General features: G+C 41.5%; 1 protein-coding gene across 2 annotated transcripts; it reads right to left on the bottom strand.

The window, feature by feature from the left end:
* Nucleotides 1-71,453: 71,453 nt before the first annotated feature.
* Nucleotides 71,454-122,195, bottom strand: SLC9A6 (solute carrier family 9 member A6). Of its 2 annotated transcripts, XM_061408453.1 has the most exons (17): nt 122,119-122,195; nt 121,760-121,984; nt 113,287-113,486; nt 111,620-111,697; nt 111,271-111,347; nt 110,854-110,966; nt 108,485-108,590; nt 102,015-102,161; nt 99,801-99,901; nt 99,417-99,505; nt 97,007-97,120; nt 94,440-94,551; nt 93,078-93,231; nt 87,253-87,283; nt 84,944-85,023; nt 79,295-79,400; nt 71,454-74,136 (listed from the first exon to the last, which is right to left on the bottom strand). In XM_061408453.1, the coding sequence occupies exons 2-17, from the start codon at nt 121,926-121,928 to the stop codon at nt 73,864-73,866; spliced, it is 1,950 nt and encodes a 649-aa protein (XP_061264437.1). In that variant the 5' UTR covers nt 121,929-121,984; nt 122,119-122,195; the 3' UTR covers nt 71,454-73,863. The 2 variants fall into 2 exon arrangements, with proteins under 2 accessions (XP_061264437.1, XP_061264438.1); XM_061408454.1 differs by lacking the exon at nt 122,119-122,195 and having other exon boundaries at nt 121,760-122,108.
* Nucleotides 122,196-144,179: the final 21,984 nt, after the last annotated feature.

Below are 144,179 nucleotides of genomic sequence, written 5' to 3'. Positions count from 1 at the left end.
TGGAGTGGGTTGCCATTTCCTCCTCCAATGCATGAAAGTGAAAAGTGAAAGTGAAGTCGCTCAGTCGTGTCCGACTCTTAGCGACCCCATGGACTGCAGCCTACCAGGCTCCTCTGTCCATGGGATTCTCCAGGCAAGAGTACTGGAGTGGGGTGCCATTGCCTTCTCCCAGAACAGCCCCTGGCACCTCACAAGTGTTCAAATAAATATTTATTAAATGAAGGAATGTTTAAGTACTAAATTACTTGTTACCCAGGTCTATAAGTAAATTACGGGTTCAGAGGAAGAGAAGAGGAAAGAAAGAAAATTGTAAAGAGGAGGTTAGAGTTAAACGGTGGGACAGCTTTAAAAAATAATGATTCTGAGCACAGTTTATTGTTTTTAGATGTGACCGATCTTTGTTTAGCTCCTTTGTTTGGCTCCTTTAAGCTCCTCTGTCAGTTAATTACATTTCAAAAGCCTAAACACATCAACGGAGACGCCATTCAAGCAAGAAAATCCTTTGAACACTTAGAAGAATGAGCCCTTCCTTAATTTTATCTGTTTATAAATAATACTCTGGGCATTTTAAGTTAAAATAAATTGAGGAATTGATAATTAGCTAATGACTAGTTTTTTTTTTTGTTTATATTTATTTTTAATTGGAGGATAGTTGTTTTATAATGTTGTGTTGGTTTCTGCTGTACAGCAATGTGAATCAGCTGTAAGTATACACATATTCCCTCCCTCTTTTTTTTATTTTAACTGGAGGCTAATTACTTTACTATATTGTATTGGTTTTGCCATACGTCAACATGAATCTGCCACGGGTGTACGCATGTTCCCAATTCTGAACCCCCCTCCCACCTCCCTCCCCATACCATCCCTATGGGTCATCGCAGTGGACCAGCCCCAAGCATCCTGTATAATTTCTCCCAACCTATTGAAGGAGGAAACGGACAGAACACGCTCCATCTTGAAAGCAGGACTCCATCTTGGGCCGGACTGTGGACTTTGAGCTATATGCCCAGTATCTATGGAAACGACATACCAACGGGAAAACCAGGCCCCCCAGATGGAAGAACCCCAGGACTCATACCTAGACTCTCCATTGCCTAAAAGAATACCCTAATTATCTGTGTAACCTAATAGAATTATAAATTCTATTATGCTTATTGGGGTATGACCGCAGGACTATTGATAATTGTCCACTGTTAACTACCTAGGCTTAAGGCATATGAATCAGGGGTTAACTTTGATTGTATCTTTCTCTTCCTTTGTTCAGACTAGTTTCAGGGAATTTGGGGAGGTGGGTTTGGGCACATACACTCAGGGTATATAAGGTTTTCACAAAAACTGGTTGAGGTCCTTGGCTAAGAGCAGACTCTGCCTTGGGCCCGCCGGTGTAACAAACTGCACTCCACTATCTGCATCGTCCTTCTGAGTGAGTTTGTTTCCCAGAACACGTGGCTACAACACTGTCTCCAAACCTCAAAAAGGGGTTGAATTAGTTCAGGAGTCACAGATTCAAAGGCCACCTGGGGTCAGACAGGTCAGGTAGCGAAGACCTTGACATCCAGGAGCATACTTGCCCCCATATGCTGCAGGTGGGCCTGACATGGCCAGCTTTACCCGTTCTTTTAAGAAAAACCAGAAATCCAGATTTTTATGTGAAACTGTCTAATTTGTCAATGTTGGCAACTAATCTAAATAGTTTTAAAATATTCACAAGGCCAAGTAAAACATGTCTACAGGCTGAATTTGGCTCATGGATCCCTACCCTGGCTTTCTAAGTTTCTTTCCAACTTCTCAAATGCCTCCAGTTTATGAAATTTCTTTTTCAAAGTTGACACAAAATCTGGGTAAACATTGAAAATCTCTAATTAGCATAGAGGCCCTTTTTAAGATCAAAAGAAGACATTGTTTCAAGTGAGATACATTAATATTCACTGTGTACTTGAGTTCTGTCCAATATGCTAGATGTTGTAATGAAGTTGTTCACTAAATAAGCATAGAGCAAGGGAAGCCAGCAATCTAAGGAAAGGAGAGCATGCTTAGCTGTGATGTCTTAGGGCCAGAGTGGACAAGAGATGGACAGACTAACCTCTATGGGTAAGCAGTTGCTGTGAATTTATGTCTAGTGCAAAAAATAAAATTCATCCAGAACTTTAATAGTAGAATAGATCTTGGTCTGTGAAAAAAGTTTAATCTCACTGGATCAGATTCTCAGTTCATTAAAGAAAAGAGAAGATTAATACTGGTAGCCAGGAATTTTCTGTGTCCTCTAGAAAACAAACTATATAGAAATACCCACTCATCCAAGAAGCATATTAACTACTTTATTAGCAGATAAGTTTCTGGAAGAACCAAAGTAAGCAGTTTCATATTAACATTTTTTCAGATAGAATGGGGTTGGCTTGGAATTTTTATGATAATATTAAACCCATTAGTGAAGTCAATTGTTTCCACATTACCAAAATATACTAATGCAATGATTTTTTAAAGTTTTATTACTGTGCAAACTATTGTAACATTGGGACCCATGAAAACAGCAACCTAAAAATATGAACAACCTTTGATTTTTAAACTTACAGGTTGCTTATGGTGATTTTTTACTTCTTATTCAAAATGTCACAGTAACAATCTGAAAATAAAATTAAGAAAAATTCCATTTACAGTAGCATCAAAACAAATGAAATACTTAGGAATAATTTTTAAAAAGAGATATAAAACTCATATTTTGAGAAGTATGAAATGTTGTTCAAATGTTGTACAAAAAAATTAAAGAAGACCTAAATAAATGAGGACAGTCCACAGTAATGGGGCAAAAGATTTACTATTGTTAAGATAGCAATACTCCCCAACTGATTCACTAATTCAATGAAATTGCTATAAAAATTCTAACAGTTTGTTTGTTTGTTTTTGCAAAACTAGCAGTCTATCCTCAGGTTCATATGGAATCACAAGAGATCCCGAATAGCCAAGACAATACTGATAAACAAGAATAAAATTGGAAGACTCACACTTACCAATATCAAAACTTACTACAAAGCTGCTGCTGCTGCTGCTAAGTCGCTTCAGTCGTGTCCGACTCTGTGTGACCCCATAGACGGCAGCCCACCAGGCTCCCCCGTCCCTGGGATTCTCCAGGCAAGAACACTGGAGTGGGTTGCCATTTCCTTCTCCAGTGCATGAAAGTGAAAAGTGAATGTGAAAAGTGAAAGCAAAGCTGTTCAGTCGTGTCCGACTCCTAGTGACCCCATGGACTGCAGCCTACCAGGCTCCTCCATCCATGGGATTTTCCAGGCCAGAGTACTGGAGTGGGGTGCCATCGCCTTCTCCTTACTACAAAGCTACAACAGTCAAAACAGGGTAGTACTGGCATAAGGACAGACATATAGAACAATGGAATGGAATTGAGAGTCAAGAAATTAACCTATTAGCATATATAATAAATTATTTTTTCTTAAGGATGCCAAGGCCATTCAGTGAGGAAAGAATAGTCTCTTCAATAAATGTTGCCAGGAAAACTGGATGTCTACATGCAAAAGGATGGACTTGGATCCCTATCTCATAACATATACAAATATTAACTGTGAATGAATTAAAGACCTTAGTGTAAGAACTAAACTATAAAACTCTTTGGAAGAAAATATAGGAGTATATCTTGGTGACTTTGGCTTAGGGAAAACATTCTTAGATATGACACTAAAGGCACAAGTGACAAAAGAAAAAATAGAAAAATTGAACTACATCAACTGACAAATTTTGTGCCTCAACAGGGCACCATCAATACATATATACAATGGAATGCTGCTGCTGCTAAGTCGCTTCAGTCGTGTCCGACTCTGCGAGACCCCATAGATGGCAGCCCACCGGGCTCCCCCGTCCCTGGGATTCTCCAGGCAAGAGCACTGGAGTGGGTTGCCATTTCCTTCTCCAATGCAGGAAAGTGAAAAGTGAAAGTGAAGTCGCTCAGTCATGTCCGACTCTGCAACCCCATGGACTGCTGTCTGCCAGGCTCCCCGACCCATAGGATCCTCCAGGCAAGAGTACTGGAGTGGGTTGCCATTGCCTTCTCCCTACTCAGCCGTAAAAAGAATGAAATAATGCCACTTGCAGCAACATGGATGCAGCTAGAAATTACCATACTAAGTGAAGTACGTCAGACAAATACCACATATCACTTATATGTGTAATCTGAAATATGACACAGATGAACTGGTCTATGAAATGGAAACAGACTCACAGACATAGAGAACAGACTTGTGGTTGCCTAGGGGGGTGAGGGGTGGGAGAGTGGTGGATTGGGAATTTGGGGTTAGTAGATGCGAATGATTATTACGTTTAGAATGGATAAACAACAAAGTCTTACTGTACAGCATGAGAAACTGTAACCAATCTCCTGGGATAAACCATAATGGAAAAGAATATATTAAAAAGAATATATGTATGTGTGTAACTGAGTCACTTTATTATACAGCAGAAATTTGCACAACATTGTAAATCAAATATACTTCAGTTTAAAAAAGGCACCATCAAGGAGATGAAAAAACAACACACACATGAGAAAACATTCACAAATCATATAGCTTGGAAGGTGCCTGTATACAGAGTATATAAAAAGTACAACTTTAAAATAAAAAGACAATCCAATTTTAAAAATGAAGAAAAGACTTGAATAGACATTTCTCCAAAGAAGACATACAAGTGGCCAATAAGCACATGAAAAGAAGCTCAAAATAACTATTAGGGAATTGCAAGTCAAAACCACAGTGACTGAGTAGATCTTAAAAGTTCTCATCACAGGCTGAAACGGGGGTGGGGGGCGGAGGAGGTCCAAGAGGGAGGGGATATATGTATACACAGAGCTGAATCACTTCTTTGTACAGCAGAAATTGACACAACGTTGTAAGGCAATTGTACTCCAATTTAAAAAAAAGTAAATTAATCAATTCATCACAAGGAGAAAACTGTAACTATGTGAGTTAATAGATGTCAACTAAACTTATTGTGCTATCATTTTGCAATGTGACATATACCAAATCATTGTTGTTTGTTAATTGGTTATACTTCAGTATAAAATTTTAAAAATCAGTATGTTGTACACCTAAAACAATATGTCAATTATGTCTCAATAAAGCTGGAAAGAAGTTAAAAATTACTTTTTAAAAAGAAAATAAATGTTGGAGAAGGATGTGGAGGAGTTGGAATTCTGTACATTGTTCGTGGGAATTTAAAACGGTGTAGCCACTATAGAAAACAGTATGCTGCTGCTGCTGCTAAACTGCTTCAGTCGTGTCCGACTGTGTCCGACCCCATAGACAGCAGCCCCCCACACGGCCCCGTCCCTGGGATTCTCCAGGCAAGAACACTGGAGTGGGTTGATATTTCCTTCTCCAATGCATGAAAGTGAAAAGTGAAAGTGAAGGCGCTCAGTCTTGTCCGACTCCTAGCGACTGCATGGACTGCAGCCCACCAGGCTCCTCCATCCATGGGATTTTCCAAGCAAGAGTACTGGAGTGGGGTGCCATTGCCTTCTCCAGAAAACAGTATAGCAGTTCTAAAAAAATTAAATATCGAATTACTATGGACTTCCCTGGTGGCTCAGATGGTAAAGCGTCTGCCTACAATGTGGAAGACCCGGGTTCAATCCCTGTGTTGGGAAGATCTCCTGGAGAAGGAAATGGCAACCCACTGCAATTTTATGTTATGTGTATTTTACACAATTAGAAGTACTTTTTTAATTGGCAAAGAATCTGAATAGATACTTCTCCAAAGAAATATACAAATGGCCAATAAGTACATGAAAAAATGCTCGACTTCAGTAGCCACTAGGGAAATGAAGATCAAAAAGTATAATGAGATACCACCTCACACCTACTAGGATGGCTATAATTAAAAGCCAGATAATAACTAGTATTCTCCAGGATGTTAAGAAATTGGAACTTTCGTGTATTACTGAAGGAAAAGTGGTGCAGCCATTTTAGAAAAGTTTGGCAGTTCCTCAAAAAGCTAAACATGGAGTTAACATATGTTCCAGCTATTTTACCCCGAAGTATATATCCAAGAAAAATGAAAACATATGTACACACATATATACACATGTATGTTTATGTGTGTGTGTACACACATGTTTTATATATATATGTTCATAGTGACATTATTTATAATAGCAAAAAAGTGAAAACAAACTAAATGTTGTTCAACTGATGAATGGATAAAGTGTGGTAAATTTATATGATGGAATACTATTTGTCAATAAAAAGGAATGAAGTACTGATATATGCTACAATATGGATGAACCTTGAAAACATGCTAAGCAAAATAAGCCAGTCACAAAACCCCACATATTTATGGTTCCAGTCATATGAAGTGTCCAGAATTAGAGACAGAAAGTAGGTAAGTCTTTGCCTAGGGCTGGCTTTTGGGGATGGGGAGTGTCTGCTGACGGCTCCAGGGTTTTGTTTTGCAGTCTTTGTTTGTTTATTTATTTGGCTGTGCCAGATCTCACATGGGATGTCTGTGACATGCGAACTCCCAGCTGCAGCGTGTGGGATCGATCCCTGGGCCCCTGCATCGGGGGCATGGAGCCGCAGCCCTTGGACCACCAGCGGTGTCCTCAGGGTTTTGCTTTGAGGTGATGAGAATGCTCTAAAACTGTTTGTGGTGACAGCTGCGTAAGTCTATGAATAGACTAAAAACCGTAGAGCTCTGTACATTTTAAATGGATGAATTGTCTGGTATGTGAATTATACCCCCATAAAACTGTTAAAATGTGATAATATTGTTCCACATTTACAGAAGTCATAGATTTATTTATCTCACAAACTTTGTTCACTGTAGTATACTATCATCTAGCATGGTGACTGGCACCTGTAGAAATTTGATAAATATTTGTTGACTAAATGAATGAATAAATCTTGACACATTTTTGCAAGGCCAAATGGCATTCCTTCAGATTCCTAAGGTGATGCTTATTTATAAAACAAATGCTTCCTTAGGTGGCAACAAAACAATAGCTACATCACTCTTGTCTCTCCTGTCCCAAGAAAAGACAGAATGGAGTGAGACCCACTTAATCTTATGGAAAACAGGGTGACAGCTCTCTACAGGAGCACAGGCAAGTTCTGTAACTCTGTAGCCCCAGGTGAGTGGTTAATGGGGATGGTGGGTAGGGCTTCTTCTTACAGGACATAAGAGCTTCACGGTTTCCAAGATTCCATTCTCTTTATCTTTAGCAAATAGACCAGGATCAAATACAGAGTTGAAAAACCATGATCCAGGAATTCTCCAACAAGGTATTTTAACAGAATTTTGTACAGAATCCTTATAGACTTCGTTGGAATTTGAGAAAACAATAGCTCAAGACACTCAACACCTGAGGAGTATTATATCAAGCTATACAACAGTCTATAAATAATGACAATGGTGTTTTGCATTGATGTATTATTACATAAAATAAGAAAGACATGTTGGGGTTTTTAGCTGAAAACAACTGAGGGTATATTCAGTCTGCAAGCCTGCTTACTTCCTGAATCTTCTTGGAACTCTGAAGATGTAACTTTAAGGAAAAGTACCAGTGGTAAAGGACACAAGCAAGGCAAGGTTCTATAGAAATCCCACCATCTCAGCAATTGCTACACAAGTTATAGTCTAAATCAGTTAACCCATGTGAAGTGTCTGCAACTACACAGACATGCCTAGAGTCTTATTATTTGAGTATGACATAATTTTGTGTTTCTAAAATTAAAAAAAAAAAAAGATCTGTTAACCTCATGAAGACTAGTTACCAAGGCAAGAAGTCAGATACAGGGGTGGAAGACAAAAGAATCATGTTAGTGCTGTGAGGGGCAAGGTGGGGAGCGGGGTCCACCCCACCACAACTCTCAGCAGGTGCTCCACCTCAAAAAAAAAGTCTCCTTCAAAATTTGGGACCCTCCCTATTTGCTGCAACTTACAGCAGTTAACTCCATTAATCTCTGGAATGTCTCAGTTAGTCAATGTAGCTTGTATTATCTGGTTTGGTTTCATGGCTACTTCCATAATATTAAAAAAGATTCTAAAAATTAAGAGCTGGAAGAACACTCAAAGATGAAAGATTGTTTATATTTTTATAGTGAACACAAGACATAAAATATGTTTCTCAACATTACAGCTGCTAAGTAACACAAATAGTTTTCCAGTCTCCTAAACATTTGCTTATGTGCTTCTGCATTACAATGATAGCATTCAGAAGTCATGCTTAAGTCTTCTACAATTTAGGTGTACAATAGGCACAGGAAAGATCATTTCTTGTTTACTCTTATTTCTTTTGCTAGAATGAATTGTATGCCCCACCCCACTCCCAAATGCATGTGTTGAAATCCTCTTAATGTGAACTATGGACGGATGTTCATAATATTGTACAGAAGGCAGTGATCAAAACCATCCCCAAGAAGAAAAAATGCAAAAAGGCAAAATGGTTGTCTGAGGAGGCCTTACAAATAGCTGAGAAAAGAAGAGAAGCAAAAGGCAAAGGAAAAAGGGAAAGATACATCCATAAAAATGCAGTTTCAAAGAAGAACAAGCAGAGAGATAAGAAACACTTTCTAAGTGATCAATGCAAAGAAATAGAGGCAAACAATAGAATGGGAAAGAGAGATCTCTTCAAGAGAATTAGAGATACCAAGGGAATATTTCATGCAAAGATGGGCTCAATAAAGGACAGAAATGGTATGGACCCAACAGAAGCAGAAGATATTAAGAAGAGGTGGCGAGAATACACAGAAGAACTAAACAAAAAAGGTCTTAATGATGCAGATAACCATGATGGTGTGATCACTCACCTAGAGCCAGACATCCTGGAATGTGAAGTTAAGTGGGGCTTAGGAAGCATCACTATGAACAAAGCTAGCGGAGGTGATGGAATTTCAGCTGAGCTATTTCAAATCCCCCAAAAATGATGCTGTGAAAGTGCTGCACTCAATATGCCAGCAAATTTGGAAAACTCAGCAGTGGCCACAGGACTGGAAAAGGTCAGTTTTCATTCCAATCCCAAAGAAAGGCAATGTCAAAGAATGCTCAAACTACCACACAATTGCACTCATTTCACACACTAGCAAACTCATACTCAAAATTCTCCAAGCCAGGCTTCAGCAATATGTGAACCATGAACTTCCAGATGTTCAAGCTGGTTTTAGAAAAGGCAGAGGAAACACAGATCAAATTGCCAACATCTGCTGGATCATCGAAAAAGCAAGAAAGTTCCAGAAAAACATCTATTTCTGCTTTATTGACTATGCCAAAGCCTTTGACTCTGTGGATCACAATAAACTGTGGAAAATTCTGAAAGAGATGGGAATACCAGACCACCTGACCTGCTTCTTGAGAAACCTGTATTCAGGTCAGGAAGCAACAGTTAGAACTGGAAATGAAACAACAGACTGGTTCCAAATAGGAAAAGGAGTATATCAAGGCTGTATATTGTCACATTGCTTATTTAACCTATATGCAGAGTACGTCATGCAAAATGCCATGCTGGATGAAGCACGGGCTGGAATCAAGATTGCAGGGAGAAATATCAATAACCTCAGATATGCAGATGACACCAGCCTTACGGCAGAAAGCGAAGGGGAACTAAAGAGCCTCTTGATGAAAATGAAAGAGGAGAGTGAAGAAGCTGGCTTAAAACTCAACATTTTGGTAACGAGGATCATGGCCTCTGGTCCCATCACTTCATGGGAAATAGATGGGGAAACAGTGGAAACAGTGGCTGACTTTATTTTTGGGGGCTCCAAAATCACTGCAGATGGTGATTGCAGCCATGAAATTAAAAAGACGCTTACTCCTTGGAAGAAAAGCTGTGATCAACCTGCTGCTGCTGCTGCTAAGTCGCTTCAGTCGTGTCCGACTCTGTGCGACCCCATAGACGGCAGCCCACAAGGCTCCCCGTCCCTGGGATTCTCCAGGCAAGAACACTGGAGTGGGTTGCCATTTCCTTCTCGAATGCATGAAAGTAAGAAGTGAAAGTGAAGTCGCTCAGTCATGTCCGACTCTTCGCGACCCCATGGATTGCAGCCTACCAGGCTCCTCCGTCCATGGGATTTTCCAGGCAAGAGTACTGGAGTGGGGTGCCATTGCCTTCTCCGATGATCAACCTAGACAGTATATTAAAAAGCAGAGACATTACTTTGCCAACAAAGGTCCATCTAGTCAAAACTATGGTGTTTCCAGCAGTCATGTATGGATGTGAGAGTTGGACCATAAAGAAAGCTGAGTGCCAAAGAATTGATGCTTTTGAACTGTGGTGTTGGAGAAGACTCTTGAGAATCCCTTGGACTGCAAGGAGATCCAACCAGTCAATCCTAAAGGAAATCAGTCCTGAATATTCATTGGAAGAACTGATGTTGAAGCTGAAGTTCCAATACTTTGGCCACCTGATGTGAAGAACTGACTCAGTCAGAAAAGACCTTCAAGCTGGGAAAGATTGAAGACAGGAGGAGAAGGGGATGACAGAGGATGAGATGGTTGGTTGGCATCACTGACTCGATGGGCATGAGTTTGAGCAAACTCTGGGAGATTTGTTTGTTCCAGGAGTTGATTATGGACAGGGAATTATGGACTGCATGCTGCAGTCCATGGGGTCAGAAAGAGTCGGACATGAATGAGCAACTGAACTGATTCAGTTCCATTGATCTCTTTGTCCATCTTTATGTACCGCACAGTAGGTTTAGAGTTATTGTTTAGTTGATAAGTCATGTCCAACTTTTTTGTGACCCCATGGACTGTAGCCCGCCAGGCTTCTCTATCCATGGGATTATCCAGGCAAGAATACTGGAGTAGATTGCCATTTCTTCCTCTAGAGGATCTTCCCAATCCAGGGACTGAACCCCGGTCTCCTGGGTTGTCAGGTGATTCTTTACCTGAGCCACCTGGGAAGCCCAGATTTAGAGTATGTATGTATTAATTCAGATAGTGTGCATCATCCAAAGTTTTTATTTTTCAAGATTGTTTTGGCTGGGACCTTTGCATTATCATATAAATTTTAGAATCAACTTGCCAGTTTCTACAAGATAAATTTCTTGGGCTTATAAATGTGACTACATTAAATCCATAGGTCATTCCTGGGAGAACTAACATCCTAACTATATTGATTCTACCAATCCACAAACACGATGTATCTCTCCATTTATTTAGGTCTTTAATTTCTTTTAGTAATGTGTTTTTTTTCCAATCTTGAGAGCTTAAATGTCTTTTATTAGATTTTTCTCTTGGTGTTTGAAGTTTTTTGATGATATCATAAATAATAATGTTTAAAATTTTTCATTTCCCAATTTTTCACTACTATAATTGATATATAGAAATACAATTAATTTTGTATATCAACCTTGTATCTTGTGACCTTACTTAATTTGCTTATTAGCTCTAGTGACTTTTTTTAGATTCCTTACATTTTTATACACAATTATGTTATCTGAATTAAAAGCTTTACTTCTTTATTTATAATTTATATGCTTCTTATTTCTTTTTCTTGACTTATTGAACTGGCTAGAACCTCCAGTATGCCAGTATGATATCGAATAAAAGTGATAAGGATGGACATACTTGCCTTATTACCAATCTTAGGGGAAAGTACTCAATATTTCAGCAGTAAATATGATGATATGTAAGTCTCAAAAAGAATACTCTGCCTACTGTTTGAAAAAAGGGCTCAGTGGATATGAAAGGTTAGAGATAGAAATTTGTGACTCATAATTATGGATGGTATATAAAGCATAAATCCTGAGAAGTAATGAAATTTAGAGATTGGGTAATAAATTAAAAATAAATCAATAGCAAAACTGGTAAAATGAAAAAGATACCATCAGAAAACCTGACATAATAATAAATATTATTTATTAAGTGCTTACTATTTATCATAAACTATTATAAACACTTTTCATGTGTTCGTATTTACTCTCTGTGCAAACAGAGAGAGAGATCCAGCAAAAGACACTGAAGGAGGAGCTTGAAGAAATTCAATGTGGGGTGTCACAGGAACCAAGAAAAGAGATTGTGCTAAGAAACAATGACTGACTTCTGGATACTACTGAGAGGCAAGATAGAAATAAAAAAAGACATTCCTTCGATTTACCAACAAGGATGTTGGCTGCCTCAGCAAGAGTATTTTCAATAAAGTACAGTCTGGAAGATAGATCAAAGTGGGTTGAGGAGTGGATGGGAGCTGAGGAGGAAGAGGCAGTGTTAAGGAGATGGCTCTTTGGAGAAGTTGGGCTGTAAGAGGGCAGGGAAAAAAGTATCAGATGGAGAGGGCTTTGGGGTCAACAGAAGAATGTTCATGCTCCAGGGCTCCTGCACTGTCCTTCACGGGTTTCTTCCCAAGTTGCCTTTGTCCACACTCATTCTAAGTGCAAAGTTCTGTCTCCATTCTTCTCCATCTGACAAGCTCTTATCCTTTAATATCCATAACAAATGGGAGGACTTCATTAAGTCGTGGTAAAATGAGCCACTTTCTCCACCAAGTCCCTAGGTACCATGGACACAATTCTATTAGACCATTCAGCATGTGGATTATAATGTAGTCATTTTGTCATCTGTCTCCCCTGTGGTCATCTGTCTCACCTCCTCCAGCGCAAAGGGCATGTCTGACTCATTTTTGCTTATTCCTTTGTTAAAAATCCTCCATTGGATGGAATATTACTCAGCCATAAAAAAGAATAAAATGGTAACATTTGCAGCAACATAGATGGGCCTAGAGACTATCATACTAAGTGAAGTAAGTCAAAGATAAATATATGATGTCATTTACATGTAGAGTCTTTAAAAATGATACAAATGAACCTGTTTACAAAACAGAAACATACAGAACATAGAAAATAAACATGTTTACCAAAGGGAAATGGTGTGGGGAGGGATAAGTAAAGAATTTGGGTTTACAGATATCAGTTCAGTTCAGTCGCTCAGTCATGTCCGAATCTTTGCGACCCCATGGACTGCAGCACATCAGGCCTCCCTGTCCATCACCAACTCCTGGAGTTTACCCAAACTCATATCCATTGAGTCGGTGACATCATCCTACCATCTCATCCTCTGTCGTCCCCTTCTCCTCTTGCCCTTAATCTTTCCCAGCATCAGAGTCTTTTCAAATGAGTCAGATCTTCACATCAGGTGGCCGAAGTATTGGAGTTTCAGCTTCAACATCACTCCTTCTAATGAACACCCAGGACTGATCTCCTTTAGGATGGACTGGTTAGATCTCCTTGCTGTCCAAGGGACTCTCAAGAGTCTTCTCCAACACCACAGTTCAAAAGCATCAATTCTTTGGCACTCAGCTTTCTTTATGGTCCAACTCTCACATCCATACATGACCAATGGAAACATCATAGCCTTGACTAGATGGACCTTTGTAGGCAAAGTAATGTCTCTGCTTTTTAATATGCTGTCTAGGTTGGTCATAACTTTCCTTCCAGGAGTAAACATCTTTTAATTTCATGGTTGCAATCACCATGTGCAGTGATTTTGGAGCCCCCAAAAATAGTCAGCCACTGTTTCCACTGTTTCCCCATCTATTTCCCATGAAGTGATGGGACCAGAGGCCATGATGTTCGTTACCAGAATGTTGAGTTTTAAGCCAGCTTTTTTTAAAAAATTTTATTTTATTTTTAAACTTTACAATATTGTATTAGTTTTGCCAAATATCGAAATGAATCCGCCACAGGTATACCCGCATTCCCCATCCTGAACCCTCCTCCCTCCTCCCTTCCCTACCCTCCCTCTGGGTCGTCCCAGTGCACCAGCCCCAAGCATCCAGTACCGTGCATCGAACCTGGACTGGCGACTCGTTTCATACATGATATTATACATGTTTCAATGCTATTCTCCCAAATCTCCCCACCCTCTCCCTCTCCCACAGAGTCCATAAGACTGATCTATACATCGGTGTCTCTTTTGCTGTCTCATACACAGGGTTATTGTTACCATCTTTCTAAATTCCATATATATGTGTTAGTATACTGTATTGGTGTTTTTCTTTCTGGCTCACTTCACTCTGTATAATAGGTTCCAGTTTTATCCATCTCATTAGAACTGATTCAAATGTATTCTTTTTAATGGCTAATACTCCATTGTGTATATGTACCATAGCTTTCTCATCCATTCATCTGCTGATGGGCATCTAGGTTGCTTCCATGTCCTGTTAAGCCAGCTTTTTCACTCTCCTCTTTCACTTTCATCAAGAGGCTCTTTAGTTCCCCTTCGCTTTCTGCCGTAAGGCTGGTGTCATCTGCATATCTGAGGTTATTGATATTTCTCCCTGCAGTCTTGATTCCACCTTGTGCTTCATCCAGCCCAGAGTTTCTCATGATGTACTCTGCATATAAATTAAATAAGCAGGGTGACAATATACAGCCTTGATATACTCCTTTTCCTATTTGGAACCAGTCTGTTGTTCCATGTCCAGTTCTAACTATTGCTTCCTGACCTGCATACAGATTTCTCAAGAGGCAGGTCAGGTGGTCTGGTATTCCCATCTCTTTCAGAATTTTCCGTAGTTCATTGTGATCCACACAGTCAAAGGCTTTGGCATAGTCAATAAAGCAGAAATAGATGTTTTTCTGGAACTCTCTTGCTTTTTCCATGATCCAGCAGATGTTGGCAATTTGATCTCTGGTTCCTTTGCCTTTTCTAAAGCCAGCTTGAACAGCTTACAGATATACCTGATATATCTATATAAATAAATATATATTTACATAAAACAGGGAACTATATGCAATATTTGTAATAATCTATAATGGGAAAGAATCTGAAAGGGAATATATATATTACAAATACATATATATATATGTTGCTGTTGTTGTTTAGTCACTGCATTGTGTCCAACTCTTTAATGACCCCATGGACTGTAGCCTGCCAGGCTCCTCTGTCTATGTGATTTCTCAGGTAAGAATACTGGAGAGGGTTGCCATTTCCTTCTCCAGGGGATCTTCCTCACCCAGGGATCAAACCCTCGTCTCCTGCATAGGCAGGCAGGTTCTTTACCACTGAGTCACCAGGGATGCCATACATATGTATGTATGTATATATATATATATATATATATATATATATATATATATATATATGAGTCATTTTGCTGTGCACGTGGAACATTGTAAATCAACTATACTACAATTAAAAAAATGAAGAATAAAAATTTTAAAATTAAAAAAAATGTGATATTAAAAATATCTGGTTATACAAGTGTGGTTAGCTTGTGAGAATTCACCAACCTCTACGCTTACACTCAAGAAAAGGGTTTTTTTTTAAACGCACAAACAAAAAAAAATAAATGCACAGACAATAAGAAAATAAAATACTGTTTCCCCTCCCCATTGTCTTCAGGTTAAAATCCAATTACTGAGCACCTACTTCATTCCCAGCACTGTGCTAGGTTCTCAGGTGATCCCAGCAAACACCTTTTGATCTCCCTGTCCCTCTCCAACTCTTAGCCGATGCTGACTGGAGTCTAGAGAGATCATACACATGTCCTGCTCTGGGACTTTGGGTTTCAGAATGGTAAAATCCTCGCTTAGCTCTGTAGGATACTTTATAAGGAGCTCAAAACTGCTGGATAAACGAACAGGATGAATTTACAAATGTTTTGGACTGAATGTTATACTTCTGTTAATATATTCTTGAAAATACTAAGGTCTTTTGCAATAATATCTTCATATTTCACATTCTGCTTGTGAGCAATTATCTATACATTCCTGTTATGGCTACATGCCATTAGCCAAAGTTCTGAGAAACTGATTTCGGGACCAGTGTGATGGAATGTTCTACCTACTTTTTAAAGGATCAACATAAACTTTCATATATTACTCCAAAAACAAAGAGGCAAACATCTTATTTCTTCATTTATAGCATTGGAGTGTATTACTCACACTTAATCTGTGTTTAGCAATCTGAAATGGGGCCTTAAGGTTGTTTGAATTCCTGGAGCCCTTTCACATTTCCGGACTTCAATTGAGTGAGATGAACACACAACAAGAGTAGCCATCTGTAAACAGGGAAAACCAACCCATATTAAGCAATTAGAATCAGAATATGGCTTGTGTAACAGTTCAGTTTTGAAGTCTAGTTCTGGCTAAATGTCTGACTTCAGCTAAATTGTTTAATTTCCCTGCTCCTTAGGCTCTCTGTTTTATAAGATGGAACAAATACTGTAATCTTTAAGATGACTAGTTGGAAGGAATATACTAACAATTGTAGAGCTGTTTGCTCAGAGAGTATGATTACCCATATGAATCCCTTTATTTGAAGGAAAGATAAAGGTTCTGTCCTCTGCTTACAAATCTCCTTAGTTCTCATGTAGATGTCTTTAAGAAAACTTAGGGACACAGAGAATTGTACACTTAAAATGGGTGAATTTTATGGTATGCAATTGATACCTTGTGCTCCCCTGGTGGCTCAGTGGTAAAGAATCTGCCTGCCAATGCAGGAGACGAGGGTTCAATCCCTGAGTGGGGAAGATCCCCTGGACAAGGAATTGGCAACCCTCTCCAATATTCTTGCCTGGGAAATCCCATGGACAGAGGAGCCTGGCAGGCTACAGTACATGGGGTTGCAAAAGAGTTGGACACAACTGAGCGACTGAACAAGTTTATTCTGCTTTCAGACATTTCATATTTCTCACTGACAACCTGTACCCATCTGTCCAATGAAAGTTTACTGAGAAAGACCAGTCTGGACCAAAAGGCCAAGGAACAGCAGACTGCAAGCAACTGTTTTCTTCTCTCTGTGCATTTAGAATAACAACCCTGCTCCTCACCCTGGGTTGAGCTGGCCTTTGTGGATCTCACCAACCTCATTTCCTTCCAAACTGCCTTTTGTCCACTAGGCCACACTGGCCTCCTTTCTGGAAATGACCAGCTTTTCCCGATCCTGGAGACTAGATTTCTTGTTCCCACTGGTTGGAATGTTCTTTACCCAGCTCTGGGGTTAGCTTGTTCCTTCTCACCCATGGGGTCTCAGCTGAAATAGCACCTCCTGGGAGAGACCTTCTCTGACCATCCTTTGTTTCTTTGTTGTTTCTTTTATCATAACCCACAATTAGGTTAATTCTTTTGTCTACTTGTTTGTAGTCTGGCTCCCTCATTAGAATGAAAACTTCTCAAAGCAAGTTTGTCTTATTTCTATGAAAAATGCTGACCTTCCGTAGTGGTTCCCCTTCCTCCATTGACTCTGCCCATGCCTCCCTCTCTTTTCCCGTCATAGCTCTCCTTACAACCTGAAGTGCTCTTTCTTTGTTTTCTTCTTAATGATCTGGCTTTCTCTACTAGACTATGAGCTCCACGATGGCAGAGAATGGGTCTGTCATTCATTTCCGTATCCCCCGTACCCAGCACAGGCCCTCACACTGGATGAATATCAGAACATTAGTGTTTGTGTTTAGGACAAAACACCATGGTCACCTCTTCCTGAGTAAACACTGCTTGCTTTTGGCCTAGAATAGCAGAGGTGTTGCTGTTGAGTCCAAACCCATTTCAGTCTAGGCTGCTATAACAAAATGATCACAGACTGAGCAGCTTATGAATCACAGAAGTTTATTTCTAACAGTTTGGGGGCGCTGAGAGTCCAAGATTAAGGTGTTGAGAGATTTGGTGTCTGGTAAGAGCACTTTTCCTGGTTCACAGATGGCCATCATGTGTCTGTGTCATCACATGATGGGGAGATAAAGAGAGAGTTTTCTCGGGTCTGCTTTATAAGGGCACTAACCCACTGATGAGGGCTCCACCCCCATGACCTAGCCACCTCCCAAAGACTCACCTCCTAATATCATCACATTCACTTCACTTCAGTTCAGTAGCTCAGGCATGTCTAACTCTTTGCAACCCCATGGACTGCAGCATGCCAGGTTTCCATGTCCTTCACTGTCTACCAGAGTTTGCTTAAACTCATGTTCACTGAGTTGGTAATGCTATCCAATCATCTCATCCTCTGTCACCCCCTTCTCCTCCTGCCTTCAATCTTTCCCAGCATCAGGGTCTTTTCCAATGAGTCAGTTCTTCACATCAGCTGGCCAAAGTATTGGAACTTCAGCTTCAACATCAGTCCTTCCAATGAATATTCAGGACTGATTTCTTTTAGGATTGACTGGTTGGATCTGCTTGCAGTCCAAGGGACTCTCAAGAGTCTTCTCCAACACCACAGTTCAAAAGCATCAATTCTTTGGCACTCAGCTTTCTTTATGGTCCAACTCTCACATCCATACATGACCAATGGAAACATCGTAGCTTTGACTAGACAGACCACTGTTGGCAAAGTAATGTCTCTGCTTTTTAATATGCTGTCTAGGTTGGTCATAGCTTTTCTTCCAAAGAGCAAGCGTCTTTTAATTTCATGGCTGCAGTCACCATCCACAGTGATTTTGGAGCCCAGGAAAATAAAGTCTGTTTCCATTATTTGCCCATCTATTTACCATGAAGTGCTGGGACCAGATGCCATGACCTTTGTTTTCAGAATGTTGAGTTTTAAGCTAGCTTCTTCACTCTCCTCTTTCACTTTCATCAAGAGGCTCTTTAGTTCCTCTTCGCTTTCTGCCATAAGGCTGGTGTCATCTGCATATCTGAGGTTATTGAAATTTCTCCCTGCAATCTTGATTCCAGCTTGTGCTTCAGCCTGGCATTTCACATGATGTATTCTGCATATAGGTTAAATAAACAAGGTGAAAATAAACACTCTTGACATACTCCTTTCCCAATTTGGAACCAGTCCATTGTTCCATGTCTGCTTCTAAGTATTACTTCTTGACCTGCATGCAGATTTCTCAGGAGGCAGGTAAGGTGGTTTGGTATTCCCATCTCTTGAAGAATTTTCCAGTTTCTTGTGATCTACATAGTCAAAGGCTTTACTGTAGTCAATGAAGCAAAAGTAGATGTTTTTCTGGAACTCTCTTGCTTTTTCGATGATCCAACGGATGCTGGCAGTTTGATCTCTGGTTCCTCTGCTTTTTCTAAATCCAGCTTGAACATCTGGAAGTCCTCAGGTCATGTACTGTTGAAACCTGGCTTGGAGAATTTTGAGCATTACTTTGCAAGTGTGTGAGATGAGTGCAATTGTGAGGTAGTTTGAACATTCTTTGGCACTGCCTTTCTTTGGGATTGGAATGAAAATTGATCTTTTCCAGTCCTGTGGCCACTGCTGAGTTTTCCAAATTTGATGGCATATTGAGTGCAGTACATTCACAGCATCATCTTTTAGGATTTGAAATAGCTCAGCTGAAACTCCATCACTTCCACTAGCTTTGTTTGTAGTGATGCTTCCTAAGGCCCACTTGACTTTGCACTCCAGGATGTCTGGCTCTAGGTGAGTGATCATACCATCGTGGTTATCTGGGTCATAACATCTTTTTTGTATAGTTCTTCTGTGTATTCTTGCCACCTCTTCTTAATCTTTTCTGCTTCTTTTAGGTCCATATTGTTTCTGTCCTTTATTGTGCCCATCTTTGCATGAAATGTTCCTGAATAGAGAGAACTGTAAAAAATATAATAAATATTATATGTGTGTGTGTGTGTATATATATATATATATATATATACATACATACATACAGTTGATTTTCAATGAAGGTGCAAAGGCAGTTATACAAGGAAAGGATAGTCTTTTCATAAATGGTACTGAGAATAGCCAGATATATGTTCTTTTAATTTATTTTAATTTATTTATTTGTCTTCACTGGGTCTTAGTTGCAGCACGCAGGATCTTAAGTTGTAGCATGTGGGATCTAGTTCCCTGACCAGGGATCAAATGGGGGCCCCTGAGTTGGGAGAACAGAGTCTTAGCCACTGGACCACTAGGGAAGTCCCATAGCCAGATATTCTTAATGAGAAAAAATGAACCTTGAACCCCTACATCACTGTTTACGTAAAAATTAATTTGAGATGCATCATATACCTAAATTCAGTTGAATATAATTAAAACTATAATGCTTCTAGAAGAATATGTAGGAGAATATTTTCATGACCTAGGGATAGGCAACAGGTTTTTTACAAGACATACAAAGCACTGACATAGAAGAAAAAATAAGGATAAATGAAACTTCCTCAACATAAAAAATTTCTCATCAAAAGACACCAGTAAGAAAGTGAACAGTCATGCCACAGATCAGAGAGAGTGTTCATAACACACGTAACAGACAAAAGACCAGAAACATAATAAAAAATGGGCAAAAGTCACTTTACAAAAGAAGGTAGATGAAGGGCCAGTAAACACATGAAAATACTCTCAATGTTATTAGTCATCTGGGAAATGCAATGAAAAATCATTTCACACCCTCTAGAATAACTAAAATAAAAATAATTGACAGCATAAAATGTCAGCAAAGATGTGGAGCAATGGAAAATCTCATGCATTGTTGGTGGAAATGGTAAGCTACTTTAGAAAACTGTTTACCAGATTCTTCTAAAATTAAACATACATTTTCCCTGTGACCTAACAATTTCACTCCCTAGGTGTTTCTCCAAAAGAATTATAATCATAGGTCCACAAAAAGACTTGTATAAAGAATGCTTGCTGCTGCTGTTGCTGCTGCTGCTGCTAAGTCGCTTCATTCGTGTCCCACTCTGTGCGACCTCATAGACGGCAGCCCATCAGGCTCCCCCGTCCCTGGGATTCTCTAGGCAAGAACACTGGAGTGGGTTGCCATTTCCTTCTCCAATGCATGAAAGTGAAAAGTGAAAGTGAAGTCGCTCAGTCATGTCCGACTCTTCGCGACCCCATGGACTGCAGCCTTCCAGGCTCCCCTGTCCCTGCGATTTTCCAGGCAAGAGTACTGGAGTGGGCTGCCATTGCCTTCTCCAAAAGAATGCTTACATCAGCCTTATTCATATACTCAAAAACTGGTTGTTGTCGTTCAGTTTCTAAGTTGTGTCCAACTCTTTGTGACCCCAAGGACTATAGCACGGCAGGCTTCCCTATCCTCCACTGTCTACCAGAGTTTGCTCAAACTCATGTTCATTGAATTGGTGATGCCACCCAACCATCTCATCCTCTGTTGACCCCTTCTCCTCCTGCCTGCAATTTTTCCCAGAATCAGGGTCTTTTCCAATGAGTCAGTTCTTCACATCAGCTGGCTAAAGTATTGGAATTTCAGCTTCAACATCGGTCCTTCCAATGAATATTCAGGACTGATTCCCTTTAGGATGGTCTGGTTGGATCTCCTTGCCATCCTAAGGACTCTCAAGAGTCTTCTCCAACACCACAGCTCAAAAGAATCAATTCTTTGGTGTTCAGCCTTCTTTATGGTCAAACTCTCACATCCATACATGACTACTGGCAAAACCATAGTTTTGATTATACAGACCTTTGATGGAGGACCAAAATATACATCCATGAACAGGAAAAAGGGAAAGCTGTGGTAAATTAATACACTGGAATATTAATCTCCAGTCAAAAGGAACAAACTACTTATACATATGCAACAGCACAGATGAATCTCAAAAATATTATGTTGAACAAAAGGAACCAGACATAAGACTATATGCCATATGATTTCATTTATATGAAGTTCAAGAGCAGACAAAATGAGTCTATGGGATAGAAATCAGATCATTGGGTGGCTGGAGGAGCATGGAGGAACTATCTGGAGAATTGGAGATATTTTATGGCTTGATTGTGATGTTGGTTAGGTGGAGGTATACAACTCTTTAAACTTATGATTAATCCCATCTCTCTCTCATTCTCTCTGTTGTGTCCTACTCTTTGCGACTCCATGGACTGTAACCCACCAAGCTCCTCTGTCCTTGGAATTTTTCAAGCATGAATACCAGAGTGGGTTGCCATTTCCTGTTCCAAGGGATCTTCCTGACCCAGGGATCACACCCATCTCTCTTGCTTCTCCTACATTGACAGGCAGATTCTTTACCACTAGTGCCACCTGGGAAGAATTTTTATAAATTAAAATTAAATTAAAATACACTGAAAAAAACAGAAAGCCCCAAAGCCTGAAACACGAAAAAGACTTCATATATCCAACTATTTAATTGACATCTATACTTGGATAATTACGCAGGCATCTTCAATGGAACTCAGACACTAAATGGTGGTTTCAAAATCCTTTGATACCATGAAGAAAATGAAAGAAAGTCTTGTGATAGAAAATAACTGGACAAAGGACTGTTTAAAATTGGGTAAGTAGGAAGCCATGCAGTCAGCTGAGGAAAGAATGTTCCAGACAGAGGGATAGCAAATGCAAAGACTCTAAGATAAGACTGAGTTTGGCACATGCCTAGAACTTAGTGAACAAGGAAAAGGAGTGGGAGATGAATCAAAGAAGCAGGGCCAGATCACAAAGGGCAATGTAGGCCATAGTGAGGAGCTTGGATTTGATTTTATGTGTGATGAGAAACCACTGGATGGGTTAAACAGGCCCATGGTATGACTTGCATTATAAAGGATCACTCTTGTTGCTCTGTGGAGAATCAGTTTGGGGGATTGGGAATAGGAAAAGTAAAGTGACCAATCAGAAGATGTGTTGGTTATTCTCCTTAACCTCTTTATCTTCTATATCATTTCATTGTCTGCCTTTCTCTGACCTCGAAGGCTGATCCCCATAGATAGCACCTCCAGGGCCTCTTTGCTGGCTGGTTTCTGGTTGAGTTTAGGCCATGGGAGGCACTGGCAGGTGATCAAAGGTGAGAGCTGAGGGATGTGGGAACTCGTTGCCATTGCTCCCTGCCCCATTTCCTTCCTTCCTCAGCCAGGTCCTGGCTGGAGTTGTGTTCTTGCAGCTCCTTGTGCTTTCCCCAAGACTTCCCCATCTTTGGGTTGTTCTCTTAGGCCTGCTCTCACCTTGGTTAATGACCAATAGTTAATGGTTTACACCATCACTATTGACTACTAGTAGGTGTGATCTACTTACCTACAGCCAAACATCCTGGAGTGCAAAGTCAAGTGGGCTTTAGGAAGCATCACTACAAACAAAGCTAGTGGAGGTGATGGATTTCCAGCTGAGCTATTTCAAATCCTAAAAGATGATGCTGTGAATGTGCTGCACTCAGTACGCCAGTAAATTTGAAAAACTCAGCAGTGGCCACAGGACTGGAAAAGATCAATTTTCATTCCAATCCAAAAGAAAAGCAATGCCAAAGAATGTTCGAACTACCTCACAATTGCACTCATCTCACACGCTTGCAAAGTAATGCTCAAAATTCTCCAAGCTAGGATTCAACAGTATGTGAACCAAGAACTTCCAGATGTTCAAGGTAGATTTAGAAAAAGCAGAGAAACCAGAGATCAAACTGCCAGCATATGCTGGATCATAGAAAAAGCAGGAGAATTCCAGAAAAGCATCTACTTCTGCTTTACTGATTACACTAAAGCCTTTGACTGTGTAGATCACAACAAACTGTGGGAAATTCTTCAAGAGATGGGAATACCAGACCACCTTACCTGCCTCCTGAGAAATCTGCATGTAGGTCAAGAAGCAACAGTTAGGACCGGACATGGAACAATGGATTGGTCCCAAATTGGGAAAGGAGTATGACAAGGGTGTTTATTGTCACCTTGCTAATAACTTACACGCAGAATACATCATGCGAAATGCCTGGCTGGATGAAGCACAAGCTGAAATCAAGATTGCAGGGACAAATATCAATAACCTCAGATATGCAGATGACACCAGCCTTATGGCAGAAAGCGAAGAGGAACTAAAGAGTCTCTTAATGAAAGTGAAAGAGAAGAGTGAAAAGGCTGGTTTAAAACTCAACATTCAAAAAACGAAGTCCCATCACTTCATGGGAAATAGATGGGGAAACAGTGGAAACAGTGACAGACTTTATTTTCTTGGGCTCCAAAATCACTGTGGATGGTGACAGCAGCCATGAAATTAAAAGACATTTGCTCCTTGGAAGAAAAGCTATTACAAACCTAGACAGCATAATAAAAAGCAGAGACATTACTTTGCCAACAAGGTCTGTCTAGTTGAAGCTATGGTGTTTCCAGCAGTCATGTATGGATGTTAGAGTTGGACTGTGAAGAAGGCTGAGTGCCAAATAACTGATGCTTTTGAACTGTGGTGTTGGAGAAGACTCTTGAGAGTCCCTTGGACTGCAAGCAGATCCAACCAGTCAATCCTAAAGGAAATCAGTCCTGAATATTCATTGGAAGGACTGATGCTGAAGCTGAAACTCCAATACTTGGGCCAGCTGATGTGAAGAACTGACTCATTGGAAAAGACCCTGATGCTTGGAAAGATTGAAGGCAGGAGGAGAAGGGGATGACAGAGGATGAGATGGTTGGATGGCATTACCGACCTGAAGGACATGAGTTTGAGCAAGCTCTGGGAGTTGGTTATGGACAGGGAAGCCTGGCATACTGCAGTCCATGAGGTTGCAAAGAGTCAAACATGACTCTGTGACTGAACTGAATGGTTTACACATAATGGTTTATAGTAATAATATATAATATATATAGCAATAATAATATATACAGAATTATAGTTAATAATCATTATATTCTTTTCAGTTAATCTCTTTTGAGTGTGCCATCTGCTTCCACTTGTGCCCTGTATGGCACAGGTGACTGTCACAGGCAAAAAGATGCTAATGGCTTGAGCTCCAATAGTAGTGCTGAAGAAGTGGAGAAGAAGGCTGATTTGAGATATATTTTGGAGGTAGAAATCAGAGGACATCCTTAGCTACTGGTGGGAAATCCTTAGGGACTGGTTGTGGAGGATGGGAGAAAGAGAAATGGAGGGAAATTCCTGGGATTGTAGCTGATTGGTGGTGCTGTTCATTGAGGTAAGACTGTCTGAGGGAGATGGAGGCTTGTAGGAGCAGAGATGAGGAATCAAGAATTTCTTATCTGCCATGAAAAGTTTGAGTTGCTAATTAGACATCCAAATGGAAATGCCATGAAGGCCTGTAGACATATGAGTCTGAAGCTCAGTAGAGATGTTGGCTGGAGAAAGAAACATGGGTCCCCTGAGTATGTTGTATTTGAACGCAAGGGGCAGGATGAGAACACTTCGGGAGAGAGTATGATAGGGAACTCCCATTGTATGAATTGTGATGGGAAGCAGGGCCCGCCTTCCACTGAGAAAACTGAAAATGCTGGACATTCACTCTCCCTGACCTTTGGTAGCCCAGATATGGGCAATGACCTAGGCTCAGTCAACCAAGGCCTCCTGTCGGGACTTGGAATCTGAAGCCAGTGTTGCAAAGAAGCAAGGGACAGTTTCCAATTCCTTCTGATGGCAGCAGCTGTAGCATCCAAGTTGTCATTGGCAGTGGTTGGTGGTGACAGTGGTGGTGGGCAGTGTCCAGTCTGTTGCTGGGTGTGAGCTTGGCTAGGATGCTGACCCCTGAACTTCCCTCAGTTTCAGACCGTTTCCAAGCCTGGCTTATCAGCCTTCCTGTCAACTCTGTTTGCTACCTGATTTCCTGCCAGTGAATTACTTTTCTCCTTAGGTTAACCAGAGTTGGTTCCTGTTGATTGCAACTAAGAACCCTTTTAGCACAATGCCTTGAACTTGGTAGGCATCCAGCAAATATGTGCTGAACAAATGTCTGAATAAGTTTCCTCCTAACTTGAAATTAGAAGGGAGTCTCAAGCTTTTCCACCATGGCTGCCATGATCTAATGGAGACTATTCTTTTCCATTAATTGACAACTTTCCTTGGAGTTTTCAGAGGACAGAGAAACAAGAGGTCAGCAGCTGAAGTAACTGTCATCCTAATCTAATAGAAATAAACATGGTGACTCATGGGTGAAGTCAGTTTCCTTCTAAAAATGGCATATGGGAATTATTATTCACGGGGAATGATTCTTCTCTGGAGCCTCTGGTATTTAAGGATGCTTCAGAGCAACCCACCCACCATTTCCCATATTTTGAACAGCAGTTATAGAAACCTGTGAACTCTTGGTTTTAAGATATGTAGCTGCAATGAAGGGCTTCCCTGGTGGCTCAGATGGTAAATAATCTGCCTGTAATGCAGAAGACCTGGATTTGATCCCTGAGCTGGGAGGATCCCCTGGAGAAGGAAATGGCTACCCACTCCAGTATTCTTGCCTGGAGAATCCCATGGACAGAGGAGCCTGGTGGGCCACAGTCCATGGGGTCACAAAGAGTCAGACGTGACTTAGCGACTAACACACACACGTACACAGACAAACATAGTCACAATGAAAGCAAGGAAACCTTGTGTCCTTTGCAACTAGAATAAAGAGGTCACATGTTACTTCTCCAAACTTCTCAAGGTAATTCAATTCCTCCCTCTCCTCCAGTGCTTTTAAATGAAAGTCAACTGCTGTCTTTGAAAAGATTTAAAGAAGTTATTGAAACAACTGGAATACAAATCTGCTCTGATAAAAACAAACAAACAAACAAACAAATCATGGAATTATCCTATACTGTTCTATTTTATATTTTATTGATTTTGAGCTGTATCAGGAGCCATCTGCAGGGGCTTTCTGTCTTACAGATAGCTCCAAACCCACAGAGAGGCCAGCTCCTCAGCTGTGGTGTGAACTTACTCCAGGGGAGTGTGTCATCAGTCAGAGCTCTCACTGATGAAAAATGGAAATGTCAGTAGCTGGAAAAATAAGTTAATTTTAAAAGGATCACTACATCTGATACCAGATCCTGTCAGTTCCACCTTAATAACCCTCTCATGTCTATATCCTCCTCCCCACCCCACTGAGTCTTGGCCAATGCTTCTCTAATTTTAATATGGACACCTGGGGATCTTGTTATACTGCAGATTGTGATTCCACAGGTGGGGAATGGAGCCTGAGATTCTGCACGTGTGACAAGTTCCTAGGTGACATACACACTGCTGATCTTGGACCACACTTTGAATAGCTAGGGTCTAGGCCACCATAACACATCTTATCTGGATATTTACAACAGCTTTCTATCTGGTCTCCTGGCTCCAGGCTTGATCTTATTTTCAACTGATTCTTCCTACAGAAGATAGAAATGATTGGTTTAGAAGTTAATCCTGGATCTGTATCATTCTCATTTCTCTCCACTTAAATTCCCCCAATGGCTTCCAGTATTCTTAGAATACCATCCAGACCCCTTCCTGTGGCACTGAAGGTCTCTGTGCCTGTGAGCCTCCAAACCCCACACTCCTCCACAGCACTGAGCACTCTGGTCCTCCCACATTGCTGGTGTTTGCTCATATCTCCTGTCTTCTCAAGTCTTGCTGGTACTTCTTCAGCTGGGGCTGCTACCCTCTGTTTGCCTAGTGAATTATTCTGCTAAGGCTTTTCTTTTCCTCCACAGCTCCTGCCTCTTTCACAGAGTGGGGACCTCTCCCTACGGGTTCCCATGGTACCCTGAAAATATCTGTACCACCAATTTTATCAAATTGCATTTTAATTGTTTATATGGTTATCCCTATATTGTCACCCTGCTTATTTAACTTATATGCAGAGAACATCGTGAGAAACGCTGGCTGGAAGAAGCACAAGCTGGAATCAAGATTGCCGGGAGAAATATCAGTAACTTCAGATATGGAGATGACACCACCCTTACGGCAGAAAGTGAAGAGGAACTCAAAAGCCTCTTGATGAAAGTGAAAGAGGAGAGTGAAAAAGTTGGCTTAAAGCTCAACATTCAGAAAACGAAGATCATGGCATCTGGTCTCATCACTTCATGGGAAATAGATGGGGAAACAGTGGAAACAGTGTCAGACTTTACTTTTTGGGGGCTCCAAAATCACTGCAGATGGTGATTGCAGCCATGAAATTAAAAGACGCTTACTCCTTGGAAGGAAAGTTATGACCAACCTAGATAGCATATTCAAAAGCAGAGACACTACTTTGCCAACAAAGGTCTGTCTAGTCAAGGCTACGGTTTTTCCTGTGGTCATGTATGGATGTGAGAGTTGGACTGTGAAGAAAGCTGAGCGCCGAAGAATTGATGCTTTTGAACCGTGGTGCTGGAGAAGACTCTTGAGAGTCCCTTGGACTGCAAAGAGATCCAACCAGTCCACTCTAAAGGAAATCAGTCCTGGGTGTTCATTGGAAGGACTGATGCTAAAGCTGAAACTCCAGTACTTTGGCCACCTCATGCGAAGAGTTGACTCATTGGAAAAGACTCTGATGCTGGGAGGGATTGGGGGCAGGAGGAGAAGGGGACAACAGAGGATGAGATGGCTGGATGGCATCACTGACTTGATGGACATGAGTTTGAGTAAATTCCGGGAGTTGGTGATGGACAGGGAGGCCTGGCATGCTGCGATTCATGGGGTTGCAAAGAGTCGGACACGACTGAGTGACTGAACTGAGAACTACTAAACTGTGAGCTTATTGAAAACATAGAGACTTCCTTTCTTCCTGCCCACCTCCTCTTCCTCCTTCCTTCTCTCCCTTCCTTTTTTCTTCTTCCTCTCCGTCCTCCCCTCTCCCTCTCTTCCTGCCTCTCTTTTCTCTTTCTCCCTCCTTCCCTCCCTCTCTCCCTTCATCCTTCCTTTCTGTCACACTGGAGTCCATGCCCTGCTTAGAATACCATATGGCATTATGTTCTTGGTGATTCTTTTTTTTTTAAGTATTTATTTATTTATTTTAGTTTTGGCTGTGCTTCCAAAGGCTCTAGGGGAGAATCCTTCCTTGCCTCCTCCAGGTTCTGTTGGCTTCAGATGTTCCCTAACTTGTGGCTGCACCACTCCAATCTCTGCCTCCATCCTCAAACAGCTTTCTCCTCTTCTCCTTTTATCTATGTCATGTTTGTCTTATATTAGGACACATCATTAGATTTAGGTTCCATCCAGATAATCCAGATGATCTCTGAACCCTTAACCTAATTACATCTGTGAAGATCTTTTTTCCAAATAAGATTACACTCATGGATTCTAAAGGTTAGATAGCAGAGATATCTTTTGAAGGTCACCAGGCAGCCTCCTACAGTTGGTGACATAACATTAAGAGGTCCTGCCTGACCATCTCAACTGCATTTGAATCCCCACACTTCTGAATAATAGTCCTTTTCAAATGTGTCACTCCTTACACAGGAAAAAGAAAAACAAAGTCAACTTGATGCTGCTGCTGCTGAGTCACTTCAGTCATGTCTGACTCTGTGCGACCCCATAGATGGCAGCCCACCAGGCTTCCCCATCCCTGGGATTCTCCAGGCAAGAACACTGGAGTGGGTTGCCATTTCCTTCTCCAATGCATGAAAGTGAAAAGTGAAAGTGAAGTTGCTCAGTTGTATATGACCCTCAGCAACCCCATGGACTGCAGCCTTCCAGGTTCCTCCATCCATGGGATTTTCCAGGCAAGAGTACTGGAGTGGGGTGCCATTGCCTTCTCCGAAAGTCAAATTAGGTGTGTATAAATCTTTACACTGAAATGTTATAATGTGCAGCCAACCAGTTTGTATTTAGACAACAGTGTCCTTGTCTGTCCTTCCAGACAACCACTGGGGTGGTACTCAAAATACCCTACAACTGATCTGTTGCAGGTACCAACCCACCACAATGGATGCCACAGCCCATCAGGATGGCACCCACTATAACCAACAGGCACTTCTATGCTGGTGTCTATTGGCAACAAAGCAGCTGTAACCAATTCCTCACATTTAGGTAGTCACTTGGTTTTCAGTGATTTTTCATACTATTGATACTATTTGGTTTCCACAATGACACTGTGAACATAGTGGGGCATGTTATTTCACAGATAAGTGAACAAAATCAGAAAGTTGCCCGACTCACCTTGGATTGCTCAGTGACGTGAGGCAGATGCTAGCCTGGAGCCCTTTTAATGCCTAGTCCAGGACTGACTTTCCTTCACCATCTGGGGCCTGCTAGCATAGACTTATATATGATGATGATGAGTATAACATCCATAGAAGATGAGGGCCAGACATCTCTTTAGGAAGTTAATGGAGGCGCCAGGCCAATGGCCAAAACCCAAAACACCTTCAGGAACTGGTAGATAAACTGAGTGCAGCCACCCACATAAGGCGGACAGACAGCATGGTGGAGCACGTGCTGATCTGGAAAGCACATGTCCCTCCTAAAGGTGTTTAAAATCAGATTTTTAGTAACTCTGATGTAGCCAGAGTTATAAACAAAACAACTCTGTTGGCCTTATTAAGCCCATAGGATATCTGCATGTACCCTCTGATATACCAACCATCTCAATGACAGATGACAGAATTGAGATGCAGACAGGCCAAGTAATTCACCCAAAGTCAAACCGCTTGTTACTGACAGCTGAGATTAGAGAACAAACTAGTGCTGACCACTGCGGAGAGGTGAGGAGCAAGAGAGGGGTCGGGGATTAAGAAGTACAAATTAATATGTATAAAATAAATAAGCTATAAGATATATTGTACTGTAGAGGGAATTGAGCCAATATTTTATAATAACTTTAATTGGAGTATAATCTATCAAAATTTGGAATCAGTATGTTGTAAACCTGAAACTAATATAATACTGTGAATCACTAATACCTCAATAAAAATGCACTTTAAAAATGTTACAATGCTTTAAAAAATGAGCTCTTCTTACTCTCTGCCCAGTCCTCCTCCTATCCTTACCTGTGAGAGCACTTGCTTCAACACTGCCCTGATAGGCCTACCACCCTGGAATTGTGGCTCATAATCCGGGTTTTTACTATCCCTCATGGCTCAATTGGTAAAGAATCTGCCTGCAATGCAGGAGACCCAGCTTCGATTCCTGGGTTGGGAAGATCCCCTGGAGAAGGAAATGGCAACCCACTCCAGTATTCTTGCCTGGAGAATCCCATGGGCAGAGGAGCCTGGCAGGCTATAGTCCATGGGGTCACAAGAGTTGGACATGACTTAGCGACTAAACCACCACCACTATCCCTGTGGTGCCATACTCCCTTGCTCCTCCTAATCAAAATTCCCCAAACCTTCTCCCTCTTCTTCATAGCCCTGCTCCACATTTGGTTGAAGCTGAAAAAGAAATTCACGCTAAGGCAGCAATGAGACCCAAGAGCTTACGGTGAATTAGTGTAGCCAGTTGGGTCAGCTGTTATGCCAAGTCAAGGATTCAGTCTCTTTATTGCAAAGTCATTAGGGAAAGCAATATAACATCATGAGGAAGAGTTTGGGATCTGTAGTTATAGAGACCTGGGTTCAAATTCTGACTGTGTGAGTTTGGGATAGTTACTCACCCTCTCTGTGCCTAAGTTTCATTCTCTGAAAAATGGTTATTATACTCATTTCTTTTTCCTGGCACTACTATGAGGATTAGAAAGAGTATATGCAAAGCTCTTAACACAGTGTCTGGCATTTGCTAATTCATTGGAAATGATAGATTTTGAAAATAAAATCTTAGACCATAAGAAAAGATGCATCTCATATGAGCATTCCTTGGCAGTCTAGAAGCGTCTATGCTCCAGGCCTGACTGAGGTTCAGAAAAGAGAAGGGTGAGGAGGGAAAAAAAGTTCTCTTGGTCAAATAGTGTTCCCACATCCTAATGTATATACAGAGCTACCACCATCACATCATCTTTTTGTAAGCAAGAGGTTTTTCATATATTTTAACCATAAATGGGAGTTTCTTGGCAGGGCTATTTTGTGATAGACCAAGAATAAATTCATAGGAAGAGAGTAATCATGGAATAGACAAATTGGAGCCAATATGCAGAATTTGGGATGTGAGCCAGAAAACACTAACAGGCCAGAGATAGACAATAAATAAAGCACAAGGGAAAGAAAAGAGAGACAGACTCCATAACTCTGTGTTCTGCTCAAGATTTCTTATCAATAACTGGAATAAAGACCAGAGGACAAATTAATTGAATTTGGGAGGGGCATACAACTTGGAAGGGATGGTTAAATAGCTTACATGACAGAATTAGGTTTCAAAAAGACCCAGAAAGAAATCTGACTTCCTGGTCTAATCAACATGGAAAAGCCCCTCGAACAACTAAAAAAAAAAACATCTGACATAAAAAAAAAATATATAAAGACTTTAAAAGGTGGAAAGAAGAAGATGGACTTGACTAGGGAACCCAGGACTTCAGGAAGAACAAAGCCGTGAGTTCTCTGGGTTTCCCCTTGCCTCTGATGTATCCAGAACAAAGAGCCAGGAAAGTCTGCAACCTGGAACCATCAACAGGCACAAACAAGAAAAGCTCCTTGAGGGGCCCTCTCTCCCTACCCAAAGGACTAGAAAAAGGGTGGCCTAATACAACAGCAAACCTTTTTGACAACACCTGCCCCACCCCAGCTAAACACCAGTCTGTGTATCTACACCCGCCCATACCACACTGAACTGATTACCGAAGCTATACAGTAAGGCTTCCATGGGATGGTAGCATTATCTCTCCCAGTTCATGCTTCTTTTTCAAAATTGGTTTAAGCTCAAGTTCTTGCCTTTCCATTTCAAGTGGGTGCTTATATTATTGATTTGCATCATTTCTTATTTTCTAATGTAGTGCTGTAAATTCGAATGTAGAATTCAGTGCTGTAGATCTCCCTTCAGCACTACTGTAGTTGTGTCCCACAAATTTTAATGTGTTATTCTTTCACTGTTATTTTGTACAATGTTTTGTTTGATTTCCCTTGAGCCTCCTTCTTTGACCCATGGATTATTTAGAACTATGTTGCTTAGTTCCCAAGTGTTTGGAGATTTTTCTGTTATCTTTGTGTTAGTTTCTAGTTTCCAGTTGGTTTATAGTTTGATTCCACTGGGGCTGGAGAGCACACTCTGTGTGATTGGAACTCTTTTAAATTTGTTGGGGTTTGTTTTATGGCCAAAGACAGAGTCTATCTTGATGAATGTTCCATGGGCACTTCAAAAGTATGTGTATTCTGCTATTATTGGCCAGACAGTTCTGTAAATGTCCATTAGATACTGTTGGTTAATGATATGGTTGACTTCTTCTATACCCTTGCTTATTTTCCATCTAATTTTTCTATCAATTGCTTAGAATATGGCACTGAAGTCTCCAACTATAATTGTGGATCTCCTGTCCCTCGTTTTGGCTGTATTAGTTTTTGCTTCATGTAGATGAAACTCTGTTGTTTGATGAATACACGTTTAGCATCACTGTCTTCTTCATGCATTGATCCTTTTATCCTTATGTATATTCCCTCTTTTACGTGGTAAGTTTCTGTTTTCATTTGAAGTTTACTCTATATGACATTAATACAGCCACTCCTACTTTTAAAGAAAATTAATCAGTGTGCGATATATCTTTTCCTACCCTTTTACTTTCAACCTACTTATGCTGTTATGATTGAAGTGGGTTTCTTGGCGAGAACATTAAGTTGGGTCATACTATTTAATTTTTGGGCGTCCCTGGTGGCTCAGAGGTTAAAGTGTCTACCCACAATGCTGGAGACCTGGGTTCAATCCCTGGGTTGGGAAGATCCCCTGGAGAAGGAAATGGCAACCCATTCCAGTATTCTTGCCTGGAGAATCCCATGGACAGAGGAGCCTGGGGGGCTATAGTCCATGGGGTCACAGAGTCGGACACAACTGAGCAACGTCACTTACTCACTTACCATTCTCCTTTAAATTAATAGATTTAGACAAACTAAATTTAATACAATTATTGGTGTTAGGATTTAAATCTGTTAGCTTATTGTTTTCTCTTTGTTCTGTTTTTTCTTGCCTTCTTATGGATCACTTGAACATTTTCTAGAACTACATTTTGACTTATCTGTATTTGATGCTTTTGAACTGTGGTGCTAGAGAGGACTCTTGAGAGTCCCTTGGACAGCAAGGAGATTAAGCTAGTCAATCCTAAAGGAAATGAACCCTGAATATTCATTGGAAGGACTGGTGCTGAGGGTGAAGCTCTAATATTTTGGTCACATGATGTGAAGAGACGGCTCATTGGAAGAGACCCTGATGGTGGGAAAGATGGAAGGCAGAAGGAGAAGGGGGTGACAGAGGATGAGATGGTTGGATGGCATCACTGACTCAATGGACATGAGTTTGAACAAACTCTAGGAGATGGTGAAAGACAGGGAGCAGTCCTTGGAGTAGCAAATAATCAGACATGATTTAGTGACTGAACAATAATATTTGAAAAATGAAGAGGATAAATTATCCTACCAACATTCTCTTTATGATGCCATATAAATTCTCTAAGATGATACAGGCTTTCTCTCCAATGCTTCTTACTTCCTCCTGAGCCCTCCCTGGAAGAATCTTTAACATTCTTATTTCTATCAACAGTCTGTCCAGGCCAATATATGATTTTTCTATCATGCTTTCCAAAAATTTTCCAGCCTCCACTCATTACCCACTTACAAAGTCACTTCCACTTAGTCATTTGTTACAGCAGTACTTCCCTGATAGAAAATCTGTATCAGTAAGGTTTCAGAGAAATAGAACCAATGTAAAATATATTTTGAGGTTTATTGCAAGAAATTGGCTTATGCAATTGTGGGGGCTGGCTAGACAAGTCTGAATTCCACAGAGTAGACCAACAGGAAGGGAACTCTTGGGACTCTCAGTCATGAGTTGAAGCTGCTGTCCAGAGGCAGAATTTCTTCTTCAGGGAAACCTTAACTCTACTGTCAAAAGCTCTCACCTGACTGAACCAGGCCCACCCAAATCACCTAGGATAATGTCCCTTACTCAAAGTCAACTGATCATACACTTTAAACACATCTACAAAATATTTTCATAGCAACATCTAGATTAGTATTTGATTGAATAATTGGGGTCTGTAGCCTAGCCAAGGACACATGATACTGGCCATCATAGACTGTAAATCATCACATTCATCTTTTAAAACTGTGTGATGGCATATACTAAAGCTAAACATATATGTCCTTTATGACCCAGCAAGTATCCTTCTAGGTTTAGACCTAAAATAAACCCATATATTTACCGAAAGGCATGTAAAAGAATGTTCATGACAGCATTTATTTGTATTAGCTTGAAATTGGAAACAACCCAATTCTCCATCAATGGGAGAATGAATTAACAAAGTGTGGCAATACATTCAATGAACTACTACTTAGAAACAAAAAAGAACATCCTACTACTATTTGCAACAGTACAGATGACTCTCACAGACACAATGGATGGGTCATTCATCCATTTGAATGACTTTGAAAGAAAGTCATTCAAAGTTGAGTACATTCTGTATGATTCCATTTATCTCAAGTTCAAAACCAGGCAAAACTAATCTACAGTGTAAGAAATCAGGATAGTAGTTACTTGGGGTGGGAGTTATTGACTGGAAAGAGGCACAAGGGAGCCTTTTGGGTGCTGGTAATGTTCTGTTTCTTGATCTGAATGGTGGTCACAGTGATGTGTGTGTGTGTGTGTGTGTGTGTGTGTGTGTGTGTTCCATGCGTGAAGATCAATCAAGCTGTATAATTAAGACCTCTGTGCTTAAATTATAGCTTAATAAAAAATTAAAATAGTAAAAACATCCAGAAAAGCTAGGAAAATGAGTTTAAACTAATAAAAACAGTCTTTAATGTCTAACAATTTTAAAGTAGAGCCTGAAGAAGACCTGATTTGGCAGCATGGGGAAAGACTTAGGGGCTTCAATTGACCACAAGTTCTGTGAGTCAGCAATATGACATGGCAATTTTAAAAGTGCAAGTAATTTAATTCACTTTAACAGATACAAAGTCTCTCTTATATTTCATCTTGTTGGTTCCAGCCCATAATTTTCAAATCTTTTTGGATCTTAATTCTGTTATGTAGGACAAAATGGGGTTGTAGAAAGAACACTTGGAAAATAAAGTCTTGGAATAATCTTTCTAAGACAACAATCTAAAGTTGAGCAAAAGTCCAATGAGTTGTTTTCTTTGTAACTGGACTTAGATTTAGAGACCAGATGCAACACATTTCAAAAGTTGTTGACAAATTTAAGAGAAACCAGAGGCCAAGAGTTAGGATGTTAATGAGTAGTAACACTGCCATATACAGAAGCACTTGAGACAAATAACTAAGGAAGGATGTGGAAGAGTTTTTATTCTGAATATTGGAAGGGCTGGCATTTGAAAGAGGGCATATCTCTTCACCACTAAGGACGGAGCTAAAGCTGCAGTAAGTGTAACCATGAAACTGACCTGGTTCCACTATATTAAGAAGGAATCTTAAAATTCAGCATACAGAAAACTAAGATCATGCATCTGGTCCCATCACTTCATGGCAAATAGATGAGGAAACAGTGAGAGACTTTATTTTTGGGGGCTCCAAAATCACTGCAGATGGTGACTGCAGCCATGAAATTAAAAGACACTTGCTCCTTGGAAGAAAAGCTATGACCAACCTAGACAGCATATTAAAAAGCAGAGGCATTACTTTGCCAACAAAGGTCCATCTAGTCAAAGCCATGGTTTTTCCAGTATGTATGGATGTGAGAGTTGGACTATAGAGAAAACTGAATGCCGAAGAATTGATGCTTTTGAACTGTGGTGTTGGAGAAGATGCTTGAGAGTCCCTTGGAATGCAGGGAGATCAACCCAGTCAATCCTAAAGGAAATCAGTCCTGAATATTCATTGGAAGGACTGATACTGAAGCTGAAGTTCCAATACTTTGGCCACCTGATACGAAGAACTGACTCATTGGAAAAGACCCTGAAGCTGGGAAAGATTGAAGATGGGAGGAGAAGGGGATGTCAGAGGATGAGATGGTTGGATGGCATCACCGACTTGATGGACATGAGTTTGAGTAAGCTCCGGGGGTTGGTGATGGACAGGGAAGCCTGACATGCTGCAGTTCATGGGGTCACAAACAGTTCGACATGACTGAGTAACTGAACTGAATTTTCATGCTAGGGTCTTTGTGAAAGAAGGCGAGCTGGGGACTTCCCTGGTGGTCCAGTGGCTAAGACTCCATGCTGTCAATGCAGGGGGCCCAGAGTCAATCTCTGGTCAGGGAACTAGATCCTGCATACCACAACTAAGGCCCAGGGCAGAGAAATACACATTTAAAAAAAGGAGGAGAGTGGGCCATCCTTCAGGAGTTTAACCAGTTGCTGAATGACCTTGGGCTAGGTGGTTTTCAGAGGAGTCCAGGTGCATTGTGCCTCTTTCCAGATATGCAGAAGCAAAGAATATCACTGAAGGGAAGGAAGGTGAAGTCTCAAAGAAAGGAAAATGTTGACACCTATGTTCAATCATTGGGCTTCCCAGGCGGCGCTAGTGGTAAAGAATCCAACTGACAATGCAGGAGACATAAGAGATGACGGTTCAATCCCTGGGTCGGGAAGATCCCCCAGGGGAGGGCATGGCAACCCACTCCAGTATATTCTTGCCTGGAGAATCCCATGGACACATGAGCCTGTCAGTCTATGGTTCACAGGGTCACAAAGAGTTGGACACAACTGAAATAACTTAGCATGCACACATGTTTAATCATTACTCTCCATTTGCAATCTCTTAAATGTGGTCATTGGGGATGCCTGTAAAGGTAAATCATCACATATTTTTAACTAGAAGTGGACCAGAAATAGAAAGTAAGGTCGTTGTAACTTCCCCGAGGTGCTTCTGTAAAACGGAGCCAATATCAACCTTCAGCATTATGTTTCCAGAAAAGAGAGATCAGTTTCAAATGCTGTCTAAACCCTCCAGTTTATTTATGGGACGACCCACTAAAAAATCTTGCCTCTGTGAAGCAGCATATAAAACACCTTATTGTAGAATGTTCTCTTCAACTACAATCCTCTTGTCCCTCCCAAACTAAGTCCACCTATGTAGAGAATCCACCAGATCTTTACGCTCATGATAAAATGACCTTGCTTTCACTGTATTTAGTTGCTAAGTCATGTCCTACTCTTTCACCACTCCAGGGACTGTATTCCTCCAGGCTCCTCTGTCCATGGGATTTTCCAGGCAAGAATACTGAAGTGGGGTGCCATTCCCTTCTCCAGGGGATCTTGCCAACCCAGGGATCAAGCCCGAGTCTCCTACATTGCAGGCAGATTCTTTACCACTGAGCCACCAGGGAAGCCTATTTAATTTAGTAGAGTTGGCATCAAATATAAAGGATTATGCCAGCAAGTGTTGGTCAATCTGACCCTGTCCAGAATGCAATGCTTATTTTATTATATGGCTTCAAAAATATTGTCACAAGTATCTGTGACTATCTGTAAAGTACATAAAGTTATTAAAACACATTCTTTTACTAAAGGAGTACAAAACATTACATAAACAAATCAAGCTAGTAGCAAGCATATTTCATTTGCTTAACTAGCACTAAGGAAGTCACCAAAGCAAAGCATCTGATGGGCTGGCAGGCAGAAGGGGGATAATTTAAGGAATGGTATGACATGATAAATTGCCTCTGCTGTACATAATTTTCACTCCAGAAAATAATTCATCTCCCACTCTCATCACATTGTTCTCTCGATGCATATGTCAATTCCGTCATCTCCAGTGCCTCAGCAGGACCAATTTTGTCCTTTGTGGCTGGCATTCCAAAGATGCAAAACCATGAAAATAAAATAAACCCACTAAGCACAGCCTAATTTTGGACATCTTCTAAAATGCAAATGTCATTATTTGGGTCCCTTTTACGTGTTTTCATGGAGAGTCTAGAGCACCCCATAGAATAATACCCTTTTGAGACAAGGCAGCTTGAGAGGAGGTATGAGCATCCACACCGTGACCCACTGGAGGCTTGGTTTAGAGTTCTAGCACTTACCAGATGTGTGAGTTTGAGCAGTTCACTTAACTCTTCCTCATCTGCAAAATATGGATATAATATGACTGACTTCCTAAGGTTGTTAAGCAAAGGCGGTGCCATGCATGTGAGGTGTCTACACACCATTTGTGTCTGTTGTTAGTAAGTGGTACTTGGTATCAGGATTCAGTGCTTTAACAAATATGTATTGAGTACCTATTTGCCTAGCACTGTTCTAGGTGCTTGGAACACAGAAGTGAATAAAGAAACCAAAGTCCCTTCATTGTTCTAATCCTCTGAAAAATACCATTGGTAGCTTGATAGGGATTGCATTGAATCTTAATAGATCTTAAATTGACTGAAAGGAAACAAATAATAAAAAAAAAGTAAAAAGTGTAGCTTGTCACAAAGTGATAGTGACTTTGGAAAAATCGTAGCAGGGAAATTGAAGATGGAGAGCTGGTGTTGAGAGTGGGGTGCAGGCTTTGATGGGTGGTCACCTACGATGGTGACGTGTAAGCAAAGACCTGAAAGAGGTGAATGAATGAGCCAGGAGCCAGGAGGCTATCTTCAAGAAGTATGTTTCAAGCAGAGGGAACAACAACTCGAAAATCCTGAAACAGAAATGTATGTGGGGTGTTCAGAATAGCAGGGAGGCCAGTGTAGAGTGGTATGAATGATGGGGAGAGGAGTAGGAAATAAGGTCAGAGAGGCAATGCGGACAAGATCATGTAAGGCCATATATTGTCTGGCATGTTGTAGCAGGTGCTATGTATGTAAAAAAGTATTCTTATATAAGATCATCATCATTACCAGACACAAATATTTAAAGAACCACCTTTTTCTGTGTTAAAAGCTATAGAAGGTGCAAGGGTGACAGCAGAGAGATTTTTAAAATAACCAGATGAGAGACAATAGCAGCTGAGACAAGAGTAGCTGCAGTGGAGGTTGTGAGACACAGTCAGATTCTGGCTATAGTTTCAAGTTAGAGTCAGCAGAACTTTCTGATTTAGTAAACATGGGGTGTGAGTGAAACAGGGGAGTCAAAGATGATGCAAGGCTTTTGTGCCCCAGTAACAGGAAGGTTGGGCCTGTTGTAATCTGACCTGAAAACCATACAGGTGGAGCAGCTTCTAGGCGATGGGCAACTTCTTTTGACCATGTTAAAGTCTGTGATGTCTGTTAGACACTGAAACAGACAGGTTAAGTGGGAAGTTGGATATCCAAGTCTAGCATTTGGGGCAGAGGTCCATGCTGGTATTATCAGTGTATGAATTATATTAAAAGCTATGGAACTGGATCACCTAGGAGTAAGGACAAAGAGGAAGAGGAGCTGAGCCCTGGAACACTCCAATGTTGAGAAGTCAGGGGGAAGAATAGGCAAAGTCATGGAGATGGAAAGTAGATATATGGTTGTCAGGGGCTGAAGGTAGGGATGGAGAGTGACTGTTGATGGTTAAGGGGTTACTTTGGGGGGAGATGAAAATATTCTGGAACTGGATCATTGTGATGATTGCCAACTCCATGACTATCCTGTAAACCACTATAAAAGGGTAAGTTTTATGGTATATTAATTAAATCTCACTTAAAAAAAAAAGAAGTTGGAGAGAAGAGGAGGATTCAACAAAGGAGACTGAGGCGTGGTCAGTGAGGTGGAAAGAAAACCAAGACAGTGGATTGTCCTGGAAAGAAAGAGGAAAAAATGTTTCAATAGAAGCATATCAAATGCTGTGGAGACCTTACCTACATTGCAGCTACATCATTAGATTTTGCATCATGAAGGTCACTGATGATCCTGAGAAGAGCCATTTAGGTGGAACAGTGGGAGTGAAGCCTTGACTGGAGTGAGATAGGGGAAAAAAATCCATTGGTCACTGTTGGAGGATGATGGGGATTCAACTCATTATTTTGAAAACTGGAAAGTAGAAAGAATCAACCCCCCCTCCTGCCTTTCTAGGAAAATGATACCACTATAAAACCATATAGCAGGTGAGGGGGCATTTTTCTCTGTAGAAGTATTTCTAGCTAAAAAGTGAAGATAGGATGATGGAATTCTAATAATGCCATGTTGCAATCCTCAGTGGAAATCTATGCATTAGATCAGCAATATTAGCAATAACTGCTAACATCAACCAGGAGGCATTATCATACTCCTGTATCTCTTAATGGAAGCACATGCCACCATCAATGAAACAGTCTTTCTTTGAAAAATATCAAACTAAATCTGATTAAACCTCTAGATTTTAAAGGATAAACAAGTTCTTTCCAATAAAAGAATTCTAGGGGCAAAAAGAGAGATAGAAGTGGAATACTGATGACACTAAATGCTGGCAAGAATTTAGAGAAGCAGGAACTCTCACTCATTGCTGGTGGGAGTGTAAAATGGTACAGTCACTTTGGAAGACAGTTTGGTGATGTCTTACAAAGTGAAACGTACTCTTACCATACGATCCAACAATCATGCTCCTTGGTATTTACCCTAAGGGGCTAATTTATGTCACGTGGATATTTATAGCAGCCTGATTCATAATTGTCAAAACTTGGAAGCAAGCAACCAAGATGTCCTCCAATAAGGGAGTGGATAAATGCACTGTGGTACATCCAGAAAGTGGAGTATTATTCAGCATTTAAAAAGAAATGAGCTATCAAACCGTGAAAAGACAGGAAGGAAGTTTAAATGCATGTTACTACGTGAAAGAAGACTGTCTTCTAAAGCTACATACTGTCTGAGTCCAACTATATGATATTCTGGAAAAAGCGAAACTCTGGAGACGGTGAAAAGATCAGTGGTTGTCAGGGGCAGGGTGTGATGAATAGGCAGAACACAGGAAAATTTAGCCACATGATATTATAATGATAGATACATGTCATACATTTGCTCAGATCCATAGAATGCACCACACCAAAAACAAACCCTAATGTAAACTATAGACTGTGGTTGATAATGATGTGTCAATATACATTCATCAATTGTAACAGATGTCCCACTCTGGTGGGGGATGTTAATAGCGGAGGCTATGCATGTGTGGGGGTGGGGGGTATATGAGAAATCTCTGTATCTTCCTCTTACTTTGACTATGGACCTAAACCTGCTGTAAAGAATAGTCTTAAAAAAAAATCCAACATGCCATGTGTCAACTTGGCTGTGGATCCGTGCCCAGGGGTTCAAGCCAAACATTGTTCTCAATGTTTCTGTGAGGGTGTTTTCAGATGAGATTTCCATTTAAATGGATGGCCTTTGACTAAAGCAGATTGTCCTTCATAACATGGGTGGGCCACATCCAATCAGTTGAAGGCCCTAAAAGAACAAATGGCTCACCTCCCATGAGCAGCAGGGAGCTCTGCCAGCTTATTGCCTTTGGACTTCCTCTGCAGCACTCATTCTTCCTGGCTGGTCAGCAGACTGCCTTTGTATTTGAACTGCAACTCTTTCCTGAGTCCTCACCTAGCCAGCCTGTCCCACCAGATTTGGGATTCACCCAGCCAGCCTCTCCCACCAGATTTGGGATTCACCAAGCCTCTGTAATCCTGGAAGTCAACTCCTTAAATCTCTTTATATAGTCACATCCTATTGGTTCTGTTTCTCTGGAGAACACTGACTAACAGAGTGTCTAATGCTGTATCCCTTGGTCTGCACCTGTTTCTTTTTTATTTAATAAATATCAATAAGGTTTTAAAAAAATCCAACAGAGGAATTTCAATATATTGCTTTATACTTTTCTGGATCTATGGTATCTAGAAATCTTTGGTGGTACAATTGGAATTTTCTTTCATGGAATTACATTTCTAAGGAATTCTCAAGATTAGATTTTTATTACAAAGTTTTTATGTTCCATTAGAACTCAGCCATTGGTCAAGGCAACACTCCTTTAGTCTTAACTTTGTACAGTTTCCATTTTCACTGCCTTTTTGAACTTTGTGCCTTCCTTGCTAACATCTTTCTGCATCTTTTCCATATATGTATGATAAATTAATGAGAAAGAAACACAGAGAAAGAGAGAGACAGAGAGATGTGATATGAATGGGAGGAAGGAATTTGGAGGCAATGAGTATAGACAATTCTTTTAAGGCACTTTAGCATGAAAGGGAAGAGAAAAATGAAAAATGGGGCAGTTAGAGAAGAAAATGAATCAAGAGACATGTTTGTCAGGAATACAGATCAATGGAACAAAATAGGAAGCCTGGAGATAAATCCATGCACCTATGGGCACCTTTTCTTTGACAAAAGAGGCAAAAATATACAATGGAGAAAAGACAGTCTCTTCAACAAGTGGTGCTGGTCAACTACACGTAAAAGAATGAAACTAGAACACTTTTTAACACCATACACAAAGATAAAATCAAAATGGATTAAAGACCTAAATGTAAGATGAGAAACTATAAAGCTCTTAGAGGAAAACATAGGCAGAACACTCTCTGACATAAATCACAGCAAGATCCTCTATGACCCACCTTCTAGAGTAATGGACAAAAACCCAAAAATAAACAAATGGGACCTAATTAAACTTAAAAGTTTTTGCACAATGAAGGAAACTATAAATAAGGTGAAAAGAAAACTCTCAGAATGGGAGAAAATAACAGCAAACAAAACAACTGACAAAGAATTAATCTCCAAAATATACACATAGCTCAATACCAGAAAACAAACAATCCAATCAAAAAGTGAGCAGAAGACTTAAACAGACATTTCTCCAAAGAAGACATGCTGCTGCTGCTGCTAAGTCCCTTCAGTCGTGTCCGACTCTGTGCGACCCCATAGATGGCAGCCCACCAGGCTCCTTCATCCCTGGGATTCTCCAAGCAAGAACACTGGAGTGGGTTGCCATTTCCTTCTCCAATGCATGAAAGTGAAGTCGCTCAGTCGTGTCTGACTCTTAGCAACCTCATGGATTGCAGCCCACCAGGCTCCTCCGTCCATGGGATTTTCCAGGCAAGAGTACTGGAGTGGGGTGCCATTGCCTTCTCCGAAAGAAGACTTACAAATGGCTAATAAACACATGAAAAGATGCTCAGCATTGCTCATTATTAGAGAAATGCAAATCAAAACCACAATGAGGTGTCATCTCACACCAGTCAGAATGGCCATCATCAAAAACTCTACAAACAATAAACATCGGAGAGGGTGTGGAGAAGAGGGAACCCTCTTACAGTGTTGATGGGAGTGCAAACTGATACAATCACTTTGGACAATGGTCTGCAGATTCCTTAAAAAACTAGGAATAAAACTACCATACAGGGACTTCCCTACTGGCCCAGTGGTTAAGACTTCACCTTCCAATACAGAGGGTGCTGGTTCAATCCCTTGTCAGGGAGCTAAGATCCCATATGCCCTATGGCCAAGAAACTGGAACATAAGCAACAGAAGCAATATTGTAACAAATTCAATGAAGACTTAAAATTAAAAACAAAAACAAAGAACTACCATACGACCCAGCAATCCTACTACTAGGCATATGCCCTGAGGAAACCAGAGTTGAAAAAAGATGCACGTACCCCAGTGTTCATTGCAGCACTACTTTCAATAGCTAGGACATGGAAACAACCTATATGTCCATCAGCAGATGAATGGATAAGGAAGTTGTGGTACATATACACCATGAAATATTACTTAGATATAAAAAGGAATGCACTTGAGTCAGTTCTAACGAGGTGGATGAACCTGGAGTCTATTATACAGTATGAAAAAAGAAAGAGAAAGACAAATACTGTATATTAACACATATATATGGAATTTAGAAAGATGGTACCAGTGATCCTATATGCAGGGCAGTGAAGGAGACACAGACATCAAGAACATACTTTTGGACTCTGTGGAAGGAGAGGGTGGGATGATTTGGGAGAACAGCATTGAAACATATACATTACCATATGTAAAACAGATAGCCATTGGGAGTTTGATGTGTGACGCAGAGCACCCAAAGCTGGTACTCGGTGACAACCTGGAGGCATGGGGTGGGGAGGGAGCTGGGAGCGGTGTTCAGGAGGGAGGGGAGACATTTATACCTATGGCCGATTCATGTCAATGTATGGTAAAAAAAAAATTACAATATTGTGCAGTAATTATCTGCCCATTAAAATTTAAAAAAAAATTTAAAAGAGACATGTTTGTTCACTGAACAGAATGATGTGGTAGAGCAGGAAAAATGACTGGCTTGGAAGAAGGATTGTTATAGCTATGTCCTTCAGTAGGAACAGAGGGTAGGGATCTAGTGAGGAATTGGAGTGGTCGCTCTTAGAGAGAAAACATACATTTTCCAAAGTAACAGATTTGGTTGTGGGAGCTTTAGGAAGTTCTTTTTCTCTTCTGCTCACTTCTATTTTCTCAATGAAATAGGACACTAGATCACTAACTGAGAGTGAAAAATGGGAGAAGAGGTGTTGGAGGCCTAAAGAGAGAGGAATAGATGTGACATGGTCTTCCACAGGAGTTGGAGAGTGAATGTGTAGGAAAACAGTTTGGTTGCCAGACAACTCCAAGGATCCACTTGTGGCTGCTGCTGCTGCTAAGTCGCTTCAGTCGTGTCCAACTCTGTGTGACCCCATAGGCGGCAGCCCACCAGGCTCCACTGTCCCTGGGATTCTCCAGGCAAGAACACTGGAGTGGGTTGTCATTTTCTTCTCCAATGCATGAAAGTGAAAAGTGAAAGTGAAGTCATTCAGTCGTGTCCGACTCTCAGTGATCCCATGGACTGCAGCCCACCAGGGTCCTCCGTCCATGGAATTTTCCAGGCAAGAGTACTGGAGTGGGATGCCATTTCCATCTCCGCCACTTGTGGCTAGCCGTCATGAATTTAAAGTGAGATCAGATAATGTGGTTTTGTATTTTCCTTCAGCCACAGTTCAGCTGCAGGTGCAGAGCAAGTAGAGAGGTGCACTTAACCAGGTTTGGGTTTTGCCAAGTAAGTCTGCAGATATGAGAAGGGCATTAAGCTGGAGCGTATGCAAGAGAGTGATTACAATGATCGAGTATGGAGTGCAGGTTCAGTAAGGAGGGGACAGAAGACATCAAGTAGATGCAGGACAGGGAAAAGGTCGTAGGATCAATGGATGGGAAGTTTCATGGGGTCAAAAGATAGTTGGCAGTGAGCTGGACAGACAGGAGATGCCAGACTCCTATCTAGCCTTGCAATGAGACATTGCAAGATTGGGTAGAAAAATTGGTAATGACCAGGTCTAGGATATGGTCATGGAATTGAGAGGCTGGGGTGGGGCTGAGGGCAAACAAGATCACTGGAGGAAAGGAGATCAAGGAACTGAGAGGCTGGGGTGGATACCAAAGTGGCTATGGTGGTGTTAGAGGAAGAGGCTATGTTGTGGTGGCAGCTCCATACAGAGTTCAAATGTCTCCCCATCTGAGAACTCTGCTTTGACTCCTGAGGTTAAATGAGCCCCTCCCACACCTGTCTCTTACCCTTCCCATCACTGTGCATCCTATTACTCTATTTTGCTTTCTTTAATGCACTCATCATCGTCTGGAAAGATCATGCTTCTTTAGTTACTTTCTGTCCCCTTATTTTCTGCCTTTTACGCTAGAATCCAATGAATTCGTCTTCTCCAATGCTTTCTCCATGTGCTGTGCTTAGTCGCTGAGTCGTGTCTGACTCCTTGCGACCCCATGGGCTGTAGCCCGCCAGGCTCCTCTGTCCGTGGACTGCTCCAGGCAAGAATACTGGAGTAGGTTGCCATGCCCTCCTCCAGGGGATCTTCACAACCCAGGGATCGAACCCAGGTCTCCTGCATTGCAGGCAGATTCTTTTATTGTCTGAGCTACTTTTCTCCATATAGTGTACTTAATAACTGGCCATTAGAAAATAATGAAAAAAGCTTGAATGAGTTTGATCATGCATGTGCTGCCTCCTCAGCCTACAGGAGGGCCCTTCATGAAGCCTTTGGAAAGCTGGGTGAACAGGATTCATTTAGGGGAGGCTGAGCCTGTGTCAGCTGGTGAGGGTTTCTGGGAAGGGGGGTTTTACAAAAAGCAGAGGACTAGTGATGAGCCCTCAATTTCTGAAAAGTGTAGCTAGTATTTTTTGCATTCAGGGGAGTGTTGGCTGTTACGTGTTGAATGAATACAGAATTCCCCCAAGGGTCTCCCTGTGCACACCCTACGAAGGGTTCAAGCTTAGTTTCCAGCCAGCGGAGGAGTAATGCGACCTTGGGCTGACCTCCAGCTGCAAAAGTTGCCTTTCCTCTGGGGCTCTATCTTCACCTTTCCACATCCCATTCTTTTTTATCTCCACTGGCTCCAATCAGGCTCTACCTCCCCTTGCCTCTACTGAAATAGGTCCAGTCAAGGACACCAGAGACCTCCTGCATCCAGTCATTCTACTGTCTCTGCCTCAATGCTCAGTGGCAGCCTGAGCCACACAGACAGCTCTCCCCTCCCTGAAACGTTTTCTTCTCTCAGCTGCTGGGAGATACCTAGGATTTTCCCCACCCACCCATCTCGTTAGCTACTCCTCCTCTGCTTGATGTCTAAATGTGGTGTGAGGGCCTCAGGGCTCAGTCTCTGGTGTCATTTTCTCTGCCTTCATCCTGCTTCTGGCTATTTCCCTCGGCTTTGCCTCTCCACTCCTATGGTCTCCGCTGCCACTACTCCCATCCACCTCCTGACAGCTCTTACAACTCCAAGACTCTTCTCTGGGCTCCAAACTTCAGTATTTCTGTCTGCCTACTAGACATCACCTCAAATGCAAACATCCAGAACAAAGCTGTGCCTCTTCCCTCCACCCCTCACCAAATCTCCTCCTCTGTGTTGCTCATCTCTTTAAATGGCACCAGCATAGCTCCAATAGCTCTGGCCACAAACCTAGCAGCATCATCAGTTCCTCTTTCTCCTCCCCCACCTCGATTTATAAATCCATCATCAAGCCCTCTCAGTCTTACCTTCTAAATAGCTCAGGATTCCATCTACTTGTCTTCATCTCCACTCATCACGCCAGCCAAGCCAGCATCCTCTCTCACCTGCATGGCATGTCCTAACTGATCTTCCTGCCTCCACTCTTGCTCCCCCACTGCAATGAGATCGGTGGTGGTTTCAAAACATAAATTGGATTGTGTCTCTCTCCCACTCAATACTGTTTAATGGTTCTTCCATTGTCATCAGAATACAAATCCCAAATCCATGACATGCTCAAGTTACCTCTCTGGTCTCCCCTGCATGACTGCTTCCTCTTTCTTAAACTCTGTGAGCTTTTCTTTGTCCCTCAGTTTTGCACAGTGAGCATAGGCCCTTCACATGTGTTGCCCATCTTCTCCCGTATTCAGCTTCACCTTGTTGACCTGGCTAACTTCTCCTTATCCTTTATGTCACAGCTCAAATGCCACTTCCTCTGGGAATCCACACTGACCCTCGCATTCAGCCTTCAGGGTCCCTGCTCTATGTTTCTAGAGCACACTACATATTCTCCTTGTCATAGCATCGATCTGACTGCACTGTAACTGCCAATTTTCCATCTCTCCATCTAGACTAGAAGCTCTGGAGGGCAAGAAATTCCAGTCTTTTGTTCCCTTCTGGATGCCATGTGTCTAGCTCATAGTAGGCTCTTTGCACCAGTTATCCTTATACTGGAATATTCCTCATGCACATCTTTAAAAGTTTGCCTGCTCATCCTTCAGACCTCAGGCTAAAGATCATCTCTTCACAGATGCTGGCCCTGACCACCAATCAGAGCTAGCCAGCCACTCACTATCACATCACCTTACTTCCTTTCTCTGCATTGCACTTGCCACTCTTGGATATTTTCCTTGCCTGTGAGCTTCTTTTTTATCTGTTCCTGGCCTGTCTTCCCCAGCAGGAACATACCCTCCATGGGAACAGGAACCTTGTCCAGTTTTGCCCCACATTATAGCATAGCAGCTAAGTTAAAGTATAGCTTGTGGTAAGATGAATGTTGGATGAATACATTTTGGATGAATTGAATGAGTGAACCAATGAATGAATCAATCAATTATTCAAATGTAACCCTCTGAGGAGAGCTGAGCATTCTCAAGTGGAAGCTGTAAATTAAGTGAGGAGCTTGTAAAACCACCTTCACAAGTTGAGGCCTAAGATGGGTGATCGTTGGATCCTGAAGGACCATGGCCAACATTCACCTAGCATGAGTTGTCTCTGGGACTCATGAGAGAAGGATACTAAGGAAGGTTCTTTTTTCAAATTTCCAAATGGCACAGACCTTTGGTATGGAGAGAAGAAAAATAGCTCCCTGTGGCCTCCCATGGCTTGCTAATGGAAGGCACTGGCAGGGACTGGCTTCTCAGAACTTTTGATGGGTACTGAAGGTTGATCAACTGGTAACAAGTAAGGCCTGGGACACAGATGTCACATGAGCACTCATGGAAATGAGTGGACCATTGTCTACACCCAGGGCAGGACTGGGATTTTGAACAGTCTCAGCTTTGCTGGAGGGCAGTGAAGAAGCATATACTGGCCAACAGTCCCCACATTCCACTGCCGCCCTGCCTCTCCCCGTCCCGCTACCCTCACGTCCTCCACCCCCAGACCACCAACAGCTAGAACAGAAAGTCATCACTCCACCTCCAGAAACTCTGGCCACAGGAACTTGTCCAACTTACTAAATCAAGCTCTTCACTTCTGTGAATACTAAGAAGCAAACCTAAATGGAGCCCTTGCCAACAAAACTTCTCGCTTGCTCAGCATTGAAGTCGAGCTTCTGAGCTTTCCAACAAACATTTCTGAAGCCACCCCCTTTCTTTTTTAAAACTGCAAACTATAGAGCTCTCTTGCAGAGTCCTCCTCCCTGCTACCCCCTTGATGGCGAGCCATGCCAGTTTGGACACCTCCCAAGGACCAGACTTTTATAAACCAAGCACAAGTTCCCTCAAATGCTGCTTGATTGATGGAAGTTCTGTGGGATTCGACCCTTAGAGGATTCACATTCAAAGTCTCCTTGATTATTAAGTACCGCCAGAATAGACACTAAGCCCCCCAGTATAAAACCAAATGCCCTGAAGTTCCATTTGCTTGCTGTTGCACACACTGTTGTAGGCAATTCAGAGCATTATGTGCCCTCTGGTCCAAGGTACCATGTGTGGTGCTGCTTAAACAATAGAAGACATAATTCTACCCTTAAAAGGGTCCAGTGGGGCCAGATCATCATATGTGCCCAGGACATACGTGTTAATGAAGACACTTGTAGTATAGACACATAAGGCGTGAGCAGTGTTCTCTCTCTATGCCACCTCTGGTGAGTGGGCTGAGCTCTCAGGTATCCTTTGGGCCCCATGACACAGAAGACTCAACTCCAGAATACCAGGAGCAGGCCACATCCCTCACCCAGGGCTAGTGAAAACAGCTCAAGTTTAAATTCTGGTCCCTGGGACAAGAAAATCTTAGAAGATCTAAAGAGCCTTGCAACCCAAGTGAGTTGCTCAGTTGTGTCCAACTCTTTGCAACCCATGGACTATACAGTCCATGGAATTCTCCAGGCCAGAATACTGGAGTGGGTAGCCGTTCCCTTCACCAGGGGATCCTCCCAACCCAGGGATCTAACCCAGGTCTCCCACATTGCAGGTGGATTCTTTACCAGCTCAGCTACCAGGGAAGCCCTACCAAACTAACCCCCTAATGGAATGTCTGTTAACTGAGTCGACTGGAAATGACTAGCCCTGCCCACAAGGCCGGGTTGGCACGTAAATCTTGGAGCACCAGGGAAGAATTTGCACCTGTGGCTCTGGCCTCATCTTCCTTGCTTCTTTTAAAAAATTTTTATTTTATTGAAGTCTAGTTGATTTACACTGTTGTGTTGATTTCTGCTATACAGCAAAGTGACTCAGTTATGTATATATATATATACTTTTTCACATGATTTTCCACTATGGTTTATCACACGATATTGAATATAGTTCCCTGTGCTATATAGTAGGGCCTTGTTGCTTATCCATTCTACATGTGATAGTTTGCATCTGCTAATCCCAGACTCCCATCCCTCCGTTGCCTTCCCTTCCGCTTGGCAACCACAAGTCTGTTCTCCATGTCTGTGAGTCTGTTTCTGTTTCACAGATAAGTTCTTTGTGTCTAATTTTAGATTCCACATATAAATGATACCACACAGCATTTGTGTTTCTCTGTCTGACTCATTTCACTTAGCATAATGCCCTCCTAGTTCATCACTGTTGCTGCAAATGGCAGTATTTCATTCTTTTTATGGCTGAGCAGTATTCCATTGTGTATATGTACCACATCTTCTCTATTCATTCATCTGTCGATAGACACTTATGGTATTCCATATCTTGGCAATTATAAATACTGCTGCCATGAACACTGAGGTGCATGTAACTTCAAAGCAGTGTTTTTGGGTTTTTTGGATATATACCCAGGAGGGCAATTGCTGAGTCATGTTAGTTCTATTTTTAGTTTTTTGAGAAACTTCCATACTGTTTTTCACAGTGGTTGCACCAGCTTACATTCCCACTACACCTCTTTGCTCCTTAGTAATCCACTTGATCACACTCCATCACCCAAGTACATTTCCTTTAATGGGAGGCAGAAGAACAAACACGGAGCTGAGCAGTTCCTCTCAGAGGCCTGCGCCTGAGGCTCCGGGAGCACAGAAATCAGTGAAGCCACAGTGAACTCAGGAAAGGTAGACATTTTGTGTGGGAGGCAATGGCTCCTAGGGAAAAAAAAAAAAAAAGAACAACCACAGAAAAAGCAACTTGCTTAACTGGTTATCTTTTTACTTCAGGGCTGGCCACACAATAACCCTGTCACAGGATGAGTTTAAAGGAAAATGAGAAAGCATTTCATGGTTTGCAGAAACCACCACACTCGAGCCCAGCTCTGGCATAGCAGTCCAGGGCACACAGCGCTCTGGGAGACAAGGGGGATCACCAGAGTCTGACATGCTCACTGTCTGCACTCTCTCCCCACCATCACGGGCCCACCCACAGCATACCACATCCCAGCCCCCAGGGGACTCTTTCCCATCCAGACTTGGCTGTGAGAAATGGAACTGGGCAAAGGACTCCCTGAGCCCTCAGCCTGGGCTGTTTTTAGCCGAATGGGTCCAATCCACCAAACCACAGCAAAATCTACTGCTAGCAGCTGTAAAGAGGTGTGGAAATGCGGGACAGATGGGAAAGGCCTTTGAAGTAGAGAAGCACTCCCTAAACGGAGGAGAAAGCCGCATGCTGAGCAGTCATTTTTTTGAAAAATCAAATGGCCCAAGTGCAGGAAAACATGCAGCAAAATCCCCAAAGGTGTTTACAGAATACAACCTTGACTTTCAACTCCTTGGGTGAGGTAAAGTAGCCTGTGAAGAATTTGTTTGTGGATCACCTTTTAGGAAAACTACTTCAGACCCTGCAGCCAATTTCTTGGGATAATCTCATCACTAGACGGCATTTTTTCAACAATGGGTCAACGTCTGATCCATGCCCATGAGGCAGATGTTCCAATAAGGCCAGGCTACCGTGGCTCCCCAAAAAGCAGGTGAAGGGGGTCTTCTCAGGTGTTGTATAACTTGGCTGGGAAGAGCAGCCCCGACTATGTCACGCGTGCTGGCAGCAGCCCTGGAAGCAGTGTGCAATCTCCCAAGAGAGGACTTCTTGGAAGGGCAACACTCACTCAATGAAGGTAGAATTTCTGAAGTCACTGAAGAAATATGAAAGCTCTGATATGCTTGTTAAAAATCCATCTCTACTTTTTTGTGGTGCCAGGTGTTTGGGGAGGAGGGGCGGGGGCGGGGGAGGCCACTAATGTCACACGTTCTTGTCCTGAGGGGCAGGGGATTGCTGAGGGCTTCAGGGCAGGGCTGGGCAGACTTTCTCCGAAAGGGCCAGATAGTGGATATCTTCAGCTTTGTGGGCCTTGTGGGCTCTGTCCCACAGGCTCAATTCTGCCTTTGTGGCTCTAGCAGCCAGAGACAAAATACAAACCAATGAGCGTGGCTAAATGCCAATAAAACTTTATTTGCCAAAGCAGCCTGAGCCTGACTGGCTCTTTGGGCTGGATTTGGCCTATAGTCCATAGCTGGTGACCCTTGCCCTGTGCAAAGCGAAGGCTCATTTGCAGACTTCTTCTGGTTCAGCATCTCCAAACTTGCTGAAAGGTAAAAGGACAAGCTGAGGTCCCTAGACACCCATAATCACTTCTCTTCAACCGTTCTCAGTTGAATCCCATGATGTCATTCTGAAATGCAGTGGGTCACTGACAGGGTCACATTACTCAGAGAAAAACAGGATGTTCGACACCTAAAATATTCAGAACAGGCCCAGAGCTCATCGCTGCAAAAATGCTCTTATATAATGGGAAGCAAGGGAAGGGAAGGGAGCCATGGGCAGCTGAGCAGGGTCAGTCCCTCACAGAGCAGGGGCCAGCTCAGATGGTGGGCCTGCTGCCTCTCCCCCACCCCATCACATCTCCCCTTGCAGCTGTCATCCAGTGGCCAGATGACTTCATTTCAGCTACCCACCCCCCAAATAAAGGGGGTAATAATCTCTCACTTGGGAGAAATACCATATGGTAGATGCTTTGAAAAGTTGTAAGGAAAGTGGAAATTACTTAGGGGGAGAAAGCTACTTCCAAAAGCATGAAATTTGTCTAGAAAAGGATCAGGCAGTTTCTTTGAAATATCATAGCTTCCTAAAAACTCGAGTCTAAACTAACGGATTAGGCAACAAGAGGGACATTATCAAGGCAAATAGGCAGGGAGATCTGTTTCTTTTGTTTACATACCTTTAGTGCAGTTCAAATCCCCGACACTTATTTGCAAAGCCCTCCCATTACCTGCTCCTGCTAGAATCTCCAACCTCAAGGCCACCACTCTCTATCTCATACTCCAGGCTCAAAACTACGTGACACAACAACTTCTAATTCCCGAAGGTCCAGGGCTGTGTGGTTTCATGCTGCGAGGCCTTTGCTCGTGGGGTTCCTTGTTCTAGAAGGCCTGTCTTGCCCTTTAAAACTTAGCTTCTTTATATGCATAAGATAAGTTACAAGGATACATTGTACAGCACAGGGAATATAGTCATTGTTTCATAGTAACTTTAAATGGAGTATAATCTATAAAAATATTAAATCACTATGTGGTACACCTGAAACGAATATTGTAAATCAACTATACTTCAATGAAAAAAGTCAAAATTCCGCCTCCTTTGTCTGTTCCCTGACCCTCCTAAATATGTTCAGCACCCTCCCTTCTGTGCTACCTATGGCTCTTTTGTACATATTTCTCCTATGGTATTTACCATACCGTTGAGTCATTTGTTTGATTATATGGCTGATTTCTTCAAGCAGACCACGAACTCCTTGCTGTCTGATACATCTTTGGATCTCCAGAGCCTAGACAGTACTGGGCTCGTGGGAAGAGCTCCATAAGCATTTGTGGAATTAGGATGTCCAGTAGTGGGGGCACCATATTGCCAGGTGTTTTCTTTTGAACCAGAGCTATGTTTTCCGGGGCTTGCCTAAGTTAGGTCTCCACATTAAGGTCTCTAGACCACAACCATCTGTAGCCCTGGGTTCCTCAGCGTGAGGTTCCAGTCAAATGGGTCATTGGCATAACTCTTTCATGAACTTTAGTCCAACTTTTATACACCAAGCCTCCCAGTCCAATTACTGGTAGTCTTCCAGATGGCTCCTTCTTATCCTTCAGGTCTCTTTTAAATGTCTTCTCTTCAGAGAGGCTTTCTATGGCACCCCAGTCCTCGGGTAGATCTTCTTATTACTCTACCTTGGCACACTGTTATTTTGCTTTATGTCATTCATCACAGTCTATAATGATCTGTGCTATTTCTTTACTTGTTTATTGGCTGCCTCTCCCACTAGAGGGTTAGCTCCACAAGGGACTAGCTTATTTGCTGTTGTAGCCCTGGCTTAGAACAGGACTTGGCATTTAGATAGCATTTAATAAATATCTGTTCAATGAATGAACGCTGTGAAGTCTGAGTAACATAATACACCTGGAATGCCTCACACAGTAACTGTTGCCTATGGGTGTGCTGTAAACGTTTTTGTATTGATATCTCTTCAAACACACTAATCCTGGGAAACAGCTAGGATAATGAAGCCACATGTTCCCTGCTCCCACGCTTGCAAAAATGCTTCCTTCCATCTACAGACAAATGAGAAGGGAGATGAAAGCCAAAAAGAGGGCAGTTGTCATCTTTCATGGACAAATAAGATGTATGCAGAAGTGGACAACATTCATCTCTCCTTCAAGGGAAGCAAAAGTTAAATTCCCCACAGCTTGAGCAACCAGGAAAACCAGAAATGTTCGCACATAACCTTAAAAGTGGATCTGACCATACTGCAGAGGAAGACAAGCCCGGGTTAGGAGATTATGCCCATATAAGGCCCTGCAGGCCGCTCCCAGTGGAGACCGAGATAATTTGGCACCTCTCAGCAAAGACCAGCAGGACTGCGCTCAGGCCTTTGTTCACCAATAACCCCAGATCTGCTGTCTACATTTTCATCTAAACATTTGAGGAAAACTCTAATACCACCCTAAATATTTCAGGCTTCATAAACCCTTGAAAGAAGTGCAGAAAATAACTCAAAGGTGGTCATCATGGACATGCTTCCTAGAGATCTCCCTGATCTGCTAAGAGGGTGGGATGGGAGGGCAGGGTTCTGGAACAAGGGCTAAGATCTGCTTCTTTTTCTGCCAGTGACCTATAAGGCCAGAGAATTGGAAAACTCTTCTTGTAAAGAGCTGCTGCTGCTGCTGCTGCTGCTGCTAAGTCGCTTCAGTCATGTCCGACTCTGTGCGACCCCATAGACGGCAGCCCACCAGGCTCCCCCATCCCTGGGATTCTCCAGGCAAGAATACTGGAGTGGGTCGCCATTTCTTCTCCAATGCAGGAAAGTGAAAAGTGAAGTCGCTCAGTCGTGTCCAACTCTAGCGACCCCATGGACGGCAGCCTACCAGGCTCCTCCATCCATGGGATTTTCCAGGCAAAAGTACTGGAGTGGGGTGCCATTGCCTTCTCCTGTAAAGAGCTAGGTAGCGTTTTTAACTTTGTAGGCCGTAAGGCCTCTATCACCACTCCTCAACTCTGCTATTGGAATGGAAAAGCCTTAGCCCACAGGTAAAAGAATTGGCATGGCTGTGTCTCAATTCAACTTTACAGACGGAAACTGAAATTTGAATCTTATATAAGTTTTGCATGTCATGAAGTAGTTTTCTTTTGATTTTTTCCAACCATTTAAAAATGTAAATGCCACTCTTAGTTTTCAGGTAATATAAAAACAGGCAGGTGGTGGGTGGGTCTGAATTGGACTGTGGGCTGCAGCGGACCTCCCCCAGCAGCAAGCAGCCACACACAAGGAGTACAGCCTCAGGTGTTTGACCTCACTTGGATTTTTCAAACTTACTTTCTGGCGAGGTGACCTGGAACAAGGTGGAGTCTGAATCTCAGTTTTCCCCATCTGTGCAGACTTCTCCATCAGCTCTAGAATGAGGTTTCAAAGAGATAAGTCATGGGAAGCACTCAGTATATAGTTCTTGGCACACATTGTACGGGTGTGATAAGTATTAGCTACTGTTATCTGAAATGCCCTTTGCTGAGAGCCAGGTCTTCCCTTCTGATAACCCAAGTGCCTTGCACATCTGATACACAGTAGATGCTCAGGAATTGTTTGCCGAATGAATGACAGAAAGAAAGGAAGGAAGGAAGAATAAATGGAACCCCACTGAAATCTAGCAACTGATGCTGCACAGGCTGTCGGGTTGCAGCCTGTCTCACTTCCAGACATTTAGTTTTGGCCCAATGCCCTTGTTGAGTCCTCATTGTGGATAAAGGGTTGGGGTGGACTTTGTGTGATGTCACGATGTATCTGTGGTAGCTGATCAATAATCACTTGACAAATGAATGCATGAATGAATGAATAGGTATTGCCTAAACCAAGCACTATGGTGTTGGAAGTCCAAGAAAAGAGATTCTTTTCTCCCCTCCCCTGACCATGCCTGGGGCTCCTGATGCTGGGAGGAGTCATGAGAGCGAGAGGGACCCCTCTGAAAGTCTAAGTGAAAGGAGGCAGAAGGTCCTATTCCCTTCTCTTCCTCCCTCATTTGGCACCACCCGGGGCTACTGGTCTGTCCACCACCTGCCTCACTAGGAGACGTGGCTCCCACACAAACAAACTGGGGCTTTTTCAAGCCAAATTTCTCTCCACATCCACATCCTCATCCATAGGGCCCTTGCTCCAGCTGCTAAGGTAAAAGAGGGGTTAGCCAGTGATTCAGGCCCATGTGCTTCATGGGGGGAAGCCATTTATTTTTCTATAAACAGCATATGGTGCTCATCTATGCCTCCCAAGGAGGCTGTGGGGATTCCTGGCACGAGGGTGATTTTGTTTCAAAGACTCTCCTGGGTCCCAGGGCGGGAAAAAAAAAGCTGCTGAAAAGACAGAAAGGGAAATGATCTTGAGCCATCCGCAGCAGTCCCTAAACCACAAAGAGCAGCATGGGCGTATCTGAGGCTCCAGCGCAGGCCTCCCTGGAGGCAGGAAGGCCCCAGCGAGGCCCAGCCAGGCTGATACCACTCAGGCGGAGAAGCGGCGCGGGGATCAATGAGCGCTCTGTGCTTGGCCTCGGGCGCCACCGAGCAGGGGCCTGTGGGCTACGTGCGCGCTGACAAGACCCTTAAAGGATTCCAGCTTTCCTCCAGAGGAAGGCTTGACTTGGCTCCGGCTACAAATACTGTCAACCACATCATAGCTGTTTCACAAAAGTGCTCAGAAAATGGAAAATGTGAAGGGCATTTGTGGGAACCAAGAAGGAGCCAAACACAAGCACAGCATAACTTTTCCCACCACCCAGGGAGCCACCTTCCTGAGTCTCGAGTCTTGAAGAGACAGAAAGGGGAGTTGGGGCACCAACCCCATTGAGCTGGCCCCTATGACCTTGGTGAGGCTCATGGGAATCGGCATCTCAGAGCCTGCTTTCGGCCTTTGAGTCTATGGTATCAGTCATCTCTTCTGATTAAGAATAGTGATAACAGGGCCTTTCCTGGTGGCCCAGTGGTTACAAATCTTCCTGCCAATGCAGGGGACGCAGGTTCTATCCCTGGGCAGGGAACTAAGATCCCACATGCCAAAGAGCAACTAAGCCCCTCATGCCACAACTAGAGAAGCTTGTGGTGTCACAACTAAGACCCAACACAGCCAAAAATTAATAAACATTTTTTAAAAAACTAGTGATAATATCTGTAACAGCCACAACGGATAGAGTGGTCACTGTCACCAAGGCACTGAAACTAAACAGCTATGTGAACTTGGACATTCACTGAACCTCTCTGAGCCTGAATTTCTTGCTTCTCTGTAAAAGAAAGACAATAATAGGGCTTACTTCAGAGGACGCTTGTGATGATTCAACAAAGCTATGAGTGTAAAGGGCTTAACCCTGCCCCTGGCCCATTTGAGGTACTCGGTCAGCAGCAACTTATTATTACTATTCCACATGAAAAGTATCAAGTGATTAAGATCAAAAGGGGACACAAGAACCGTCTGAACTCTGCCTTCTGCACCTCCTCACCCTCACTCTGCTCACCTTACCCTGGCTCTTCAATACACACTCGTCAATTTTCTCCCAATGCCCAGAGGGGCAGCCAGGATGAGGGCTGATCTGGCCATCCAAAAGCATAACCTAATCCCTCAGGGGTCCATGTGCTCATCAACTGCAACTCTGAGCAGACTGCCTCTTTCTTCCTCCCCACCAGGTCCATTTTCTGCAGTTTACATCTCCTTGACAGCTTCACTTTGGCCTGGCTCCACAGGGCAATGCACGAGGCATGGCCCTAGCCAAGCTGTCCATTGGCTATCTTGCCAGGTGACCAAACTGTGAGTCAGAAATACTCAGGCATTTGAAAGCAAAAGCACCCTTTCTGTGATGGCCACCAAAAATAATGCCCCCAAAGATATTTTTTCCCTTGTTTTTCTGAGTGTAAATCAGATGAGAAGGCGAGGGTGGAATGAATGAGGAGAGTAGCATTGACATATATAAACCATGTGTAAAACAGACAGCTAGTGGGAAGCTGTTGTATAATACAGGGAGTTCAGCTTGGTGTTCTGGGATGACCAGGAGGGACGGGATGGGGGTGAGGGTGGGAGGGGGGTTCGAGAAGGAGCGGATGTATGCATACCTATAGCTGATTCACTTCAGTGTACAGTAGAAACCAACACAACATTGTAAAGCAATTATACTCCAATTAAAAAATAAAAAATAAACAACAACAAAAAAACCCAAACAAAACAACAAAGCAGAAGAGAAAAAAAAGTGAGTGGTGGCAACCAGTCCTGTGAAGAAAATGTTTCGTCTTGGTTTGTGCACTTGTTCATTCATGGCATTCTTAGTAAGTAGCTGAGTAATACACCACAGGCCTGGGGGGATCGAGTCAGACAAGGGTGCCTGAGCCTGAGGGGCCACTCTCCACTGGTGGAGGTGGACACAGTAAATAAGCAACTGTGATGTGGTGTGAAAGTTCTCTGCGGGAGAGGAGCCTGAGGTGCTGCTGGGCCCCAGAGGAACAGGCACTGAACTCATCCTGGGACTGTGTTTGTGACAACAACAGAAAACAGGCTTTGATGAAAATAAATGGAACTGAGCAGCCCAGGAAACCACATGCAAAGCACCCAGGGCCTGCCAAGGCAGCTCTAGATCTTGTTTCTCTGGGTCGTGGTGACTCTACTGCTATTTCTTGTCTGTTCCTGAGCCTGCTGATTGGGCTCTTGCCTCCAACCCTCAAGGAAGAGTTAATCCTTAAGAGAATACTCACAATATTCTTTTTAAATTCAAGTATAGTTGATTTACAATGTTTCTGTTGTACAGAAAAGGGATTCAGTTATACATATACGTATGTATGTTTTCAGATTATTTTCCATTATAAGTTATCATAGAATATTTAATATAGTTCCCTGTGCTATACAGTAGGACCTTGCTGTTTATCTGTTTTATGAATAGTGATGTATATATGTTAATCCCAAACTCTTAATTTATCCATCCCCATCCCCTTTCCCTTTTGGTAACCATAAGTTTGTCTTCTATGTCTGTGAGCCTCTTTCTGTTTTGTAAAAAAGTTCATTTGTATGAATTTTCTAAGATTCTACATGTAAGTGATAACATATATTTGTCTTTGTCTGACTTACTTCACTTAGTATGATAATCTCTAGGTCCATCTGTATTGCTGTAAGTGGCATTATTTCATTCTTTTATGGCGTAGCAGTATCCCATCGTGTGTGTGTGTGTGTGTGTCTATGTACCGCATCTCTTTTATCCATTCATCTGTCGATTGACATTTAGGTTGCTTCCATCTCTTGGTTCATAGTGCTGCTATGAACACTGGACTTCATGTATCTTTTAAAATTCTATTTATTTTAATTGATTGATGATTGCTTTATAATATTGGTTTGATTTCTGTCATATATCAACATGAATTAGCCATAGGTGTACATGTATCCCCTCCCTCTTGAACCTTCCTCCCACCTCCCACCCTTTCCTACCCCTCTAGTTTGTTACAGAACCCCAGTTTGAGTTCCCTGAGTTGTACAGCAAATTTCCATTGGCTATCTATTTCACATATGGTAGTGTATATGCTTCCATGCTACTCGCTCCATTCATCTTATCCTTTCCTTCCTCTCCACCACCCTTATCCATAAGTTTGTTCTCTATGTCTGCATCTCCATTGTTGCCCTGAAAATAGGTTCATCAGTAACATCTTTCTAGATTTCATGTATGTTAATATACGATATTTGTTTTCTGACTTACTTCACTCTGTATAATAGGCTCTAGGTTCATCAAGCTCATTAGAACTGACTCGAATGTGTTCCTTTTAATGGTTGATTAGTATTTCATTGCATATATGTAATACAGGCTTCCCTTGTGGCTCAGCTGGTAAGGAATCTGCCTGCAATATGGGAGACCTGGGTTCGACCTCTGGGTTGGGAAGAGCCCCTGGAGGAGGGCATAGTAACCCACTCCGGTATTCTGGCCTAGGGAACTCCATGGACTGTGTAGTCAATGGGGGCACAAAGAGTCGGACACAACTGAGTGACTTTCACTTTCACCAGTGTTCTTTATCCATTCATCTGTCAATGGATATCCATGTTGCTTCCATGTCCTAGCTCTAGTAAACAGTGCTGCAAAGAACACTGGGGTACATGTGTCTTTTTCAGTTTTGGTTTCCTCAGGGCATATGCCTAGAAGTGGCATTGCTGGGTCCTATGGTGGCTTTATTCCTAGTTTTTTAAGGAATCTCCACACCGTATTGTAACACAGGCTTCCCTTGTGGCTCAGCTAGTAAAGAATCTGCCTGCAATGCGGGAGACCTGGGTTCAATCCCTGGGTTGGGAAGATCCCCTGGAGAAGGGAAAGGCTACCCACTCCAGTATTCTGGCCTGGAGAATTGTCCAAAGAGTTGGACACCACTAAGCAACTTTCACTTCACTATATTATGTTCCATAGTGGCTGTATCAATTTACATTCCTACCAGCAGTGCAAGAGGGTTTCCTTTTCTTCACACCCTCTTTAGAATTTGCTGTTTGTGGATTTTTTGATGAGCGCTTTCATTTATCTTTTTGAATTAAGAGTTTTAATCTTTTCTGGGTATGCACCCAGGAGTGGAACTGCTGAGTCAGCTCACAATATTGTTACAAAATCCAACATCAAAATCCCCAATCCTGTATACAGTAGGATTCCAATTTTGTACTTGTCTGTTTCTGTATGTGGGAGTTCATAATGCGCATGCAGAAAAAAGACTGGAAGGAAACACATCAAAACATTAAAAGTGGCTCTCTTTGGGAAGCATTCTTATATCCTCTTGTTAAATATTTTCATTTTCCCACAATGAATATGTATTCATCTTTATTATCTGAAATATACTGTTAATTTTAAAAACGAAGAGTTTGCAAAAGGCTGCATTGCTGTATGATTCTGCTTATATGACATTCTGGAAAAGGCAAAACTATAGGGACAGAAAACAGGTCTGTGGTTGCCGGGAGCCTAGGGTGGGGAAGGGACTAACTACAAATGGACACAGAGGTTTTTGGAGTGATGACAACGTTCTGTATCTTGATTGTGGTGATAGTTACATGATTGTGTGTGTGGTTTTCAAAACTCACAGAACTGAACACTTAGGACAAATGTTGTTGTATATAAAAATTTCCTCAGTAAATCAGAGATTTCTTTTTGGTTAGAGTCTGGATCATTTCTCAGCTTCTATTATTTCTGAAGAATCAAATGGACCTAAGAAGATAATGAAAAATTAGAGGATATGATCTCAAAAAGGAAGATTAAAGAAAGAGATAAAGAAAAGTTTCATATTCCTGTCAGTCTCTTCAAGTTCAGCCTTAAGTGACTGGGGTTTGAGTTTGGTTTCTGTTCTTTGCTCCTTTTTTATTTTTTTTTTCCTTTGCTCCTTTTTTAAAGTCACTTGAGACCAGGATATATATGAAAAATATAGTTTTTCTTGGTATTTAATGAGGTGACTTGAGTATGAATTCAAGTATATGATTTACAACTGGAGTGATATCTTTATGAAACATTTACACCTGTGACAACACCTAATAAAACTTATTTATTATTATTAGAAACATTGCTTTTATGGTTAGAACAGACTCAAAATAATGCCATTGGACCAGACACATACAAATTGATCATTTACCCTATTGCTCTTGTCAGTGTCATATCTAAATTCAATCTGATGGAGAACTGAGAAAAGGGCAAGCCAGTGACATCATTTTCTTTAAGAAGATTGGGGTTTTAATTCACTGCACAGGACATGACATAAAGACTATGTTAGAGTAGGGAACTACATGAGCCAGAAGCTGGCATGAACTCAAGATTATCTGTAGAAGGAAAGAGCGATGCCTAGACACAGACTCTCCTTCACGTAAAAGGACTTGAGGGTCCCCTGTGTCTAGCATAGGGGTAGGTGCTACAATTCTTGTCCCGAGTGACCAAGGTAGACACTAGTGTTCAAATTCAGTCATATCATTTAAATATTTATCCTTGGTCCTTTATTTAATATCAAATCAGATAACTGTCCATAAATATTGACATTAGGTGTTGTTATAATCAAGATAGATTCAAAGCTACTCTTTCGTTGCCTCCTTAGAATAAATGTTATGGAAGACAGGTGGGCAACTGGCTCAGTGCAGAGAGAAGAGCTATTCTATTTACTTTTTATGAAGCTGCAAATTCTTCTGTTTCTCCTTGCTGCTGCTAAGTCACTTCAGTCGTGTCCGACTCTGTGCGACCCCATAGACAGAAGTCCACCAGGCTCCCCCGTCCTTGGGATTCTCCAGACAAGAACACTGGAGTGGGTTGCCATTTCCTCCTCCAGTGCATGGAAGTGAAAAGTGAAAGTGAAGTCGCTCAGTCATGTCCGACTCTTCGTGACTCCATGGGCTGCAGCCCACCAGGCTCCTCCTTCCATGGGATTTTCCAGGCAAGAGTACTGGAGTGGGTTGCCATTGCCTTCTCCGTGTTTCTCCTTAGAAGTGGCTTTAAATGTGTGGTGCAGAAATTGTATGTACAGATGCTCCTGGTTCAAATAAAACCAGTTGAGAAATCACAGAGAAATACTGAAAATTTAAAAATAGTTAAGTAATGGATCCTGGTTAAGGGTATGATGAAAAGATGGCATGGAGTTCACTACAGAAAAAAAAAAAATTACCTTGTTAGTCCATTTTATTTACAAACTAGGAAATTCAAGCTCTAGACCCATAAAGTCGATGGCCCACTGGATGTCTCCACTTGGACATCACACAGGTACATCATGCTCAGTATGTCCAAACCTGAACTTTTTCCCTTTCCCTCTCCCCAGCATATGCTCTTCCTGGGTTCCCCATCCTGGTGAATGGAGCTACTACCTACCAGTAACTCAGTCCAGAGAAACCTGGCAGTCATCCTTAACACCCTAACCTTCCTCACCTCCAGTATGCAAGCATTCAATAGGTTCCCCCAAATGTGCTTTGCCATTCCCTTAGTGTTACCATTGGTCTCCACGTTCCCGGATCCAGTGGATGCTCTTCTATCTTTGTATGACTTTGACCTCTTTACTGATTCTGACATTGCTGGAGGTCCCTTCCTAATGAAAAAGTCTTTTTCTCCTTTGATATCTCTAACACCACTCTTCTTTTCTATTAGCCTCTCTAATCCCTTTAAATATGACTGGTTTTGCTTGTCTGTTTGTTGTTGCTTTGTATTTTTGTCTAGGACTCTTTCTATTATATACTTTCTCTTGGTGAGCTCATCTACTCCCAAAGTCTAAATCTCTCTCTTGTGCTTTGGGCTTATATAATTAACTCATCCTTTAAGACTCAATTCAATGCCACCTTCCTCAGGAATCACAGAAGAGTACTTCATCTTATTATAGGCCTGTCTTCACTACTAGACTGTGAGCCCCTTGAAAGCAGGAACTGTGCCATATTCACTGCTGAATTGCCAGGACCCTGGGTAGGTGCTCAGATAAAGTTTGCTGAATGAGTGAGTGAATGAATGATTAGTAGAATCAACTAATTGGTCTCCTATGAATGGTAGAGGTTTGAATCGCCCTACTGACATCCCTGGGCTTCCTAGGTGGCTCAGTGGTAAAGAATCTACCTGCCAATGCAGGAGAAGCAGGAGATGCGGGGTTTAATTCCTGTGTCAGGAAGATCCACTGGAGGAGGAAATGGCAACCCACTCCAGTATTCTTGCCTGGAAAAACCCATAGTCAGAGGAGCCTGGCAGGCTACAGTCCATGGGGTTGCAAGGAGTCGAACATGACCTAGCGACTGAGCATGAACACACTGACTTCCCTACCAATGGGTCAAAAAGAGTAGAGCTCAGCTGGATAGAGTATAGTGTAATGAGAGCAGAGTTGATGGCTGCATTATTACCCAGACCAGCCAGATTTGTCCTGGATGGTAACTCGAGGCCAGCTGTGAACTCTGACCAGCTGTCTTGAAAATGTAATGTTAGTCATCAAGAGAAATGGGTGAGAACACAGCATCACAAACCCGGATGGTGGTAGGGTCTCACCCCAGCAAGTAATCTTATTCTTTCATTGATGTCTCCCTTTAGAGGTGGGATTAGTGTCGGCTGATGGAAACCTTGGGGAGAGGGAGAGGAGACTTTTCACCTTCCCGGGGGCTGTACATCTAACCCCACTCTCTACAGGGAAAGACTCAGGTGAATCAATTAAGTGTTCTCAATAGCTGAAGGGCATACTTCATGAGGTTTAATACACAGTTTTAGATCAGCACATCAGTCCTACAGTTTCTAGATGGGGGAATAAAATCCTACTGAGGAAGGAAAGCAGTCATGAGTTAACACAGAAGCAACTTTAGGAAATACCTAACAGGATCAACATTACCTTTTTTTTTTTTTTTAATGACAGCTCTCTGTGGATCATCTTTCTCTCAAGGTAGTTCTGAAGCGACTTTTCCCAGCGACTCTGGAGGCAACGAAGACTTCATTTTGGAAACATTGGCTGGTGAGCTGGTGAGTCACACCTCAGATGAATTAATAAAAGTTAAGAAAACAAAAACCAGATGTTTCCTTCATCTTAATATAGGCCTCTGTGCTTTCTTTTGTCAGTTCTACTGTCAATTGCTGATTTCCTTCTCTTGAGGCAAAAATCAATCTTTAAAAAGTTTGAATATCTGCATCTTTTATGAACTCTGTCCCACAGTGGCTGTTTGGCTCAAATGTCCACACAGACTGCAGCCCCGGCACGGACGCTTTCAGAAAGTGAACGACACAGTGTTTGAGGACAGCACACCAGAGGGCTTTTGGATGCTCCACTGGGTTCGCTGGAGAACTGTCCCAACAGCCTTTGGGAGAAGCACAAAGTGAAGCCGTCTCCTTGGTTGCACGTAAACCTCCCCAGAACCAGAAAGGGTCCGGCCAGCTAGCAGTGGCTTCCTTTCCAGATCCTGGATTCATTTCTTGGCCCTTGACCCTCCCAGAAAATGCTAAGAACTTTAGAGCGCCTGCAACATATATTTTCATCTCCTGCCCAGACCAGTGGAGGATACACTGAAATCTAGAGTGACACACTTTTTAAAGTTTCCTAACACCACCCATCATTCCCTGAGAACTTTGGAAGTATTCTGTATTTTTGTAAGAAAGGAAAATAATTTATTTTTTCCTCCATCTATTGTACTTTGGTTAAAGCAATTATTTTCCCCAGACGCCACCCCAAGCAGAAAGCTCCAGATGTTCTTAGGTCATAATAGGAGAATAGATTGCAAGTCCTAGTGTTTTCCAAGCTTGTGTCCTCTCCCAGCTTTTTCATTTGGGGCCCTGAGTTATTTTCTCTTACTCTGCTTTTCCTGATTGGGTTCCATCTTCTCTTACCTTCCAGAGGCAAAATTGGATTCATATCTTTACTGCCTACATCTCTGAACATCTTTGTCATAAAAGGTTTTTGATATAGATGAACTTATTTGCAAAGCAGAAAGAGAGACACAGATGTAGAGAACAAACATACAGATGCCAAAAAGAGAAGGCAAGGTTGGATAAATTGGGAGATTGGGACTGACATATACACACTAATGTGTATAAAATAGAAAGCTAATGAGAACCTACTGTATAGCACAGGGAACCCTATTCAATGCTCTGTGGTGACCTAAATGGGAAGGAAATCCAAAAAATAGGGGATATATGTATATGTACAGCTGATTCACTTTGCTGTACAGTAGAAACTGACACAGCAGTGTAAAGCAACTGTATTCCAATGAAATTTTTAAAATAAATAAAATTATAGTACTACCATTCTACCCACTCACTTGCCTAACCCAGATCACTGGGAATCATTGTACCACCCCTCACCCTCAACTCAATCACCACGTTTAGTCTCCAAGTCCTGTTGAATCTATGGACCACCTGTGCATGTCTCCTGCATTTTTTCCCTCCTCTCCACTCTTGACATTTGTACAGTCCAGGCCATGCCCTCTTTCACTAGGCTAAGCCATCATCTCTGTGTCCACTCTTAGTCTGTCCAGATAATCCATCATTCCCATTGCAGCCACAATGAGAGCGAGCTTTCTAGAACCCAAATATGGTCATGTCTTCCACACACTGCCACTCCCTGGCCAGCGCGTGGGCATGGTGGCTTGGGAAAATTCCTGACAACAGTGAGTAATGTGGAAGCATTTGTTAAAGATAGGCTAACGTCACAGAAATGGCAGGGCCTCCTTCCCCAGCCTCCTGACCCCTCTCAGGGCTGGGCATTTATCATCCGGACATTCCTCCATCCCAGTGCCATGTTGTCTGTATACCTGCTAGTCTACCCCCCTGGACTGTGAACTCTGGATCTTGTGCAGTTCCGTACCCATAGCATCGTGCACAATGCCTGACACAGAGCAGACATTCAGAACTAAATAAAAACAAGCCCCTCTCCCTCAGAGGCAATGCATTAGTTGCCTATTGCTGCCATGACAATTTACCACAAACATGAAGTGCAAGTGTTAGTCTCTCAGTCGTGTCTGCCTCTCTGCGATCCTATGGACTGCAGCCTGCCAGGTTCCTCTGTCTGTGGGATTCTCTAGGCAAGAATACTGGAGTGGGTTGCCATGCCCTCCTCCGGAGGAACCTCCTGAACCAAGGATCAAACCCGTGTCTCTTATGTCTCCTGCACTGGCAGGCGTACCCTTCACTACTGAGGCACCTGGGAAGCCCCACCACAAACAAAGCACCTTAAAACAACCCGCACTTGTCACCTTATGGTTCTGGAGGCCAGAAGTCTGACAGTCTCACTGGGCTCAAATCAAGGTGTCAGCAGGGCTGCCCTCCTTCCAGAAAATCTGGGGGAAACTGTTTCCTTCCCTTTTCCAACTTTTAGAGACTGCTTTTCTCTCTCTTTCAAACCAGCACTGAAGCATGTGTCTACCCCTGCTTCTGGTGTCACATGTGTTTTTCTGAACACAGCCAGGAGTGTTCTCTAATTCTGTGGGCCTATGGGATTGGACTGGACCCAACTGGACAATCCAGGATAACCTCCCCATCTCCAGGTTGGCTGATTAGCAATCTTAATTTCATCTACAACTGTAATTCTCTTTGCCATGTTACTATTCACAGGTTCCAGGCAAGTTAGGAAGTGAAATATTAGTGGGCTCAAATGTTTAAATATCAGCTTCTTGGTTCCCCTTAGAAAATGGATCTCTGATTGTTGGTCTCAATAAAGTGTTAAAAAACAATTGTGTAGTGCAGACAGGGGGTCTGATCACCATTATCTCACTTTCTCACACCAAACAAGCTCTCAGACGGGAAAAACAGGCAGCTTTCATTGTCTGACAGAAGTCCTCCGGATTTTTCAGATGCAAAAGCAGCTCACATGCTTTTTGCCTAGTGCACATGGGAACGCAGCTGTATAGGAGATTCAAATGAAGAAAAAAATCATGTAATAAAGCCTTGTGACTCCCCAAGCAACCAAGAGTTGAATACTTGTCAAGCAATTTTGGTAGGATTAGTATTTAAACACATAGTGGACCACTTCAGTTCCAACAAATCTGGAGAAATTAAACCTTGTTTCTAAGAAGCGCTCACAGAGCTTTCAAAGTGTTTTTCCATCACTACAAAAAGAAAGAACTTGCACTGCTAAGCTGTCTCTTGAGTGGGACTCACACCATCAGACCGCAGCAGTGGAAAACCAGCAGGACACCAGGGGCGGGGCTCCTGGACAGCAGGGCGGTGCTGCTCAAGGAGAGGGGCTCTTTCACTCAGTACACAGAATTGTCCAGAAACTGTCAGGTCTCACGGCAGTCAGGCTCCAGCCATGACAGCCCCAGCTAAGCCAGTTCTCAGAGTTCAGCCTTCACCGTGGCAACCGCTTGGGAACCCTCCAACTTGCAGAACTGGAGATTCGGAAGGAGAGTCGCTCACAGAAGAAGCATGGCCTGCAGAGAGTTTTCCCTATTTTATTCATGTAGCACCTCATCACAACACCTGGCGGAATACTCAAGCTCAGTGTCAAGAGCCTTCTGAATCCTGGTCAAAACGTTTCCATGTACATCACTTCATCTGATCCCCCAATCAGATCTGGCAGCTACTTGGGCCTGGAATCATAACTCAGTACCTACCACAGTGTTGGCACACGACAGTAGCTCAATAAGTGTTCACTGGATCCACGACCTGTCATATTTTATAAAGGAAGAAACAGGCTCGGAGAGGTTTAAGTAGCTTCCTCAGTGTGCCCAGTGGCAGGCAGGGCTGAAACCTGGCCATTCTGTTCTCCCACTCCACCATGCTGGCCTTCCAAACCCAACTCAGTAAAGGGTATGAGGATGTTTTGCTCCTTTTCAGCAAACTTTTGTTGAGCATCTACCCCAAACCGGAACTTCCCATTACTCTTCCCCTGTCCTTTGCCTGGCCAGTTCCTTCAAGCCCTGGTTTTAATATCAGCTCCTGAGCAAGGCCTCCTCGACGAGCCCTCCCACAGCCACCCAGCCCCTGCCTCCTCACCCAGTACCTCTCACCTGATTCCTGTTTGGTATTTATCCCAACCTCTAATTACTTGATGTGTATATTTGTTTATTTATGGTTGGCTTTCCCCAACTGGAAGTTCCATGAAGGCAGGAAGCCAGCTCAGACTTTCTGGTGACACTTAAGATGAGGGAGATGATGCCACTAAAACAAAAAGCCAACATGGTCTCAGGTGAATCCACAAATATGTTTAGAACAATGGACTCCTAGTGCGAGCATCTGAAATACAGGAAGGCAATGAGATTGTCAGTCTAGGGGCAGAAAGACTCAGGGGAGACACAGCAGTTTTTCTTTTCCAATAACTGAAGGCTGTGATCCCAAAGAGGACCATGGACGTGCCTCAGAGGGCTGGTGGGAGAGGGCTGAAGGGGAGGAAGTTGCAGGGACAGGTTTGGGTTCAAGGTGCTTCTCGTTATGAGTGCTGGGTACTTCCTGTCTTGCACACTCAGCTGTGAGTATAAGAGGGTTGCCTCCATCTATTTTCTTCCTCACTATATGTACCTGGTTATGGTTTCACTCAATATCTATTTGACTGAATGAATTTGTGTGGAAGTTACAGGTAGAGGCTGTCACTATTCACTGCCTGGAATGTTTCTCATCCTCACCTTGTCATCTGCTTGACCCTCTGCTTATTCTGTGGTCTAACCTTAAATATCTCATCATCAGGAAAAGCTTCCTTATCCCCCATGACCAAATGACAGTCCCGCTTAGAGCCTCCTGTACTTTTCCACCCTGTGATGACTGTATTTGGTGTTGTCTGCTACTTGAGGTACGTACTCCCCCACCAGAAGGCACTTGGTGTGTCTTGCCTGAATGATTCCCAGCAACACCATGAGATGGTCACTGGCATCCCCTGCTGTGAGGGCAGGGACCATTGCTGTTTGCTGCTATAGCCACCATGTGGGGCACAGTAAATACACAAATATTTCTTAAATGAATTAACTTTACAGCTAAGAAATTGCAAAAGCTTGGCAACAGTAAGCGGTCAATGTTACACTATAAGCAAGCAGCAGAGTCTGGATTTGAACTCAGGTCTGTGTAACTCCAGAGCCTGGGCTTTTTCTATCAATATTATACCAAACTCTGTGTGGGTTCACAGCCATTGTTTAGGACTTCATGCTCTGCCATCAAAGGTGGGCTCCTTAGTGAAAATATCGGCAGGCACACTGTGAAGGCATGGTGTTAGCCACGTTGCCTTGTCCATGGACTCAGAGATACAAGAGGGCACTTCACTAAGAATTCAAGAAATTTCCCAACCAGGGAACGTGTGTCTGGCAGCCAACAGTGCATCAAATGGAGGAACAGAGCTGAGACTTCATGCCCTACCCTGGCCTGATGACAAGTAAGTGGGGGGTGGGCAGCAGGACAGACATCTGTAATTGCCTTCATCATCCTTCTACTAATACTCAAGATGGAGTAGCCTGTCACCTGGCACTGGAGCTACTAGAGTAGCAGGGAAGAAATGTAGACTTTGGAGTCAAGACTGGATTTGAGTCCTGGCTCTGTCACTTACTAGCAGTGTATCAACCTCCTTCCACCTAAGTTCCTTCATCAGTGAAAAGAGAGTAATGGAATATACCCTCCCGGCATTATGAAGATTAAGTTAAAATGGAAATGAAAAAAATACCTCTCATACACATTGCCTAGACCTAAGCGGGCCCCCAAAATGCAAACTACTTAGTGACTGAATGACTATTTTTGTCATTCCCAGTTTATTGCAAGCCTCACACATCAACGCTGCATCATTTGTGTGAAGTACTTCCTATCAAGGGCTTTCTGATTAAGTCAAGGCTTTTACATCTTCATCTCCAAACACTTGTGCATTGAGTCAGATAAACAAATATACTTTCTCAAACTTAATGTTAAGGTTTTATTTGTGAATTAGAAAACATGAGTTGTTTGAAGAAACAAGCCTGTGCTGTGGAGGCCACCACCTGGGCCCCTCAAGGACCATGAGCAAGGGAGCTGGAGTGGGTGGCACCAAAAGACAATCATGGTGTGCTTGGTGCCATTACCGGACTAGGCGAAGTGACTGTCAGCAAACCCCAACCTAGAGAACTTCTTACACACAATAAGCAAGACCTGTCTTTAACTTGGAAAAGGACTATTTGTGTGATTGTACTCTCAACCCAACTTGGAACTACCTTACCTAACTTTTTACAGAATTTACTCTCCCCACATAATGGAAGTTAACATGTTCATGACATTATCCATTACTGAGCTAACAGGCTACAAATCAATATAACAGAATTCAACTGCTTTGAATCATATTTCTTAAATGGTCCAACTGTGCCCATGAGCAAACACATCCAGCCTTACACATAAGCACCAAAAATGTGCCACCCCATAAGTTATGTTCTGTTAGGTTTCTGTTTGCTGCTTTTTTAAAAAAAACACCAGTCTTCCCCCTTTCCCAGTAGGTATATAGGTAGAAAAATAAATGAAGTCAGCACTCTTTACCTCTTACTAGAATAAACTGTGACTCAAACACCATGAATGGTTACTTGCAAGGCTATAATTTTTTTAATGACAGATTTTCCTAAAAGAAACCACTATAACGTCTGTCCAAGTCCTCCAAGGGAAAACAAAAAAATACATAAAGATTAAAAGTCTATTACTTTAACAGCACACTGCCAAACACGGACAACTAGGATACAATGCCAAGGAACCTTAAAAAATAACTTGAAAAGACACAACGTTCAAGTCATTCACACGTGTAGGGTCCACAAAGGACAGGAAAACAAGTCCGAGAACAGTCCTACTTGTGCATGATGAGAATTCTGCTGTACCTCATCCAGGTTCATTCAGGTGTCTTAAACCAACAGATGGATGAGCAGAGTTTGTTTTTTTCTTCTTTGCTTGGAGATGCACACATAGATTAGAGGAGAGGAGAATCTTCCAGATGCTGATTTAAGCACAGCAGGCTTGGTTCCCCTTTGATAAAGTACGAAGGCAGATTCAGTTGACTCAAGCTTTATCAGTTTCCCTAAGAAAAAGTCTCATGCATGCTGAAACAGACAAGTTACTGAATTTGTCATGCTAAGTATTTACAGTCATTTTCATAAAGTGAGCCCAGTAACTTGACAGGATAAAAAAGGTAGTTGTGAATTCCTTGTATAACCTTTTACAGCGTGAATGACTTTGTGGGTAAATGATGCTGAAGTTCAAAGCCCCTCAAACATGTTAACAAGAAATTACTGACGGCATGAAGAGGCACACATTATAGAAAATGCACACTTCACGGGTTCCTGCATAGCAGGAAAGTCGCTACCACTACATAACAAATGGCTATGCCAACAGTTAGAGCTGCCACTCAAGGGATCAACAGTAGAATTCCCTTAAAACCGCAAGGAGTGTTTGCATCACAGCAAGAAAACCTTTGGGAAAATAAGTATATTTTGTTTGGAAAGATATTTTGCATTGGACAATTTGAACATCACATAAACAAAACCGTTTTCAAATTGGATAAGATTTAAGGCAATGCTACTCAGACCTGAGGGGAAAAAAACCTACAGAAGTTTGTTTTTCTTCCAAAACTCTGACAGGTCAGAATCAACATTGGAAAGGATCCCCTCTGCTAAGCATTCAATACACTGTTAGGTATTTGCAGCATTACAAAATAGAATCGACTTTCATACTCTGCATATGAAATGGGCAATTGTTATACACTCTTCCTTGAAAACTGTAAGAAACAAAACAAACATGGCAGCTTAGGTATTTCCTATTAAAAGTCACATGAACATGAAGACAACTACACCTGGTAACACAAAGGCAGAACCGTCCTCACAACAAGCTCGGGAGCGCTGTATTCTCTCCTGACTGGCTGTGGTGTCCTGTGGAACGGTCGTGGATTCATAAATTAACATCAACTACAGACTAACGAATGACAAGTAGACACAGTCAATTCAAAAATTTTACATTTTGCTCCTGTTTGGCTGCTAAAGAGCAGCGATTTAAATTGGTATAAAAACTTCTGACCACAAAGCTTGCTATACAGATAAAGTACATAATCAAAAAGTAAGCAGCAATCGAGTTTCTCATTTAAACTTATCTGGTATAGAGTATTTACAGATTTGGGGGGAGAGCTCTCTGAAACCACTACGCTCCTTACTCCTCCTGTCCTCTGCCCACCCCAGCCCCTCCAAATCGAAATCAAGTGTTCCGAACTATATACAACTATACTTTGGCTAAGTGGGCTGGATGGTGCAACTCTTTCCAAGGTCTTGGTCTGGAAAAAAGAAACAAAGTCTTGGAAGTCATGCATAGCGTTCTTTTCTGAGTAGCAGTGTACTGGAGCCAAAAAATTTACTTTTTCACGGCAAAGGGGAAAAGGGGCCCCAGCACTTCACTCCCCAACCTGAATGGGCAAGATCCGAAGCCACTGGCCTCATGCACCATAACAGGCCACCAGACAAAAAGGAAAGAAAAAGGTCACGACAAAGGCAGCAGCAATCAACATAACTTTCCAACAAAGCAACTTCTCCTGCCTGGGCTCCCCCAGAAACAGTGCTCCCTCTTTCCTCTCCCTCCCCTCCCACAAGACAAAATTAATTCACATCACAAGAACTTGGTGCTCTGGTTAAGTGGCAGGTAAATATAAGAAAGAGTAAATCTGTCACCTTGTATACCTGAACTGAGACATAAAGCTAACAGAACACAAGACATCACTGTGAAATTAACTTTCTAAACAGGTCCAGTCTACATAGTGCGGCCAATAAAAAGTAAAATGAAGAATTTGTTCACAATCTGCCTTGTACAGGGTATTTATAGTCTTTCAATGCTATATAAATAAATAGCATTTATATAGCTTAAACATTCAGAGACATGCACTGGGACTTTTTAGGTAGTACGAATTTCTTCACAATCACATGTGCAAATTTTACAGATCACTAAGTGAGTAACTAGTAAGCTTAGGCTGGACCGTGTCTCGTATTATCTAACAAATTTAAGGGGGGCTCAGAATCATCCATAGGTAGAACCAGGCGTGTTCCCCGAATGACCAGTTCATGGTCCCCAAAGGCAAGTTCCCGATCAAAGGCATCTTCAGAACTGTTTCCCATAAGTCTCCTAGGGGCACCGGATGATGCTGACTCAGTGTTCACAGTAGAATCGCCATACGTCAAACTAATATCACCATCATTGAGGATGAGATCAGAGTCATCGTCTTTCAACTGTTCCTGGTTCTAAATGCAAATAAAACAAGTTTTGAGAATTATTATGAAAAATTAAAGAAACATTTCCAATAGCTGAATTTTCAAGGATGCTGTATTTTCTCTGACCCCACTTGCCCCATTGTGTGCCTGCAGACTGAAGTGCTTGACAGCTGCCAAAATCTCTACTGCTTTCTCTTACCTCCTGTCTCCTCTCCCCTCCTTCAGGTATTAGCTCCTACTTATCACTGAGGTTTTCACTTAAAAGTCACTTTCTCCCAGAAGTCTTCTTTGATCGTCCAAGGCTAGCTTAGTGCCCTCTTGTGTTCTTCCCTAGCAGCCTGCACTTAGCCCTCTCCCTACAGTGGCACTTACCCCTTTTCATAGCTGCACATGCAGGGATCTGCATCACATCTCCCCCCACTAGACTCTAAATCCCTTGTATGCTGTAGTTCAACCACCTAACAATTTGGGGTACACAGAAAAGTATTCACTAAATGTAAGTGCAATTCATTGCTGAATAGGTTTAAATAAATGAAGCGCTTACTTTCATGTCAACAATGCCTAGAAATATTGAACCTTCACTACCCTCATTACATACTTGTCAAGCAGCTCAAAAAGCTTTTGTTCTAATGGAAATTTGGGGGCCAAAAAGAATATAATTTCATAAAGTTCCAGAAGAGGGAAAAGTGTCCAGGATATATAGTGCCATTTTGGTTAATTAAAAAATGTACATGTGCATAGTGAGAAAGGGTCTGGAAGATCCCCTGGAGAAGGAAATGGCAACCCACTCCAGTATTCTTGCCTGAAGAGTCCCATGGACAGAGGAGCCTGGTGGGGTACAGCCCACAGGGTCACAAAGAGTCAGACACAACTGAGTAACTAAACCACCACCACATATCAGTAAACAATGATGTCACAGTCAGCAAGAAACTGCAGCCCTCCAATGTGAGCTGGTGAGCCTGAGGAAACTCAGGAAGGAAAGAATACCTGCCATCCAGCAGCCATCAAACTGCAGCCACAGCCCACAGTGAGCCCCAAGGGAGCTCAGGGTGTGAAAACATAGGATACCCGCCCCACACAGCTGAGGTGCATTTCAAAGGAATGCTTTCAGTGAGCCCAGACTTTGCCATCTTCCCATCATAAAAAAGCACTAGATTCCTTCTTTTGGGATATCTGGTTTTCTTTAATTTACAAAAACTTTTGACATTCAGACTTCCCACCCTTTGTTGCAAAATTTTTATATAACCTGGTTCCACCTACCCTATGCCTCAGCTCCAATCCACCCCACTCCCCCCACTCCCACCTCCAGGGAACAGTTTTCTCAGGGTTTCTTGAGATGCTGCCTCCCAGACTTGAAGTACCCCAAATTCCAACTTTTAGGTTGTGACTATTTTTCCAGTCAACAATAGAAAAGTCTAGAAGGGTATTCAACAAAATGATGATAGCAAGCTCTGCATGATAGGATTGCTAATGGTTTTTATAGTTTTCTTTATGTTTCTGTATTATCTGAAATTTTATTATAATGAATACTTATTACTTTTAAAAATCAGAAAGTCATTTTATTGAAATGTAGAGTAAGAATCATTGTAAATACTCATGTTGATACAGCAAAAAAAGTCTGTGACTAATACTCCTTGAGGGAAGTAGATAGAAACCTCCTACACCCAACTCTCCTATCCTGTGCATTTAAAAATGTTAAGTTTGTCTAAGATAGTCAAATAGACTGAGGACACTATTAGACTAAAATTTCACATTTGCTGTTGCTGGAAATTTTAAAATTCTTTGCTGTTGCTAGAGATTTGCCTCAACACTCAAAGAAAAAGACCTGTAAATTAAAAACCAAAGAAACCCGCTCCACCAACCAGCCATAATCCCTTCCAAGCCAATCCAGCTGTAAGTCTAAGGAGCCTGTCTATCACTTAATTCAGCAATGCCCACAACAAAGCTCTGTGGGGCCTTCACACATCAGCAGGGGCTCTTCAGCACCTTCGACTGCCTTTATTAAGTTTGAAGTTTGGGGCAATAGCTACCAAATCTTAAAATGCATATGCCTTTTGACCCAGCGATTTAACCTTTAAAATCTATTCTTTATAACTTTATATTATTGGGTAAACATATATACAAGGATACTCACTGTAAACATTGTTTGTAATAACAAAAACACAAAAGGAATGAGACTGACTAGATCAACCTTAGTAAAGCTACACTACGCAGCCACCAATCGACAGAAGGTTCTCGTGGACTCTTACAAAGGTATCCATGCTGTGGATCATTAGGTGAAAAAAAGCAAGTAGCAGGACAATACTATTATAATCCTGTTAAGGGAAGCACACCGATTGAAACCGCCCACCTTGGCCAGGCACCATAGTAACTTTGCATGAGTTGTTGTATGACAGGAGATCCTGATAAGGAATACAGAATAAGCCACCACCAACCAGAAGAGTTCGGGAAAGGTTAAAAGGAGACACCATGTGTCCATCCACTTCCCAGAATCCCTCTCGCTAGCATCCATCTTGGCTGAGCGATGTGTGCGCCACCAGGAAAGACTCTGAATTAGAGTGATTGGCCAAAGACCACCCGGAAACTAATCCCATCACCATAAAACCCGAGACTGCAAGCCACACAGCAGAGCAGTTCTTCTGGGTTCCCTTACCCTACTGCTCTCCACCCGGGTGCCCTTTCCCAATAAAATCTCTTGCTTTGTCAGCACATGTGTCTCCTCGGAGTGAGATAGATAAAATATATCTGGGACTATCCACAATAAACTCTTAAAAAGACTGTCTCTAGGGGATGTGGTGGGAGAAGAGAGTGACTTTCATTTATCACTTTGTACATTCTATACTGTTTGAATATCTGGCTGTAGGTATGCTGCTGCTGCTGCTGCTGCTGCTAAGTCGCTTCAGTCGTGTCTGACTCTGTGCAACCCCATAGACAGCACCCACCAGGCTCCCCCGTCCCTGGGATTCTCCAGGCAAGAACACTGGAGTGGGTTGCCATTTCCTTCTCCAATGCATGAAAGTGGAAAGTGAAAGTGAAGTCACTCAGTCGTGTCTGACTCTTAGCGACCCCATGGACTGCAGCCTACCAGGCTCCTCCATCCATGGGATTTTCCAGGCAACAGTACTGGAGTGGGGTGCCATTGCCTTCTCCTGTAAGTATGCTACTTTTGTAATTTAATAAGGAGTCAGCATAACAAAAAATTAAATTAAAAATGAAGTTTTATGGTTGTTCTGGGTTACACTGCATCCCCCTCATCCCCTAGAAATATGAAATCCTAACTCCCAGTATCTGTGAAAGTGACCTTATCTGGAAGTACAGACTTTTAAGGGATCATGTTAAGATGAGGTCTTTAGTGTGGGCCCTGATCAAGTATGGCTGGAGGGTGTCCTTATAAAAAGGGGAAATTTGGAGACACAGACCTGCATGTGCGCGCGCACACACACACACACACACACACACACACAGGGAAAATGCCAGGTGAAGATGAAGACAGAGATCACGGTGATGCATCTTCAAGCCAAGGAATGCCAAAGATGGCCTGCAAACCGCTAGAAGCTAGAGAGAGGTCTGGAATAGACTCTCTCTCAGAGCCCTTAGGACCCAACCCTGCTGGCACCTGGACCTCAGACTTCCAGCCTCCAGACTGTGAGACAGTAAATTTCTGCTGTTAAGTTTGGGGTACTCTGTTATGACAGCCCAAGGAAGCAAATAGAACAATGTTGTATTCTGCTATATTCCACAGAACACACAGGCATTGTGCAGCTCTTCTGGCTTTTCATGATGGTGAGTAGGTCTCTGGAATCCAACAGCCAGGCCTCACTGACTTAGCTGACAAAGCTGGCTGACCCCTCAGCAGACAGCCATGTGGGCTAACAGGGTAAAGAGGGAATGGGCACTGTGCTTGATACGGGAGCCTGGGTAAAGTGGGAGGGAGGGACAAGACAACATGGGGTGTGCCCCCCACCCACCAGCAGTCAGTGTATGGACTCAACATAACATAGTGCTGCAGGGTACTCCTCCCTGACCCAGGTGCCACCCCAGCTAAGGCTCCCCTTCCCTGTCCATTCTCCATGAGACCTACGCTAAAACACCACAGAGGAGGTCATAAGGAAGTGTGTATGTGTGTGTGGGTGTGCATGTGCACACACATCTACACTGTTTTACCACACCCTTGCCTCTCAAGGTGTTACATCAGAGTAGTCAAAACTGACAGGTTTTGTTAACATGGGGACTTTATTTGATGTCACAGATTATTTTTGAAGGATTGGGTTAGAAGTAAAGTTTTTAACAAAAAACTTGAAAAAAACTAAATGCTCATATTTTAAAATAAAAACTGCTTAGCATTTGTCATTTCTTTCTTTGTTGCAGTACCTGCTAAATTACCAATCTTACATTGGCAGTTAAGGAAAAATATGGAATCTAGATTATATCTAGGTATGTTGATGCCTCCCATGAGATATACAATACAGGTAGATAAACTTGCCCTTATATATGAAATAAAAGACCATCTGCTGCACTTTAGGAGCATCAAAAAATGTTTTAGTAATCCTCTCATCATGACTGTGATGATCCAAATTTATAGATTAAAATATATAAAGTTAGTATTGAGTTCAGACCACATGCTGCAAATAATTGATTCTCCAGGCAAGAACACTGGAGTGGGTTGCCATTTCCTTCTCCAATGCAGTAAAGTGAAAAGTGAAAATGAAGTCGCTCAGTTGTGTCCGACTCTTAGCGACCCCATGGACTGCAGCCTACCAGGCTCCTCCACCCATGGGACTTTCCAGGCAAGAGTATACTGGAGTGGGTTGCCATTGCCTTCTCTGAAATTGAAAATCAGCACAGAAATAGAATTTTTTTTACTAAAATTACTGATAGCAAGATGCTATTCCATATCTGTTTTCAAATGATGTTTCAAACACTGTGAATTATAATAAATTTAGAGATAAATTATATCTATTCCATATATAATTTATATAAAAATTATTATATATATAATAAATTTAGAGATTTCAGTGCACTTTCTAGCTGAGCAACATATGTTTATATTCCTGCTTGTGGCTTTTATATCATAAAAGCAAGCAAAGCAAAACAAAACAAAACAAAAACAGCAGTCACCCATCCACAGAGCAGATACATTTAAATTTAACTTAATGAAGAACTGAGGTTCTGGATGAAACCAACTTACCTCATAGGCCTGGGGACTGGTCAGGCATCTTGCAATGGGGCCACAGCAGGCAGGCAGGGTGGTGGTAAGAGGAGGCCCGCTGTGCGTCAACAGAGGCTTCAGATAGCTGTGCTGGTTAAGGAAGAGCTGTGTTCCTTTCTTTATCAATTTAAAAAGAACACTCTGCTTGATTACAATCACTGTCACAGTGTACCAACCACTTCAGATAGCAAATGTCCCACTTCATGACCCTGTTATGTCAGTGAGATAGCAACATTTTAAAATTTTGTAATATTATCTCTGTTTTACAAATATGGAAACTCAGGCTCACAGAAGTCAACGATCTGCCTAAAGTCACACAAGTAAATGGAGGACCAATACTCAAACCCAGATCAGTCTGATTCCAGATCCTATGACCTTTTGACCACTACATCATATTGCCTTTATGATTTTACTAAAGGCAAAATCACACTTGATTTAGCACCGAAGGAGATACAGAAGAAAGAATACTAAAGAGCCTGAAAAGCGATTAAACATTTCAGTAGTAGAATATAGTAATAAAAAATGGTTTTCATTATTTACTATGGATTCAGCTGGCCTCTTCAATGAGTTGAAACTTCAGTATCAGAGGAAATGCAATTCTAAAAACATTTTTAAAAATTATGCATCATGAGTTCCTCTGTCACAGACTCTCATTTTAGCATTCATCTATTCTCCAAAAATAAAAACAGATGCAATAATATATTTGATACTTGAAAGGAAAAAAGAGAGAATCACAAGAAAAAGCAGAGAAAGGGAGAAAGACACATATACATATTCCCTACTTTCTAAAATTACAACCTAAGGTTGTTCTCAATTAAAAATGAAAGAAATTTACATAAATTCCCATAAACTCTAAGATTAAAGTACTTTGTATAAACACACTTATATAGTTCATAAAACATCTTGCCACACAAAAATCACTGAAAATCTGGAATGATGAATTGTACTAGTGCATCAAGTACAGAAACTACCACATCTTAGTTCAGTGGTACTTAACAGGGTACTTAGTACTGAGGCTAATAAGTCTTGGTGTTTAACTCTACAAGAACAAATTCCCTACAAACTAAAACTTATCAAATATTGACCAAAAAATCTGAATGGTCCAGTATCTATCAAACAAACTAAAACATTGCTCATACAAAAAGCTCCAGGCCCAGAAAGCTTCACTGGTTAAAATCTTCCTGGCACTTAAGAAGCAACACCAAGCTTACATAAAGTCCTCCACAAAACAGAAAAAGAGAAAAAGTCTTCCCTACTTGTTTTATAAAATTAGCACAGTCTTATTATAGAAACATGATAAGGATATTACAAGAAAAAAAATCACAAGCCAATACTTCTCATGAAAATAGACACAAAATATGAGCAACTAAATCCAGTGTCACACAATGAATAACATATCATGATCAAATGGGATTTGTTCCACCAAACTAAGATTGGCTTAACATTCAATTGATGAAAATCAGCAAGATAAAACACTAACAGAGAAAAAAATAAACACGTGATCATTTCAATTGATGCAGGAAAAGGGTCTGATAATACTCAATACCTATTTATGATAACTCTCAGCAAACTAGAAAAAAAGGGAATTTTCTTAAATTGATCACAGATATCTCAAAAACTTATAGCTAATATCATACTTAATGGTGAAATATTGAAAAATATCCCTTGAGGTCAGGAATAAGACAAGAATGCCCACTGTCATCGCTTATATTTAACACTGCATTGGGAAGGTCCAGCCACTATCAGTTCAGTTCACTCGCTCAGTTGGGTCCAACTCTTTGTGACCCCAAGGACTGCAGCATTGCAGGCTTACCTGTCCATCACCAACTCCCAGAGCTTGCTCAAACTCATGTTCATCGAGTTGGAGATGCCATCCAACCATCTTTTCCCCTGTCACCCCCTTCTCTCCTGCCTTCAATCTTTCCCAGCATCAGGGTCTTTTCCAATGAGTCAGTATTTCCCATCAGGTGGTAAAAGTATTGGAGCTTCAGCTTCAACATCAGTCCTTCCAGTGAATATTCAGGACTAATTCCCTTTATCATTGACTGGTTTGATTTCCTTGCAGTCCAAGGGATTCTCAAGAGTCTTCTCCAACACCACAGTTCAAAAGCATCAATTCTTCGGCACTCAGCTTTCTTTATGGTCTAACTCTCACATCCATACATGACTACTGGAAAAACCATAACTTTAACTAGATGGACCTTTGTCGGCAAAGTAACATCTCTGCTTTTTAATATGCTGTCTAGGTTGGTCATTGCTTTTCTTCTAAGAGGCAAGCGTCTTTTAATTTCATGGCTGCAGTCACCATCTGCAGTGATTTTGGAGCTCAAGAAAATAAAAGTCTGTCACTGTTTCCACTGTTTCCCCATCTATTTGCCATGAAGTGATGGGACCAGATGCCATGATCTTCGCTTTTGGAATGTTAGGTTTTAAGCCAGCTTTTTCACTCTCCTCTTTCCTTTCACTTTCACCGAGACTCTTTAGTTCTTCGCTTTCTGCCATAAGACTGGTGTCATCTACGTATCTGAAGTTATTGATATTTCTCTTGGCAATCGATTCCAGCTTGTGTTTCATCAAGTCCGGCATTTTGCATGATGTACTCTGCATATAAGTTAAATAAAACAGCTTTGACGTACTCCTTTCCCAATTTGGAACCAGTCTGTTGTTCCATGTCCAGTTCTAACTGTTGCTTCTTGACCTACAAACAGATTTCTCAGGAGGCAGATCAGGTGGTCTGGTACTCCCATCTCTTTCAGAATTTTCCACAGTTTATTGTGATCCACACAGTCAAAGGCTTTGGCATAGTCAATAAAGCAGAAGTAGATGTTTTTTCTGGAACTCTCTTGCTTTTTCCATGATCCAGCAGATGTTGGCAATTTGATCTCTGGTTCCTCTGCCTATTCTAAAACCACCTTGAATATCTGCAAGTTCACTGTTCACGGATTGCTGAAGCCTGGCTTGGAGAATTTTGAGCATTATTTTGCCAGTGTGTGAGATGAGTGCAATTGTGTGGTAGTTTGAACATTCTTTGGCATTGCTTTTCTTTGGGATTGGAATGAAAAGTGACCTTTCCAGTCCTGTGGCCACTGCTGAGTTTTGCAAATTTGCTGGCATATTGAGTGCAGCACTTTCACAGCATCATCTTTCAGGATTTGAAATAGCTCAACTGGAATTCCATCACCTCCACTAGCTTTGTTCATAGTGATGCTTCCTAAGGCCCACACAACTTGGCATTCTAGGAAGTCTGGCTCTAGGTTGGTGATCACACCATCATGATTATCTGTGTCATTAAGATCTTTTTTTGTATAGTTCTTCTGTGTATTCTTGCCACCTCTTCTTAGTCACTTCTGTTTCTGTTAGGCCCATACCATTTCTGTCCTTTACTGTGTCCATCTTTGCATGAAGTGTTCCCTCAGTATCTCTAATTTTCTTGAAGAGATCTCTAGTCTTTCCTATTCTATTATTTGCCTCTATTTCTTTGCATTGATCACTGAGGAAGGATTTCTTATCTCTCCTTGCTATTCTTTGGAACTCTGCATTCAGATGGGTATATCTTTCCTTTTCTCCTTTGCCTTTAGCTTCTGTTCTTTTCTCAGCTATTTGTAAGGCCTCCTCAGACAACCATTTTGCCTTTTTGCATTTCTTTTTCTTGGGGATGGTCTTGATCACTGCCTCCTGTACAAAGTCATGAACCTCCATCCATAGTTCTTCAGGTACTCTGTCTATCAGATCTAAGCCCTTGAATCTATTTGTCATTTCCACTATATAATCGTAAGGGATTTGATTTAAGTCATACCTGAATGGCCTAGTGGTTTTCCTTACTTTCTTCCATTTATATCTGAATTTTGCAATAAGGAGTTCATGATCTGAACTCCAGTCCCATCACTTCATGGCAAATAGAAGGGAAAAAGTAGAAGCAGTGACAGATTTTTTTGGAGGATCCAAAATCACTGTGGATGGTGACTGCAGCCATTAAATTAAAAGATGCTTGCTCCTTGGAAGGAAATCTATGACAAACCTAGACAGCATAATAAAAAAGCAAAGACATCACTCTGCTGACAATGGTCCAAATAGTCAAAGCTATTGTTTTTTCAGTAGTCGTGTACAGATGTGAGAGTTGGATCATAAAGAAGGCTGAGCACCAAAGAATTGATGCTTTCAAATTGTGGTGCTGGAGAAGAATCTTGAGAGTCCCTTGGACAGCAAGGAAATCAAACCAGTCAATCTTAAAGGAAATCAGTCCTGAATATTCATTGGAAGGACTGATGCTGAAGCTGAAGCTCCAATACTTTGGCCACCTGATGCGAAGTACTGACTCACTGGAAAAGACCCTGATGCTAGGAAAAGTTGAAGGCAAAAGGAGAAGGGGGCAGCAGTGGATGAGATGGTTAGATAGCAACACCGACTCAATGGACATGAGTTTGAGTAAACTCCAGGAGATAGTGAAGGACAGGGAAGCCTGGCGTTCTGTAGTCCATGGGGTAGCAAAGAGTTGAACACAAGTTAGCAACTGAACAATACCATAGATACGCATTCATTCGTGTTTCCATATATTAGAATCCTTCCAGAAAGTGAATGTAAAAATCTAGCAAACAGAATATAGTAAGTAGTAGCTTCTAATGATAAGTGTCAAGTGCATTTTTCTTAAACATAGAAGGTTTTGATCAGAAAGTCAAAAGCAAGGAAAAAGGATTTTACATAGCTGTCCCAAAGTCACTTCAACAGAACATAAACTAGGTTCTGATTCACTTAAAGTCTCAGCCAGAAAGAACTCCATAATCCCTTTATCTAGTTCAATTTTCAAATAAGAAATTAATTTTAATAAATAGTGAGTGATACAATTTTTTAAAAGGCATGATTTAGGGACTTCCCTGGTGGGCCAGTGATTAAGACTTTGCCTTCCAATGCAGGGGGGTTGGGTTTGCTCCGGTCCAGGAGCTAAGATCCCACATGTCTCTTGGCCAAAAAACCAGTAACAGAAGCAGTACTGTAACAAATGTAATAAAGACTTCAAAAATAGTTCACATAAAAAGTATCCTTTAAAAAAATTTTTTTAAAGCATGATTTAAACAGGTTATTATATATAACCTGACTTAAAGTATAGCTATGAAGAAGACTATTACAATAGGACAAGAAAGAAATCTGGTAAATAATGAAGCACTGGCATTCTGAATGGAGAGGAGAATCCTCCAGTCTTTGGAAAGGTCAGAGAGAAGACATCAATGATCACTGCGGTATCTAGCATTGCTGAGTTTCTCATTCCCATGTTTCTTCCTAAGCCTGCCTTTCCTCTTTTACCCTAGCAAGCACACTGACAAACACCAACAAATTCCTTTTGCGGCATTCACTCAATTAGCTAAAAGACAATAAATATTAAAGTTTACTCCATAAATAAACCTATATATCAAAGCAAGTCTATCATAAAGGCTCTTGAGTCCCTACTGGCTTCACGGGTTTTCAGAGGAATTCATCCATGTGTATGGGTAACCTTCTCCACTACACTGAAGGGGAAAAGGAAGACCAAAGGTATGTTTTATATTCCAGTTCAGGAAGAGAGTAGTCAAAACAGTTGTTCCATTAAATTGTAATCATTCATATCCATACTGTTTTTTTCTCAATTAAGGATACTTGTGATCAAAGTTATACCACATCCGGAAGAGCCACGCGCTCTCTGCTTTGGTAGTTCTTCTTTCACTTTCAGGAATACCCTGCAAACAGACAATAAGTAAGTCAATATATACATAAAGACAAAAAACACATTCATTTAAGAGTCATTGCTTTGTAGAATTACAAATATAGCCTAATTTAAGAGCTTGTATATTGCAGCTTAGGAATAAGAAACTGAAGTATTTTTCTGCACACTTCTATTACTCAGGCTGCTTCCTGATTTATGAGTCGACTGGCATTTAGCAAAATTAATGTGGGATAATCCACCCCCTAAATCTGAAAGCTTTACACCCACAATGTGAACTGCACCTTAAGCGGAAAACATCCCATAAACATTCTGATCTTTGGGAGTTGTCATGGGTCTCAAAACTAACTGGCATTTTCAAAGATGCTATTATGTTGTTAGAACATTAGCAAAATTTAAGTAAGTAGGGAAATTCCATGGTAAGCCAGGCTGGGTAGGAGGGAAAACTAACACAGCAAGCGGATCTCTTCAAAAACAGCTCCCCCCAAAACATAAACTGCATCCCCATGTGTAACACGGAGCAGTCAGCAGTGGCGCTGTGAGGCCATCTGGTTCATCTCGGCTCTGATGTGAACTAGTTGGGCAAGTCCCTTCCCCTCCCAGCCTGAGTTTTTTCATGAATACAATGCGAACCTTACTCAAAAGCTCTTTCCAGCATGAATGTTCTGTTTCCAAGATTTTCAAAGAGTACAGTTTAGATTCTGGGTTTGGTTCCTGTTTTGTTCCTGTTTTTCCTGATCCTCAAAATAAGTGAATCTTCCTCTCAGTAGGTATCAAAATACAAAATGTCTGAGAACACTGAACAGGCTTACAGTGTTTACTTTCACATCAGGAGGCATTAGTTTGTATAGCTCCACTTTTTAGAAGAGCAACAAATCTACAAATCTCACGATCCCCTCACCACACGAACACCTGTAAACCTAACCCCTACATGTTCCATAGTTACTAAAATCTTCCTCTGTGCTTCCCAGTGGACACTTGAAATATTGAGTAAACAATATACTGAGCCAAGGCATCCACAGTTTTGAGGGCAAAGTAAAAATGACATTTTTTTCTGGATGTCACAGTTGGTACTCACCTACCTGGCTCTTTCCCTGTCACTCCATTTCCATTTGTCCTCTGTGGTGACAGAGGGGACATAACAGGTAGAGGCATACACAGATGGTGATCAAGCATTGGTCTGGGGAGCTGTCTGATCACTACTCTTTTTTCGACATGGGGGTGGAGGCACTGAGGGGCTATTACCCTTTGGAAACTACCCCAGGAACTCAGCATCATGGGAACTCATCCAGCCTGGTTTGTACAATTATTTCAAACCCATGAAATTATACTTTAAGGTTCTGATCACAAAAGAGGCAGGTGCGTCCTAGGTCACATACAAACTCATCACTCGATAGCTAGCAAAATTAGCATTCAGGAAATGAATCTGACAAAAAAAATTTTTTTAATTACACTCTGAAGACAAGTAGACCAGGGCCTGTTTCAGACAAGAAAAAGAACTATTGTTTTTAAAGAGATGCTTTCCATTTTCAAAAACCTCATTTCTGTTATTTCCCATCTCATGTCTAGGGCAGAGGCACCTATTCAGCTGTGCTCAGAAAGCATTAAAAGGTGGAAGAAAAATACCAGGAAAAGGTGGTCAGTCTAGAGAAAGCACGGAGTTACAATGCACTAGTCTACCAAGTTTTGTTTCAAGGAAACAACAGAGAAAGTGACACATGAGTGTAAGCAAGGAAACATGGGCAGGGCTGAGGCAGAGGGTAAGAAAGCACATTCTCCTGAACAGGCAGGGAAGCCTGGCTGAAGAGCCCAAGGCTTCCAGGCAGTTCTCAAGGGCAGCTGCTGGTCATCCAATTTGAAAGTTGCACAGGAAAAGCAGCTGGAGTGGGGCTTACATCAGAGACAAGACTTCATGCGCAAACCAAAATGGAAAAAGGCTCCCCGTGCCAGAACAGTCACTTGAAAACCCAGGAGTGCTTAAGGGACTGCTCTTGTCTGTGGCCAAAGCCCAGCCTTGCCCACAGATAGGGGAGCTGTCACCCTTGATAACCACACGAGGCCTAAAATTCAGTTTTGTCTCTATCGAGCAGTGAGAAAAGCCAGGAATGATATGATGTCAGTTAAAAGCTGATGCAAATAGTACAGAATCTAAATAACAGTGGCATGAAGTCTACGTAGACTTGTTTTCTTTCCAAGCAACCACACATTTGACAGAAATGCCAGGACAACACAAATGCATATTTACCAAGTGTTCTTGGTCTGAATCAACACCAACCCTAAAAGAAAAACACAAAAGGCAAATGAGATCTTGAAGCAAAAAAAAAAAAAAAAAAGCCCTATTCACATATGAGTACTCTTAGGCAACTATTTTTCTCAACACAGAAGCTATGAAATGACTAATATTTTTGTGCTTCTCAATGGCTGCTGCTGTAGACTTTTGGCTCCTGCCACTTTCCTTAGCAACAGCTTGACTCCTAAGGCAAGCAGGGTCTACTAACCTTCTCTTCCTGCAAGCCAATCCCACTTACCAGTTTCAGAAAAAAATAACTTTTTCTTTTGTAACCAAGCCCACAATAAGCAGGAGTCAGGGCAAGCAGTGCTGCCCAGTGGCCGAATAAGAACTCTAGGGCAGTTCCACAAACAAGGCTGGCCCATTGCAGTTCCGGGAGGAAGCTGCATGTTTTCAGACCTCTCAGCTCTCCTGGCAACATTCTGTTATGATGACTGAAGAGAAGGTCCAATTCCAGGGTGTTTTTCCATACGTGAATGGATAGCTATTAGCCTTAGTTCTTCATGATTCTTTTTTTATCTGCTTTCAATATCTCAGGGAACAGCTTCATTACGAGAAGCTCTCTTTGACTCCTCTATCTCCTCAATCTGAGCACTCACCACCTCTGTTCATTCTCCCTCTAAACTGTCTCTCAGATCCTCTCTCCTTTCCATTTCAACTGCTCAAGCTGGGACCTCATTCTGACTCACAGCATCTGGAGCAACTGGCTGTAAGGGTCCCCTGCTGCCAGGCTCTCCCTGAGAGTTAGCCATCTCAAGCAGAGAGCTCACTGGCTTACTACCTTTACAAAAGTCTCTGAGACCAGCTTGTAACTCAGAGGATCAGGTCTAAAGTCCTTTGTGTGGCATTCAAGACTCTTCAAATTAGCCACCCCTGCCACTCTGGCCCAGTTTTCCCCTCACCCTCGCCCAAACACCTGCTGGTAGTGAGACCCGACTGCTCCTTGCCCCAGACCCTGTCCTCTCCTGAGCTTCCATGTCTGTGCTTGTGCTGGTCCCTCTATTTGAACTGTATTGTCCCTTATTTTGTTCTCCTTTTTTGAGTTCCAAAGGAACCATTCTATGACCCCTTCAGTCAGGATCATTTTTCCTCTGGGCTTTTACAGTACTTTCTAATTCTTTTATTATAATACTTAGTATAGTAGAGTATAGTTATTTACCTGTCCGTCTCCCCAGATAAGACTGTGAGCTCCTTGAGGGTAAAGGTCATGTCCCAATTCATCTCTGTATCCCCAGAGTCTAGCACAGTACCTGACACACAATAGGTGCTCAAATGTTTATCGATTAAGGCCACTACTACAGACAACACAGAAAAAAATAGCAGTGTGAGAAGCTGCAGCAGGAGCAGCCTAGTAACACCAAAGGGAGGAAAACGATGCACGACCTTATCTGGAAGGCAAGAGAATCAGGGCCAAATACTTGAAAAACAGATGGTCATAACTAGATTCAGAATTCCAAGAAATGCTCGTTTCTTCTTTGTTAAGATGGCCAGAAGCTATTTAATACCTCCTTCGCCATATTAAACTCTAACCACATTTGTGTATCTCAAGTGACATCTAGTGGTCTTGACAACACAAGTTTAATTCTCAGATGCAAGAGTGTTGGAGGCCAAGTTAACGTAATAAACATTTATCAGAGCAGTTACTACCTGCCAGGCACTGTGCTAAGCATAGGGCATAGACACGATTTACACACAGCCCTGCCCTCCAGGAGTTCACAGACTGGTGGGAAAGACAGACATAACTACAGCGCAATCCCCAAGGGCTCTGCAGTCCAGAAGAGCTGGGTTCCAATCTGACCTCAGCTCCTTTCTAGCTGTTTGAACTTAGTCAAGTCATGCGGCCCTATGAACCACAGTTCTATCACCTGAGAAATGGGGGTGATGGCCCCCATGCAGAGTTGCTGCAAGAACTAAACAAGAAAATGTGTCTAAAGATTTTAAAACAGTGATACATCATTGTTGTTGTTCAGTCCCTCAGTTGTGTCCGACTCTTTCTGACCCTGTGGACTGCAGCACGCCAGACTTCCCTGTCCTTCATCATTAACACTTGCTAAATGGTAACTCTTATAATAACATCATCATTACAAGGCTGACTGAAAACAGTGCTATAACAGACGTACTCTACAGTAAGCAGACAGAAGAGTGGTTCTGAGAGAAAAGAAGAGGGTGAAAGGAGGCGGTGTTTGAGCTATGTCGTTTCCTGGGAGTGGAAGAGCAATCCAGGCAGAGCCAACAATGTGAGCAAAGGCTCAGAGACGGGGAAGTGCAAACTATGTGTGGTACGCAACAAGGAGCCAAAGGTGACTGTCACAAACTACGCAAAAGGACAGAGGAAGAGCTGGCTGGCTCTCACTCACTGAGGAGCCACTGTCCACACAACAGGACAGATGACATCACGTTCTTGCTGTGAAATCCTACAAGACAGCAACTGGATTTTATTTATTTTTAAACAGAAAGTTTATTTTTAAGACATTCTTGTTTTATTTATACTACATTTTCTTTTTAATGGCTACACTGGGTCTTCGTTGCTGCGTGAGGGTTTTCTCTAGTTGTGGCGAGTGGGGGCTACTCTCAAGTTGCGGTATATGGGCTTCTCATGCTGTGGTTTTTCTTGTTGTGGAGCACAGGCTCTAGGGCATCCAGGCTCAGTAGCTGTGGTGCACAGGCTTAGCTGCTCCAACGCATGTGGAATCTTGTCAGACCAGGGATCGAACCCCTGTCTCCTGCATTGGCAGGCGGATTCTTTACCACTGGACCACCAGGGAAGTTCCAAGCGGATTTTAAAATCCAAACTCCTTACTGTGTCCTACTAGAACCAATAGCAGGGCTCCACCGACCACGCCAAGTTGGTGCACCTCCTGCTTTTGGGAATAAAGTCTTGTGGGAGCATGGCCATGGCAACTGATTCATGTATTGTCTATGGGGCTTTCATGCTGGAGTTGAGTAGTTGAGACAGAGACCATATGGCCTTCAAAGCCTAAAATATTATTCTCTGGCCCCTGACAGGACACATTTGTCAAGCTCTGCCCCTAAAGGATCTTGCCCACCTTGTTTCCTACCTGCCTTTTGGTTACTATATTCCAGCTAGGTGGGCTTTTTTCCTTTTCATTCAACAGGCTGTTTGTTCCTGCCTCAGAACCTTTGTACTTGCTCTCCCCTCTGCCTGGACCACTCTTCTTCCTGCTCACTGCTTAACTGGCATTATCTTGTCATTCAGGTATCCTAAGCTCCAATGTAACCTCAGAGACACCTTTCTTGAGCTCCATCGATAAAATGCACTCTATGCCCACCTACTATCATAGCACCTTGTTTGCCATGAGAACATTTAACATCATCTAAAATAGTCATCTTCATTTACTTACTTGCCAGTTTACTATCTGTCTTCTCCCACTACAGTACAGACTTTATGAGACCAGAGACCTTTTCTATCTTGTTACTACCACTGTACCTCTCCAGATCAGGGTCTCTTAACCTTTGCAGTACCAACATTTTGGCTCAGATTACTCTTTGTTGTGGGGGCTGCTCTGTGTACTCGTGGGATGTTCAGCAGTATCCTTGGCTTCTACCAACAAGATGCCAGTAGCAGCCCCCTCTCTTTGACTGTGACAATCAGAAATGTTTCCAGGCACTGCCAAATGCCCCTGTGGGGAACTGCTGCCAGTTGACGGCCACTAAATTTCACCTTAAAACAGCACTGGGAACATGGCTGGTGCTAAATTAGTATTCATTGAATAAATGAATAAAAGGCACATTTGAAGTATTGTACTAAGAGCTTTACAGACATGAGCTCAGGAATCCTTACAACAACCCTGGAGGAAAGTACTGTCACACATGTTACCAATGGGGAAGCTGAGGCTTAGAAAGGTTAAAGAACTTGCTCAGGATCACAGAATTACTAAACAAAGGGGCAAAAACTCAAAGTCAAGCCTAATCCTGCATATATGTTAAAACTGAAGGACTTTTTAGTATTCTCACAATTATACTCAACAAATTTGGGGGGAGGTAAGAGAAATTTAAATTCCAGTCTCTGCAAAGAGGCCAAAAAACCCCCAAACAACAACATTAATAACAGTTAACCTAAGACTGTATGATAATGTATACAACTGAATGCCAAACAGGACAGGCAAGATGGGGCCAAAGAGCTTGCAAAGCTGGTGAGGTGGATTCAGCTTTATGTGAGTAGGTAGGTTTTGGGGGAGCTTTTTCTGGGGGGTGGGGTAAACATGGGTATTTGGTTTAGTACGTGTGAAAGGCAATTAGGGAAGAGAACTGATTCTACCTAAACACTGAGATTCCACTTAAGAGTGTTATTTTTCCTAAATTATCTTACATTTAGCTTTGGCTTTGTTTTCCTTAGTAGAATAAGGAAGAACCTTTGTTTTAAAACTCTTGAGGAAAAAAAAGGAGTTTAATCCTTCCAAAATGGACCATCCTCATTTCTTGATACAGAGGTCTAGGACAAATCAAGTGAGATTGGAGGCTCCTCTGTCCACCATTAATGGTATTTATGAGCTTGAACAACTAGAAACTTTTAAAGCCTCTATTTCCCCACTTGTAAAATGGAGTGATTGTGATCAGATAAATATATAAAATGCACTTAGCACAATGCCCAGCACGTAGAAGGTGTTCAACAAATGCCAGGTCCTCCCTAAAGTAATAATCAGGGTTACAAGAACATTATTTTGATGTATTTTTAATTATCCACAATAACAGCACAGGAATTGTAATAAAAGGATTAGAACAGTAAAGAGAAAGACAATAATAACAATATTCAAAGTCTGATTTAGGGCTGGTTGCTATTTAGAGTATTAAAAGAAAGGCATAAAATGGAGAATGGACTCTGTAAGATGTGAAAGAAATACTATTTTCTCTAATGAACCTTACACATTCTGGAAGCTCAGTAGCTCTCAAGATCTATGAAGTTACAGCAAACACAGAAGTAAAACCTACAACGGCTTTAACTATAGACTGCTGTACCATGGAAACAAATGCAGAACTCCTGAGATACAACAGAGCTTTTTCCAACTGAATACAGTAACTAGTGTGCATTCAAGACTAAGATCTTACAACCTTGGCCTTGGATTGTCAGGTCAGAAACAGTGCTGATCATGAAGATAAGAAAGAATGATAATATCTAGTTATTGATTTGGGCTGGGATAAATTGGACTGTCTCATATGCTGCAGATACAAGAAAATTTTTGATCCAGTTTGGAGATAAGAATAATAAGCCTTAAATATATGCATATCCCTTGACCAAGCAATTCGACTTCTAGGAATGCATCCTAAGGAAATAGCCAAGTGCACATTGGTATATGCATTTCCAAACACTCACACTGTTAATCATAGTAAGAGCAAAATTCTCAGTTAGCCATAATAACAAAAACCTAAAAACAACACAAAAGTCCAATGGTAGAGATTTGGTTAATAAATTACAATATAAGCAGCCATTAAAATAATGATATTTACTAACATAAATGTCTATGCTATATTATATTTAAAAATCAGTTTATAAGAGTACCTACAGTGTTGCCTCTTTTTGTTAAAAAAAATACATGGAGCAGAGCAAGAGGTCTGGAAAGACATCCCTCCAAGTGTTAACAATAGTTTTTATCCTTCCTTTGCATATTTTCCATTTTTTCTGTGCTACGTGTTATATACTTATTATAAGGAAGAAATGAAATATTAGGGACTTATCTAAGCTTAAAATTCTCTCATGGTTAAAAGAAAAATAACACAAATTACATTTTAATACTAAAATGAGGTCCCCAATCAATACATACCTTATATGCAAACATGACAGCATGGCAGTGGTGCCACCACCAAATACCCACACAGTAAAAAACACAATCAGAAGTGTGGTGCTGAACATCATCTGCCGGGCATAAGTGGCCGTATCTCGAATGGCCAAGGCAAACGCCATCGCGCCACGAAGGCCTACAAGGGAATAGGAGGAGGACAACATGAACTTCATAAATTCAAAGACATAAGGTACATTCTGAGACCTTAGAATAGCATGAACAAATACATATTTCAACATACATGGGTATATACAACCAAATACAAAAAGAATTAGTAGATGATACTCACAAGCATTGATCATTTAATAATTTTTTAAACTCTATTGTAAAATGTACTTACACTAAAGTTCACTCTTTCGGGTGTACAGTTCCGTAAGTTTTGACAAATGTATAGAGGTGTGTGACCACTACCACAACCGAGACACAGTGGTTTCATCACCCCTCTCCCAAATTCCTTCGTGCTACCTTCTTTTTGGTCTAACTTCTCATAATCTTACCACACTCTTGGTAACTATTGATTTTCTCTGCATTGCTGGGTTTTTGTCTTTTTGAGGATGTCATGTAAATGGAACATACAGAATGAAACCATTTGAGCCTGGCTTCTTTCGCTCAGCACAATGCCTCTGAGGTCCATATATGTTCTATGTATCACTGGTTTGTTCTTTTTAGCACTGAGGAATATTCCATGGCATGGAGGTGCCATTATTTTGCATACTCCCTCACTCACTGGAAGACAGACAATTGGGCTGTATCCAGGTTTTGGCAATTATGAAGAGAACTGCCATAAACATGCACATACAGATTTTTGTGTGAAAATGTGTTCATCTTTACCTCCTCCACTACACTTAACATAGTTCTGAACTGGGAATTTGGAACCAGAACATGAGAAAACTCCCACAGAAAGGAATGGGACACTTTTAAAAAGGATGTTTTATTGGAGGCTGCGATTTCAATGTTTAAGGGAGTCTAATATATTATCTTTGGAAGGGCTGATGCTAAAGCTGAAACTCCAATACTTTGGCCACCTCATGCAAAGAGTCATTGGAAAAGACTCTGATGCTGGGAGGGATTGGGGGCAGGAGGAGAAGGGGACGACAGAGGATGAGATGGATGGATGGCATCGCCGACTCTATGGACATGAGTTTGGGTGAACTCCAGGAGTTGGTAATGGACAGGGAGGCCTGGCGTGCTGTGATTCATGGGGTCGCAAAGAGTCAGACACAACTGAGCAACTGAACTGCACTGAATATATTATTGGCATATTATTTCCATCTAAAATCAGACTGGTATATGCACGGTGAGTTGTTTACTGGAGGAGGCAAGAAATAGAGAGTTAAAACTTACCAGCAAACATCATCATGTGTTGAAAATTTGATCCAATCTTACTTCTTCTACCCAAATTAAGTAAGAGGGACAAGGGGTAAATATTGGCAGCTCTTCCCAAGAAAATAGCAATCTAAAATTATTAATAGGTTAAGGATAATTCTTTTTATTGTTAACGTTATTTAGACCATGCATTCCTATCACTGGACTTTTGTACTATTTCTAGGATTTTGCTATTATGGCTAACGATTGAGGGGGGAGCCACCTGGGTCCCTAAGAACAAGGACAACTCCCTAAGGATGGTTACAAGGCTGTGCGGGTCCCTGGTGACTTTGTGGAGCAGAGCCTGCTACACCAGTTCAGACTTTTACATGAGAGAGAAATACATTTCTATCTTTTTTAAACTTTGGTTAACTTTGGTAATTGCCACATGAAACCAAACCTATATCCTAACAAATACAGCCAGAAGGAGAACAAGTATCTCCTGCTAAGACTCAATTTCCATGGTAGGATTCTGTTTTGAGGAATTTCAACTCTTAACAGACTCAAAAACCTACAGAAAATATTTAGCCTTGGTTCTGGGTAAGTACTGTGGATTCAAGCCACTTGACTGCTTAAAAATTTCTCAAAGACTAGCAGGATATGAAGTTACTGATCTCATGGGAGTCTTCAAGTCAAGGTTCTTCTCTTATGAATAAGGCTTTATCTGTTTCTGCCTGAAGTTCATTCTCAGAAGACTAAGACTCGGTAGAATGGTATTTCAGTAATACTTCAGTTTCTAACACAGATCCTATTTAGAGTTTTAACTAAGAAAATATTTCCAACAATCTCTTTTGGCAGAATCTTCATTCTGAGGTGGTTTCTTAAAATACTACTTCTTTTGAAAATCACTAATTCAAACATCCCGCTCTCTGACCACAATTTCTCTTTCCATGTTTCACATCCATCTATTGCAGATAATTCTTCCATTTCACTGGGACCTCCAGTCCAAAGACCCCTCTGCTTTTCCATCAGTCAGTCCTCTCCCCTCTTCATTTCCTTTTCTAGACGCATCTTAATAAAACTCTTTCCAATACTCAGCAATCCCTTTCCCCTCTGTTTTCACTGCACCAAGTTGACAAAACTCCAAACTCAGATGGACTCAGCTATCTGTTTTCTCCATGCTTATAGCTAAATAGTCCTGGATAAAGTAATACAACAGGGCAGGCTGACTCTACTTTAAGATTTATTCCTCAAACTCAAATGGGTTCCTAACACCGCTCAGCGATTCTACTGCATTTCTTTGCTCAATGCACTTTTCTACTCTCTGCAACAACTATTTCCTCAAAACTCCTATCATCTATGGGAGCCAGCCTCCTAGAGGGTTCCCTAGTATTCACACCCTTGTGTAGTCTCAGCTCACACTTTACCAGGGTTTATGTGTGATCAACAGAAAACAGCAGAAGGCAGATGGCACACTGTCTCCAAGACTAGGTCATAAAAGGCCCTTTGCACTCCATCTTGGTGCTCTCTCATCTCACTCTATTCCCCTGGGGAAGCTATGTTGTGAGTTGCCCCATGGAGAGGTCCACGTGGAGAAGAACTGAAGCCTCCAGCTAACAGCCATGTCAGTGAGCTTGGGGTGGCTCCTCCATCCCCAGTCAAGTCTTGAGACAGTACAGTCCCAGCCCAGAGCATGATTATAACCTCATGAGGGATACTGGAGCCTGCCAACTTAACCTGCCAGTTAAGTTGCTTCTGGATTCCAGACTCTCAGAAACTGCAAAATAACATGTTTGTTGTTTTAAGCTGCTAAATTTTAGGGTAATTTGTTACATAATAGATAACTGATAGGCCACCTGCTCCTATCTCACTTTCAGCAGATGATCTCACCTCCTGCTTTTCAGATAAAAATAGAAGTAATCAGAGAAATGCCATCTTGGAAATGTACATACTTCATCTCTACATACTCTACCCTCTCCTGGAACAATGGCGGAACTGTGCTTCCTCCCTCTGGAGGCCCATCCCTCCCCATGTGCTTTGGACTCCATCTCTTCCTGCCTTCTTGTGAAGTTGGCACTATTGCTTGCTCTCTTTCATGTAATCAGTGTCTCCTTTTCAACTAGGTTTTAAAAACTCAATGAGAAAGAGAAAAAGAAGGGTGGTGGAGAGAGAAAGAGTGGGCAAGCCTCCTTCCATCTTTCATCATCTTTCAACTACTGCCCTGTGGCACAGACTGCAAACTGCTCTCCATCATCCAATCTCTCTTTCTTCCCTTCAGTAACAGAGGACAAACAGTTTTATCTTTTGGAGTTGGCAGAATGGTAAGAGACTTTTTCTTGTCATTTCAATCTGTCAGTATTATTTGTGCAATAAACAAAAACGTAAATAGCATAGACTAGATAAAAGAGTTGAAATCCTTATTTACTTCGCTCAGAGGAAAATATTATATATATTATTATACATATTATTTATATTAAAAATATATGTATCCTTATCAATTCTTATCAATCTTATCAATTCTTATCAATCATCCGACCCCCAAGAAAACACGTGCAAATCTCAATTTAAAAAGAAGTTTCCAAAACAGAATACATAATAAAGGATACAAATGCTCCTACTACAAATGTTGGGTTAAAGACATGGTTCTGGAAGGTGAACAGTGTCAGTCCCATGTAGGAGAAGATGAAATTCTCTGCCAAGAAATTGAGAAGCTCAAACAACTGAAACGAAATTTCAAAAGGTTAGTCCAGTAAAAATCTACATAATTTGAAAACATGAGTATTACTAAGATATTGAAACAGATACTTCAAATATGTAATGTTCATGTATATCCTCCAAAACATGCGATTCAGAGGGAAGCAAATGTAGAGATGACATTTCTGGTTCCACAGAAAAAGCCATAAATGTTTCCCCTTCACTTGCCCAATCAACTTCCCTTCTTCAATTCCCATATTCAGTCATTCTCACCCTCATCCTCCAAACCCTGCCAATTTTTTTTTTGGAATGTTCTTGGTTGTCTCAGCCACTGCGTTAGTCTAACTTTCATCACTTCCCATCGATACTGCTGGGGATGGACCCTAAGTGGTATCCCTGCCACCCTCGACTTCTACACCCTGACTCAATTAATTCCTAAATATGGCAGGTCCCAGACACTTCCCTCTTTATAGGCTGTAAGACCCAGTTCAAATCATTTTATCCTGGTACAGAGTGCTTCATGACAACTCTCACACCAGCTTGCCATGTGATTTCACTTTTTACATGGGTCTCAGCCCTCAATAAGAGAGTGAGGGCTTACACATTATAGTCCTGTGCTCTGTTCCCTGCCCTGCTACCTGCCCACCTCCACCTGTTTACATCACTGTGATGAAAAGGCCACAACTAGAAGCATGAAAATTATAAAAGGAAAAATCTCATTTATAAAGGCAAATAAATGGTAAAGGTAATAAATCAACCATATATAAAGCTAGTAGGAAGGTTAAAAGACAAAGGTAGTAAAATAATCTATATCTGCAATAAGAGATAAAACAAAATGATGTAAAATATGATATCAAAAACAGTAAACATGGCAAGGGGGGTAAATGCATTTGAACTTAAGAGATCAGCAAATATATGCACCCCAACGTTCACGGCAGCATTATTAACAACAGCCGAGATATAGAAGCAACCTGACTGCCTATTAATAAATGAATGGATAAGATGTGGTGTACACACACACACACACACACACAATGGAATATTCCTCAGCCGTGAAAAGGAATTAATATTTGCCATTTGCAACAATACGGATGGACCTAGTGGGTACTATGCTAAATGAAATAAGTCAGAGAAAGACAAATACTATGTGACCTCACTTATATGTGAATTCTAAAAACAAAGAATAAAAAACAGAAACAGAGTTATAGATACAGAGAACAAACAGATGGTGGCCAGAGGGGATAGAGTTGGGGGAAGAAAAGAAATAGGTGATGGAGATTAAGAGGTACAAATTTTAAGTTGCCAAATAAATGAGTTATGGGATGAAAGGCACAGTTTGGGGAATATAGTCAATAATAAGGTATTATCTTTTATCATGGTGATTATTTTGAAATGTACATAAAAACCAAATTGCTATGCTGTATAAGAGGAACTAACATAGTGTTACAGGCCTCCCCAGTGGCTCAGCGGTAAAGGATCACCAGCAATGCAGGAGCCACAGGAGATGTGGGTTCAAGAAGATCCCCTAGAGGAGGGCATGGCAATACACTCCAGTATTCTTTCCTAGAGAATCCCATGGACAAAGGAACCTGATGGGCTACAGTCTACAGGGTCACAAAGAGTCAGACATGATTGAAGTGACTGAGCATACACATACAACACAGTGTCATAGGTCAATTATACTTCAAAAATAAACTAACTCATAGAAAAAAGACATCAGATGTGTGGTTACCAAACGCAAGTTGTAGGGAGAGGGGAATTGGATAGAGGAAATAAAAAGGTACAAACTTTCAGTTATGAGATAAACAAGTACTAGGGATGTAATGCATAATATGATAAATATAATTAACACTGTGATATGTTATATATGAAAGTTGTTAAGAGTAAATCCTAAGAGTTCTCATCACAAGAAAAAACTTTTCCTATTTCTTTAATTTTGTATCTATACGACATGATGTGATCACTATTTCATGAGGTATACAGATCAAACCATTACTCTGTACACTTTAAACTTAAGACAGTGCTGTATGCCAATTATAGCTCAATAAAACTAGAAGAAAAAAAGCTATTAGAGGAAAACAAGGAAAAGAAGCTAACTGACCATTGGAATCACAATAGTAACAGCCCCTGGCTACTCTGCTGATCTATCTCTACCCTAAAAGCTGTCACCCTTCAATCTGCCAGTCTCATCTATTTCTGGAGCCAACAGAAGAGGAACTGAAGTGAGCAGACATCACTTTGAACAGAACAAAGATTATTTTAAAGTAAAAAAAAACTGTTTGCTGCAAAAAAAGTTTATTGACAAACTATAGTTTCTCTTACCTGTTTAGTTCTATGCTGAGACTCTGTGGACAAGTTGTTGTACGTATAATGGGCCTGTGTGATGCCACAAAACAACACTGCAACCACACCTATAAAGACAATGAGTTCCGAGTTCACATCAAAGGCGTGTTCCCAACTTTTATACTAAGGATCTTATTCATAGAAGTAAATTAGATGTTTAGTGTTAAATTTTTCAGTTGTGACTTACTTTGTCGAGAGGAACCGCTTCCACTGAAAATCTTTTACATTCTAAAATGATAGCATAAATGCCAACCCTAACAAGAGTGCTCAAACACTAGAGGAGTTGGTCCACACATAGAAAAAACATCACTGGCTAAGTCACTCCCTATAAGGGTTTACAATTAAAAGGAGAAAGTAACCTACCTGTGAAACCCCATGCTTCAGCTAAGAGGAAGGTACTCCAGGACATCAAGAAGAACAGGCCCGTCTCCAACAGCTGGAACTCTCGTAATTTGGTGAACTTTGTCACGTAAGACTGTCAAGGTTGATAACAAGATCTCATAATACAGAAGTGTTACTAGAAAAAATAATAGTTGAAGCAAGGCAAGCCTGAAAGCAGAAGGATTCTCTAGTCTCTAACACAAAAGTCACAGAATAAGGAGGCACCAAAGTGAAGAAATTCTGAACACAAGCATTGTACTAAGGAGTCAGCAGTCCTCCCTTCCATGAGGAAGCTCTACAGCTTAGTCCATCCAATTGTTTTATGGGTATCACATGCTTTGTTAGAAACCATGCAGTAAGGAACAGTGTGTGTGCGTGCTCAGTAACTCAGTTGTGTCTGACTCTTCTGAGACCCATGGACTATAGTCCACCAGGCTCCCCTGTCAACGGAATTTTCCAGGCAAGAATACTGGAGTGGGTTGCCTTCCTAATCCAAGTAAAGAACAAACATGACAGTAAAGGACAGGAGTGACAGATCAGATACACAATATGCCAACTCTATTAATTTGAGACCCAAAGCAAGACAGCTTCCATAATAATAGCAATTTATACCTAGTAAAAATGTCATTTTCATGAGATTTGACGTTTAATCCTCTCTGTGATGTAGAGTATCCCATGAGGAAACTGAGGCATGTCACTCACTCATACTAGTATAACAAGTATTTGATAGTTGCCAGTGGAAGGGCCTGTATCAAGCTGTGGCAAATCTCAGCCTGGAGTCTACATTCCCTTCAACAAATGTGTACTACAACACAATGATAAAGTTCCTCAAGGAACTTAGGCTAGGAAAGAGATACTAGCTGGCCTGGTCCTTCTTCAGAACTGTTTTCACTGTCCCTTTAAGGCTCAGTGTGCCTGAAAAAAAGCCCTAAGACAAGCTTCTTCCAGAACAAAACTAAGTACAGAAAATGAATATATTCTTGGAAAAGTATTTGTTTTCTATGAAAGTACCTTGAAAGTTCTGGAGCTGGAAGCTCTTTAGAGATCAAATCCTACTCATCTTCCACGCTCTCCTCACCCTCCACCTTCCTACACTGAGGTCCCATGGAGTGCAGTGCCAGCAATTCTTCTATATTAGGAGTTCCAAAAGGCAGACACCACAAGAGGCCTTGTTTATCTGTGATACACAGGGCATAGCATGTGGTATATAACAGATAATCAAGAAATTTTTTTGAAGAATTAAAAGCTTGATATAAAACAGAAAATTGAAGTTCCAGAAGTTTAGGTATACTTGCACTTAAAGAATCCAGTAACAGAAGATTTAGATTCATTTATTAAACTGTCATTTTCTATTATATTTTAACTTATGAACGTGAAACTGCAATGACTAAGAAAAAAAGAAAAATTTTTGAATGAATACAAGAATGACTGGCTCAATGTTTCTAAAAGCAAACTAGTGGTAATGTGTAGGACTTGAGAGCATAAGGTTAAAATCGGTGAGAGCTAAGATGAACTCCCATCTATCCTAAGCCGGGAACTTTATTTTATTCAATTGGTATCAAGATCATACATTCCTATTCGTCCTATTAAATGAAGAGCAAAAGGATGCCAGGCTGAACAGCCACATGGAACACCCAAGGGGCTCTTTGGAAAATATCTACCTTTATATCAATTCAATCTGCTGCTGCCGCTAAGTCACTTCAGTTGTGTCCGACTCTGTGCGACCCCATAGACGGCAGCCCACTAGGCTCCTCTGTCCCTGGGATTCTCCAGGCAAGAATACTGGAGTGGGTTGCCATTTCCTTCTCCAATGCGTGAAAGTGAAGTCGCTCAGTCGTGCCCGACTCTTAGCGACCTCATGGACTGGAGCCCACCAGGCTCCTCCATCCATGGGATTTTCCAGGCAAGAGTACCAGAGTGGGGTGCCATTGCCTTCTCCCTTAAAATTCACCCCCAAAAGGTCACTATGTCTAAACAGAATTCCATAGTGAGTGTTTAAGGGCATGAAGCCCTACACAAAGCAATGAAATTCTTTTATTTATTTACTGGTAAAGATGATTGCCTAATTCAAACCAAGCACTTGCTTATAAGGTTAATAATTATAACATGATGTCAATTGCAGAAGTAGGTGAGACCACGGAACACAGTATTACATTACTCTGTAAAGTTAACAAGAAAAGATAAGTATAATAAAAGGATATTAAAGCTGTCACCACTCCAGTAGCAGCACCCATCGCGAAAGAGCCACTGAAGATTCCAAGGAAAATCCCAATAGACTTGAACATGGCTGTGACATCAAAGGTGTGGCTGTTGTCTCCAGCTGGCTGGTATGCTACTATTGAGCTACGAAAGAGAAAGAAATGGCTCTTTCTTCGAGAAGCAACTTTTACTTTTAAAACATTATCTAAAAAATTTTAAAAATTACCTAGTGTCAAGCTTGATGATGAAATAAGAGGGGGTAAAACCCCAAAACTTTGGATTTGAATTGCCAAAATAAGGACCAAAGGTTACCAAAACATGCTGCAGTGGATCAGCTAACAAGAAAACTCAGCTTTTGTTAAGTGACAATTTCAGAAAGTAGAACATGTTATTCAGTAAGATCCTTTTTATGAAGGTCGAACCAAGCCTTTTCCTCCCGTCTCAAGATACCACGCAGCACTATTCTTTTGTGACTGTTTACTTACTGGTACTGAGTGCCTAAAAGCCCTAACGTACTAATAATATGAACAAACTAATGAAAAATTCCCCACGTTTCCAACACAGTATGCATAAAAATATAAAGAACACTGTTCAATACTCAATCCAGTCACATTTTGTTTTTCCTATGGGAAAAATAAAAAAGATGACTAAAGAACCCTTTCAACTTTTAGAATACCAGATGGCCCAGAACCTCCTATCTATTCACTCACTGAAATGGACTTTTATAGATAGAAGGGCTTGAAAGGCCTTCCAAGGAGTTAAGAGTCCACTCAACAGTACTTTTAGCATACCCAGCTGAATCCTTCACCTAAACTTCTGAAAGAAAGTCACTCTGTAAGAGGCCAAGACAGGTAATTAGAAGGGACACTCTCCATCTTGAACTCACAGTCTAAATCTGGTCTAAAAATACTTCTTTTGAAACAGTTGCCCCAGGAACTAAACACAGCTGAGAAAATCACTCTTGCTAGTGGGTCTCTGGCAAAAGCACCTACCATTACTAAGTCAGTTTTCATCACAGTTAATTGAGTACAAGTGTTTATATAATGAATCCAGACTCAAAGACATCACACAAGTCATGTCAAAGAAAAGAAGCAGAAGAAACACATTCCTAAGAATATAATGAATTCTCCCCGTGGTAATTGCTGATTTTTGTTTTTTCTGATTCGAGGCTAAAAAATGACATTGCTATACCATGTACACTAAGTTCTCTTCACACCTCCCTAGTTAAGTTAAAAAACAAAACAAAACCTAAGACCAAGCTAACATTTCCTAATTTTACCTATCTTATTGAAGTATAACTCCAATATGAATTTCTGGTAATGGAATATAGAAATTTCTGAGACTCAATCTGAATTGAAAACTTTAAAATCTGCATTTAGTCCAGGTTCAATGCACGATACTGGATGCTTGGGGCTGGTGCACTGGGTTGGACCCAGAGGGATGGTATGGGGAGGGAGGAGGGTTCAGGATGAAGAACGCATGTATACGCGTGGCAGATTCATTTTGATATATGGCAAAACCAATCTTGTAAAGTTAAAAAATAAAATTAAATTTAAAAAAATAATAAAATCTGCATTTAAATCTTCAAAGTGACCAGATCATTTTGTGATTGGTAGATCTGTTACTGTTTTAGTGAATATGAAATGGCTTTTCACGTCATACTATCTTACCTACACATAAACGACCCTACCACTGTAAATTAGAGTTGACTATATTATAGCATGAAAATATAGCAGCTGGCTGGAGAAAGGAAATACTGCTACAACAACGTTCTTTCTCTCTGGCCATAGTTTTCAAAATGCTGACAGGAACAAAGTATCAATGCAATGCCTTCTGAGATCACTTTTCCTGGAGTAGTTCATGGAAATTCAAGGTTCACATTAATCATTATTTTATTCTTTAATCACTAAAATGTACAGGAAAAGCATGGTGGGCTGAGAACAGATGACAGGTTTGTCTTCTTCCTTTTCAAATGCTGGCCTCTGGATTGAAATCTTAACTCATCTTTTCTACATCAGTCAACATTTTAACTTGAGGCAGCAGCATTTTTATGAATACTTAAAAAAAATCTTGAGAGTAATACAATGTACAATTTAGGGGGGAAAATCACCCCATCATTCCACTACCCTGACAGATCTCTTATTTTCCTTCTGTATTTCTTCCCCCTCTTTTTGTTTTTGTTCAGTCACTCAGTTGTGTCGAACTCTTTGTGACCCCATGGACTGTAGCACAACAGGCTTCCCTGTCCTTCAGTATCTCCCAGAGTTTGCTCAAACTCGTGTCCATTGAGTCAATGATGCCATCCAACCATCTCATCCTCTGTCACCCCCTTCTCCTTACGTCCTCAATCTTTTTGTTACATGCATGCTAGTTCATGTTTAGTTGTAATCATAGTGAACATACAGTTCTGAATTCTGCTTCTTCAACTGACAATAAGAATGACTACAGTCTCTCTAGTCGTGGTTTTTTAAGACATCAAAATGGTCCAAATGGATATAACATGATTTATTTAACCATTTCCTCACTATTGGACATTTTAAAGTTGCTTCTAATATTTTTGCTACTATAAATAACAGTGTGAAAGAACATATTTGTGCTTTTTACAAATTTTGGACTGTTTTCCCATTCTACATTCTTAGAAACAAGGTATTAACTAAACCTATAGCTGCTTTTACATGTTGAGCAATAGCTTTCAACTAAATCTTTATTATATTTTAAGAGGGAAATATGACTATATCTCTCATTTTTTAGTAATGATATCCAATGGCCTAGAAATTCTACTTTCAAAAAATATCCTACAGAAATACTCTCAAGGATTCACAAAGATTTATATATAAATATATTCACTGCAGTGCTATTCACAATAATACGATATTAGAAAACACTAAATATTAATCAGCAAGGGAACTGCAGAGGTACATTGGTAGTGTATCCATACAATGGGATAAAGGAGGTATTAATGTAGTAAATGTCTAAGTGAAAGAAGAAAGTTACAGAAAAGTATGTACAGTGCTATGCCATTTTGTTTAAAAATTAATATTATTTATACATATGCTAATATCCTAATGGAAAAAATCTGGATGAAAACATTAATAAGTGGTTATTTCTGAGAGCTGAAATTTCCGGAATTTTCTACTAAGTCAGATACTTTAAATTTTTGTTAAAAACATGTATTAATTTATTATCATAAATGACAAAAGATAAAATACAAAAGAGCAGGTACTACCAATTTCAACGTCAACAACAATGTACAAGTGATGCAGTTTTAAAACGACATCAGGGTTTCTCAATCCCAGCATTACTAACATTCAGGGCCAGGTAATTATTTGTTGGGTAGTGGGTGCTGTCCTGTGTATTGAAGGATTATTTAACAGTACCCTTGGCTTCTACTCACTAGATGCCAACAGCAACATCCTCCTGTTCTTGATAACCAAAATGTCCCTAGACGTTGCCAAATATCCCCTGGTTGGGGGGTGTTAATGGTGCAAAACTGTCCCCAGTTAAGAATGACTATAGTAGACCATTACCAGCAGTAACTATTTTTCATTAACAATTTTGTTCTTGGTAACTGAATAGGTAAAAATGGCCACTAATTTAACATGTATATCTCTGGTGACTAGTAAAGCTAAACAGTTTCTGTCATGTTTGTCTACTCATACTTACATTTTATAAAATGTAAATGACCCTCAAAACATATTTTAAATTAGTATGAACTTAGGTCTCTAGGGTAATCATGGTATACCCGTTCAGAGGAATACTATTCAACGTAGACCATCTCTAGGTATACACAACCCTATCAGTACATAAGCTCTACCTCATACAGCAATGAGGGAATCAGTTTCACTCCACCTTCACCAGATTAAAGTATTGACATTAACAACAAAAAAAGTTACTGTCAATCTAACAGGTCAAAAAACAAATAAAAACAACTTCTAACATAAATTTCGAGAATGGATATCTTAACCTGTTAACTGCCTAAGAGAAGTCCTTCAGGAAGGGGTCCCCCTCTTTCCACAAGGCTGTTTCTACAGAATATACACGTTAGAAAATCACCAAACAGAAGTCAACACAAAGTAGACTATTCACATCTAGTGAAAGTTGCTCAGTCGTGTCCGACTCTTTGAGACCCCATGGACTATACAATCCATGAAATTCTCCAGGCCAGAACACTCGAGTGGGTAGCCGTTCCCTTCTCTAGGGGATCTTCCCGACCCAGGAATCGAACCAGGGTCTCCTGCATTGCAGGCGGATTCTTTACCAGCTGAGCTATCTAATGTACTTTTAAAGGCAAACGAAAGATGATGAAAAACGTAATGCCAAGCACTTCAGTTAGGAACCTCCTACGAAAGTGAAAGTGTTAGTCGCTCACTTATGCTCGACTCTTTGAGACCCCATGGACTGCAGCCCACCAGGCTCCTCTGTCCATGGGATTTTCCAGGCAAGGATACTAGAGTGGTTTGCCATTTCCTTCTCCAGAGGATTTTCCCTACCCAGGGATCAAACCTCGGTCTCCTGCACTGCAGGCAGATGCTTTACCATCTGAGCCACCACAGTCGCAAAAAATTCTGGCAATAAATATGGTAGAGGGGGTAGAATTTATATGCACTACATTCACAAAAGAAGATCTGATCTTTCGCACATCTTCATGCACAACATTTAAGGAATTAGTGTTACATCTCAGACAGGATAATTTTCCACTTTGCAGTTAGACAATGGGGTAAATCAAGTTGTGTAAACCAGAGTCAGTGACTGACTGCTCTTTTATGGTTAATGAAGTGGAAATTAAGGAGAGAAATAAAAGTAAGGAGGAAAGGTGAGGGAGTTTTACTTCTCTCTTGTAGAAAGTTCTGGTGTAGAGTAAAGGCAGTTGTCTATAGGGTTAGATATTTGCTTAGTAGGAGTGAGTTGGCAGGCCACAGCTCCTCAGAGGTTCACATCCACTCTTTCACCTGCAAATATCTTCTAGTAGCATATATAGTGATTTCTATACTTAGATTAAAATACTGCTCATTTTCACTGTTTTCAAAAAGTGTCCAGCTCTTTGTGACCCCATGGAGTCCATGGGGATTCTCCAGGCCAAAATACTGGAGTGGGTAGCCATTCCCTTCTCCAGGGAATCTTCCCAACCCGTGGATCGAACCCAGATCTCCCACATTGCAGGCAGATTCTTTACCAAAATTCTGTAAAACAATTATCCTTCAATTAAAAAAATAAATTTAAAAAGTATACTACTTAGCACTTCTAAAAATTAAGTTTCTGAAATGATTATGTTAAATAAGAGAAATATGAATTAAAGTATGAAGTATTTCTTAATCATCAAATTGGCAAAAATAGCAAAGTCTGCCATGTTGGTGAAGTTGTGAGGAAACAGGCACTCTCATAATTTGGTGGCTAAAATGCAAAACAGCTAATTGACAGGCATTTTAGCAATTTAACAAAATTACAAATGTATTTACCCTTTAACCCACTAATCTCACTTCTGAGAATTTACCCTACCAATAATCAATATACTAATGTACATATAAAACAGGCAAGTTCAAAGTTAATCACAGCAACATTATTTGAGATAGCAAAGAATTGTAAACCCTTTATGTTTCCAGCAATAGAAGACTGATTAAGTAAACTACAGTACAGTTCATAGTATTGTACACAGAATACTATGTGCCTGTAAATGAAGAATGAGAAACTCCTGGCTTTGATACAGAAAGATCTCCAGAATGTAGTTATGTGAGAGGAAGTCAGGTATAGAACATATACAGCATGCTACTTTTAAAATATGAAATGAGGCAAATAAAGAATATTTATTCATATACATGCTTGCATTTGAAGAAACACTAGGATACACAAGAAACTAATAAAAGTGGTTACCTAAAGGGACTGAGGGGATAGGTGGATGAGGACAGGAGTGAGAATGTGACTTTTCAATGTATACCTTTCTATATAGTTTTGATTTTTGAACCATGTGAATATATAGCTATGCCAAAAAATTCAATTTGAAGAAAAAATGTCCATGTTAAAACAGAATGCAAAATTACATATACACTACAATCACAACTATGTAAAACTATTATGTATAGAAGAAAAGAAATTTTTAAAATGTCCTAGAATGCTTACAGTAATTGTCTTTAGGTGGCAGGGATACATGTCGCTTTTTCTTCCTTTTCTTCTGTGCATTTTTTTTAAAAAAAAATTATTCGAGTATAGCTGCTTCACAATGTTGTCTTATTTTCTGCTGTATAGCAAACTGAATCAGCCATGCATATACATATATTCCTTCCCCTCTTTTTTTGGTTTCTATGAATTTTCCATGTTATCTATAAGTATATATTTATTCACAGGGGAAAATGCTTCAGTTTTTTAAATGTTTCTATTCATAATGTACTCTACTCAATAAGTGACTTCTGGTTCTTAGAATCCTAATGTTCGACATAGAGAATAAAATAAGAAAAAAAAAACAACACACTTACGAAGAGAGCACTATGGCAACAGCATCATTGAGGACACTTTCACCAAAAAGAAGTGCATAGAGTTCAACATCAACTTGAAGCTCGTGGAATATGGCAAGAACAGTCACTAGCAAGTAGAAAGAGTCACAGGAATATTAAGACATTACAAATATAACATATTTCCCTCCATAGATAATCATACTAGTTATTTGGAAATTCCTTTCTTCATCTCAGAATTCAATCCTAACAAACATTCATACCATATTAAAGATTCAGTAATTTTATGTCAATATTTTTCTTTTCCCTAACCGTGTACCTGTAATATCTCCTTCCTTTTTCTAACAGTCAAAAATAACCTTGGAGGACTGAGTTGGCCTACATTCTTTATGCAAATGCTAATAATCTTGCCTTGTACATTTCTTTCCCATAAAAAATACATTCAGAATTTCTTACAGACCAGGTGATTAATCTTTGATAAAGAAGACTATTACAAAAAGCATTTCCTGCTGCAAACTTCATTTTTTCCTTGGAGCCTTATAACTCACTTCTATTTGACTTGTAAATTTCAAGCATACCAGCTTAGCAGAGACAGTGGGAAATGAAAACACGAGTTTGGTTTCCGGTTGGCATAAAATTTATGACCAGAATTACAGCTGCTATATTTAACTTAATAAGAGGACAACTATCAGGCTATTTCAGCTTGAGAGGGAAAAAAAAACAAAAACAAAAAAACCTTCTCTTAGAAAACCATTACATGAGAATTCTTAGAAAATCAGAGGAGACTGAAGTTGCATTGTAACTTTAATTGCTGAGTCACGTACAGCTCACTTGCTAGATAAACTCAAGCAAACATGAAAGATTATTACAACCAGAGTTGGGAGAACCTCTTCAAATGCCAACTAAAAAACAGGAAGCTTGTACTTTAAAAGATAAAGTGTCCACTGCAAAGCATTTCATCCGGAATATCCTGATATCAAAGCTAACCAAGAGAAGGCAAAAAGGAGGGCTGGAACAATGCTGTAAAATTTTAAAAAGAACCTATGGCTCCCCCTTCTATCAAGTGAACAACTGCAAAATAATAGAATTATTATAGGGGTAAATACCTATATAACTCAGAAGAAATATAACCATTCAGCTTTATATAAGCAAAACAGTTCTGCGTGAGCCATCCAGGCAATACTCCCACTAAAACAAAACCAGAAGTTTTAAGTAATGTAGCCAGTCCAACTGACTGAGATTTCTCCTAGACTTTGAAAAGTTGAGGACTTTGCTTCCAGTAAGAGAATATGGAGAACAGAGACCACTAGCTTCCTGCAAAAACCATCCCATCTTCATACTGATAATGGGAATAGCTACAAACAACAAGGGGGCAGTCTCGACTGTCTTTAAGGAGGTGATTTGCTTTTCAGTTTTAAAAATGCCAGACTACAAAAATGCCTCTCTAAAATGTCCTCTGAGCTCTTAAAATCATTTCTTACAGAGTATAGAGCATATTTTCCCACATTCTATAATGCCCTGTGTTATCAGAGTTAACACAGGAATTCAGAGATAAACTTTGATTATGCTGGATGATAATTAAAGAAGATAATTAACTTACAAGGTCAAAGAGTAAAACGAAACAAACCTACCAAGAAAACAAAATCTAGTAAAAGAAAACTTGCGTCCTTAGTTCAAAAAATGCAATCTCTGCTCTTATCCCTACATCGTCAGCCTAAACATGCTCTAAATTCTTAATTTGAATGTAGCTGTGAAGATCACCAATATTATATCAGGAAAACTACAGTCTAACTCATCTAACTCAATACAACAAAATTCACTGTCATGTCACGATAATATCAAAACTACTCCATAATCAGAAAGCCAATTTTCTAAAAATAGCTCTTTAATATATATTACAACCCACCAATGGCCCCAAATCACACTTGTTTGTATAATGGCCTTCTAACAGTCATTTTAGAACAATTTTTCTTACTCTTAAATTCAGATTAGCTAAATGTCAACAGATTTTTAGGGATCTGTTTTCTAGAAGCTTGAAAGGAAATGTATCATCATTGCCCATTCTTAACTAATACAGTTTGTCTTCTATACCCTGTCACCTGGGATAGAGACCAACCTAAAATTCTTGAAGGAAATGCTTTACGGTCCTCATCTAAAAAGCATCAAATTGTGGACCAGTATTAGGACATATAATAAAGAGGAAAAAAATTGTGTGTTTAAGCCAAAAGGATCCATGAATTTTGTTTTTTCCTTCCACAACTGGAAAGTATAGCAAGATGGGGAATACCTAATACTGAATTCTACACCTCAAAGCAAGAAATACATGCACATGTGTTGTTGAAAAAACACTGTACACCTTAAGTACTCAAGCTCCATATTCATGTAAAACATACCTGGATCAGTTGCTGATACGATGGCACCAAACAGCAGGCAATCTGTAAAGTAGAAATCTCCGGCAAGTTGTCCAGTTACTTTCATCAGTGTAACACAGCCATACATTATTGATCTGTTCAATAAACATATGTCTACTTTAGAAAAAACATCAACTGCGAAAGAAGTTAGAATACAGTAAGAATAAGACAGGTCTACTATTAGTACTTTGTGACTAAACCCGCATTTACTGCATGTCATTTAAATATCGTAATGCCTTAGCCTTAAGGAAAATTCAAAGAACTTATTACCTATATGAATACATTTTACTACAAAAGTCCTTAGACACATTCAAGAATACAATATTGCAGAAGTCAAATATGCATTATTTTAAAATTATAATTTGAAGGCTAAAAGTGTTTTAAGCTTCAAATACTCACCCAATTACAAAACAAGAAATTGCAGTTCCAAGAAAAGCGTATGCTAGGATTGACCCAAGGTTTCGAAAGAAATGTCTCTGATAGGAAAAAAGTTTTACTGTGTTAGAATATTCACCAATTATTTTTAAAAGAAAAGGTTTCATATTCTAGTGTACTATGCTAATATTAAATGCATTATCCATTAAAAGAAATAACTAAGAGAGACTTCGTACAGGCATTAAATTCAGCATCTCAAAAGGATCAGGAGAGGGAGAAGCGAGGGGTGAGCTGGCCATTTCTGAGCGGCAGCGATAGTAAAGCCCGTAGAGTGTAAGGGTGTTCAAAGCATATGAAATACAAAAGCACTTACTCTTTTCAGGCTATATCCTGCATAAAATATGATAGGAGGAAGTAATATGTTGAAAAATACTTCTGGATCAAAAGTAACCTGTTAAAATAAAGAGTTCTTTTAGATGAATTCGCTCAGAAGATTTCTTATTACACTATGAAATGAGCAAAAAGAAAAAAAGATTAAATGTTAAACTGGTGAAAGGCAAGAACAGTACCATTGTGGTAACTGAAAAATATTTCATACAGGATAGCTGGTGTTCCACTTCTCAACCAAATGACAAGGAGATAGCATTGGAACAATCAGTTACATCCTATCTATGCAAAGTAGGTTAAAATGATAGTAACACTCTTCAAAATAAGAGAAAGTATGAACATGTCTTTGCTTTAAATAAAAGAGGCCCCAAACTGGTAACATAAAATTTGGGAGTACAGAATTATTGTTGGCAAGAGGAAACAGAGTTCTTGCATAGGTAACATCTCTAAAGGTATATAGCATAATATAAAAAGTTTCTGTACAAATCAGATTTCTAGTCCTGACAGCCCATTCCTTTTACTATCTATTCCCTATAATAATACAGATGTCCCCTTCTGTTCATAAGGCTACAGTAGGATTTGACAAGAACACAGAGCAGCTACACACATAGCCAAGCTAAAAGTTCATTTCCTAGAGCTTTTAAGGAACTAGAATTTTCCACAGGTAGAAAAAAGCTCTAGCTGCAAAGTAAAATTTAAGTTTGTGTGAAATTTTGAAAAGCATTAAAGATGGTCAAAAACACAACCAAGTAGTTGTAAAAGCCAAGTCCTGTCAATGTAGAAAGCAGATGTGGAGGCAAATGGTCAAGGGTGGATGAAAACAGAGATATGAGGCCCTGAGACACGTCAGGATGGGAACTATGAATGGGTCAGGAGAAAGCAGCTCCAGGAATGTCTGAGAGCCAGTAAGACTGAAACCAACCTACATCAAGTTTCATGCACACCATGGTACAGTACCTGATACTCAGGTTGAGGCCCTTATGAATCAAAGAAAGATTAAATTGTGCTCAGTATACAACACAAGGGCATCCCTCCTGGCTCAGTGGGTAAAGAATCCGCCTGCAACGCAGGAGACACAGGAGATGCCCGTTCAATCCCTGAGTTGGGAAGATCCCTGGAGGAGGAAATGGCAACCCACTCCAGTATTCTTGCCTGAAAAATCCCATGGACAGAGGAGCCTGGCAGGCTACAGTCCTACTGGTTGCAAAGAGTCAGATGGGACTGAGTGACTAAGCACTCTACAACACAATCAAGGCAAGAAAGAATTCAAAAAAATATTCATGGAATATTTTAGGTATTATCATATAAATGCTATGTGCTAAAGTACCATAAAACTCCAAGGGCCATAGGCAAATTGAAAGAAATATTTATAAATTCTGCTTAACTCAATACCAGTTACCATTTATTACAACTGTAAACATTACAGAGTGAAACAAAAACAATTACAGTACTTAGTTTCAATCAGAAAATCAAACTGAAGACATGACAACTTCCTTAGCACTGCATTACATTCATTCATTGAGGTTTTAATGCATTTGAAAATACTGATTATTCTAAATATCATTAAAAATTCATTATTTTTCTCCTGAATCACTTTGCTGCTATTATATACTTTTTAAAAAATCCAAAGGTTCTCTTTAATGAAGAACTTACCTTTCTAAGCATTTCATTATCTTGAACGTTATTGAGTTCATGTGAACTAATCTCTCCTTTCAGCGTATACTCATAAAATTTTCCACTAACATTTACCAATAAGGTAGTTGGGCTTGACTGCACTTCACAGCTCAGGGTCACGTTATTCACATCGCTTGGAACGTGAATGCCATATCGAAGCACAAGGCCCACCAAAAGACCTGGAAATAATAAAAGAATAATATAAGCTCTTCTTTCATACAGAAACTACTTCTTGTGTACCCCACACATACCTCTGGATTAATAACAGAAAATCTCTTACGATAGTTTCCTGTAGTTCAAAATTCATTTTTAGACCAAATGCAGTTACATTTTAAAGTCCTACTAAATTCACAAATCTAAGTGTCCAATTTAACTCCAGTGACAGGAGGGGTAAATATCCCTGGGGGTAACAACGCATATTGTATTCCTAGATTAAGATATAAATAAGTGATTAGGAAAGTAACAAAATGAGGAAATACCTTCAGATCATCTGTACACAGTACATGCTCCAAGGTGTCCCAACCTGACAGTATAATTATGTTAGAAATGTGTTTACCATCTCCATCTATTAATACCAATTCACAAGTCCTAACTTCTTGCTATTTTCTTAAGTCATTCCTAAAGCACTGCTGCTGCTGCTGCTAAGTCACTTTAGTCATGTCCGACTCTGTGCGACCCCATAGACGGCAGCCCACCAGGCTTTCCGTCCCTGGGATTCTCCAGGAAAGAACAATGGAGTGGGTTGACATTTCCTTCTCCAATGCATGAAAGTGAAAAGTGAAAGTGAAGTCGCTCAGCCATGTCCGACTCTTAGGGACCCCATGGACTGCAGCCTACCAGGCTCCTCCATCCATGGGATTTTCCAGGCAAGAGTACTGGAGTGGGGTGCCATTGCCTTCTCCTCCTAAAGCACACGGCTGGCCAAATACAATTTTTACAAACTGGAAAGTTAATGTTTGTAGATTGAGTTCTTCTAATACTAAAGGTTCAGATTTTAATTTTAAAATATGTTTCAAAATGAAAACATGGACAGAAGAACTGACTTTGACACTATGATATCAATGTATTATTAGAATTTTACCTGGATCATCATATTGATATTCAGTTATTCACAATGTTCTAAGTACTATAAACCTAGATTGATCAAAAATGTTTAAAAATGACTTTATTGTGATATAACTCAAGTACCACAAAGTTTATCCTTTTAAACTGTACAATTCAGTGGCTTCTAGTATATTCACAAAGTTGTATACTGATCACTACTTTCCAATTTCAAAACATTTTCATTGCTCCAAAAAGAAACCCTAGACCTATTAGCAGTCACTCTCCATTTCCCCCACCCCAACTGCCATCCCCTGACAGCCACTAATCTACTTTTTCTCTAGATAAATCTGCCTATTCCAGATATTTCATATAAATGGAATCCTACAATATGTGACCTTTTATGTCTGGCTTCTTTTCCTTAGCATAATGTTTTCAGGGTTTATCCATGTTGTAGCATATATCAGTGCTTTATTTCTTTTTATGGTCAAATAATGCTTCAGTGTATAGATATACCTCAACTGCAAATTGAACTCAAACATCTGGAACTTTCCTTAACTCTGCTTTAATGGCATTTTACCTTCCTGTCTCCGTCCACTCTAACTGGTCAGTCTTTCTTTTAATATATGTGAATGGACTATTATGCTAAGTAGGCCCACAGGGTTCACAAATGAAAACAAGGTCCCTCCTTCAAGTAGCTCTCAGTCCACTTGGCAAAGGGAGTGGGACATTAGGAAAGTCTTTCCAGAGGTGTCATCTAAGCAAGTAACAAAGTCAGAGAAAATGGTTTCCCAGGTATGAGGACTAGCAGTACATATCCAGTCACGGAAGAGTGAGAAAACATAGCCCATTCAGGGAATCATAAATAGTTCAGGATGGCTGGGATATCAAGTGTCAAGAGTTGAGGTGTGAAAGACTGGCAGGAGCTGAATCACGAAAGACCTTGCATGTTGGGGAAGGGAGTTTAGACTTTATCCTGAAAGCAAATGAAGCCATAGAAAGCCTATAAGCAGGGGCTTGACATCAGATTTCTATTTTAGCATGACTGGTCTAGACTACAGAGGTTCGGGAAGGTCAGATAAGAAGGCCACTGAGGTTATTCAGGCACTAAGAATGCAGGGCCTAATCTAAGACAGCAGAGATAGGGAGAGAGGGAGATTTTTTAGAAAGTATTATCTTGTAAAAGAATTTGGTGACTGAGCAGACTGGGAGCAAGGGAGATGAAAAACTAAGAGGAACCTAAAGTGACTTGGCAACTAGGTGGATAAGCTGGGCCAGTGAGTGAGGCAGGGGACAGATTTCTAGGGGAAATGTGCAGCTTCATTTTGGACATGTTGAGTTTGATGTACCTGTGATACATGCACAGTTGAGTATGTGGGATCTGGACCTCAAGGAAAGGGGAGGGTCTGGACTGGCGATATACACTTGGCAGTCATAAGATGGTTGAAGTCAAGTGCAGAAGGGATTACCTAGGGAGCAAACAAAGTGAGAAGAGGACTATGGATATATGCCCAGAGTTTTATGCCAAAATTAAGGGGCTGGTAGAAGAGAAGAAGACGATGGAGTCTAAGAAAGAAAAGCCACAGGCACAGGAAGAACAGAGGAGGAAGTGATGAAAACTAGTAAATGCTGCAGCAAAGTCAAGGAAGACAAGCATTAAGAAGTGTCAATTGGGTTTGGCAACAAGGAGGTCACAGGTGACCTTGGTAAGAGCAATTTCAGTGAAGTAGTGGAGGCAGAAGCTAGGCCAGAGTGGGGAGTGATAAAGCAGAAATGGGGAGTGCCAGAGCAGTAGTTGGCCGGGAATGGAGGAGGAAGCAGCAGAGATGAAGGATCCTTCTCTTCAACTTATAGTCACATGTAATTTTCTTTTTTTAAATGAGCAACAATGAGAAACTGGTAACCAGTACAATGGCATCGACTCTAAAAAACATTTTAACAAAGATTCAGATATTTGAAACAACATGATGGACATTGAGGGCATTATGCTAAGTGAAATAAGTTGGACAGAGAAAGACAAATACTGTATTCTCTTTTATGTGGAATCTTAAAAAGAATAAAACAAAAAACAAGCTCAATAGATACAAGCTCTGGTGGTTGCCAGAGGCAGGTGGAAAGGGATGGGAGAAATGGGTAATGGGGTATAAATTCATTTAAAATTTAATAAATAATAATTGAAAGATTTGATCTTGCTGTTTAGTCACTAAGTCGTGTCCAATTGTTTTGTGATCCCATAGACTGTAGCCCACCAGGCTCCTCTGTCCATGGGATTTCCCAGGCAAGAATACTGGAGTGGGTTGCCATTTCCTTCTCCAGGGGATCTTCCAACCCAGGGATCAAACCCATGTCTCCTGCACTGGAAGGCAGATTCTTTACCACTAAGCTACCAGGAAAAGATACACTTTGAAAATATTTCACCTCCAAAAAACAAAATTAAAAAGTGATGGCTGGATACTGTGTTTGATAAACATAATCTGGGAGAGAAAAGGTTATCACTCCACAGTCATCCTGTCTATATGATATGGAAATATCTCTTTTTTCTACTATCCCATAAGACCTCCTAATTAAGAGGCTAAGTAGTACTAAGTTGTCCCCTTACACTGATGTACAAAAATCACAGTTAAGCTATTACAAGCAGCAATAATATCAGCATAAATTCTTTCCTTATCCCCAAGCCTAACTATATAAGGAAGAGTACCCACAGGTTCTACTGCACCCCAATCCAATGCTGAAATGTCACTGTGTGTCCTGAGGAGGGCTCAGCACTTGGACAAATCTTATACCCTGGCAGTTAAAACACCAGCAAGGAGAATAATTACTTAGGTTGCAAAAAAATCAGATCTTCTTATTACAGCATCAGACAGCTGAAAAATTAGAATTTCTGTGAATAAAGTTGACAGATCAAGTTAACTTGGGCTCTGTGAAAGGTCAAATCCTAATCATGGAGTTAAGGCAGTTCTCAGTAAAGAGAAAGTACACAAAAGGAGTGCTTTGTTAAGGGGATAAGGCAGAAAATTCTCACTTCCTACACAGAGGCACAAAAAATATTGATATCATGACATTTAAAATTACCACTGTCAGGCAACAAAGTGTACAACCACAAAGAGATATCTTTCACAAGAGACAAGTCCCTCCCTTCCTACACATTCCTGACCCTCTTGTGCTGGAGACCCTCCCAAGGACTGAGGACTCAGGCCCTCTGGACCCAAGGCCCAACCACTGTATGAGTCCCATAGTGGAAACTGGTTTTTTAATGGATTTCAGCACATCCTTCCAGCTTATCATACTAGAAGCCTCTGATAGTCAAAAATATGGAAGAAACTTAAGTATGGCCAAAATTGATAAAGATTTCTACAGGTTAAAAATATATGCATATTTGTATATGTGTGTGTATACATATATAATATTTATCTGCTTCTTGAAGAATGCTGTTAGATTCTGTCTTAAAAGTTAATCCAACTATTATGAATCTGTCACTATTTTCTCATCTATAAAATGGGGATAAATGACTTTCCCAACATTATTTGGCATTGACAAAACCAGAATTAAAATCTGCATTTTCTATTTCCAAAGTCTTTATAATTTTCTTATCACTTCCTGGCTTTCATGTCACTAACTTGTTCTCTGGTGGTTATGTCTCCATTCTCTCACAGGTTTCCCTCACAACTCACTTTAAAACCCCTGTAACTTTAAGTATTAACTCCCTTCATATCTGATCTTATGAAATTTAATATAACATAGTGAAGGAGAAAAAGCACAAGTTTGGAGGGCAGATAGAAGTATCAATTCTGGCTCCATCAAGTTCTAGTCTGTGATTCTACCGTAGATAATCTCTCATTGAACCTCAGTTTCCTCATACGTAGTGATGATAATACTAACATAGTTCGTTTTCATAAATAAGCTTTATCTCTTCGACATGAGGTAATATGTTTTAAGAGGCTAAGAGAATGGGGCTCTGAGGCTGACTGATTGAACTTCATCCTTACAAGTTATGTGACTTCAGGCAGGTCACTGAACCTCCCTGTGCCCCAATTTCCTCATCTGTAAAATGGGAAAGATAATAGTACCCATCTTACAGGGTCATTATGAGGTTTAAATGAGATATCTGGAGACCATCTAGCAGTGTCTAACGTTATAATGCTCAGTAAACACTTCCTATTCAGTCACTAGATTGTAAGTGCTTTGTGGGCAGGGAGGATGACTCATCTGTATTTTCCCATTATGTCTCATACATCAAAGACAATAAATATTTATTGATGAATCACATTAGTTAAACTTGGGACTCTGGATGCTGTAGTTTCAGGCATAATAAGTACTGCTTCCTTGCTTTTTGCTTTTTATACCATCTAAAAGCACACTGCAGTTTTCAGACTTACTAACGGTAACTCACTTTGAAGCTTCTTAAGCAAACTAGCCCAGGGAACAGAACACTTGGGTGCTTCAGCATTGTGTTTGTAACTAGGCTATATTACAATCTAGAAAGTGACCACGTTGGCAATTTAATCTCATTTTCTTTTTTTACCCTTGCTTCTCAAAAAGATAAAGGAGAGGCTTATTTTAAGTAGCATTTTTCCAGGATTTAGGTAGCTAAATCATCAGTGGACTGAATCTTGGTGATCTGGACATTCCCAGAGTAAGAAGTCTTTTCATCTGGAAGTAAAGCTAAAAACTAAAGGTCTTAAAGTACTATATTAACATAATAGCTATAATGGTACAAGTTGTAAGAAAAGGTAAATGGCAGATGGTAATTATGACTAGAAAATGTCCTAATTTTCATGGCACTGAAAGTACTTTGAGCCTCACCTATTCTCAAACTGGATTTGGGAGTTGGTCAGGAGCTGTTCATCCACAGCCCCCGATCACCCATACTGAGAAAATGGGACAGGCTAAAGAATGCCAAGTCATGGCAAATCAACCCGATTTGACACCCAGGTAAATCTCTTTTACTTTATATTCCACAAGAGACACCCTTGTTTTTTCTTCACACAACACCAACACTAAGGTACTCCATCACTTTTTATTAACTTAGAAACATCAGGGAAGGAAATCAGTAATCCCACTTTTCTCCTTTAGCCCAAGAATTAGAGGAGGTTAATGATATCAACTACCAAAGAACAAATGTTGTCAGGGCAATTCTAAGTCTCTATTTGACTTTTGTAAAAAATACTATGTCTGCCTCTTAACTTACAAGACTGAGTCAATTAAAAGAATCATTCTGAGCTTAACCTGAGAAAATGCAGTTATAACAGCAATAATAATGCAATTGAAACTCTCATTTAATGAGCATTTACTTAGGGGTCAGATACTGAGCTAAAAACATTTCTTCCTCACAATAATGCTACTATCATTGTTCCCAATTTATAGATGACAGTGTAAGAAGGTGAACTTGCCCAAGATCACAGAGCTATTGGCACAGCGAAATAGGAACCCAGGTCTGACTCTAAAACATGGGCTAGAAATCACGGTGGTGGTCTGTTTTTGTATGGTACAAGAGCTAAGAATGGCTTTTAAATTTTTAAAGGTTTACAAAAAGAAAAACAAAACAAAACAAACATTTTCACAACACAGAGATTGATGTGATCCACAAAGCTGACAATATTTACTCTGTGGCCCCTTTCAGAAACAATTTGCAGACCTGTGATCTAACCATCTTGAACCACTTTATCATACTCTATAGGAAAGAGGTTACAGTGATCGGTTCCTTATTTTAACACCATAATACTCATTTGGCATTTAATGGAATTTAAGATCCTTTATTTTCTTTATATGACTTGTCTACCCAAGAAAGGTAAGTTCTTTTAAGGTAGGGATCATATATTTCTTTGTATTTTCTGTGCATAACATAGTAAGCTGAGTAGCAAATGTTTGTTGAGGATAGTAAATAAATCACACACTGTTATACAGAGAAATTAAACAGAGATATACAGTTTATCTGACTAACTCAGCTTAAGGAGTGCTGCAAATAGAATACAAAAACATGAAATATGAAAACCACCACCCAATATGTCTAAAATCTAAGAATCTCAGGAAGCAGAGATATTTTGCACACAGGCTTAGAATTTTATTACCTTACAAATGAAAAATAAGTCTGAGTTCCTGCATTTTCCTGATACACACAGCTACCTTTCCTTGCTATGCTACCCTTGAGCTGCACATTCCAGAAGTCTGTATTTACTGGAAAGGGATGGGGGTGGGGGGGTGCGTGGAGAAACGTCTTTTTATGCCAAGGCTTCTCCCACCTATCTGCAAGTCTGAGACACAAAGCTCAACAAGCTCATCAGTTTAAGCCTGTTTCAAATGCAGATAATCTTCACTCATGAACTGCACAGAAAGGACTGTTTATCTGCCCTCTTCTGTTCAGCCATATATCCCCTCCTGGTCATCCTAGATTAAGACAGCAATATGCATCTTTTCCTCTCATGAGTCCCCAGCAGAGGCCAAAATGCCTCTGAGTCTGTGGTTTGATTTGCCCTTCTCCCCTTATGATCAAAAAATAAAGATAAATAAGAAATCTCAAAAAGAAAGCACACTAAGACACAAGAACTGAAGCCATTTACTCAACAATCTGTCAACAACCTTATGCCATCAGCAAGTCACCCATCGCACTGCATATGCGTGGTGCTCCTAATTACTGTTTGGCGGAACTGTTCTGACCATCCTACAGTACAACACGCTGCCGGAAGATCTTTATCTCTTGTCCTTACCTCGGCACGGCCTGAATTAGAAGAGTCAACCATATGTATTCATATCAGATATCACAAGCCTAGTACAATACATCAAGATGTCATCAAAATTGCCCTAAGCCGCCTTCGGCTTCTTTCCCGTTCAGGTTTTTCTCAGCCTCCAAAAGACAGGGCATAGCAAGAGCTGGGTGATGGGGAAAGGTGGACTCTGGCTCCAAGGGAACGCCAGATGCTGAGCAGCAGAGATACTGCTGCAGCTTCAATGGACCTTAAACGAACTGACATCCCAGAGAAATGGATAGCTGGGCTGGCTTCCCCTCCCCCAGTCCTCAACCCAATCCGAGACACCGCACCCACTCCCTTTCCATCCTCAGTCCTGGGTCCCGAGCTCGGTAGGCACAGGCGGAGAGGAGGGGTGCGGAAGAAAAGGGAGGTGGGGTCGGAGGGAAAATGGTGTGGACCGGCAGAGGAAAGGGGGGAGCGAGGCCGAGAAAACGGGGGACGAAGCTTAGGAGAAAATGGGGTGAGGCAGAGAAACGAGGAGTGAAGCAGGAAAAAAAGGGGGCGACGGAGAGAAACGGAGATCCGGGAGAAAGGCGAGGCGGAAAATGGAAGCAGTGGGAAGGGGAGCGGTACGTAGGCCGAGCAGAGCCAAGAGAGGAGGTGAGGCAGCCGGCGGACAGAGAAAGGGGGAGCGCCCGGGGCAGACACGGGGTTGAGACACTTGCCATAAATCATAGCCAGGCCGGTTTCGTGCAGGAAGCGGGCCCGGCGGTGCTTGAAGAGCCATATCGTGAGAATGGTAAGCGTGAGCAGCAGGATGAAGATGAGCAGGTTGGCGCTGTCCTGCCGGTGGCTCTCCTCAGCTTGCTTCTCTGACACGATTTCCTCGTCCATGGCTCTCGCTTCTCCGCCAGCGCCGTCCGAAGCCCCGGCCCAGCCAAAGACGCCCACTGCGAGAAGTAACCAGAGCGGCCGCGTAAGCCGGCGGGCCCGGGGGCCGCCGCCGTCGACGCCGCGGCGGAGGGCCGCCCGCAGCCAGCCGCGTCGAGCCATGACTCCCCCCACCGCCCGCCCCGCTCCTCACCCGCAGCCGCCCGCGGTCGGACCACTCCCCGAGGGCTCACGGGAAAGGGGCGGGGCCCCAGGGAAGCCGTCGGAGCGCGCGCCGCCGCCGCCGCCGCCGCTGCCGCTCTTAAAGCGGACGCGCCACTCCCAGCTCGCTGGGCCCTATGACTTTGGCCTTCTGTCCCCCGCCACATCAGCTTCCCCCCAGGCTCCGCTGCCAGGGAATGAAAGGCCGTCGAATCTAGTCCACCGCCTTCTGGAAAAGAAACCTGGGTTCAGCGTAATCAAAGCAGTGGCAGATTGCGCTCAGTCTAGTTTGATCCTATTCTTAAAGGTCTCAGAGGAATGGATCTTTCATAACCCATCTCAACATTGTCCCCCAGTGCCTCTTAACAGGATAAGAAGTTGTCCTCTTGGGAAGGGCCTAAATCTCCATCTTTAATTTAAATTGGATTCTCCTTGTTGTGTCCTCAAAGGGGGGAAAAAATAGCACTGTAATAGTTCATAAATAATTGACTCAAAGGCAAGGATTCTGCGTGTGTCTTTATGCTCGGTTTTCTTTACACGTAAACACCCGATGTAAGTCATCTCTTACAGATAAACTCCTCAATCTCGCAAAGATTCAGTCGGTTTGTGCTTAAATTTCCCTGTGCTCTAGTCTCCTCCCTCCCCAGGAAGAAATCTTTTGTGATGTGATGTGTTTCTCCTTTTCCTCTTGCTCCTTTCCTCTGCCATCTTAAAGGAGATTTCCCCAGCTCAGAAGCCACCTTTAACACCGTATCTCATCTCTCTTCTTCAAAGAGTATTTTCCCTGTTCTCAGCCTTTCAACCGTGTACCCAAGATTTTCACAGTTCTCACCACTCTGAGAACAGTGGATTTCTATTTTCTCCCTTCCTCTCAGATCACTCATTAGTTTTTGTGGGCTTTTTGTTCTCTCTAGACTTTCTCTAGATGTTTCATTTCTAATTCTGCAGGAATGAACTCCAGTTCCAAGACCTGACCTGCCACTCTCCCTCAGGCCTCTACCTGTTGGATCGTGAACGTAATGCTGGTGAGACTCTTACCAATTGCCAAAATTAAGAATGCTTTTTAAAAATTATTTATTTATTTAGATGTGGCATGTGGGATCTAGTTCCCTGACCAGGGATTGAACCCAGGCCCCCTACATTGGGAGTGTGGAGTCTTAGCCACTGGATCACCAGGGAAATCCCCTAGAAATGTTTTTGAATGAGCTCATTTCACCCCTACCAACACATGTTCTTTCTCATTTTTTTCATACTGTTGATACTAGCTATCCATCCAATTCCTATCATACTGCCTAGAAGTCATGACTCTCAAACGTTTTCATCTCATGGCCATATAACCTCTTTGCTAACACAAACAACATCCAGGCAACTCCCAGCTGCCCCGATGTGGATTCACTCCCATTAACCAGTTCATTAAGATGGTAAGCTTAAAAATAAGAAAGTTCTGGAATGGTGCTTATCTTGGAGTTCTGGCCCCGTTGGGTCAGAATCTGTGCCAGTGACTATGAACACATTCTCTCCTCTTAGTACCTGGGTCTGCCCCTGTCTTCCCAATTTCATGGCTGCCTGTCCCTATACCCTGCCTCCAGCCTAACCACACTGCCCTGTACACACAAGGCTGGGCTGTGTAGAGACAAAAAACCCAAGTGAGAATCATTCCCAGTGTCTCCACTGCCTCCCTCCCCAGACCTATCTCTGTCACCCCAGAAGACCTAGCACATGAGCATCTCAGCTTCTTCAGGCCTAACCACCCAATCCAAGGCTCTTTTTGCCCCAGCGCAAAACCATTTTTTATTCTCCTAGTGTTTGGAACTTAAGGAAAAAAAAAGTCACAGTCTGCTCTCCTGACTACAGTCAGCAAAATTCTCCAAGCTCCAGACTCTACCTCTGATTACATGGCCCCAGCAACTTAGTGTCCTTCCCCTACCCTCTCCCTAGCAACGTCTTTATAGCAGGGTTCCAGAAGGAGTCTTGAGAGGGCAATAACTCTGTCAGGCAGGCCACCCCCTAGCAGGGGAGCCCTTGGCTCCCCTCAGAGTATACTTCTCTCTCAACTCAACACTGCCTGGTGTGACTCTCGCCCTCCATTTTTCCTCTCACTGCTGCTCCCCCTGCCAAGCCTTGCTTGTGCCTTCTGGAATGCCCTCTATTAGGAACAAAGTACCCAACGCTCTCAGTTGCTGCATGATGCCTGCTACATCTCCCCTTTTCCCCAGTCCCTGAGCCTCGCCCAGCACATCACATGCTCTGCAGCTGTTTCAAGTGGAGCCTGCTTATTTCCTCACCACTCCACACTTCTACACACACACACACACCCCTCACCACTCCACAGTCCTACACACACACACACACACACACACACACACCTCACGCCCTGTATCAGGTTGCCTGAAGGAGGAGCTGGCACTCCACTCACTACCCATTGGTTGCATTCCAAGCTCCTAACTGCCCCACCCTGCCCTGAATGCTAACACCCTCTCCTTCCCTGGTCCTCAAACGATTTCCTGATCACTCTCACACATTCAGCAAGGACTTGGGTATCTGGTTCACAGCTTCCTCTCCCCTCCCTCCCCTCACCACCCCCAAGCCTAGGCTCCCTTAGCCCCGCCTTCGAAGCTCAAACAGGTCAGTCACCTGGAATTCGAGCCCTGCCTCCATTTTTATTAGGAAAATCAAGATCCTCAAAAATAGTCTTCACCGTCCTCACCCGGCAGTCAGTCTCTTTCAGTATGCCATCAGTGCCCATGCCTTCCTCCTCCTCTCCAGCCCCAGTGCAAGTTGTGTTCCCTCCTCCCTTATGAAGCACGCCTCAGTCCCACCCAGCATTCCACCACCCGCTTCCTGCCTCTTTCAGGGTCTACTACTCCAAGAATCATCTTCCTCCACCATCTTCAGCGGCTCAGTCTTCACCACCCTTTCTGTTCTCCAAAACCACTTTCAGGGACTTTTCAGTGGTTTTGGAGTTCAGTGGTTAAGACTCTGCCTTCCAACTCAGGGGGTGCAGGGTTCGATCCCTGGTGGAAAACTAAGGTCCCACATGCCAAGGGATGCAGCCAAAAATTAAACACACACACACACTTTCAGGTTTCTCTTCTAGGAAACAGCTTCCCCCACCCCCCATCCACACCCGCCTCTACTACTAGCATGTTTCTCAAGAGTCCTCTACACTCCCATCCACTATCAGCCAGCCAAACTGGCCTGCCCCTGTTTTGCTATAACCTGCTGTGAAGCATGCTTTTGACATTTTTTAGTGGCTGAAAAAATCAAAAGAAGACTGTTTTCTGACACGTGAAATCCAGTGCAATTCATACTTCAGTGTCCACCAGTAAAAGTTTACTGGACACGGCCAAACACATTAGTCTACTGATTGTCTGCAGCAGCTTTGCAGACATAATACCAGCTTTGGTATTATTTCTATTCTAGGGGTCAGGTACCATTGTGGGTGTGTGCTAAGTCACTTCAGTCATGTCTGGCTCTTTGTGACCCTATGGACAGTAGCCCGCCAGGCTCTTCTGTCCATGGGATTCTCTAGGCAAATATACTGGAGTGGGCTGCTATGGCCTCCTCCAGGGGATCTTCCCGACCCAGGGATTGAACCGGTGTCTTTTAAGTCTCCTGCATTGGCAGGCGGGTTCTTTACCCCTAGTGCCACCTGGGAAGCCCCTGTCTGTGACAGCTTTGGGACTACAAGGCAGTCCCAAATGGGTGGTTGAAAAAAAGACGGTATATAGTCTGCAAAGCCTCCAGTATTTACCATTTGGTCCTTTACAGGAAATTTTGCTGACTTTTGCCTTGGCCACTGCCAATCATTATACTTTTATCAGAAGGATCTTTCTGAAGCACAAGTCTGATTACATATACCATGTGTCTGCGTGCTGTGTTGTTTCAGTCATGTCCACTCTTTGGGACACTGGACCATAGCCCGCCAGACTCCTCTGTCCATGGGATTCTCCAGGCAAGAATACTGCAATCAGTTGCCATGCCTTCCTCCAGGGGATCTTCCCAACCCAGGGACCAAACCTGTGTCTCTTATGTCTCCTGCATTGGCAGGTGGGTTCTTTACCAATAGTGCCTCCTGGGAAGCCCTATATATACCATAGCCCTGCTCCAAACCCTCCACTGACCCCATGGCTTTCAGTTCTGGCTCCTTAGCTTGGCACACAAAGGTCCATACATCCTGACTCCAGACAGCTTCTTCACCATATATCCTGCCTTTCTCCCACAAATACACTGTGCTTCAGACTTTCTGAACTTGTTAGTTTCCTGAAAGCTTCATGTGCTCTCATATGCCTCGCCACGTTCTCCCTCTGATTGAAGAGTCCTTCAACCCATTCCTCACCGAACTAACTTCTCATCTGACAAAACTCAGTTTAAAGGTCACCAAACATGGTACTGCCGACTAAAAAAACATGTACAATGTGAGGGTTGTGAGTTAAGGTTTGTTTGGGGCAATATGAGGACTGCAGTCCAGGAGACAGCACCTCAGATAGCGCTGAGAAACTGCTCCAAAGAGGTAGTGGGGACAGACAGTATATATGTGATTTTGGTAAAGGGAGAGTACATGCAATCAAGCACATATTTTTTGTAAAAAATTTCTGCTGGTCTCATGAAGTTTCTACTAGTCATGAGAAACAATCGTCACCGTGAAGGATTTTAGTGCTTTTCTAGATATGAGGAGATACAAGAATTGGGCTCATAAAATTACCTCCTGAGAATATCTATCTGAGGACCTGTCCTGCCAGTTTTCCCAGAGCACAGAGTACCTCATTTCTGCTCTCCACCCTGAATTCCTTTGGGGGTATTGAAGGTCAGCAGCTGCAGCAGCACATGATTTAATCCTTGATAGAAAGTGAAAGAGAAGTCGCTCAGTCGTGTCTGACTCTTTGCAACCCCATGGACTGTAGCCTATCAGGTTCCTCCGTCCGTGGGATTTTCCAGGCAAGAGTACTGGAGTGGATTGCCATTTCCTTCTCCAGGCGATCTTCCCAACCCAGGAATTGAACCCGGGTCTCCCACACTGCAGGCAGACACTTTACCATCTGAGCCACCAGGGAAGCCTTGGTAGAGGTAGATGGCAAGCACCCATGGCAAGTGCCAATTTGTAGTTGACAGTACATATATACTATGGAATATTACTCATCCATAAAAAGGAACAAATTTGAGTCAGTTCTAGTTAGGTAGATGAACCTAGACTCTATCATACAGAGTGAAGCAAGCCAGAAAGGGAAAAACAAATATTGTATTTTAACACATATATACGGAATCTATGGAGAAGGCAATGGCACCCCACTCCAGTACCCTTGCCTGGAAAATCCCATGGATGGAGGAGCCGGGAAGGCTGCAGTCCATGGGGTCGCTGAGGGTCGGACACAACTGAGCAACTTCACTTTCCCTTTTCACTTTCATGCATTGGAGAAGGAAATGGCAACCCACTCCAGTGTTCTTGCCTGGAGAATCCCAGGGACGGGGGAGCCTGGTGGGCTGCTGTCTATGGGGTAGCACAGAGTCGGACACGACTGAAGCGACTTAGCAGCAGCAGCACACGGAATCTAGAAAAATAGTACTGATGAACCTATTTGTAGGGCAGGAATAGAGATGCAGACATAGGGAACAGATTTGTGGCTACAATGGTGAAAGGAGTTAGTGTTGGTTGCTCGGTCACGTCTGACTCTTTGTAACCCCATGGATTGTAGCCCACCAGGCTCCTCTCATCATGGGATTCCCCAGGCAAGAATACTGGAGTGGGTTGCCATTTCCTCCTTCAGGGGATCTTCCTGACCCAGGGATCAAAACCAGAGCTTCTGCATTGCAGGCAGATTCTTTACAGTCTGAGCCACCAGGGAAGCCCAAGGAGAGAGTGGGGCGGAACTGAGAGAGTAGCATTGAAACATATACACTACTGTGTGTAAAATAGATAGCCAGTGGGAAGTTGCTGTATAGCATGGGGAGCTCAACCCAGTGCTCTGTGACAACCTATAGGGGTGGAATGGAGGGAGAAGGTGAGGGCAGTTCATGAGGGAGGGAACCTATGTAAACTCATGGCTGACTCTAAGGCAGAAATCAACACAACATTGTAATTATCCTCCAGTTAAAAAAAAAAAAAAGGCCATCAAGCTTTCGACGATGCCCTCAGGCTGAGTTAGGGGCTCCTAAAGTAATGCTCAAAATTCTCCTAGCCAGGCTTCAGCAATACATGAACCGTGAACTTCCTGATGTTCAAGCTGGTTTTAGAAAAGGCAGAGGAACCAGAGATCAAATTGCCAACATCCGCTGGATCATGGAAAAAGCAAGAGAGTTCCAGAAAAACATCTATTTCTGCTTTATTGACTATGCCAAAGCCTTTGACTGTGTGGATCACAGTAAACTGTGGAAAATTCTGAAAGAGATGGGAATACCAGACCACCTGACCTGCCTCTTGAGAAATCTGTATGCAGGTCAGGAAGCAACAGTTAGAACTGGACATGGAGCAACAGACTGGTTCCAAATAGGAAAAGGAGTACATCAAGGCTGTTATATTATCACCCTGCTTGTTTAACTTATATGCAGAGTACATCATGAGAAACGCTGGACTGGAAGAAACACAAGCCGGAATCAAGATTGCCAGGAGAAATATCAATAACCTCAGATATACAGATGACACCACCCTTATGGCAGAAAGTGAAGAGGAACTAAAAAGCCTCTTGATGAAAGTGAAAGTGGAGAGTGAAAAAGTTGGCTTAAAGTTCAACATTCAGAAAACGAAGATCATGGCATCTGGTCCCATCACTTCATGGGAAATAGATGGGGAAACAGTGGAAACAGTGGCAGACTTTATTTTGGGGGCTCCAAAATCACTGCAGATGGTGATTGCAGCCATGAAATTAAAAGACGCTTACTCCTTGGAAGGAAAGTTATGTCCAACCTAGGTAGCATATTCAAAAGCAGAGACATTACTTTGCCAACAAAGGTCCATCTAGTCGAGGCTATGGTTTTTCCAGTGGTCATGTATGGATGTGAGAGTTGGACTGTGAAGAAAGCTGAGCGCCGAAGAATTGATGCTTTTGAACTGTGGTGTTGGAGAAGACTCTTGAGAGTCCCTTGGACTGCAAGGAGATCCAACCAGTCCATTCTGAAGGAGATCAGTCCTGGGATTTCTTTGGAGGGAATGATGCTGAAGCTGAAACTCCAGTACTTTGACCACCTCATGTGACGAGTTGACTCATTGGAAAAGACTCTGATGCTGGGAGGGATTGGGGGCAGGAGGAGAAGGGGATGACAGAGGATGAGATGGCTGGATGGCATCACTGACTCAATGAATGTGAGTCTGAGTGAACTCCGGGAGTTGGTGATGGACAGGGAGGCCTGGCGTGCTGCGATTCATGGGGTCGCGAAGAGAGTTGCACACGACTGAGCGACTGAACTGAACTGAACTGAACTATATGGTCTTTCAGAGTACCACCCCTTGCCTCCTGCAAATCTCTCTCTTAGCCCTCCTGAAATATTATGTTTGATTTACATGTTTCTTATACCATGTCATGAGTATCTTGAGGGCAGAAAGCAAGTATTACTTATTTCTTTACTGACAGCCACTAGCCCAACACCTAACCAAAATAGGTACTCAGTTACAACATATGTGAGCATCAGTGTATGTCTGTTCTATTTCCTTGAGTACCAAGGAAATCTCCATGTTTGCAGATGACATTCAGTTCCCGTAAGTACCTAGATTCAGTTCAAGAACAAACTGAAAGAGGACTTTACGGTATTGGGTACATAGTAAATGCTCAGGAAGGACTTACTGATTGAAAAGTATACATAAGTTTAGTCTAGTGTTTGTGGCAGTCCTTGGTTCTTTGGAGATGCATAATAAACACTGATTTAATTAATTCACATGTTGATGGAAAGGCTGAAAAGCTAAGTTGAGGCCGTATTGTGGAAGGTCTTAACACCACATAAAAGTTTAACTCATTCACTCCCCTGCTCAAAACCTCACCAATATTAATTTGGCAGCAGATAGGAGAATAAACAAAATGGGCAACAGGGGAGACCAGTGAAAAGGTTGGAAAGGTAGTCTTGCTGAAAAGTAGTGAGGCCTTCATTTATAGGATGCAGTAGGAATGGAAATGGAAAGCTGAAAGAGAAATCCAGTGCCGAGGTATGATTACCCTGCTTTAGCAACCGATGGGGTGGGTGGATGCGGAGTGCTTAAAGAAGGATGGAAAGATGACACCGGGGTTTTGAACCTGGATGACTGGAAAGCACAGGACAGCTAATAGCATTAAAATGGGAGTCAGAAGGTAGAGCTCAGCTCTGGACAGGTTGGATTTAAGGCAGCAGTCTCCAACCTTTTTGGCACCAAGAACTGGTTTCATAGAAGACAATTTTTCCACAAACTTGGGGGGTGGGGCATGGGCAATGGTTGTTTCAGGATGAATCAAGAGCATTACATTTACTGTCCACTTTGTTTTTACTACTATTACATCAACTCCACCTCACACCATCAGGCATTAGATCTCGGAGGTTGAGGACTCCTGATTTAAGAGACTGGTGGGATTTCCAAGTGAAGTTATCAAAATGGGCAGTTAGAAACTTGGGTCTAGAATTCAGGAGTGAAGTTAGGACCAGTGGTAGATCTGGGAGCTATATGCACAATGTTGAAGCTATGGGAGTCATGTGTTCTTCAAAGAAGGTAAGGAAGAAAGCCAGTCCTGGGCCAGTAGTATCGAGAATGCTATATTCAAAGAGCAGAAGAAAGAATAGGTCACACATATTGATTAGGACTCAACATAATTATGCTGGAGTTTTCAGTTTATTTCCTAAACAAACCAGCCCAATGTGCTAAAAAAGCAAATAAGATTTTTGGTGTCATTTTCAGTGTCAAGGCTATGTGAAATGAATACTCATATTACCCTCAGCCAAGTAACCTAGGATACTTGGTACAGATGTAGTAATGAAACCCCACGAGAAATATTAGTGGATCTGGAAAAAGCCCAGAGAAGAGCAATTAAAATAATCAAAGGGGTGCAGCAACTGATGTTTTACAAAAGACTAAAAGGATAAAGAACCTCTTCAGTCTGGAAAAACAGCTAAGAAGAGTCAATAGCAGCATCAACAACAATCACAATGGCTAAAATTTACTGAGTGCTTCCTGTGTGTGAGATTATTTTATAAACAATTTGTAAGTATCATCTTGCTCAATCCTGACAACAATCTTATCAGGTAAGTACTATTATTATTCCCACTTTACAGATGAGGAAACAGAGGCACAGTGAAGTTAAGTAACTTGTCCAATCTGCCAGTATTTAAACCCAATCTGTTTCTGGGGGTGTGGCCCTAAACTCACCTCTTCCATAAGCACACCGAAATTACAACTATTTGTGTGGCAACTATTGATGAGAAAGACCAGAAGGCTAATAGAAAAGATCTTCTACAACTAAAGATATAAAGAAGGAGCCCCAACGAGACAGGTAGGAGGAGCAGAGATGCAGTATAGTCAAGACCATACCACTGGGTGGGCAACCCACAAACAAGGATAATTACAACTGCAAAGGAAGAAGCAATGAGTCTGAGCCCCACATCAGGCTCCCCAGCCTGGGGGTTCTGCACCTGGAAGATAAGCTCTCAGAATGTTTGTCTTTGAAGGCTAGTAGGCTTACTTTTGGGAGAGCAAGAAGGCCGTGGGAAATAGAGATCCACTCTGAAAGGGTGCATGAAAAATCTCACATACTCTGGCACCCAGGGCAGAAGCAGTAATGTGCGAGAAGTCCAGGTCAGATCCACCTGCTGATCTTGGAGCGCTTCCCACAGAAGGAAGAGGTAACTGGAGATCACCCGAGGGACACAGACCCTGGCAGCAGCCATTTTGGGCAGCTTGTTCTACCACGTGAACAGTGGTGCTATCAAGTGCCTTTTGGAGCCCTCCATCTAGCTTATTCCAAAGAATAGCAAGGAGAGATAAGAAAGCCTTCCTCAGCAATTAATGCAAAGAAATAGAGGAAAACAACAGAATGGGAAAGACTAGAGATCTCTTCAAGAAAATTAGAGATATCAGATTTCATGCAAAGATGGGCTTGGTAAAGGACAGAAATGGTATGGACCTAACAGAAGCAGAAGATGTTAAGAAGAGGTGGCAAGAATACACAGAAGAACTGTACAAAAAAGATCTTCACAACCCAGATAACCACGATGGTGTGATCACTCACCTAGAGCCAGACATCCTGGAATGAAAGTCAGGTGGGCCTTAGGAAGCATCACTACGAGCAAAGCTAGTGGAGGTGATGGAATTCCAGTTGAGCTATTTCAAATCCTGAAAGATGATGCTGTGAAACTGCTGCACTCAATATGCCAGCAAATGTGGAAGACTCAGCAGTGGCCACAGAACTGGAAAAGGTCAGTTTTCATTCCAATCCCAAAGAAAGGCAATGCCAAAGAATGCTCAAACTACCACACAATTGCACTCATCTCACACGCTAGCAAAGTCATGCTCAAAATTCTCCAAGCCAGGCTTCAGCAATACATGAACCGTGAACTTCCAGATGTTCAAGCTGGTTGTAGAAAAGGCAGAGGAACCAGAGATCAAATCGCCAACATCCGCTGGATCATGGAAAAAGCAAGAGAGTTCCAGAAAAACATCTACTTCTGCTTTATTGACTATGCCAAAGCCTCTGACTGTGTGGATCACAATAAACTGTGGAAAATTCTGAAAGAGATGGGAATACCAGACCACCTGACCTGCCTCTTGAGAAATCTGTATGCAGGTCAGGAAGCAACAGTTAGAACTGGACATGGAACAACAGACTGGTTCCAAATAGGAAAAGGAGTACGTCAAGGCTGTACACTGTCACCCTGCTTATTTAACTTCTATGCAGACTACATCATGAGAAACGCTGGGCTGGAAGAAGCACAAGCTGGAATCAAGATTGCTGGGAGAAATATCAATAACCTCAGATATGCAGATGACACCACCCTTATGGCAGAAAGTGAAGGGGAACTAAAAAGCCTCTTGATGAAAGTGAAAGAGGAGAGTGAAAAACTTGGCTTACAGTTCAACATTCAGAAAACGAAGATCATGGCATCTGGTCCCATCACTTCATGGGAAATAGATGGGGAAACAGTGGAAACAGTGGCAGACTTTATTTTGGGGGGCTCCAAAATCACTGCAGATGGTGATTGCAGCCATGAAATTAAAAGACGCTTACTCCTTGGAAGGAAAGTTATGTCCAACCTAGATAACATATTCAAAAGCAGAGACATTACTTTGCCAACAAAGGTCCGTCTAGTCAAGGCTATGGTTTTTCCAGTGGTCATGTATGGATGTGAGAGTTGGACTGTGAAGAAGGCTGAGCACCGAAGAATTGATGCTTTTGAACTGTGGTGTTGGAGAAGACTCTTGAGAGTCCCTTGGACGGCAAGGAGATCCAACCAGTCCATTCTAAAGGAGATCAGTCCTGGGTGTTCTTTGGAAGCACTGATGCTAAAGCTTAAACTCCAGTACTTTGGCCACCTCATGCGAAGAGTTGACTCATTGGAAAAGACTCTGATGCTGGGAGGGATTGGGGGCAGGAGGAGAAGGGGATGACAGAGGATGAGATGGGTGGATGGCATCACTGACTCGATGGACGTGAGTCTGAGTGAACTCAGGGAGTTGGTGATGGAGAGGGAGGCCTGTTCTGCAATTCATGGGGTCACAAAGAGTGGAACAGGACTGAGCGACCTAATTGAACTGATCTAGCTTATTAGCGCAGGGACCTGCCCCCAGCCCTGCTCACCAGCCTGTCGGTACCAGTACTGGGAGACCTTAGGCCAAGCATGTAGCTGAGAGGAGATACAGTCCCACTCACCAGCAGACCTGCTACCTTAAGACCTCCTGAGCCCACAGCTGCCCCGGGACCTGGCCTTGTTCACCACAGGGCCCAGGACCTGTCCTTGCACAGCAGTGTACTAGTACCATCTCTGGGATTTCCAGGGCCCTGCAGCTAGAGATCCTGAGACCTGGCTCCATCCATCAGTGGACCAGCACTGGCCCTGGGAACACCTTCACCCACCAGTGAGTGGGCACCAACTCTGGGATCCCCTGGGCCCTGGTCCCACCAGGGACCTGGTGTACCCTGGTCCGACCAGTAGGCTGTCACAGCCTCAGGACCACCTGGATCCCATCCCTGTCCACCAGCAGGCCAACACCAGCTCTGGGACACCCTGGGCCCCTTAGCCAGTGGTCCTGGGATCCTTCCCCACCCACCAGTAGGCTGACACCAGCTTTGGGACCTCCAAGGCCCTATAGCCAGAGACCCCAGGAATTGGCTCTGCCCACGAGTAAGCTGGCACTAGTTCTTAGACCCCATGGGCTCCAGCTCTTCCCACCAGCAAGCCAGCACAAGCTTTGAGATGTCTTGGATGGCTCAGCCAGTCACCCTGAGATTTGGCCCAACTCATCAGTGGATCAGGGCCACCTTTGGGACACCTCAGAACCCTCAGCCAGCCTTGTTAGGAATCAGCCCCACCCATCAGCAGGATAACAGTAAATCTGGAAACCTTGGCCCTCCAACCACCCAGCCCAGAACCTGGTTCTGTTCACCAGTAGGCTAGAAGTAGCCCTGGAACCCACTGGGGCTCTTAAGCCAGCAGCCTCATGACCTGATCCCACCCACTAGTAGCCTGCAGCCTCTGCACAAGGCAGAGCCTGGCAACCAATCGGACTGGGTGACAGCCATGCCTACCACACCACCCACAGTAGTCAGCCCACCACAACAGAAGGACCCATGCAGCCCACATAGGGGGCACCCCTACAGCACACAGCTCTGGTGACCAGAGTTGGGTGTGCTAGTGGGACGCATAGGATATCTTCTACAAATGGCCACTTATGCAGGCTCAGAAAATATAATCAACTGTTGGGGTCCTTTAATGGACCGGAACCTGGTGGTCTGGAGTAGACAATAAGAAAGTGAAAGAGAGAGCCGGAGGGAGGGGGAGAGAGAGAGAGAAAGAAAGATATGGGGACCCAAGCTCTGATGGAGCAAAGGATTAGGAGCAAACACTCAAACATTTTTTCCTGAGTGAAATTACTGAAAAGCTGATGCAGAATAACTTGACAAATGAAACGCTGTTCACATCCAAATACCTGACCTTGTCCCCAGAAAAGAAACGCAGCCTGGCAGCTGTTGAATCTCTCTGTTCAGTGTGTCAAGGAAGATGATTATACTGTCAAGACCTACCTGAAAAGAAGGTGAATATTTTTCACTTTTGATATTCTTAGGAACAAATAACTTATTTGGCAAATGGTGTCTTTTTTATGTTTTTTTGGTTTTGTATTGTGAAATAGGCACTGAAGCTGATGTTATTTGGTTTTAAGAATCTTACAGACTGGAAACAGAAATAAAGCTATATTAACAATAGTTATAGGCTTAAAGAATATATTGCATTGGAATCTAGTAAAGTCTGTTCTGGATAAGGAAGATAAAAGTGTTCTTGTATATTCCCCCTTATTTAATTTTTTATTTGTAGTTTCAGTGTGTAATGTGTTTGTTTAATTATGTCTTGTGTTTGTGGATTATAAGGAATGTATGTAATCTGTTTAATAGAGAATGAATGTAAAAACTGTTTGAATTGTTTAGAAATATAGGCAGGGCCATTGTCTGTTTTTATAGAATTAGGTGTTCTCATTATTGCAAAGTAAGCTAACAGGTGGGTTATGACATGTCATGTAGTTTCACCTCGGAGAGGTGTGGCCCGTATAAAAGAAGAATTTGTATCGATCGAGACATGTAAGAAGGAAGAGCAAGAAAGTTCAGGACAATGAGTTACATCCACTTGCCATAAAATTCTCTTTCATTTGTCATAAACCTTTTTTATATTTTTGTATTTATCATTTTATTTGTCATTTCTTATATCTTTTTATGAAAAGCATATATCTTACTTTTCTTTAGCAACTATGAAGTGTCTTGTATATTAGCATTTTATAGATTGAATATATTTATTATATATTATAATATATATTTATTTTTATATAAATATTTATATTTATTAATAGTTTAAAATCTCTTTAGTTTTTCTGTAAGAAAAACTTTTTGTAAGAGGAAGTTAGTGTTCAGTAATTAATGTTTTAAAATCTTACTTAATTTGGAAATGACCTAGCTATTTAATAAACTTTTATCATTTAGTTTAGTTGAATTCTAGGAATTTAAGTTACCCCAATCCTAAGAGATTATTTTAGATAGACATTTTTAAAACATAATTATTTTTAATACAGTTTATTTAAAATTTTTCACCTTATTTATATATTTATATATATATAAAGAGTTAGTTTTTTGTTGACAAATTTAGTTTTACCTTAAATCTAGGCATAATAAAAGTATCATACAATGTTGATGATTTAAGACATGTCTTAATTAGATTAGCAAATAATTATATTTAAATTATATATATATTTAAATAAACATTATATTTAATATTGAATATTTTTCAGTTCATGTGAACTTGAATTTAAATAGAGCTCATTAACTTCATATTATCCAAAAACAAAGACATACATTGAGATATAGATAATTTTAGATAGACAGACATAGTTTTCTGTTTAAATTTAAATATCTTTTTGATATATATATATATATATATACATATATATATAGATAGATATAGATTTTAAGTTTATATATATAATTTAAATATCTTTTTGATATATATATATATATACATATATATATAGATAGATATAGATTTTAAGTTTCACCAATTTGCTTATAGCTGGAGTCTCAGATAGAGTGGGCTGTGTATCCCAAGGACACGATAAGAGTTAACTTTAGTTTTTTTTCTTAGGCTTGTTTTTGTTTCCCAGGTAGAATTGGAGCTCCAAAACAGTATTTTAACAAGTTAACCTTTTCCTAACTGCACGTGTAAGAAAAACCGGTTTTGCAATTTCAAAAAAGATTTTATTTTAATCAGTTTTCTCTGGAGTCTAAAGAATATCATGGCCATTCAGTGTCAAAAATATCATTTCTCCTTTTTGTAGTTATAGTATATTATTAATGATATATGCATGAGGGAATTGCTGTCACACTGGATATAAAGTCTTGGCTATAAAATTTTGACAAATAGTGGGACTGTTAAGCGTACCTTGAGGTAATATAGTCCATGAAATCTTTTATGAGGCCCGATATGATTAGGATAATGGAGAGAGAAAGTGAATCTCTCCTGGTCTAAAGGGTGTAAAGGTATATTAAAAAATCAGTCTTGTAAATCAGTAATAATAATGTGTCAATTTTGAGGAATAGTAGTAGGTGATGGGATCCCTGGTTATAATGTACCCATAGGTTTCATAGAAGCATTAGCTTTTCTAAGGCTTGTTAAGAGATACCATTTGTTAGATTTCTTTTTTATAACAAAAATAGGAGAGTTCCAAGGAGAGCAAGATTCCTCAATATGTTTTAATTCTAATTGTGTGTCTGTAAGTTCTTTAATAGTCTGTAATTTTTCTTTCGTAAGGGGCCATTGTTCTGTCCAAATAGGCTCGGCATTCTTCCAAGTTATTTTAATAATTGCTTTGTTTGTTAAATGAGCAGTGGCCCTTAGGAAAAATATGGAATGTATATCTGAGTTTGTCATTGCATAAGTAAGTCCCTTCCTATTAGATTAAGGGGTGCATCTATCACACAATATCTTAATGTTGCAGGCTGGCCTTTTGGTCCTTCATATGGGTAGATTTGAACATTTTGATAAATTTTTTGTACTTTGGTTTGACAAATTCCTGCAATTTGGCAAGAGATTTTTGTATAGGCCAGGATTTGGGCCATAAGTGTTTGGAAATAATAGTAATATTAATATTAGATCCAGTGTCGAGGAGACCAGAAAATCTTTTACCATTAATTTTGATATTTATATTTGGCTGGGCATATTCAGATACCAATGATGTCCATAAGGATTGTTTTTGATCTGTACTGCTGAATCTGCTTGTCTGTACATTATTAGAGGAGTTAATAGAAATGTAAGGTAAAAGCTGGGCTGGAAGAAGCACAAGCTGGAATCAAGATAGCTGGGAGAAATATCGATAACCTCAGATATGCAGATGACACCACCCTTATGGCAGAAAGTGAAGAGGAACTAAAAAGCCTCTTGATGAAAGTGAAAGAGGAGAGTGAAAACGTTGGCTTAAAGCTCAACATTCAGAAAACGAAAATCACGGCATCTGGTTCCATCACTTCATGGGAAATAGATGGGGAAACAATGGAAACAGTGTCAGACTTTGTTTTTTGGGGCTCCAAAATCACTGCAGATGGTGACTGCAGCCATGAAATTAAAAGATGCTTACTCCTTAGAAGGAAAGTTATGACCAACCTAGATAGCATATTCAAAAGCAGAGACATTACTTTGCCAACAAAGGTCCGTCTAGTCAAGGCTATGGTTTTTCCAGTGGTCATGTATGGATGTGAGAGTTGGACTGTGAAGAAAGCTGAGCGCCGAAGAATTGATGCTTTTGAACTGTGGTGTTGGAGAAGACTCTTGAGAGTCCCTTGGACGGCAAGGAGATCCAACCAGTCCATTCTGAAGCAGATCAGCCCTGGGATTACTTTGGAGGGAATGATGCTGAAGCTGAAACTCCAGTACTTTGGCCACCTCATGCGAAGAGTTGACTCATTGGAAAAGAGGAGGCCTGGAATGCTGCGATTCATGGGGTCACAAAGAGTCGGACACGACTGAGCGACTGAACTGAGCTGAACTCCATCACGTCCATCGAGTTGGTGATGCCGTCCAACCACCTCATCCTCTGTCATCCCCTTTTCCTCCTGCCCCCAATCCCTCCCAGCATCAGAGTCTTTTCCAATGAGTCAACACTTCGCATGAGGTGGCCAAAGTACTGGAGTTTCAGCTTTAGCATCAGTCCTTCCAAAGGGCTGATCTCCTTTAGAATAGACTGGTTGGATCTCCTTGCAGTCCAAGGGACTCTCAAGAGTCTTCTCCAACACCACAGTTCAAAAGCATCAATTCTTCAGTGCTCAGCCTTCTTCACAGTCCAACTCTCACATCAATACATGACCACTGGAAAAACCATAGCCTTGACTAGATGGACCTTTATTGGCAAAGTAATGTCTCTGCTTTTGAATATGCTATCTAGGTTGGTCATAACTTTCCTTCCAAGGAGTAAGCGTCTTTTAATTCCATGGCTGCAGTCACCATCTGCAGTGATTTTGGAGGCCCAAAAAATAAAGTCTGCCACTGTTTCCACTGTTTCCCCATCTATTTCCCATGAAGTGATGGGACCAGATACCATGATCTTCGTTTCCTGAATGTTGAGCTTTAAGCCAATTTTTTCACTCTCCTCTTTCACTTTCATCAAGAGGCTTTTGAGTTCCTCTTCACTTTCTGCCATAATGGTGGTGTCATCTGCATATCTGAGGTTATTGATATTTCTCCCGGCAATCTTGATTCCAGCTTGTGTTTCTTCCAGTCCAGCGTTTCTCATGATGTACTCTGCATAGAAGTTAAATAAGCAGGGTGACAATATACAGCCTTGACGTACTCCTTTTCCTTTTGGAACCAGTCTGTTGTTCCATGTCCAGTTCTAACTGTTGCTTCCTGACTCGCATATAGGTTTCTCAAGAGGCAGGTCAGGTGGTCTGGTATTCCCATCTCTTTCAGAATTTTCCACAGTTTATTGTGATCCACACAGTCAAAGGCTTTGGCATAGTCAGTAAAGCAGAAGTAGATGTTTTTCTGGAACTCTCTTGCTTTTTCAATGATCCAGAAGATGTTGCCAATTTGATCTGGTTCCTCTGCCTTTTCTACAACCAGCTTGAACATCAGGAAGTTCACGGTTCATGTATTGCTGAAGCCTGGCTAGGAGAATTTTGAGCATTACTTTACTAGCATGTGAGATGAGTGCAGTTGTGCGGTAGTTTGAGCATTCTTTGGCATTGCCTTTCTTTGGGATTGGAATGAAAACTGACCTTTTCCAGTCCTGTGGCCACTGCTGAGTTTTCCACATTTGCTGGCATATTGAGTGCAGCACTTTCACAGCGTCATCTTTCAGGATTTGAAATAGCTCAACTGGAATTCCATCACCTCCACTAGCTTTGTTCATAGTGATGCTTTCTAAGGCCCACTTGACTTCACATTCCAGGATGTCTGGCTATAGCAAATTAGGTAAAACGAGGTGACACAGAAACATGTTCCAAACAAGGGAAAAGATAAAACCCTAGAATGACAAAGTGAAGTGGAGATAGGCAATCTATCAGTAAAGAGTTCAAAGTAATGATTGTAAAGCCATTCAAAGAATTTGGGGGATGATTGGATGAACAGAGTGAGAAGTTAGAAGTTTTTTAAACAGAGTTAGAAAACATAAAGAACTAAACAGAGATGAAGAATACAATAATTAAAATGAAAAATCACTAGAAGGAATCAACAGTACTGAACAGATCAAGGAGCTGGAATACAGAGTAGTGGAAGTCACTGAAGCTCAGCATAAAAATAAAAATGAATAAAAAGCAATGAGGACAGCTTAAGAGATTGCTGGAACAATATCAGACATACTAACATTCACATTAAAAGGGTCCCAGAAGGAGAAGAGAGAGATAAAGGGACTGAGAACATATTTGAAGATATTTTAGCTAAAACTTCCCTGATCTGGAAGACAGGTAAACAGACATCAAGGTCCAGAAAGCACAGAGAATCCCAAACAGGAACCCAAATAGGACCACACCAAGATATGCTGTAATAAAAATGGCAGAAATTATAGATAAAGAGAGACTATTAGCGGCAACAAGGGAAAAGCAACAAGTTATGTAGAAAGGAACTTCTGTAAAGTTATCATCTCCCTTTTCAGCAGAAACTCTACAGGCTAGATATATTTAAATTAATGAAAGGGAAAAACCTACAACCAAGAATACTCTACCCAGTAAGGTCTTAAGTCAGGTTTGATAGAAAGATCAAAGTTTTACACACAAACAAAAGCTAAAAGAGTTCAGCACCACTAAACAAGCTGTACAATAAATGCTAAAGGAACTTGTCAAGGTGGAAAAGAAAAGGCCACAATTAGAAACATGAAAATTACAAAAGGAAAAATCTCATTGGTAAAGGCAAAAATACAGTAAAAGTAGTCAATCAACTATTTGTAATATTAATAGGAAGGTTGAAAGATAAAAGTAATAAAATCATCTGTATTTGCAATAATTAGTTAAGGGTACACAAAACAAAAAGATGTAAAATATGATATCAAAACAGTAAATGTGGAAGGAGGGGGGCAAAAATGCAGGGTTATTAAAATAGCTATATGAAATGACATGTTTACTAAACTTGTGGTAATCATTTCTAGGGAAGGTGGGTTTTTGAACTAAGTAGGAAAGGACAAAGTGTGCTAGGTAGGGGGAGAATATGCATGGGAAATGGATACATGGACATGGTGCATGAAATTACTTCTCCAGCTGGATGGCTGTTAATCAACTTGAAAACAATTCTGGGATTGCAGTGCTTTTTCTATTCAACCAGCTCTCCTGGGGAAACAGTGATGAGCCTTCATAAACATCTCTATCTCCATAGGAAATGCTTTAGAGATGGCTATCCCCACCTTTAATAACATCCTCATCACTTATCCACTATGCATATGAACAACGGCTATTTCTTTGGGAAAACTAAACACACTTCTTGCATCACCCAGGAATTTAAATGCTCTTTCTCATGACGTTTGACTCTTGTTCTAAGAGCTCGTGAAAACACTGCTGCCATTAGCTGTACCTTGCACCTCTGGGAATAGCTCTAATGTACAGAACACTGTATGAGTGGACCCAAGGTATTTAGTAACTGTAACTTAGTAAAGTCTTTAATAACTGTGACTATGAATATCTTGGCTTCCTTTCAGATTGGAATCTAAAGATAAGACAATTAAAGACAATTAAAATCCTACCCCATGAATATGCTGCTGCTGCTGCTAAGTCGCTTCAGTCATGTCCGACTGTGCAACCTCATAGACGGCAGCCCACCAGGCTCCCCGTCCCTGGGATTCTCCAGGCAAGAACACTGGAGTGGGTTGCCATTTCCTTCTCCAATGCATTAAAGTGAAAAGTGAAAGTGAAGTCGCTCAGTCCTGTCCAACTCTTAGTGACCCCATGGACTGCAACCTAACAGGCTCCTCTGTCCATGGGAGTTTCCAGGCAAGAGTACTGGAGTGGGTTGCCATTTCCTTCTTCATCCTGATTGTGAGGTTTATACATAGTTAGAACTGGACATGGAACAACAGACTGGTTCCGAATTGGGAAAGGAGTATGTCAAGGCTGTATATTGTCACCCTGCTTATTTAACTTATATACAGAGTACATCATGCAAAACGCCAGGCTGGATGAAACACAAGCTGGAATCAAGATTGCCAGGAGAAATATCAATAACCTCAGACACGCAGATGACACGACCCTTATGACAGAAAGCAAAGAAGAACTAAAGAGCCTCTTGATGAAAGTGAAAGAGGAGAGTGAAAAAGTTGGCTTAAAACTCAACAGACTGAAAACGAAGATCATGGCATATGGTCCCATCACTTCATGGCAAATAGATGGGGGAACAATGGAAATAGTGACAGACTTCATTTTGGGGGGCTCCCAAATCACTGCAGATGGTGATTGCAGCCATGAAATTAAAAGATGCTTGCTCCTTGGAAGAAAAGCTATGACCAATCTAGACAGCATATTAAAAAGCAGAGACATTACTTTACCAACAAAGGTCCATCTAGTCAAAGCTACGGTTTTTCCAGTAGTCATGTATGGATGTGAGAGTTGGACTATAAAGAAAGCTGAGTGCCAAAGAATTGATGCTTTTAAGCTGTGGTGTTGGAGAAGACTCTTGAGAGTCCCTTGGACTGAAAGGAGATCAAACCAGTCCATGCTAAAGGAAATTAGTCCTGAATATTCATTGAAAGGACTGATGCTGAAGCTGAAACTCCAATACTTTGGCTAACTGATGCGAAGAACTGACTCATTGGAAAAGACCCTGATGCTGGGAAAGATTGAGGGCAGGAGGAGAAGGGGATGACAGAGGAGGAGATGGTTGGATGGCATCACCAACGCGATGGACATGAGTTTGAGTAGACTCCTGGAGTTGGTGATGGACAGGGAGGCCTGGTGTGCTGCAATCCATGGGGTCACAAAGAGTTGGACATGACTGAGCAACTGAACTGAACATTTGTAAGAAATATAATATACCATACTTGACATTGATCAAGTACTCTGTCAACTCTTGGCTTAGAGGTGAATAAACTGGTGAGGGCCAGAGAAAAATAATGACTATAATTAAATGTTTGGAAAATGGGATCCAGGACAAAAGCTATATAGGTAAATTTGAGGAAATCTGATGATTCCTGGATGCCTTCCTTTCTTTTTTTTTTTTTTAGCTTTGAGGAAACTCAAATATATCAGAAAATGCTTATCATCAAAACGTTATCAAAATTTAAGTGTGTGTACAAGTCCAGAGGGATTTTTGAACACAATTCAAAATAACAGAAGGATGCTCTATAGAGATCCTTTCTAAGGAGGATACACCCCCTCTACTTTGCCACAATTCATTCATTGTTTCAGTAAACACTGAATGCCTACCATGTGACAGGCAATGTTCTAGGTATAGATACAAATCTCTGCCCTCTTGGAACTTACATTTCTGGGCAAAGAGAGATAGTAAACAAAAGAAACATAATCAATAGGTAAATTGTAGTGTATCTTAGAAAGTGACATGAAAATAGAGCAGTCGAGGGGCCTCAGGAATGGGAAGAATGCAAATTTAAAAGCATAGCCAGGATAGGCCTCTAATAGCAAGTGAGGTGAATAAATTGAGTAGCTAACATGTAGAATTCTGACGTTAAAGGGAAAGCATGGTGATCATCATACTTTGCATTTACCCTGTGATATGCAGTTTACAACATTGCGCCAGCCAGTCAGGTGGCAGGGAGGAGTTGATGGGAGTTTGGGAAAAGGAATGAATTCTATTTTGGCCATATTAAGTTTTAAGTGCCATGTGATAGAAATAAATGATCAGCAAGGAGTTGGAAATGCAAGTCTGGAGCTTAGGAGAGACATTTGAGATACAGCTGTTGATTTGGAATCACTAATATTG

The sequence above is a fragment of the Bos javanicus genome, chromosome X (genome assembly GCF_032452875.1).
Source record: "Bos javanicus breed banteng chromosome X, ARS-OSU_banteng_1.0, whole genome shotgun sequence".
Taxonomy (NCBI): Eukaryota; Metazoa; Chordata; class Mammalia; order Artiodactyla; family Bovidae; genus Bos; species Bos javanicus.
Note: the sequence above shows the minus strand (reverse complement) of the source record. Positions and strands in the feature narration are given on the sequence as shown.

What these genes read in the sequence shown, in the direction of transcription:
- SLC9A6 (XM_061408454.1), bottom strand. Translation starts at nt 122,087, where the DNA reads ATGGCTCGACGCGGCTGGCTGCGGGCGGCCCTCCGCCGCGGCGTCGAC. An exon ending in CGTATCAGCAACTGATCCAG is followed by an intron (nt 108,591 to 110,853) that starts GTATGTTTTACA and finishes TCTACTTGCTAG; the next exon opens with TGACTGTTCTTGCCATATTC. An exon ending in GTGGTGACAGCTTTAATATC is followed by an intron (nt 99,902 to 102,014) that starts CTTTTATTATAC and finishes GTCTTACGTGAC; the next exon opens with AAAGTTCACCAAATTACGAG.